The sequence below is a fragment of the Macrobrachium nipponense genome, chromosome 1, assembly GCF_015104395.2.
Source record: "Macrobrachium nipponense isolate FS-2020 chromosome 1, ASM1510439v2, whole genome shotgun sequence".
Taxonomy (NCBI): Eukaryota; Metazoa; Arthropoda; class Malacostraca; order Decapoda; family Palaemonidae; genus Macrobrachium; species Macrobrachium nipponense.
Window position 1 is genome coordinate 192,484,890 of NC_087200.1, and position 125,000 is coordinate 192,609,889.

The 125,000-nt window shown below is 42.8% G+C and overlaps 1 protein-coding gene across 1 annotated transcript; it reads left to right on the forward strand.

Moving 5' to 3' along the window:
* The first annotated feature begins 24,160 nt into the window (after positions 1 to 24,160).
* Positions 24,161 to 87,989, forward strand: LOC135219956 (U4/U6.U5 tri-snRNP-associated protein 1-like). The gene is made up of 11 exons (XM_064257201.1): positions 24,161 to 24,346; positions 51,755 to 51,882; positions 58,071 to 58,273; positions 59,300 to 59,446; positions 71,910 to 72,080; positions 78,395 to 78,528; positions 81,665 to 81,776; positions 84,668 to 85,540; positions 85,759 to 85,988; positions 86,440 to 86,601; positions 87,606 to 87,989. Exons 1-11 carry the CDS (start codon positions 24,216 to 24,218, stop codon positions 87,823 to 87,825), a joined length of 2,511 nt encoding a protein of 836 aa, XP_064113271.1. The 5' UTR covers positions 24,161 to 24,215; the 3' UTR covers positions 87,826 to 87,989.
* Positions 87,990 to 125,000: the final 37,011 nt, after the last annotated feature.

A 125,000-nucleotide genomic window follows, 5' to 3' on the forward strand; every position in this document is an offset into this window, starting at 1 on the left:
AAAATAATCTCTAACGGACAAAAAAAAAAAAAAAAAAAACAAAAAAAAAAAAAAAGAAAACTTCCGATCACTCACCTTCAAGCAGTGAAGCGGTTGCAGTAGGAACAATTACAAAACTGACACCAAAATGAAGTTACATGAATAATACAAAACGAAACAACAAAATAAAAGCAAATGCAAAAATGAAATATCAGAGTGTAAACCCCCGTGTCTTAAAAGCCAAAAATAACTAAAACATTTCTGATGGGATAATGAATGAGGAATGATAATCAGCTTAGAAGAGAAGTTCACGTTCACGTCTGCTAAAAAATCCCATATGATAAAAGTTTTCCAAAGCTTTTTTATTTTTAGCACGTTACACAATTCAGGCTTATAGCCTAGCTGCAGAATGATTTGTTATATATAGTGTATATATATATATATATATAATATATATATATATATATATATATATATATATATATATATAATGTGTGTGTTAAATAAAAATCTTGTTAAAACAGGATATGTCTAAGTATAAGAGACCCAATAAAATACTCAAGTTTTAAGCTAAGGACTATATTTCGGTGGACTCACTTCCACCCTTATAGAGCAGTGAATGAAAGAGGAATTTCATCAGCGAAAAATATAGTGGAGATATGCCTCGGTCGCTGCTAAGCCACCATAGTTTGCTAATTAATTTCTTAATTCCGTTTCATCATGGCCTTAAGGGGAAGATACCGTCTATCTGTTCAGAGTCCCAGGCTCCATTGGAAAGGTTGATCCTATTATCTTTGTTTTTATCCGTGAAGATTCTACCATCTGACATTTATACCACAGCTTGCCCCTGTATAAAATTTGGGATGAGTCCCAATCCATTGGTATGGTTCGTGTTATTTATATGCTGGAAAATTACCTAACTATGTTGTTCCCATATCTAACTGATTGTTTATGTTGAGTTAATCTTTCTCTCAACCTGCACAGAGGGGGTACACAGTGTCCACATTGTGACACGTTGCATTCCCAGCTATAAAAGGCAGCATCTCAGCTACCAGGTCAACATTCTAGCTTGACCTTCTGAGACATTCCAGTACTTCATCGATGTATGCTGTCCTCAATGTGACTTTTGTTGGATCATCATCCCCAAAAACATTGTGAAGGTGGTAAGGAGAAAGCTTACAATAAGGACACAGCGGAGCCCTCTACTCCTTCAGCAGAGGCCCCCCGGGATGTTTAGAGACCCCCGTCAGTTCCCTTGGTAGCGTAGATTCTTCGTCTGATGTTTGTGGTGATGATGTAACCATCATCCACGCCATTGAGGAGCAGTAGGTGAAACGGAAGAAGCTTGCCACCCAGACCAAAGATGTTGCCCTTGACAAGGTAAATATTCAAATAATTTGCATAATGTGTTATTTTTTATTTTTTTCAACCTAAAAAAAACTAAAAATTTTTAATTTCTACTAAAACATTTTCAAACAATAATTTGTAACAAATTTCTTCAAATTTCCACAATACAAAATTTTATTATAAACACCCTAAGTAACATTTACTTATCATAAAGTTTCCTGCCTCTTTACTTTTCCAATTTATTATATATTTTATTTTGGTGAAGACTAATATTTTTTTTATTTATTTTTAGTGTTTGCACGGGCTGATGTGGCCAGGGCAGTCATATCATGGGAGCAGGTCAATGAGTCAGATCCCAGAGAGAATGCATAGAATCACCACCCAAGAAGTCTCATGAAGGAATTTGCTGAAACTAACCAAGTCTTTTGTTTCCTACTTGTGGAAAACCAAAAGAACTAGAGTTTCTTTGTCTAAAACTGAAGAGAGCATGAACGGAAAGAGATTTAGAAGCTTCTTTTAAATGCTTTCCACGAACGCGAGATATGTTTCAGGAAATGCAGAGAGAAATTGTCATCACTTATTCATCCTCCTTCAAAATCTGCTGTGCCTGATCCTCAAACCTTCGACATCCTTTGTGCCTAGCCTGCTGCCTTCGACAGTCTTGTTCGATTTCAACTTTTGAACCCCGAACAACTTTTAGTGCCTGTCGCCACAGCAGATAGCTATGCCTGCAGTGAGAACGTCTGTCACCCTTGGAAAGGCTCTTTTCCTGGGTCGTCAACAACCATGCAAAGTAATATATCAATGCACCGCCGTTGCCTCTAACATTACCTAATTTGAGCCAAAAGTCATCAGTGAAAGTTCCTTGATGTCTTTTTTATTTTTCCCACAATACAAGTCCGATAAATACTCATAGTTCTTCAAATGTTTTCTTCTAGCAAATAGATAGTTTTATTTTGCTTATCTGCTGAAACTCCTTTTTGTCAGTTTGACACAATAACAAAAAGGAGGATTCGTTTTTAGTTCTTGTAAAACACCTTTATTTTGAAATTATACATTGAAATTCTCTTTATTTTCTATCAAAAACTAGATATTTTATTGTCTTGTAATTCCTTTTGTTACTTTTATGTATTTTGTACTGGTTTAAATTTCCTGTTAAATTTTAATCCAAATGTGTATATTCTTCAATATAATAAATAATATGTTCAATGTTTATATTGTGAATGTACTAAACCCTTTCCTGAATCGCAATAATAACTTATACTTTATAATGTTGAACAAAGTAATTTTAGGTAAAAAACCTTCCCTTTACTACAACCCTCTCTAATTCTTAAAAGGTATTTAATATACTTGAGACAAATGAAGACTGAAATTTTCATTAATGGAAGATTGAAGAAGAGAACGGGGTTTTTTGTTTTCCTATCTTGGGGAAAGGTTGGCATTTCCCTCCACGAGTCAGGTTTGCAAACTGACGCTCTTGCAGTATGTATCACTCTTCCAATACACGCATCACTGGAAACGGGGTTTTATTAATCTACGCATCTAAATATCCTACATGCCAGTAGTTACTATGCTTACACATGTGAGGCAGAAGCCCACCCAACAAAGACCTACAGTTGCTGCTGAAGGCCTACTGGCCTAGAGGCTCATATTGCCGGCCTCCTCATGATGCTGCACATGTAGGGCAATGGCTGGCGCAAACAGCAAGGTACGCTTGAGGCCCTCCAAAAACAGTAACGCCAACGCTGCCCTAACTAGAAAACACGTGGATCCCCCGTCTATGGGTTGCCAGCATCCGCAGCCCCCCAAGAAACATGAAATGGAGTTGTCCCCACGGCTGACAAGACAGTCCATCAGTGAGACTGTATTGTACACCAGCACTGCAGCGTGCCCTCGAGCCAGGTACAGTGCAACAAAACTGGAGCGCTTTTGACTGAGGAGGCACTGGATGCTGTCTCCAAACTCGTCCTTCGTGCATCAGACCAAGAAGTTCAGTGGTTAGAGTTTTTTTTCAGCATGATGCAAGGCCAAATAAACAAAAACTGTCAGTGATTTTTTTCTTGCGTAGCTCTCAAAAAGCCACGGACTATGAGTTTTCAATGCCCTAATTGTTTTTTTTAATCTTTCAGAGTATATTGTTAAAGAAACTTATAGTTAGATTAGGGGATAGTGTTAAAAATTGCAAAATATTTTCAATCATATGAGTCATTTGTGAGTGTCGATGCCCTCTGGGCAATGTGTTGTGCATTCAAGCTGCCAAAGCAGGATGCCATGGGGTGGAGCAGGGTACAGAAAATTGCCACCAGTAGAGTTTGGAAAGTAGCGCAGCCTGCCATCCCCGAGATGGCTGCTGCACATGGCAGGAGGAGCCAGCCATTGTCGCACCCCGTCTCCCGTTATTGCGGAGGTAGTCACGCCCCTGAGAGAAATGCACGCCCAGCAAGGTCGCGTTTATGTGTCATAACAGAATACTGGAGAAGGCAAGAAGGCACCATTGGACAGGGGCCAAATCGTCACTGTAAAACAGCACCCCCACCTCCCAACTAACTGTCATGGTCAGGGTGGCGGAAAGATAGGGGCCCAGGGTTCATGAACGTGAGTGCCGTCGCCGAGATTAACGGGGGACTCAAGTATGTGTTGCAGGAACGAGATGTGTCGTTCTCAACTAGGTCTGCACCGCTGCAGCGTTGGCTGGCTTAGAGATATCGCCAACTTACAACTGGGAGTGCCTGGGAATAGCAGTCTTCCGGATCTCCTTCAAGGAATCACAATTGTACAAGAGGTTTATTTCATCACAAATCTGCAGATTCGCTTTTAGCTCTCTCTCTGCATGTAAGACCTCGGTCTTGTCCCAAACAAATGTCCCCACATCACTTCACTCAGGGTCAGCAAGTGTGTTCTACCGACACACCCCACCCCACCCACCCATACCTTCGTCAATTCATTACCACCCATCGAAGAGAACGTCCCACACTTGGAGGCACTGGTTACTCCAACATTTCTTGTTAATGACATTCAGTACGACCAGGGAGCCATTATCTGTGATGGTGGTGAGCCCCACCGCATCCCATCTGATGCTGAACACCGTGCCATACACATCCGTACTCCTGCAACAGTTATCCAGGCACTGGGAAGGTGAGGCCAGCTTGAATGAAGCAGAACATGCAAGAAGGGCGTCATCCAAGAAGTCCCCCCCGAGGAGAAATTCAGGAGTACGCAGGACACTCTACAAGCTGGCCAGGACGGCCTTGTGTACTAAAGATAGTCCCGCCTACGGATTGCCCTCACTGACTGGAGCAGGGAAGGGCATGGAGGCTTAGTCATCCTCCAGCAATATTGCACGCTGCCCAGCCGCTGATATACCATTCTGCTGTAATGATGGGTGGAGAATTGCCCCTCTGCGGAGGTCGGGTATGCTGCAGTAAAAGGGGTGAGGCCCTGGCTGGGGTGGTGTGTCCTAAGGAAGGCCAGGGTGCTTCTGCTGGGATGCCCCAACCTCATCCATATTACTGACCACCGACCCCTAGTCAACCTCCTGGGGAACAGAACCTTGGCCAACATCGACAATCCCAGGTTGTTCAGGCTAAAAAGAGAAGACCCTTCAATACAGATTCACCATCAGGTATCTACCAGGAAAGAGAAATTGTGTGGCCAAATTCCTGTCTCGCTTCCCTGTCCTGCATGCTGCCCTGACGACTATGACATTGAGCTAGAGGATGACAAGGCAGCTGCTGTCACTGTGGCAGCGACAGAGACGCTACTTAGGGAGGGGCTCACAATGGATGCGAAGACCATCAGTGCAGCGCCGGTCAAAGATCTTGTATATCAGTTGCTGATGGCAAGAGTGTCTGCAGGTGACTGGCCCTGCAGAAGGTGCCCATTTTAAGCCTTAAGCCATTTTACAGTTGGAGAGATAGCCTTTCAATATCAGAAAATTCAGGTGCTTCTACACGTACAAAGATGGTGCATACGACTTGTGATTCCAAAAGAACTTCATCCGCAGGTGTCAACAAATCTACATGCAGGTCACCAAGGGCTTGACTCCATGCTCAGGAGAGCTAGACAATCCGTTTATTGGCCTGGCATGGAGATCGACCTTCAGCACCACAGGAACAAAGTGTGTTATTTGTACACGCATGCTCCATCCCTACCTGAGGAAGCGATGGTCATACACATCATACCCCTTCCAGTGCACAGTTGCAGATATGGTTTCAGTTGGAGGGGCACATGTACATGGCATACTTTGATAGACTCACGGGATGGCTGGAAATAGCCCATTTCCCAATGGTGCTACTTCACAGAGAGTAATGTCAGTGCTAAGAGGCTACTTCACAAGATGTGGGCCAGCAGAGGTAGTGTTTCCACGGATGGAGGCGCTAACCTGGTAAGCAAGGAAATGTCCGCCTTCTTCAGGAGATGGGTGTCAAGGTGCACCTCTCATCAGCACATTTCCTACAATCAAATGGCAGGGCAGAAGCAGCTGTAAAAATGCAAAAAGAATCATCAGGGCATACACACTGATGGAGGTAGCCTGGACTGCGACAAGGCCCCTGCACAGTTGGCGACTGGGAGGCAATTACGAGATGGCGTTTTCCCACGGCGAAGCAACATTACCTGGTCGCAGGTACTGGTAACAGGTACTGCATTGGCATGAACCTCAGTTGGCCCTGACAAGAGAAAATCAGTGCCAATCTGCCACCAGGACACTCAAAACCCTTGGAGGTGGGGGCCCATGTAAGAGTGCAAACTCAAGCACACGGAATGGGATTGTATAGGGTTGGTGGTAGACTCCTCCCCCATTGGCAGTACAGAATCAAATTGGATGGTAGTGGATGGCTGTCACTAAGAAACAAAAGACACATCACACCCATCAACAGCACCGATGTTCCCATAATCTAACACACCCACCGCCCTCACTGTCAGCCACCGAATCAATGCAGCCAGAGGCATCAGCATGCCCAAGAGCAACTACGCACCCACCCGGTGGCTATCCAATTATGTCATAAACTGCGTGAACAAATAAAGTTATGCTCTACCCAGTTAATTCAGCCATTACAGAATGAACAAATAACGTGCAATATGTTGCTTATTCATTTGTTTGATTGTTTTGCATCACAAAGTTCATTGCTCTTTGTTTCATTTTTTAAGATATACAATTGTGCATACACCTGTCTCTTATAATATAAAATTTTCATTTAATTGTTATAGCCATTTCATAACATCTCTTGCTTAGAATAAATAAAAATTTTGGAAGAGAGATGTAAGATTGTAGAAGAGAACGGACTTGTTTTCCCACCTCGTGGGGTGGGGGGAAGGTTGGCGTTTCCCTCCAAGGAGTTTGGTTTGCAAATGGCGCCCTTGCAGTATATATCATCTGCAATACACGCATCACTGGACACCGGGATTGTATTAATCCTACACATCTAACATCCTACAATTAATTTCTACATTATATTTGGTACATATGTTTCAGAAAACAACATGCCAGTCGTCTACCATCTTCTTCCCTGCCTAAATCGTAAAGATTTTGTCACAAATATGGCCACTATTATTTGCAATAAGTACTATCCACCATAACTTAACGATTTTATTTGCATTATTCACAGTCGTATATTATCATTATTTTCTTTCTATCTACTTCAGTGATTGCAAATTAACCATGCACCGTTCTTCTCAGCACTAGTCTAGATTTGTAAAGGAATCATGAGTACTACTACATAGCGGAGCACACTAAAAAAATTTATTGAAAAACAAGAATTGAACATGTTTTCTAAAAAAAAAAAAAAGTTTAATACAAAGTTCACAGTTTTTTGTGAAAAAATAATTTTAAAGGGTTAAGTCAGGATACCGACCTTGGCCGTAGCCAACATGCAGTGCAATTCACCACTGAATTACATCTGTGAAGTAAGCTGATGTCAGACTAACTTGATAAATGAAAAGACCATGATACTTCCTGATGTGAGGCAAAAATTTATCTGTAAAACACACACACATGGATATATATATATATATATATATATATATATATATATATATATATATATATATATATATATATCTAACCCCCCTTTTGCAAAACTACACAAATTGACACCCTTACCTGTTGACAGCGGGCACCCTCTATTGCGAACATGTCATTAGGCTAATTAGCTCACATAAATACAAAAATACACTATTTATTTCCCAAAGCAGATGAACATAAAATAGAACAAAAGGATTAATAAGTCATAGTGATAAAAACCCAAGTCTGCCCCACAAAGAAACTGTTAAGTTATCATTCCACTCTCCTGGCTTAGTCTAAGTGATCAATCCTGGACTCAAAATGTCAATTGCTACATTGTAATAGTCAAGTTTTAGAGAATCCCGTTTCTTGTACCATGATAAGAGCCCATCTGTAATAAAGATATATTCCATTCATTTCTTATAACACAATATTAAGTAAAGAGATACACTTCACACTTCTCTCTTTTCAAGGCACTGTTTCTAAGTCATTTAAAATATGTGCTATACCTTGAGATGGGTTTTTTCTCCTGACACTTGGCGTTCCCTCAACCATCTTTCTTCTTATCACAAAGGAATGTGTCTTCCCTCAAGTGCCTTGAATGATCGGACCTATGATATACGTATAAACGAATGTACATGCCCACCACTCCTCAAAACTGCTCGTGGCAACAGTACGGACAGCCACCAGCCTAAACTGCACAGCATCAGATTCCTTCATTCAAGAAGGCTGTCTCTACAGTGCTCTCTGTCTCCAAGCAAGAGCAGCTGATGCAGTATGTAATTCACTAACACATCAATTCTAACCTGTAACATGGCTCAGCTACCTATGTCCTTTGTGCACTCCTGTTGCACACCAACATCAGCAACTAATGCACAAAGTATCAATTTGCCACATGATTTGGGGCTACCTCTGTTGCTGGAGCCCTTGTGCCTCGCCTGGATGCACCAGAAGTTTTAAGAACTCCCTAGCGCACAATACTGATCAGTATGACGACGAGCATGACCACTATTACTGGAATTGGTGTAATGTTTCATTGATGAAAAGCTCATCCTCGTCACTAAGATAAGCAGAACTCGACGAATAATTGTAGATGCAGGTCGAGTGCGTAAACCACCTCGAAACAACTCAGCACGCATCATTATTCACCGCTGCCTGTACCCTCATGAGTGTATCCCCCTCGTCGCAAAACTGTAGATTCACATTTTCTACTGAAGGAAACGTGGTCACCACCTCGTTGTCAAGGAAATATCCCGTGACTTCCATGCAAGTGCTACTCGCACCCGCCTCATAGAAGATTGTAGACTCCTGATTATCCCAGAACGTATCCTGAGATGATAATAATGATGACATCTCATCTGTTGCAAAGGTAGTCCACAGAATCGCCATTCGTGTGACTCGACTCGACCTCTGGTACTGTAGAACAAAGTCGTTTCCATCATCACCATCATGTGAAGTTGGGAATTCTCTAAAGTAATCGTGTGTCCGTATTTAAAAGTCTACATGATCATAAAATAACTAGTCTTGCTTTACCCCACAAATCCGTCATTAATTAATATACTCAATCGCCTAGTCAAATATTAAAAATTCCCCACTAAACAAATATAATCTTAACCCACTGAATCCTCACAAGTAATCCCATATCTGACTAACAATCAAAAGAGAACCCATAATGTCTACAGCAAAAACCCTTTTATTGGTCTATAACTAACCTCCATGAAATATAATGCCGAACACCCCTTCTATCTAACTCACATCCCCGACAAATTATATCTGCTATCTAAAATAGAAATGCTATCTAAAGCTTACACCAATTACGACACCTCTCGTAGGAAAAGAAAAAAAGAAAAAAGATAATAACAACAGTAATAAGTGAAACTTTCCCCCATTACACAGCGCACATAAGAGAAAAAAACATATATAATTCAACATCTTCCTCAAAATGCAATATGTACCGTTACGGAATTGCTACTGCAACAATCCAATCAACCAGAAACGACCGGAAACAACACCCTTACAAAGTACATCTCCGTAGAATGCCATAGTCAACAGAGAATAGTCCAATCTCCGAGTAATCACTCCAAAGGAAAAAAAAGAAAAAAATCAACAGCCGGACTCATCACAGCATTATCAGAAAAAATCCACTGTGAACACCTCAGGTGCTTCGAACCGCACCATAGATTTGTGGGTCTAGTCGACTTGCAATGCCAGAAACCATTATGCCCCAAATATCATACACACAGGAATTATCATGTTTATCGTCACGTTTCTCAGCTAAAACAAAAATTCGCCATATTTCCAACAACTTCCCACGTAAAATATTAACCTCGGGTAATCTTACGCCAAAATGCCGCAAGATTTGAGCATAATAAGAAAAAAAACAGTAGAAGGAAATGAAAGAGAAAAAAACGTTAAACACATTTTCACCACCAAATTGAAAAAACCAGACAGCAAGAAAAAAAAAGAAGAAAATGGAATTGCGCGACAGTATATTAATCACCACAACCAATTCTTTTCAATTTGAGATATGTGTTACCTTGACCGACCTGTATCCAATTTTTTCCTCAATGGACTTTAAAAGGACCTTCGAACTTCGGGCCTGATTTGTAGTGCAGTTCAGTTTTCTCACGTTAAGCTTTAAAAGTACCTTGTCTCCGACATTGATCTTGGGATCAGATGTTTTACTAATACTTTTCTGTACCATGTCTTATGGTTGTGGATTCGAGATTACGGCCGCGACAAGCATATCTCTCTCTCACTGTGGATACCAACGCCTCGATCGTATCCTCCCCATAATGAGGTATAGTTAGCAAATCAAATGTGCCTCGTGCTGGACAACCAACAAAGCTTCAAATGGGGACATTTTAATGGAATCGCTAACCATAGTGTTAATACTATGTCTAACAATCAACATATCTGTCCCAATTCTTATCATTACCACCTAAAGTTTCCTGAGCACACACCCATTAGCCTCAGCTCTGTGGTGGAATAATTGTTACTTTCTGTATCCCCATGACTTCCACTACATTCCCAAAGTTTTGTTCACAAATTCTCTACCATTGTCGGTCAACAGAACCTTCGGGGGGGGAGCCATATCTGCAAATGATACTACTGAAAAATGCTACGGCTATTTCTTCAGCCGTTTTATGCTTAAGTGGGAAAATTTCTACTATCCTTGTAAGTTCATCTATTATTCCTAACAAGTACTTGTTTGCCTACCTAGACTCACAAAAATTCCCCAGGATATCCATATGTATTCTCTGAAAAGGTCAACTCGGTATAGGATACAATCCTAATTTGCATGAAGTTATTCTTGCAGGCTTACATGCATTACACACTGTACAGTTTCTCACAAAATTTTCCAGGTAATACAATATCTTTCCCCATGTTTTTCCAAATGTATTTAGCACGAACCTCATCATAAGTTTTTTTCTATTCCCAAATGTGGACTACCAAACCTGCAATGAACTATATCCAAAACCACTGGAATTAGGACTTTCGGAACTTACGATCTGTGTCGTATCTCCTTTACTTTCACTGTTCTCAATTTATATTTTAATTTTCCTAACCATAGATTACCTTCTACTCCAAACCTGGAAAAGGCAACTTATAACGTTTCCTGACTAATTCCCCTCTAAGAAATGCTTTGGCGTTTGCTAGAATCTTGCTCTATTAGAGATATATCCCTTTGTATAGCCTTGTTAGTGACTTGCACAACTTGGAACTCTTCCGTGTTGAAAAACTCCTACTATGTTAAATTTACCCTCCATATATTTGAGCTTTGCATCAAAAATCTCTGATAGTTAAAAAAACCATCGAGCCTCTTTTTAGGCGACAAATCTTTTTTATTAGATTAGAAATCTAATAATGGGCTTGTGGTCTGTAAGAACTTCTACTTTATTCCCCATCAGTAACATTTTGAAATGAACCAGCTCGACACTATCGCAAAGGCTTCTTTATCTATGGTAGCCATTGATCTCTAGTTGCTGCCCTTTGCCCTGAACTTCCTGCTGTAAAAGGCTATGGGATGGAATTTCCCATCAAATTTATGCATAAGGCAAGCACCTAAACCTTCCTGGGTGGCATCGGTCACTAATGTAAAAGGTTTGCTAAAATCTGGAAACTTCAAAACAGGGGGATTCATTAGCGGATCCTTGAGCTTTTGAAAACTCTCTGCCTGGAGTTCCTTCCATTGAAATTGAACGTTCTCCCGCAATACATCTGTTAGGGGAGCTGCTATATTAGAGAACCCTTTCACAAGCCTCCTGAAGAAACCGGCGATACCCAGGAATGACTTAATCTCTTACTTTGATCTGGGGGTGCGAAAATTCGCTATTGCTTTGACTTTATCGTCATTTACTCTAACCCCTTCCTTAGATATGACATGGCCTAGATATGTGATTTGCTTTTTCAAGAACGAACACTTAGCTAGCTTAATTTTTCAACCCCGCTAATCTAAGGCCTCCCTAAGTACTTCTGTAAGCACTTCCAAGTGTTGTGCGATCGTGTCTGTTGCAACCAATATGTCATCCATATACACAAAACATTTTTGCCCAATAACCCGTGCAAACTGTGTTCACCAACCCTTTGGTAAAAGTCATTGGACTGCCAGATAAGAACCGGAAAGGCCATTTGCATAATTCGTAGTTGTCCCTTGGGCACTGAAAAGCGGTATATTCCTTGCTACTTTCACTAAGAGGGACCTACAAAAAACTCTGTGCCAAATCAATTGAGCTATAAATATTAAGTCTGCCGATTTCAACAAAAAGATCTGGTATGCACGGTGACTGGATAGCGGTTAGGGATCGTCCTTTTCATATAAACGTCTAAAATCGACACATACACGGACAGAACCGTCCTTCTTAGGCACTGCTAGCAAGGGAAAGTTGTAAGGAGACCACGCTAGTTCTAATGATTCCTTCTTCCTCCCATCTATTGACCTCTTTCTCTACCTGTTTCTCTGATTTTGAGAGGTATATGATATGGCAGGAATATAAATAGTTTTTGTGCCACTCTCCAATTTTACCTTATGCTCTAACACATTAGTCAAACCCAATTTATCACATTGTAAGGCTACTGTATCCCCAAATTCAGCCATGAGCTCGCTTATCGCTTCAACATGTTCACTATAATCTGCATTAGCTAAATGTTTCTCTAAATATTCATTTCCTTGATTGCATTTCTGCCTCTGAAAAACTCAGGTTTCCCCTCTACGATAGCCACTGAACCAGTATCACAACTCCAATCTTGAATCCATATATATGTATTCCTCTGGTATCTCCTAACTGTATCATTACGTGGTCCCATCCATGGATACACTGTTCACCGATGCCATGCTAATACACCTCTAAGCCTCTCGCTATTTTCATAATACACACATCCGTAGGTTTTCTCACTTCCTTCAATTTGACTGTTACCCAATAGTCTTTGAACCAGGTAGTAAACACACTATCTTCGGATAAAACACGTCTATATTTGTGGTTAGTTATCTCCCCCTTTTCCACCACCCCATACACATTACCACCAGCCCTCAGTCTCTATCCAACATTGTTAGTATCAGAAATAACATCAATATTAGTATCTACATCCCTATCCATAATATCATCACCACAATTGTTATAGCTGTGAACTCCGATAGAATCCCCCGCAATTATTTCCCATATCACCAAGCACATCTCCTTTTCCAATAATCTCCATATCCTCATAAGGAAGAAAAACACCAGGTATTTCGACTGTTATCCCATTAACACCCATATGGATAAAAATCTTGTGTCTCCTACACGCAGGATGACCCAGCAAAAGTCTATTGCCCAACGCAATTCCTTTCATTACCAAATATGGTTCTGTTAGTATTCTGTCACCGAGAGTAAACTGTATTTGAACACAACCCAGGGTGTTTAATCTATTGGTTTTGCACATCACACACTGTCTCCGTTGAGGTTGCAAAGGGTAATTGGAAACATGGATTGATACAAATTCATATTAGCCCATTAAATTTATAGACCGCTCCTGAGTCTATAAATCGGGATTATCCACATCCCCTACTGTTCCATAAACTATAGGCCTGGACTCTGGGGCGTCCCCCATGAGACCACAATGGCACATACTAATCACCTGTACCCTTTTTGTTGTTGATCGGCCTTCCAAAATGTCGCCGATCCCTTTGCCCTCTGGGTTTGACCCGCCTGGGAAGTCCTCACATTATAAATTACCAGAACCTTGACGGTGTAGGCCTCGCATCTCTCCGTATCTGAGACGGACAAGAATTGCCAATAGTGATCGGTACTCTTACACATTCCACAATATTTAACCCTACACAATTTCTTTGGATGCCCTGGTTTATTGCAGTTTGAAACAGCGCAACTGCTGTTGCCTTTGATTGATTGATCTTTTGTTATATTCAACTTTTGCACACAGAGAGAGAAAATTCTGTCTCTCTTTGCACCCTATTCCTTGGGCCTGTCCCATTAAAAATTTTTACCTTCTACAGTGGGACATTTAGACATATGTTTCTCAATTTGGGCATAAAGTAATTCTTCGTCTGAAGTAGGTTCTATTTTTTCATCAAAGCTATTCACTATTGCATCCGGTACATAGTGCAAGAGCATAAAAATTGGATCAGTTTATGTAAGTTATCAAGTGAGACACTACTTCCTGTAACCCTTTAGATGTTTTCAATTTTCCTACCCATTCTGCCACTCAGTCAAAAAGTTTTGAACTATGTTTTACGAGGCTATTAGTGCCCTTCCATATTTTATAAAGACCTCTAAGGTCCCTCACCATATCTCCGTGTTCCTTTGAGCCATAAGCTGTTTTCAAAAATGCTTGCAAATCAGTCCAGGTACAACATCTTGCAAATTGGAAACTTCTGAAGCGATAGAAGAGATCGCCTTTATTGAAATCTAGCAAAGCTTTCACCTCTCTAAACACCTCTATATCATCGTTTTATTCTTTGCGCTTAAATAATTATTCACACCTTCAATAAATATTTGCACTGGCTAGATAACACACGTCTACCATTCCCGCCCTGAACGGGCTCACACCAGCAATCACGTTCGTTACGTGATGTAGCAGCGTTGTGGTAGCCTTAGCATTCACCATTTTTCTCTCCCTATGGAAGCTCTTATGTTCTATAAGATTCCCCGATCTCAATAACATCATGTATTTTATATACACACAAAACCCAATCCAGAAAAATTAATTCAAACTTTCCCTCAATAATGGATAACAAAAAACAACGCGCCCCGCGCCCCGTATTATCATCCCACGAAAGCAAACAACAACAAAAAATAGGGAGGGGATAGAAAAAGGAAAAAAGAGCTGCAAAACACTTACTAAGCGATCCAACCCCCAGTGACAAGATCCCTGTCACCCAGACTCATACACCAAACTCCTCGCCCTCCCTCTCCTCTCTCTCTTCTCTCAGGGCTGTGACTCAACAACAACCCCAAAAACCTCGCTCACATCATTACAATGTCCATCGAATTTTGAGAAACATCAAAACAAAAACATCCTTCGATTAATTCACCATAGACAAAAAAGAATAATAACAAAATAAATAAATAAAAAAGGAGAAAAGAAGAAAGAAAACTTGAAAATACACATCGCAAATATGCGTAGCCTGTTCACTTACTCATGAAACTTTAATATGTCAAAAATTAAACGTTTTCCCTCACGTTTTAAACACTGGTTTCATGAATCACTAACTGGCAACACTGAGATGTAGAGAGATACCCGAGTAACCCGGCGCTTTCAACACCGCACCAAACAATTGGATCAGCAAAAAGAACCCCGATTGCCTGTGACATGATTATAACCCCTTTGTTCTACCAAAAATATATGTCTAACTAGTCACAGTCTCTTCGTTAGCATACCTATAGCCATATAAGATATATAAAAAGCTTGTTAAACCACTGCATCCACTCTAACCCCCCCCCCCATTTTTTTTTACAAAACTACACAAATTAACAATTCTTACCTGTGGCAGCTGGCAGCACCCTCTATCTGCAAGCATGTCACTAGGCTATTAAGCTCACATAAATACAAAATAAACTATTTATTACCCAAAGCAGATGAACATAAAGTAGAGTGAATTGATTAATAAGTCATAGTGATAAACCCAAGTCGTCCCACAAAGACACTATTCAAGTTATCATTCCACTCTCCTGGCAAAGTATTCACTCCCAGACTCAAAACAATGTCAATTGTTACATTGTATTAGTCAAGTTAGAGAATCCCGTCTCTAATATCATGGTATAGAGCCCATCTGTAATAAAGATATATAACAATATTAAGTAAAGAGATACATTTCACACTTCTCTCTTTTCAAAGGCAATATTAAGTAAAGAGATACATTTCAAACTTCTCTCTTTTCAAAGGCAACTGTTTCTAAGTCATTTAAAATAATTGCCTTATCTCAATATGGGGGTTTTTCTCCCAACCTTGGCATTGTCTCAACCATCTTTCTTCCTATCACAAAGGAATGTGTCTTTCCCCAGTGCCTCGATCGGTCAGACCTGTGACATCCGTACAAACGAATGTACATACCCACCACACCTCAAAACGCCCTGGCAACAGTACGGAGAGCTACCAGCTTAAAAACGTATATGCATCAGATTCCTTCATTCAAGGAGGCTACCTCTACAGCTCACTCTGTCTCCAAGCAAGGGCAGCTGACACATCAGTTCATACCTGTAAGAGAGATATATATATATATATATATATATATATATATATATATATATATATATATATATATATATACAGTGGGCCCCCGTATTCGCGTTCTCCGGATTTGCGGATTTCTCTCTGGACCATATCTACCCATTTATTTGCTGGATTCACCCATTTCGCGGGATTTTTTCGACAAAAATAATCACTAATTAGTGTATTTTGATGTTTATTTTTTCATGACTAAAATACATTTTTATGATCACCAAAAAACATGAATTTAACAATTTTAAATTTTCAATTAATTCATTTTGATTAATACTGTATTAGTAAGTTTTAATAAGTTTAAATGATGATTACATAATTGCAGAAAATTAATAATTTCTCTCTACATCTCCTTCTCTCTCTCTTCTTCTCTCTCTCTCTCTCTACTACAAAGATGTATGTTCTTTGTATGAAAAATAAAGATTTTACTATTTTCAAATATTAATAGTAATTTATACAGCAATAATACCATTCATTAAAGAAAAATACATAGTGTAATAGTAAGATTTTAGTTTATAAGTTTAAAAAATTATGGAAGAATGAAGGAATCCAGTCTTCTTTCTCTAACTCCAGGTACTAAAAACTGTCAGATATATCATGTTATGTGACAAGAAGGAGAAGGAGCTGTTGTGTTGTTGCCATCAAGTGCTCTGAAATTTCCCTCCCTCTCTCTCTCTCTCTCTCTCTCTCTCTCTCTCTCTCTCTCTCATTTACTGAGACTCAAGATTTTTTATAGTACTTGTACTCAAATATATGTTTTTAATACTTTCAAAAAATACAATAATAATAATAATAGATAATAATAATAATAATAATAATAATAATAATAATAATAAAATACTCTGTAATTACAAAATTCTATTATGGATAGTATTTTAAAGAAATACAGTACTAATCTATCCATGTCACTTTTAATTAAGGCTAACTCTCTCTCTCTCTCTGTCATAGTGGTAACTCCCTTCCTCTCTTTCGCTGGAAGTGTTATAAGTATTTTTTGAGAGAACAGAGATATAAACACACTCTTCTCGTCCTCTTCTCTCTTACTGAGATGAATTGAATTTTTGGTTTATGGTAGTTTAGTTGTAAAATGTTTATTGATAAAAAAAAATTTTCAGTTATCTAATAATAATAATAATAATAATAATAATAATAATGAATAATAATAATAATATAATGATATGGATGTAATAATAATAAAAACTGTAATTACAAAATTCAATATAACGTAGTATTTAAAGAGATGAAAATGCCACCTTTCCATTTCAACTTGTAAGGATAACTCCTCTTTCTTACTAGATGAGAAGAATTTTTTATGGTAGATGCATGTGTTTATTATATTTTCAAATAATAATAATAATAGAAAGTAGTAATAATACGATAGCTAATTTCAAATGAAAACTCTTCCCTTCGTCTTTTTCTGTATCAATTTCCCCCCTACCTTCTCATAACTCCAGTGACGCTTGGAGCTGGGCAATAAAGCAATGCCATACAATGGTCAACGAATTTAATAGTTTTTTGTGTAATCTCTCTCTCTCTCTCTCTCTCTCTTCTTCTCTCTCTCTCTCTCTCTTACTGAATGATATTTTCATTTTCATGGACATGTATGTATGATAAGTAAGTTTATCATATCTATTTTGTTCAATAATAATAACTAAATAACTGTAATTACAAAATTCATATGTGAGTATTTTGAATGCAATAATCATTCCATTTCACTCTTTTAAATACTGTAAGGACAACTCTCTCTCTCTTTCTCTCTCTCTCTCCACAAGATACTTGTCATAGTGGTAACTCTGTCTCTCTTGGCTGCAAGTGTTATAAGTATGTATGTAAGTATACCCATTTAAGGGTACTATGTTTTTAGGATTACTTTGAAATTATATTAATACAATCTCTAAGATTAATACAGTAATATGATAATAATTCAAGGTAAATTTGATGCAGGATGTTACATAAGGTATACATTTGGTGTTTCTATTTCTTCCTTCTTTTATCTCCCTCGCTCTCAGCAAAAGAATCGATAGACAGACAAACATAATTGTTCAATCCTCTCTCTCTCTTCTCTGGAGAAATATATGTATTTATGGGAGGGGAAAAAAAGTGTTGCCTACAAAGGTTCATTTCAATCTGTTGAAATCGTAAGGAGTTATTCTCTCTCTCTCTCTCTCTCTCTCTCTCTCTCTATCTCTCTGCTATTGGCTGTTTTTTATATTTCTAATGGTAAAATGTTTAAGATGACTTTAAAATGATATTAATAATATCAATTCAATGGTATATTTGATGTAGGATAATACTTTAAGTAGACATTTGGTATTTGAACTTTCAAGATAGGCAGATATAGGTATTTTTAGTTTTTAGAGGGGAGTTCTAACTATTCGCGGGTTTGAGCTATTCTCGTGGGTGTCTGGTACAACATCTCCCGCAAATACGGGGGGAACACTGTATATATAGCATATATATATATATATATATATATATATATATATATACTATATCTATTATCTATATATATAGATATATATATATATCATTCATTTTTACCAATTTGAAAGGTTACTTACTGTTGACTGAAAAAGTATCCTAATTCTTGAGATACTTGTTCAGCAGACTTTCGGTAACCTTTTAGTAAACCAATAATAAATTCATTTCTTGAGAGTAGATGAACCTTTACTATAATGACCAGTGTCACAAAGTTTCTTCGGCGACTGTTTAGGGACGGGGTTCTCTGGCTCGATGTTAGGGGGCAATAGATTTACCAACAAGGAAAGTCACCAGTCCCGTACACAAAGACGAAAGAACTATGAAGTTAATTTACAAATTTTATCAGAAAAATATACCTACTCTCATTACTACACTTATATCTAAATATTTACATAATTCAGGCAGCCTTGGCCACTATGGTATCAGGACTGAAATAAAAAAGGTGACCTTGTGGTTGCACAGGTAACACGAAATTTTATCACCTTGAATCTAGTTCATCATTAACAATAACAGGAAATCTCCTCGGCACAGAGATCACTGATAATTAATCACATGTTTAAACAAACCTGGCCTAGTTAAGTATTGAAAATTTCTCTATAAGTACTCACAGTTACGGGTTTGCTTGGTGGAAACTGACATTCCGTGGACAACCCTCAGACCCGACCTACTCTCACGTCTTATCTCAAGCTAAGGTCTTTAGTGAAGAGAGCGATCGAGTTGTTGTTGTTGAAGATTAAACCAGCCTTGTGCTGGCACGGGCTCTTGCTCCTAGAACAGCCAGTAACCCACTGCTCGAGCATTGGTAAGTGGTTGTTCCCAAGCTTTCATAGCACTACCAACTAGTCATTTTCTATAATTTGATTTCAACTTTTTCACCAGGCGACTAACTCAATAAACTACTAAATAAAAAAGCACAAAAACAATCAAATAACTGTTTGTGATGCAGGAAATTTAAGTGAAATAATAAATTGATTCATAAAAACATTTGCAAATTTAGAACCATCACATTTCTGCCACCACTGGGGAAAATTAGTGGGAAAGTTAAGGCTTCAAGGTGGAGTTCTTTATGCGAAAAACTGTGCCGTATTTTTTTCACGACAACCAATACTATAATGCTATAGTATCATACTATAATGGGCGTAATGTCTGTCTGTCTGTCTGTCTGTCATTCAATCACGACCAAACGGCTGGTCAGATGGGCATGAAACTTGGCAGGGTTATGGTGGGGACCCCTAAGATGGTTTGTAATGGGGTTTCATCCAACCTACCCCCCCTTTGCCCTTTTTAGGGGTTGGGGGTGAGAAGGGATTCCCTGAAACGAGCTGTTTCTGGCCGTGAAAAGAGGCTGGTTATTCCCGTAGACTTAGTTATTTTACGATTTTTCATACATAATTTCTGTACAACTTCACCGCAAAAGTCGCAAATATTTCAGCTCGTACACAATAGAAGATGAAAATTATCATCAATATCCGCAAGATTTTTTGAATAACTTAAATCCCATCGGGACTGGCCAGTGCACAAAATAACGTTGAAGATCCTGCCAATGGACATAATAAGAAGGAAACTGACAGGTTCCTACTTTCTACTCTTTTTTGGAAGACACAGGATCACAAGAGCATTTATCAGTAGCCATAACGCACTGACATACAAGTTTGGCATCTTTGCAGGAACATAATGAAAAGAAAGATACTTTATTATTCATATCACCGTGCAAAGTAATTGACAAAGAAACGAACCAATCAAGATCCCTGTTCCGTTAAATGAAATCACGACAAGAGAGAGAGAGAGAGAGAGAGAGAAGAGAGAGAGAGAGAGGAGAGAGAGAGAGAGAGAGAGAGAGAGAGAGAGCCAATTTAACGACTTTAATGCACTACAATTTTATAATTTTATCTTGCTATCGAAAAATGAGAGAGAAAGAAAGAGAGAGGAGGTAATTTGTGATTTGAGAGCTAAGTAATCCGATAATCCCGTCACTGTCTTCGTTACTTGACTTACATTGAGAGAGAGAGAGAGAGAGAGAGAGAGAGAGAGAGAGAGAGAGAGAGAGAGAGAGAGAGAGAGAGAGAATCATTAAAAGAGGGTAAACAATAATGAATACGAACTTCTTTAAACGTTCATTGATCGTTCCTTCACTTACTTTAAGAGAGAGAGAGAGAGATAGAGAGAGAGAGAGAGACGGAGAGAGAGAGAGAGAGAGATTGAGAGAGAGAGAGAATATTATTAAAAGAGGGGAAACGACAATGAATAAGAATTTCTCTACGTTCAGTGATCGTCCCTTGAATTACATTACGAGAGAGAGAGAGAGAGAGAGAGAGAGAGAGAGAGAGAGAGAGAGAGAGAGAGAGAGAGAAGAGAGAGAGAGAGGCTATTCGTGTAATCGCCCTTATTTTAATATTGCTGAACAAATAGTACATATAAATTTTTCACTTCTTCGCCCGTATTTTATCACCCATCGTAGATGGGTAAGTTTGCTAGTCTTAATAATTATAGCCGTCCTCTATTTAGAAATATTATTAAATTTTACAATGAGAACGTTGAAAAAAAGAGAATCTAGTTGATGGTCCTCAAGACCTCAACGCCCATAGGAAAAAGTCACAGGGCGTTCGACTTCGTTTGTCTGCCACTTGTTATACTTATCAGTAGGAAATACAGAGGAGGATAAAATAGAGATAATGCAATAAAATTGGAATGTGAAAACTTATTAGAAACATAAATGACCAAGAAATCATTAGTAATATTAGAGATTTTTAATAGCAATGTAAGGTTTCTTAGGCCACCAAAATACAGACAGAAACGGGGAAATATAATACTAGAAAAGATGAATGAGCACAGGCTAATACTACTTAATGAAGATGACAGATGCACTGGAGTCTACACATGGGAGAGGATGCAGATGAAAAGTATAATAGGTTTTGCTTTAGTCAATGAGAAGTTCTATGAAAATTTTGAGGAGGTGGTAATTGATGCAGACAAAAATAATTTTGATATCTCTGAGCATAACCTAATTGTCATTAACTTGACATTCAAAAGACAGAACAGGAATCTCAACAAGAGTGAATGGGAGGAAGTCAAATACTCCAAAACAGATGAAGGTAGCCTAAATTACTTTATTCAAAAACTAGAAGAGATCCTAATAGATTAAGACATACATAGACAGCATCTCAGAAATGGACTTATCAATAAAAGAAGTAGCAGAAGACCAGTTAGTGAGAACATATAGAAAAAGATGCTAGTAGAGGAAAAATGAGAAGAACAACCCCGGTTCAATGAAGAAATAAGAAAGGATATTAAGGAAAGGAAAGAGCTGAATAGGAAGAAAAGAAATGAGAGAAACAATGTCGTAAAGGAAAGTCTAGAGAAGAAATATATGCAAAAGACAAAAGAAGTGCAGCTATTAATAAAAGAAGAGATAACTATTTATGAAAAGAAAATAACACAAGAAATAAGAAGAAACAAAAATAAAGAGCTCTGGGAAAATATTGGTAAGTTAAGAAATAGGCAAAAAACAAGAAAAGAAGTTATACATTTATATAATGAACAGGGAAGCAAGCTAAATGAGGCTGAAAAAAAGGACGAACTAGTGAATTATTGGAGAACCATATGGTGTAAACACGAAATAAAATAAAGGAAATCCATGGAATGAAATGGCAGAAGTAGATGATTCCATAAGAATTGGAGATTATAGATTCCCAAAAGTACTAAGAGAACACATGGACCTATTGATGGAATGCAAAAGAAAGATAATACCAATGCAGGAACCTCTGATAACCGAGGAAAACGTCATAGCTTGCCTAAGTAAGCTCAAAGCAAAAAAAAGCTGCAGGCCCAGATGGAATCAAACCAGAGCTTTACAAAGCATTAATGAAAAGCAAAACCTGTATAGAAGTATTAGTTAGATGCTACAACAAGGAGCTAGAAATCAAAGAAAAGCCTGAATCTTGGAAGAAATCGAAAATGAAAGAAAAGAAAAGGAAACCAAGGGTCTAAGGCCAATAGCTTTATTAAATATATCATACAACGTATTCATGATGCTGATAAAAGATGAAATAGAAGCACACCTCAGATTGAATGAACAAGATTCACAGGAGGAAGTAGGATTGAAGATAATATCCTTACACTACAATATTGTGTAGAAGAGAGCTATGGGAATAGAAAACATTTAATAGTATTAGCTATCGATTACAGTAAAGCTTTTGACTCGGTAAAAAGAGAAGTTATGATCGAAGTCATGAAACATTTCAAAATACTGCATTAAAAAACCATATAGGCAGTAGCTAATATATACGAAGGGGATAGCACATTAATAAACCTAGGGGAGGGAGTTGGACAGGAAATGGAAATTACCAGTGAAATTAGGCAAGGGTACACAGGTTCTACATCACTTTTCAAATTGTTGACATATTTAATAATTAGAAAAATGGAGGAGGAAAAGACAGGATTCGAAACAATGAATTATTTAAGATAGGGCCACTATTCTTCGCTGATGATGGGTTAGTATTAGCAGGAAATATAGATGAAATGAAAAATTTAAAGATTTTAATAGATTTAGGAAATAAATGTGGGCTAGAAATAAATAGAGAGAAAGGCAGCATCATTATTTTCAGTATGAAGGAAAAACCAGAAGAATTGAGGATATAAAAGTGTGGGAGATTATTACTTATTTAGGGATAAAGGGAAACGTTACTAAAAGTCTGTTAAGCTACAGAAAAAGGAAATGACGAACAAAGCGCAGAATTAGTCAATCTAACCTATTCAGTGAGAGAGAAAAGCTGTACCAGAGTACTTTATAGGTAAAACATACTGGAAAAATATAGCTCCACCATCAGTCTTATATGGGACCAATGTAGTTAATTTAACAGAATACAGAAATAGAAAAATGGCAAAGATTAGAGAATGGGAGTTATAGAAAAATATTAGGAGCTTGTAGAAGTACAGTAGTAGCCACATTAACGAGGAGCTAGGAGCATCTTCCAAGAAAAGCAAAATTATAAGTGGAAAGCTAAGTTATGTAAATAATACTATAAATGGACGGAAAGAGTTCCTGAAGAAAATAATTATAGATATGCAAGAAAAGGAAAGAAAATAGTGGAAAACAATGGAAAAGTATACGCATGAAATTAAAATCAATTTCAGAAAACTAGAAAGAATGTCCAAAACAGAAATTCAGGACAAAGCCAGAATCTGGGACACAGTGGAGTGGAAAGAAGACTTGGAAAATAAAGTGACCGTGAATATATGTAAAAAGTTGAAAAGTGAAATAAAAGATGAAGAAATTTACGACAACACTTTAGGGTCGATACTTTTCTTTAGGGCTAGAACCAACTCATTGCACCTAAACATAACAAAGAGACACCACAATGGGAACACCTGCTGTCCCTTTTGTGTTAATACAGAAGAGGATATTTATCATTTTCTTTTAGATTGGCCTTCAACAACCTTATGAGGAAAATGAAAAAGATATTGTTGGAAAATTCCTATTTAAAGAAGATCATAATGAAATAAGAAAAGAGATCTTAAATAAGACGTGGAAAAAAGAAAGAAAAATAATTAAAGAGCTTAACAATTAAAGATAACTCTTACGATTAAGAGGCGCCGTTATAAAGGAATTGCCTCGACCCATGACAAACAACCAACAAACTTGACAGCGTCAAAGAACTGCGGAAGGCCAATTACGTGATTGAAAGACTATAATATGGGGTCTTCCTCAAAGAAGAAGGACAAGGACAGGGAAAAGAGTAAAGAGGACAGAAGGGAGAAGAAAAGGAAGAGGCGCTCTAGGTCTGGATCTCGCGAAAAGGACCGAGAAAATAGACATCATCACAGGTACGGCTGGAGTAGGATGTTTAGATTACCTAGGAGAGGTTAGGCTATTTTGTTTTTGTTTGAATGGTGTTTTTAAGTTGCATGGAACCAGTGGTTATTCAGCAACGGGACCAACGGCTTTACGTGACTTCCGAACCCACGTCGAGAGTGAACCTCTATCACCAGAAATAGGGTAAAACGCCGCATGCAGGCCATGTAGCCTAGTACTAGACGTCCAATGCATGCCACACTCCGAAAAAGTACCTTGGGTATAACGCATCCTGACACCGGAGATACCTAGGCATCAGTCGCGACTTGTTGTTGGTGAGAAACAGAGCTAAAGACTCTACTCTCCTATCGAAGTAAGTAGGTAGGGTAAAAAAGGGAAAAAAACCGTAGGGTCCAGAGTGGACCATGTTCGATCAGCTTGGACAATCCCAAAAAAAGTACATTATAACGCGTCCTGACATCGGAGATGGGCATCAGTCGCGACTTGTTGTTGGTGAGAAACGGAGCTAAAGACCTCTACTCTCCTTTCGAAGTAAGTATTTTCTCCAAAGTTAGAAATTAAGGCCGAATTTTAAGATTTAAAAAGGGAGGGGGGGGTTTTTTTAAGATGAAAACGGTGTCAAACGTAGGCTAGTGCAAATCTCACCAAAACGTGTTCAACATTTTTACTTACAACTCGAATATGTATTTCGAAGATTGACGCCATCATGATGTTTACGGAGTCGCTTGTGTCAATAAACTAACCGTTTCCTGTGATAAATCTGCGCACCACTTGTACCCACAGACGCTGGGGCACTTTCATCACAACAATCGGAAAACTTTCCCTCACTGAGTAAACAACTGTTTTGTAGAAGACGACGACAAAGAGTGCTCTTTGATAATTTTTTAAATAAATAGTAAAACATCAATATTTTACATATTTATGATGATTACTTTGAAAATATTCATTATTGAAAAAGTAACTCGATTCTGACTCAAATTTAAGTAATTATTTTTTGGAATTAGAACGTTCTTTTAAGTCCTGTATTATGACGTCACGACATCTTGACTTTTGTACCTATTGTAAATAATTGCTTTACTCAACTTTCTTGCAGAACAGTTTACCAGTTATTCATGCAGATTATCAGCTCTTCATGTAATTGGTATAATTGTAATGTGCATATATAGCTATCTTTATTACTTTGGACTGGATATGAAGATGTTTTACTGCCGCATTATCGCCGTAGTGTGACGCAATCGTTTTCGGTCCCTGGGCCTCTGTTTTCGCACCATAAGAAATTATGGGGCTGAATTTGCAGTGACCAGAAAGTCGTTAAAAGAGGAAAATTACCATTGAGGGGCTTATGTTTTGATTGAGAAAAATACAAATTTGTTCAATAGCTAGCTTGTAAAAAATACTTTATTACAAAAAACTTGATTGACAACTAAGCAGCATACCTACTATGGGTTTGAGAGACAGTGCAAGCACATTTTTGGGCAATACCTATTTCTGTAACGAACACTCGTATCAGAACGAGATTTTGCTATAGTGCATTACACCCAGTGCCGTAATTTATAAGTGTATCGTGAATCACTAATCGTAAAGAATAACGACACTTGTCCTTGTACCAAGAGACAAAAACTCCATTATGCAGAAATGGATACGAACACGCGTATAAAGCTCCACCTACCCTCTCCCCCCCCTCCACCGCCACCCCTTTCCTTCTTCGTCCTTCGCCTTCCCTCTCTCTCTCTCTCTCTCTCTCTCTCTATCTCTCTCTCTCTCTTCTCTTCTCTCTCTCTCTCTCTCTCTCTCTCTCTGTTGCCATTCGGTATGTGTTTTGACCCTCCAAACTGGGTATAAGTAACTACACACAAAACATTGAAATCGGTGAAATTAGGCTATGTATTGGAAGTATATATACGTAAATATTAAAGCAATTTTATTTTTATTGCATCATATGACAACTAGAATTCATGGAAACAGTTTATAATAATGAATCGGCGTATGTGTGAAGCCTCCACTAATATGGCAACGATGATTTTGCCATTCTTAGCATGCAAACATTAAAGGTTACATGTATTTCTGGCATACGGTTATTAAAGAAATTCAAAATACTAATATAGACTGAAATCAATGAAAAGTGCTAGCAAAAACAAAAGCAAAAAAAAAAAAATATATATATAATCCACTTATCCGTAGTCGTTCCTCTATGGTTTTCGGCAGCCAGATGTACGAAAACGTTAGAAACATTTGATTGTATCTACTTTAGAAATATCTGTAATTTTTCGGGGTAATTTGGTTCCAAAAAAGGGATAATATACATGAATTAAATTAAAATTTGTTCCGACACGAATACAAACCCTCGGTCCTTTAACAATAGGAAGGTAACTAGCGGCAGCTGGGACGGTCGTAAGCTTCGAACAAGGGGAGAACGGTAGTTAACTGCTTGTCCGACAGTGCGCGCGCCGCGCGCCTGCGAGGTGAAGAACCACTTTTGCTTTCAGCCGCGGGTGTGAAGGACGTGTTCGTCATCGCTCTCTGCCCGCTTCATCATCGTATGCTTTGTTTATATTGTGTTTTCTACTATGGTTTGTTTGAGTTGAAAATGAAACTGTAGGTACTCTGTTTTCATTTTCATTACTTAATTATGGGTCAAGATGGAGCTATTGCCGTAGATGCGGCGGTTTCCGCTCTTTTCATGAATTGATACCCTTGAATTATGTTCTCGGTGCCAAGGGCAGGAGCGCCGAGTCATGTATTTGTTCCGATACGTAATACAAACCATCGGTCCTTTAACAATAGGAAGTAGCTAGCGGCAGCTGGAACGGTCGTAAGCTTCGAACAAGGGGAGAACGGTAGTTAACTGCTTGTCCGACAGTCGCGCGCCGCGCGACTGGGAGGTAAACAAACCACTTTTGCTTTCGGCCGCGGGTGTGAAGGACGTGTTCGTCATCGCTCTCTGCCCGCTTCATCGTCGTATGCTTTGTTTATATTGTGTTTTCTACTAATGGTTTGTTGAAAATGAAACTGTAAGTACACTGTTTTCATTTCATTACTTAATTATGACCCTTGAATTATGTCTCGGTGCCGAGGGCGGGCGCGCTCGCGCCGAGTCATGTATTTGGGCGAAGGGTGTAATTGAAAAATGTAAGTACTTTTTTCATTATATTTTTGCCCTGTGCGTTCGTTACCGAGAGTGTGATGCGCTCGGCACGAACTTTTAATTTTGTATAATAGAATGCAATGAAAGTGGATTCGCAATTGCAATATTCTTTTCATTTTCATTTATTGATTGCATGAAATTTAATCTGGATCAATTTTCGTTCTTACCCGGGAATTGATCCTTACGATTTTTATGTGAAATGAAATCGCAAGTGGCATATTCTGTTTCATTTTCATCTATTTTATGATAGCATCATATTATTAGATCAAGTTTCCGTTCTTACCCGGGAATTGATCTTTTTCTCCTTTAAGTTCTATGAGTGAATCGCAAGGGCAGTATTCTGTTTACATTTTCATATTACTTTTCACTGCTGTGCGGGGGTGGGGGAAGCGAAGGTCTGCCAGGAAGTCGTCGGAAAGCTCTCCCCGCGACTCCCTTGGTAGCCGATTCTTTGTCTTCCTTCCTGCCCCCCGCTCAGCTTCTTCATTTTTTGTATTTGGGGTCTTCCTTGCGTTTCGGGGTGGGGCATGTCTTCCCCCCGTGCGTGAGGGAACCCCCTCTTACTAATCTATCTGTTACCAGCAGGTGCTACATCCGTGGGAGACGACCTTGGATGTAGATGTAGATTCTCACGAGGTTTTGTACTCGTTGCGGGGGCGTCGCAGAGTGCTCCCGCAACGAGCCCTGTGTAACGTATATGCATTCGTCAGAGGCGCCCGACTGTTGCTTCCGCAGGTTTGCCATCAGCGAGGACGACCTGGAACAGGTGTGGGAGTCGCTGGGACTGCAGGGGTTGATTCAGCGGTTGGCGGGGTCGGCAGTGGTCACTCATGATACGGTAACCACTACAACAACCACAATCTCGACACCAGCATATGAGATGTCACCGCACCTGGTGTACACACCACATGTCATGTCGGTAACACCCACGGCTGCAATCCAGAACCAATTCCTGCCGTGCCAATCAGGACGGTGCCACCGCCACCTGGGTTCTTTGTATTGCCGACCCCGGACTGCCGCTGCCCAAAGAGTACCCCCCTGGACATGCCGCCAGTGCCGAGGATGACGGTAGCTGCCGACAGGACGCCTGTCTCTCCTGTGGTACCTGCCGTACCTGTTGCTGTCCCAGCCGCTCATTCCCTTTCAGATCAGGTGCCTGCTGCTCATTCACTTTCAGATGTTCCTGCTGTTCCTGGACCTGTTCCTGTTGTTCCTGCTGTTGGTGATGCTGTCACAGTCTCAGGTCTTTCCGGACAGGTGCAGTCGGGCCCTGTTGCTTCGGCAACTGCCCCGGCTCCCTCCTGGATGGAAGACCTGACGTCTGTCCTGCGGAGCCTGGCGAAGAAGTAGAGGAAGAAGGTGTCGTCGTCGTCTTCGTCGTCTTCTTCGTCGTCCGCTGCCTCTCCTTCCCCTTCGACTTCTAAGGCCAAACAGCCGAAGAAGAAGAAGGTTGCCTCCTTCCCCCCTAAGAAGACTCCTTCGGGATCTTCTAAGGGCCCGGCTCGCTCAGGCGAGCTGGGGAGCTCTTCTGCTGGTCCTCCTGTTCCTTCGGGAACGGGGCCCGTCGCTTCTTCTGCAAAGAAGAAGTCGACGGGGACCAGAGGGCACCAGCCTCGGCTGGTGCGTCCTCACCTGGTGCTAGCGGGTCTGCCGCTAAACCAGGTTCCGTCTCGGCCGCTTCTCGTTCGCGAGAAGCACCGAGTGGACGCTCTTCCAAGAAGACCGTCCAGCCAAAGTTTTGACGCCCGAGCTCGCTCGCCGTCAAGACAGCGGCGCGGAGCAGAAGACTGGCGAGAGTCGTGCACACAACTCTCGCCAGGCCAGTGGACGCTCTCGCAGCGATCAACTGGCTGCTCGGGCTAACGTGACGGTCGCTGATCAGCCACGGGTTGAGGCGAGGAAGGAGTCCCCCGCGCCGGCCCGGTACCAGCCACGGCTGGTACCAGCGACTTGACGCCGGCGATCCGAGGACGCTGGCCGGTCTCGACGCGACACAGAGCCTAGCAGGTCACCCGTCCGCCGCTCCCGATTTGGGACCGGAGGGAGGAGACGGTGACCAGCGGCAGCTCGCTGACGCTAGAGATCGGTCTCGACGTTCTCAGCCGAGCCAATCGCCCCAGGCGAGCGGTAAGCTAGGCCTGCTGCTCGACCGTCACCGCGGTTGACGATCAGCAGCAGCCCTCCAGCACGCTGGTCCTGCCAGCGAGCGAGGGGGGAGCGTCAGGTCGGCCTCTCCCATAACGGGTTGAGGCGAGGAAGGGGTCCCCGCGGCCGTCGGTACCAGCGGCTCGACGCGCCGAGAGGACGCTCGCCGGTCTCACCGTGACAGCGAGCCTAGCAGGTCACCTGACGCCGCTCCCATCGGGACCGGGCGGAGACGGTAACCAGCAACAGCTCGCCTGACGCTAGAGATCAGCGTCGACGTTCTCAGCCAAGCCTCTCGCCTCAGGCGAGCGGCAAGGCTAGGCATGCTGCTCGATCGCCACCGCGGGTTGACGATCAGCAGCAGCCCTCCAAGCACGCTGGTCCTGCCAGCGAGCTAGGGGGGAGCGTCAGGTCTGCCTCTCCTGTACCTTCAACCTCCTCGGGCTACGCCGGGAGGAGCGAGGTACCTATGAGGTGATCGCGAGAGGTGCGCCGCTCGCGACCCCGCTATGACGCCGTATGGACCAGGCACGGTTCTAGGACCGACCAGGACATACGCGCAATTAGCTGGAGGCGACCGTCAGGGGTCTGCCGCTCTTCCTCCTTCTGAAGGAGGAGTATCTAGGGATCTATTCTTGTTGGAGGGACTGGACGGTCCTACTCCGCAAGACGCGGTTACTCCCGAGATACAGAGGAATTTGCAGAAGTCATTAAGCTGATTCGTCAGCATAATGACCCTGCGGAAGGATTGCCGCTCCCACCAGCAGAGCCCACGTCTCTGCTCGAGTCGTTTTGGGGCCCGAGAGGGAACCCAAAACCGACGGTGGGTCTGCCGCAATCGGAGCTTGCCGATTCTGTCTCGAACCAGTGTCTCTCGTCTCCGGACAAGAAGGCTCTCTCAGTTCTGGCCGGTCGATCAAGCTACTTCCACCTCCTCTACTGCGACAGCGGGCGTTTTCTACGTGTCTTCGGACACCGTATTTAAATACTCCTCGGTCCTCCTGAGAGGTTTCGACCTCGACGAGGACTGGAATGAGTCGGAGGAGACGGTTCGGCTCTCTCCTGTCAGGTGTCGATCAGCCCCACCCAGACGACGTTCACAGTGGCGGCAGACCCTTACCTACAGTGAGAGTTCGTAACCCTCCGCGGGAAAACGTTTCTCCTGACGATACGTTTTCCCAGACTCTGAGAGGCCATCGCCGCAAGGCGATGGCTGCTCCGACTCTTCTCCAACTGCTAGTTCCACTGGGAAGGGCGAGCGAGTATTCAAATTCCTTCCCCATTCCCTCTCTCCTTACGGCTACGAGGGAAAGGGGAAGGATCCTACAGAGATTTCTTTGTAGGATCCCACGTTCGGGACTGCGCTACCGGGGGGACCTTCGGGTCCTACCTGACGTAAGCCCCGGTCGTTGAGGAGGAATCCTGCTCCATTCTCGATTTCTACGGGAATCGAGAGGACCACCAGCCGATATCGTTTAACGAATTCGGTGGGGGTTTCGCAGACTGCTTAGAATTCTACGGAATTTCTAGCGCATTCAGAGTGTTCGAGTTTTTTACGATCTTCAAACACTTACGCGAGACCACGGTCCAAAGTGAGCGAGACGAGAATCCCCGATATGTTACACGATAATCGGGAACCTCGCCTATGCTCGAATTCCTGGAATTTCTAGCATTGTGAAGAAGACTGCTGCTGAAAGAAACTATCTCACAGTAGGCGACCAACCTGGAATAGAGGAGATCTGGGAACGGGAATATCCAGTTTGGCTTGAACTATCGTCTTAGTATTCTGTTCACCATTGAAGCTTTCCTTCGAGGAAGACTTCTCCTTCACTCTCTTTAATAGAGAACGAAGGTGGTCGATCTCCAATCCTTATTTTGTTTTCTTGAAGGAAAGAATTTAGGATGGAGATCGTTGTTCAGAATCCCAACAAATATACTACGTATATTAACCTCGCGACATGATTCTGCTAAGCAGTTTGAATTGTCCGAGGGGTAGGCGCATATCCTAGTTATTCTACGGATTGCGACTTAGACGAGAAGTATTCTAATTGAACTGCAACTCGGGGTTGCCTGCAACCTCCCAGGAGTTTTCAGTTTCAATTTTATATACTTAGGGTTTTGTCACGACAACACCATTTCAACTTTTATATTTACCGAAATTCGTTTCGCCTAAATATAATTGCCCGAGCATATCTTTTATGCTCGGTAGTTCTAGCCGAACGCATTCCTTCGTGGAATAATGGATTACCTGGCAACTCAGGATGACGAGTCAGCAGGCTCAACCACTGCGTATTGAACTGCCTCATAGCAGCTCGTATCAGCTGGGCCCCCTCCGAGATTCACGGTCATGTATGTCTCTCTCTCCCCTGCTTGATGACTACCGAACCGTATCTCTGCCTAACAATCATGGACTTAGGGTCTGATTAACGGGGATTCTCGCAATAATGAAGGACCATCTACTGCGGTGACGCTAGATTCCATCGCCTTCGACATTGCGAGAATTTTCAACAGAGATATCTCTTGGACTCTTTCATCTTTCTGTTTACCGCACGGTAACAGAAGTCTGTACAAGTCTCCCGCTGCATCGCACTGCGATAATGCGAATGATTTTGCAGACATCTGAGTTTGTCTTCAAAATATCTCGTATTCGTAGGTGTACAATTGTTCATTGTTCAACCCGAATTACAAGATGTGTCAGAAGACATCGCCTACTCTCCGACCTGACAGCTCTACCTCCAAATGTTCAGCCCATGAGAAGCAGTTCTTCAGGCGGCTTTCACCTGTGTTTTCATTACCGAAGAACGCCCCGCTTTCATTGAAACACTACGACTTCTCACCGGACAGCAATGAAATAGCGGTTAGCGTTTTCAGTCATTTGTAAGCACAGGTTATGAATCTTGAGATCCTTCTCTCGATTCATATGTGAAGACGTAGGTTGCATTCAATATCTACCTTCGTCTTCAACGGTACATAGTGTTGTTTCTCCTTAGCTGAGATTCAACAAACATGAGATGTTTTACCTTCAGGACCTCGTCTCTAGAAGGCAATTGACTTTCGCCTGTTGGGTACATGCCTTAAGAGAATCATCACCTCGCTGTCCGGCATGGTGACAAACAAATACATCATTTGTTTGGTCTCTCGGCATAAACCCTTTAAAGGCGAAGGTCACGTGACTTGGATGCTTTGACAACTTGCCTCCTACCAAACGCAGTCAGTCGGCAGCGTTCCAGAGGCCCCGCCCGAGTCAGTTACGAATTACGCTGTTGACTTAGTTCGGTTGTTACACAGCAACCATTACTTCGTTTTAATAGCTTGTCACAGTACCCATACCATTGACACCCACCATGGAGTGTCGGTGTCCTATCCACTACCGAGAACTTCGCTGCATGGGGATAGGAGGATGCGAGAGACTTCGTTGCTAACGGACAGACCAGTATGGGTACTGGACATCACCGAAGTAGAGAAGAGGGATAGGTCATGCGACTATTTCATTCTTTTTCCTCTGAGGAACTGCATGACTTCTCCTGCGAAGTCAGGCACCCAGGGGATGGGGATCCGTGACGCTCGATTTCGTACCGAACTTCGTAGCGAAGACTCAGAACCCTTCGGTCCCTGACGATTGGTTCGAGTCGTTCACAATCCCCTCCCTAATGGACTTCACCGCCCCTTCGATGCGAAGGAGATGCTGCCTTGTCCACAAGAACTTCTCCTTGGCGCAGGTACTGAAGGCAGGGGTCTGGTCCAACCAGACCACATGCCCTTCCTTCTACCTTCGGGATATTGCCCACAGGTCCTTGGATCTTTTCCTTGGGACCCGTGGTGCTGCTCAACACGTTTTGTGTAGCGAACCCAGACCCTCGCAGGCTGAACAGCATCGAGTCCTGGTGTGACCGTAAGAATGGATGGTGAATGAGAGTGTGACTGGCTCCTCTTCCCATCTTTTTCTTCCCCTCTACCTGTGGTTAGAGGGACACGGTCGTCACCCTGCTGGATAAGGACAAGATGCAGGTGAGCTACTCAACAGAGCCCCATCCTATCCCTTTCACTAGGGATAGGAGCGTATATCCACCACTTCCTCCAACAAGGGGGAGGAAGTGGATGCCAGCTTGAGACAACCCATACTTTATGTTGCCTCTTGCAAACAGGAACAAGTTCTTGCTTGCTGGTACGAAGAGATACGCTTGCCTCTCTCTTAGTACTCGGCCCAGAGGTCTGACCATTGATCCTGCGGTGCACACCCCGATCAATCGGACAGAGGCTTGGATCCCTCCCTCGCTCTTACGACCAGGGAGGCATTCCAGGGATGGACGAACACCAGTCTGTTCATCAAAAGACTCAGATTCCTCCCACCAAGAAGTGAGTCTTCCTATTGTTAAAGGACCGATGGTTTGTATTACGTATCGGAACAAATGACAATTTGTCGAAAATTGCATTTTTCCTAACTATACAAACTGAGGTCCTTTACATATAGTCCCCTCCTCATGCCACCCCCTCACTCTGCGTATTTTGCATGGGCCAAAAGCAAAAGTGATTTGTTTACCTCCCAGTCGCGCGGCGCGCGACTGTCGGACAAGCAGTTAACTACCGTTCTCCCCTTGTTCGAAGCTTACGACCGTTCCAGCTGCCGCTAGCTACTTCCTATTGTTAAAGGACCTCAGGTTTGTATAGTTAGGAAAAATGCAATTTTCGACAAATTGTCATTTTGGGCGAAAGTGTGTAATTGAAAAATGTAAGTACTCTTTTCATTATATTTTTGCCCTGTGCGTTCGTTGCCGAGAGCGTGAATGCGCTCGGCACGAGCCTCTTATTTTGTATGAATAGAATGCAATGAAAGTGGAATCGCAGTTGTAGTATTCTTTTTCATTTTCATTTATTAATTAATTGCATCAATTTTCATTTTTATGTAGTGTCTTACCGAACAATTATAGAGCCGTGATTTCCACGAGCGGCAGGATACTAAATTCAAATTTAGCGCGTCGGCGTCGCCAACACTGGTGGTGATGACGTCATCTCCCTCCACTCGCGGGAGAACCAGGTACAACTGCCCAGGTGAATCCAATTCTTTTCCTGCCCGGCGTCGGTGATCATCGGTGGTCGGTGCGGTTTGGATGACTTTGCTTCGCTTTTTTTCTTGTGGATTGATCTTCGGAATTGGTGAAGTACTCTTTTTTGGCGTTGTGGTTAGTTTTGCTTTTTATTTAGGCGTTGCCATGTCGGATTCTAGTCCGTCGGGAGTTAGGTTTTGCATCTCAGGATGTAAAACTAGATTATCCAAGTTAGAATATGATTCTCACACTAAATGTGTTAAGTGTAGGGGACAGGTTTGTTCAGCAGATCGAACATGTAACGAGTGTAGTGATTGGACTGATTCTCAATGGAAGTTTTTTAGTTCATACTCGGAGAAATTAGCTAAAGACAGAATTAGAAAAGCAGCGCTTAGGGAAAGTAGACTTAGCTCCGCTTCGTCTTGCGATGCTTCTGTTCCTTCTGTTTCTCCTCAAATTGTTATGTCTCCTTTAACTACACCTCCTATTCCTCCTACTAATCCCGCTTCTCCGGCTTCCCGTGTAGTTTCTTCCGACACCATTGCCAGTCTGGAATCGAGGTTTAGATCAGAAATTTTCGGTACTAGCGAATACGGTTTTGCAACTTGGTAATTCAGTTAAGACGTTTTTGGAGAAAGCGGCTTCAGGTAAGCGTTGTAGTTTGAGGGTGTCGTCTGTCTGTCCTGACACGTCTCCTAGACAAAGGTCACTGTCCAGCTCCCCCGCACCGGGGAGAAGACATACCGGAAGTCCAAGGAGTCGATCGGGATTTGCCCACAGACAGGCGCCTCTCTTGTTGAGCCTGTTGCGCCTCAACAGGGCTCGGTTAAGCGTTGGAAAGGTGTTGCGGTCAGACGCCTTTCGAATGATTCAAGCGATTCGTCTCCGGTCGCTCGGCGCTCTTGGCGAGATTCGCCCGTTTCGCGTCCCTTAAAGAGGCGTTCAGGCGCCGATTCTTCGCCTCCTCCAGTCAAGCGGTATAAGGAGCCTGAGAGTAGGTTGCGCCGCGGCCGTTAGCGGCTCGTTCGTCGCCTCAATCTGTGCCTTTTTCGGCTCCATCTACTAGTAGAGATTGTGGTTTTAGCGCTGTAGCTAGCAGTTCTAAGGGTGTTTCTTTAGGCGCTTTTTCGTCTGTTACGCCTGATGCGCCTGTTTCGCCTCGAATTTCGGCGGCTCCGAGCGAGGCGCAAGTAGTTTTTCCGCCTCCTGCTGAACATTTAGGCTCTTCCAAGCCTACGTTAACTGTTTTTGATTCGTCTCTGGCGCCTTTGCGCAAGCAGTTAGAGATGTTAACCAACTGGATGAATGAGTCCAAGGGTGGTTCGAAACCTTCAGATCCGGTTGTAGTTCCGTCTACTTCTTCGGCGGTATCGGAGAATGAAGAAGAAGTAGAGGAGGAGGATTCACATCACCTCTCGTGTTGATTCACGTCTCCTTAGATTTCTTCTGGTATCTTATCCAGATTATTTTGAGAAAGCGGCCCCGCGCTCCCCAACTTCGACTTTTTTTGATGAGGAGGAAAACTTCAGACCCTCTCCTCCCAAAAAACTTGTTCTATCTAAAGCGGTTAGACATTCGTTGAAAGAGACGGAGAAATGGATGTCTATGAAAAGAGACTTAGGGAAGGCTCTTTTTGCTTACCCTCCCTCTAAGTTTGCTTCGTAAGAGGTATAGGTTTTATGTAACTGGGGAAGCTCCTTCTCTGGGAGTTTCTGCCTCCTCCCAGGGAGACTTCTCCAGTTTAATCGACTCCTCTAGAAGATCTGCTTTCGCCGCAGCGAAAGTTTTCTTTACAGCGCCTGAGTTGGACCACGTTGTAAAGAATCAATTAAACTTTTGGAGTATTTAGCTTCCTTGATTGGACTATTGGCGCTTTAGCGGCCAAGATCGAAGACTGTCCTTCTCTTTCTCAGGAGTTAGCGGAGGATTGGATTGGTGTTCTGTCCTGTGCTGACAAATCCATTAGGGATGGATGTGATGAGTTAGCTTCGCTCATCGCCTTTGGTACCCTTAAGAAAAGGCAACTTTGGTGCTCCTTTGCTTCTAAAAGGGTTACGTCCCAACAGAAGTCCTGCTCTCTTGTTTGCTCCTTTTGTGAAAGATAACCTCTTTCCAGACGATGTAGTGTTGTCAATTTCGTCTGCGCTAGATAAGAAATCTACTTCGGATTTACTGGCACAGTCTACTAAGAGACCTAAAGCTCCTGTGGAGACTGTTCCTTCGGTTTCTCCTCTGGCCCAAGCGCCTTTTCGAGGGAGAAAACCCAAGCGCTTCTTTCGGCCGAAGTCGAATTTGCGACCTCAGTCTAAGGCCTCGGCCAAGGTTAACAAACCTTCCAAATGAAAGCTCGGTTCGTTCATGAACCAGTGGTGGGAGCCAGGCTGGCGCTGTTTTGGGAGAAGGAATGGGGAAAACAGAGGAGCAGAAGCCTGGTTAGTGCAAGTACTCAAGTTCGGCTATCGTATTCCTCTCGTTTCACCTCCCTCGCTCTCACCTGTGCCAATTCCATTCCAGGCATACTCTCCGGGCTCAGACAAATTTCTGGCGCTAGCCGCAGAAGTGGAAGCGCTTGTTCTCAAAGAAGCGATAGAACAGATAGAAGGGGATTTTACCTCCAGGCTTTTACAATCGCCTTTTTTGAGTTCCCAAGTCATCAGGGGGCTGGAGGCCGGTTTTGGATGTGAGCGCCCTGAACTTGCATGTCCAGAAAACAAAATTTCATATGGAGACCACTGGTGGTTTGGAGTCATCAGACAGGGGGGATTTGGAGGTCATTCTCCGGAATGCAAGACGCTTATTTTCACATTCCGATACATCGCGAATCTCGGAAGTACCTGAGGTTCATGTTCGAAGGCAAGGTGTTTCAGTTTCGGGCGCTTTGCTTCGGACTAGCGACCGCTCCTCAAGTTTTCACCAGGGTTCTATCCCCGATAGGAAGCTGGCTGCACATATTAGGAGTAATAATCTCCCTCTATCTGGACGATTGGCTTCTCCGGTCGGAATCAGAGAGTCGTGCATGAAGACCTTGGAACACTCTGGATCTTGCCAGAAAGTTAGGAATTTCTGGTCAACAAACAGAAGTCCCAGTTGGTTCCATCTCAGAGCATCCTTTATTTGGGGATGATTCTGAATGCTCAAGTTTTTCGGGCTTTTTCTGTCCCCGAAGAGGGTTCAAGCTGTCTGGAGACAGTTCAGGAGTTCTTGGACAAAAAGGTAAGTTTCTGCCATCAGTGGATGAGGCTCCTGGGCAATTTGACGTCAGTGGAGAAATTTGGGTCACGTTGGAGACTTGACACATGAGGACCTCTGCAGTTTTTCCTGAGAGCCTCTTGGTGCAGGAAGACCCAACCAGACTCGATTACCTTTCCTGTCCCACAGATCAAATAAAAGAGGACCTAAGGTGGTGGCTCTCTCGAGCAAGGTTTGGAAGAAGGGTTAGATTTACGACCCATCCTCCCGAACTACAGTTCTTTTCCGACGCATCGGACACAGGTTGGGGAGCCCTACTGGGAAATCAACGGACTTCAGGAGCTTGGTCGGAGAAGGAGAAGAAGTTTTCCACATAAATGTAAAAAAGAACTGTTAGCAATTTTCTTAGGGCTCAGACAGTTTCGGAGCTTATTAGAAAAGGTCGAGTAGTGGCAGTGCATTCCGACAACTCCACGGCTCTCTCGTACGTGCGGAAACAGGGGGGGACTCAGTCTTTCTCTCTGTACGAAGTAGCCAAGATCTCCTACTGTGGTCAAACAAAGCAAAGGTTCAGCTAGTCCCGAGATTTGTTCCGGGAAAGATGAACGTCCTGGCGGACGAGTTAAGTCGTCAACAGCAAGTGTTACCTCTGGAGTAGACTTTGGACAACAAGATTTGTCAGAAACTTTGGCGCCTTTGGGGACGACCGTCAATAGACCTGTTCGCGACATCAAGGAACAACCGTCTTCCTCTCTTTTGTTCGCCAGTCCCAGATCCTCTAGCTTGGTCGGTGGACGCATGCTGTTGGATTGGTCGGGTCTGGAAGCTTATGCATTCCCTCCGTTCGGTCTAATAAGACAGGTGCTGAACAAGTTTCATGTCGCACAGCAATGTAACGCTAACGTTAATCGCTCCCTTTTGGCCCAGGAAAGAGTGGTTCCCGGACCTTCTCCAGTTGTTAGTAGACTTCCCCAGACTTCTTCCTCCAGAGAAGTGGCTTCTCAAACAACCTCACTTCAAGAGGTTCCACCAAAACTTGTCCGCTCTAGCTCTGACAGGGTTCAGACTGTCCGGAATCTTGTCAGAGCGAAAGGATTTTCAAGAAGAGCTGCAGAAGCTATCGCTCGTTGTAGGAGAGAGTCTTCTAACAAACTCTATCAAGGGAAGTGGAGAATCTTCTTGAGAGTGGTGTAGAAGTGCTAAAGTCTCTACTTCTGCGACCTCTTTAACAGAAATAGCAGATTTTCTTCTATTTCTTAGGAACTCTAAGAAACTGGCTCCTTCGACGATCAGAGGATATAGAGCCATGCTCTCTTCGGTTTTTTCGACATCGAGGTTTGGATATTTCCTCCAATTCAGATCTGTCGGACCTCATTAGGTCTTTCGAAACCCACTAAGCTCCCGCAAGATACAGTGGCTTGGAACTTAGATGTGGTGCTTAAAGTTCCTCATGGGGCCACCGTTTGAGCCTTTGAAGTCGGCTTCACTCAGGAACTTGACTAAGAAGGCACTCTTTCTTATTGCACTAGCTTCGGCTAAGCGTGTCAGCGAATTGCACGCTATAGACAAAAGAGTCGGTTTCTCTCAAGGCAATGCTGTATTTTTCGGTATCTTTGACCTTTCTAGCCAAAAATGAGAATCCTTCTAATCCTTGGCCGAGGAGTTTTGTGGTAAGGAACTTATCTGATTTGGTTGGACATGAGGAGAAAGAAAGGCTCTTATGTCCAGTCAGGGCTATTAAGCAGTATCTGTTTGCCACGAAGGGTATTAGAGGACAATCTTCTAAGCTCTGGACCTCGGTTCAAAATCCCTCTCGTCCTCTTTCTAAGAATGCTATATCGTTCTTTATTAGAGAGCTTATCAGGGAAGCTCACTCGCAGTCCGAGAACGACAATCTTCCTTTCCGTTCTGAGAGTTAAAGCTCACGAGGTTAGAGCAGTGGCAACTTCTTTAGCATTCAGAAAGAATTTATCTTTAGCTTCGATTCTTCAGAGCACGTTCTGGAGATCGAATTCGGTTTTTGCGAGTCATTATCCTCAAAGAGATAGAAACGGTTTTCGAGCGGATTGATTTGGGTAAAACGTTAGGTCCGTGGCGGTTTCTGGCATGTGTTGGGGGAAACGGCAACAGGGGTCGTCACCTCTATGCTAACTTTTCCCAACCTTTGAATAGGTTGTCGAGTTCAAGGGAAGCTGGGGGTACTGAGTACCTGGGATACTCACCAGTCTGTTAGGTCAGATTTGACAATGGTTGGGTATATATGTTTTTAAATCTGGTGGTTGGTGACAAATGTTTGTATGATTGAATTTCTGGTCTGAGCCCAGGGCAAGGGCAATCTTTGTTGTTACTATCCCTCCGTCAGTCAGCCTTGACTCGCTTGAACTACGGAAGGATTCCACTCCTGTAGAGGCTAACTTTGGTCAAATTCCAATTCCTCTACAATAGTAGAAGAGCACCGACCAGAGGCAGTAACAGTCTGCTGTAGCTCTCTTACAAGGTAAGGTACAACAGACACCTTGAGTGTTTACTGGTATTGCAATAAATAACCATTTAAAAATACTAGTGGTCCACTGAATCTCCCACCTTCCCATAAATGTGTAATCAGCTCTATAATTGTTCGGTAAGACACTACAATAAAAAATGAAAAAATTTTCATTATTAAAATGAAGTTTTATTGTATACTTACCGAACAATTATGATTATAACCCACCCCTCCTCCCCTTAGGTGGACGGACGGGCAGAAAGAATTGGATTCACCTGGGCAGTTGTACCTGGTTCTCCCGCGAGTGGAGGGAGATGACGTCATCACCACCAGTGTTGGCGACGCCGACGCGCTAAATTTGAATTTAGTATCCTGCCGCTCGTGGAAATCACGGCTCTATAATTGTTCGGTAAGTATACAATAATACTTCATTTTAATAATGAAAATTTCATTTTGGATCAATTTCCGCTCCTACCCGGGAATTGATCCTTCCCCTTTTATTTTGTTGGTGAAAGTGAAAATCGCAAGTGGCAGTTAATTCTTTTTGTTCATTTTCATATATTTTATGATAGCATCATATTAATTGGATTGGTCAGTTTCCCCTCTTACCCAGGAATTGATCCTTCCCCTTTCATTTTGTGTGAAAGTGGAATCGCAAGTACAGTATTCCTTTTCATTTTCATTTATTATGATTTCATCAAATTATTATGGATCAAGGTTCCGCTCTTACCCGTGAATTGATCTTCTCTTTTATGTTCTATGAAGTGAATCGCAAGTGCAGTATTCTGTTTCATTTTCGTATTATTTTTCACTGCTGTGCGGGGGTAGGGGAAGCGAAGGTTGCCAGGAAGTCGTCGGAAAGCTCTCCGGCGACTCCCTTGGTATCCGATTCTTCGTCTTCTTTCCTACCCCCAGCTCAGCTCCCTCATCGTCTTCCTTCCCCTTTGGGGAGTGGGGGGGGGGTTTCTGGGTCTTTCTCCTCCACGATCTGTTGAGCGTGGAGGAGGGTGCTCGGTGCCCCGTTGTATTTTTGTATTTGGGGTCTTCTTGTGTGTTCGGGTGGGGCATGTCTCCCCCCCTTGTGTGAGGGAACCCCTCTTACTAATCTGTCTGTGCTACTGCAGGTGCTACATCCGTGGGAGACGACCTTGGACAAGTGTGGGCCACTGGGGCTGCAGGGTCGTGCCTAGCATCCACTAACTTGCTGCAGCGTCTAGCGAGGTCTGGGGCGGTGACCCATAGAGCGGTCTCCAATTCCATGAGCTCCACGGCCGCTTATGCTGCTCCCCCGCCTGGTCTACACTACCCCATGCTGTGTGGTGACGCCGTCTGCCACTGTACTAGGGCCGCCTCGCCGCGCCGTACCGAGGGCGGGTATGCTGCCGCCGCCGCCGCCTGGGTTCTTCGTGTTGCCTGCCCCAGACTTCCGCTGTTTTCCAATAGCTCGCCCCTGGGACCGGCTGCCAGTACCCAGGTTCCCGCTGGCTGCCAATACTACCGAAATGATGATGGCTGCACTGGCCGTACCTGCCGCTGATCTGGTTACTGCTGCTGGCCTGGCTGCCTTTGCTGTGTCTGCCGATGTTCCTGCCACTCCTGAGATGGTTGCTGTACCTGTCGCTCCTGCTGCTCCTGCCCCTGTCCATGCTGGGCCCTTCCGGACAGGTGCAGTTGGGCCGTGTTGCCTTTGGCAATAGCCCCGACTCTGGCCTAGATGGCAGGACCTGACGACTATCCTGCGTGAGCTGACGAAGGAGAAGTAGAGGAGGAAGCTGTCGTCTTCGTAATCTTCTTCGTCGTCTGCTGCCACCAACCTCTTCCCTTCGACTAAGAAGTCTCCTTCGGGAACTTCTTCAGGGCCCGTCTCACCTCGGTGGGACGGGGGTCCTTCTGCTGGTCCTCCTGCTCCTTCGGGAGCGGGGCCCGCCTCCTTCCGCAAGGAGGAGGAAGACAGGGACCAGAGGAGCACCGGTTTCGACCGGTTTTTTCCTCGCCTGGTGTTTACCAGGATCCGGCTCGGCCTCTTGTTCGCGAGAGATCCCGAGTGTACGCTCTTCCTCGGGAGACCGTGCGCCAAGGTTTTGGTGCCAGAGTTCGCTCGGCACCAGGACCGCGGCACGGAACAGAAGGCTGGTGAGAGCCGCTCAGGTGACTCTCGCCAGGCCAGCAGCCGCTCTCGACGAGAGCGGCCTGCCGGTACCCAGGGTGGACGTGACGGTCTCTGACCGGCCACGAGTTCAGGCAGTGAAGAGATTTTCCCCGGCCATTGGCACCAGACTTCGGCTGGTGCCATCGGCTCGATGGGCCGCGACTGGTTCCCCCCTAAGAAGGCTCCTTCGGGAACTTCTAAGGGCCCTGTCCCACCCCGGTGGGTACGGGGGGGGTCCTTCGCTGGTCCTCCTCATGCCTTCGGGAGCAGGGCCCGCCTCCCCTCCGCACGGAAGAGGAAGGCGGGGACCAGAGGAGACCGGGTTCTTCCCTCGCCTGGTATTAGTGGCGTTGCCGCTAAAGCCAGGATCCGGCTCGGCCATCTCGTTCGCGAGAGATCCCGTGTGTACACTCTCCCATAGATTACCGTGCAGCCAAAGTGCTCGCACCAAAGTTCGCTCGGCGCCAGAACTGCGGCACGGAGCAGAAGGCTGGTGACTCTCGCCAGGCTAGCGGCCGCTATCGCAGCGACCAGTGGTAACCCGGGTAGACAAGACGGTCCCATGACCGGCCACAGGCTGAGGCTGGGAAGGGGACCTTCCCCGATTGGTTGGTGCCGGCCTCGGCTGGTACCAGCGGTTCGACGCGCCGCGAGAACACACACCGGTCTCACCGCAGTGATCTTGCAGGTCTTCTGACCGTTGTCCCGCAGGGATCGGGCGGATAGGGAGACTAGCAGCAGCTCTTCTGACACACGAGATCAGGGCCGCTGTTCTCTGGTCCAGCCGTTTTCCCCAGGGAAAGCCGCTTGACTAGGCCTGCAGGTTGATGATCGCCTGCAGCCCCCATAGCCTGCTGGTTCTACCAACAAGACTAAAGGGGAGCTTCGGGTTCTTCCTCTCCGTGCCTTCAAACTTCCTCGGTTTTACATCGGGAAGATTGAGGCCACAGCGGGAGATCGTGAGGGGCGCGCCCTGCACGATCCCGTCATGACGCGTACGTACCAGGCACGATCTTCGGACCGACCAGGACGTACGCGCAAATGGCAGGAGGAGATCGAGAGGGGTCTGTCGCGGTTCCCCCTCCTGAAGTGAGAGGTTCTCTTCGAATATGCTCTTGTTCGAGGGGCTTGAGTCCTACTCCGCAAGATGCTGGTGACTTTCCTAGATCCAGACGATTTTTTTACCAGGTCATTGTGCCGATTTCGTTAGCACAACGACCTCGGGAAGTTACGCCGCTCCCAACCAGCAGAGCCCGTGTCACGGCTCAATTGTTCTAGAGCCTGAAGAAGGGAAACCAGACTGACGGCGGTTTTGCCGCGTTCGCAGCTTATCGACTCGGTTTCTGGACCAGGCAAGATCCCTCGTCTTCGGACGAGATGGCTTGTTCAGGTCTAGCCGATTGAACAAGCCCCCCCCCTTTTTTTCGGTCCTCCTGAGAGGTTTCGACCGCAACGAGGACTGGAATAAGAGGACAGTATCGGCTCCCTCCTGTCAGGTTTCGATCAGCCCCACCCCAGACGAAGTTCACAGCGGCGGCAGGCACGCGGACGCTTACCCTACAGTAAGAGTTCGTAACCCTCCTGGGGGGGGGGGGGGGGGGAAGCGGGAAGCCATCGCCGCGGTTGATGGCTGCTGCTCCTACTCTTCTTCTTCAACTGCTAGTGTGCTGGGAAGGGTGAGCGAGAATCCAATTCCTCCTCTATTTCCTCTCTCCTTTATGGTTACGAGGGAAACAAAAAAAAGTGGGGATCCTACAGAGACTTCTCTGTAAGATCCCACGTTGCAGACTGCGCTACCAAGGGGGACCTTCGGGTCCTACCTGACGTAACCCCGCTTGTTGAGAGGAATCCTGCCCCGTTCCCGATTTATTGTTACCACGATAATTGGGAACCTCGCTAATGCTCGAATTCCTAGTTTTCTTAGCGTTGGAAGAAGACTGCCGCTGAAGGAAGATATCTCACAGTAGGCGACCAATCCTGGAATAGAGAAGAATGGACGGGAACATCCAGTTTGGCTTGAACTTCGTCTTCGGTATTCTGTTCACCATTGAAGCTTTCCCTCGGGGAAGACTTCTCCTTCACTCTCTTCATTAGAGAGATCGAAGGCGATCGATCTCCAACCCATATTCTCTTTTCTTGGAAGGAAAAGAATTTAGGATGGAGATCGTTGTTCAGAATCCTACAAATATACTACGTATATTATCCTCGCGACATGATTCTGCTAAGCAGTTGAATTGTCCGAGGTGTAGGCGCACATCCTAGTTTACTCTACGGATCGTGACCTAGACGAAAAGTATTCTAATTGAACTGCAACTCGAGGCTGCCTGCAACCTCCCATGAGTTTTCCAGTTTTGTACATGAACTTTCCTGTCAGATATATATACTTAGCTTACGTCTCTGACGTCACGACAGAATTCAAAACTCGCGGCACACGTGACAGGTAGGTCAGGTGATCTACCTTACCCGCCGCTGGGTGGCGGGTGTAAGAACCAATCCCACTTTCTTGTCAGATTTTCTCTGTCGCCCGGCTTGACAACACCTGTTGTTAAGTCCTCACGATAGTTGGATTTATTTCTCGTTGCCAGGATTATTTGGATTGACTTTTTGGTGAAGTACCCTTTGTCCGTTGGCTTGGCATACGCTATTTTGGATTGATGGTTTGGATTTTTCTCTGGTTTATTTTTCTTGTAATGGCTGATTCTGATCTTAAAAAAATCTACCGATTTTTCGAGTGTGCTCTGTGAGTGAATCTAAGTAAGGCTACCTAAAGCATCGGTAGATCCTCACAACAATGTATGTATGGGTTGTAGAGGTAATGAATAACCCGTGTAAGGAGTGAAATGAAAAAGGGTTGGATGAAGATGGATGGAAGTCTCTTTCTTCCTATTTAAGGAAGTTAGAGAAAGATAGGGTCCGTAAAGCTTCTTCTAGGAGCTCTAGTAGATCGCGTATTAGCGAACTTGATGTAGAGAACCCTGCTGTAGAATTAGTACCTTCTCCAGTTTCAGCCCCTGCTCCCAGCATCGAACCTGAAGATTCACATTCGGAGGTGGCCTCCATGGAGCCACGATTCGGAGTATGGAGAGCAAAATCTCTCTAGAAGGTAAGAGTGATAGTGCCAGTGAATTGTGGCAGTGCCCCTAGTGCAGTGGAGGGTGCGTCTGACCGGCTCACTAACGCTTCCAGGCCTAGACCTCTTCCAGACTCCCAGACCCAGTGGAGGAGGAAAGTCAACAGCCGCAGGAAGGTTAGGGAGAACCCCCACCGGTCAGACGTCCCCTCGGCAGATCCTGTTGCACGTTCCCAGGCTGCCTTGGATCGAGCCAAGAAAGAAGTGTTGCGCCAGTGCTTCTCTTCGTCATCTTCGCCCTCTCCTAAGCACGGATGGAGCGCCTCGGAGGTCTTGCGCCCTCTCAAGAGAGCCTGGATGGCACTTTGCGCCCTTTCTTCCCTCCAGCCCTGAATCACTTTACAGGAAGAGACGGAGGTTAGGAAACCAAGAGATCCAGAGAATCACCAGAAACCCTCTTTCTCCTCCTCCCTCGACCCTCATCTCCAGTTGAAGCGTTCGAGAGATCGCCGGCGCGCATCCTGGCAGGTCTGCAGGCGCAGATCTCAGCTCTGGCTGACTCCTTGGCAGGGAGTTCTCACCGTCGGAAGGACGTCTCGCTCCCGGTGAAGAAGTCTAAGAAGGACCGCATGGATTTCTCGCCTCCTGCAGGAAGGTATCAAGAGCCTCGCAGCCGCGCTTCTTTTGATCAAGAACACAATAGGGACTTCTCTCCGAGTAGGCGCTTCTCACCCCTGAGCAGGCGACAAGAGCCTGGGAAACTTCTCGCGCCAAGCAGGCGCTCTTCTCCTGGTAGCCGTTCGTCCAGAGTTAGACAAAAGGAACAGGACGAACGTTTCTTCTAGCAGGCGCTCTTTGCCAAGGATCCGTTCTACCCCTGGCAGGGGCGTCAAGAGCCTGACAGGCGCCAGGATTCTAGTAAATACCAGGAGTTTGGTAAGTGCACCTCTCCAAGCAGGCGCTCTTCGCCAGGAAGCCGCTCTCCCTTGGACAGGCAAGCGCCTGGTAGGCGCATTTCGCCTGAAGTTCGCTTTTCGCCAGAGACAATCTCTCCTCTTGGCAGACGCTGAGAAGCGAGTAGGCGCCCAGAGCCTAGTAGGCGCCAAGAAACCAGTAGGCTCCGATCACCGAGCAGGCGCCTTCCCAGATTGCCGCTCTCTTCTGGACAGGCACACAGAGCCTCGTAGGCGTCTACCCGTCTGGTAGGCGCTCTTCGCGGAGAGCATTTCTCCCCGTGGCAGGCCGCCAAGAGTCTGGCACCGCTCTTCTCCTGGCAGGCTTTCCCCCCCTGGGCACGGCCTTAGGATATGACAAGCGCGCCTCTTCTAGAGGCGCTCTCTAGAAAGAGCTCTCCTCCCCAGGCAGCTGCTCTTTGAAGCGTCATTCTTCCGAAGAGGATCAAGAGGATACGGATGAAGAGTTATCAAGGATTCTTTGGTCTCTTCAATACAAGAGGCTTACAGACCTCTTTTTGCAAGAATTTGGAGATTCACTTTTTGCTGTTGCTCCTCCTTCACCGGCTTCTTTGTTTCGACGGCGAAGACTACAAAACTAATTCGTACGTCAAGATGAAGCCTACCGTCTCGATGAAGAAGGCCCTTTAAAGGTTTTGGTGATTGGTTGGTCTCCAAGGAGGAAAAAGGAAAGACCGTTTTTTCTTTCCCGCCTTCCAAGTTGACGGGAAACGATGGGCTTTTGGTACGAGTCAGGGGAGCCTTTGGGTCCTGGTTCTTCCTCATCCTTGGACTCGGACTTCTCTTCGTTGGTGGTATTCCGCTCGTTCGCTCGGCTCTTAATTCAGCAAAAAGACGACGTGGGGAATGAGTGAGTTGGACCACCTTCTGAAGGAATGTTCCGGGTCCCCTCGAAGTATTTAACTTCCTTGACTGGTCCCTGGAAGTGTTAGCAAAGGAGACGCAAGCCCAGGAGTCCCTTTCACCCGAAGATTTACGTTCTGTCCTGTCTTGTATGGACAAGGCAGTGAGAGATGGCTCTGGCAAGGTAGCTTCTCTTTTCGGAGCTGGAGTTATCAAGAAGAGGGCAGTGTACTGCTCTTTCTGACTAAAGCAGTTTTCGCATTGCACAGAGGGCCTCTCTGTTGTATGCTCAACTCTCACCCCAACTTTTCCCGAAGAAGATTATCCAGGACATCTCGAGTGCCCTTTCAGCGAAGGCCACGCAGGATATGTTGGCCCAATCTGCTAGGATTCCTAGGACTTCTTTCCAACCTAAACCCAAGAAAGAAGCAACTACATGAGGCAACGGCCTTGGAAGCTACCGCTATGGCAGCTTTCCAGGCTGTCTCCTGGCTGGATCTGTGATCCCTCACAGTATGCAAAGTTGCTGCTTCTTCTGGACGGCAAACCTGTGGGCCAACCTGCTTCTCAGGAGGAGGGACACTGTCCTAACTCGTATAGCCAGGTCTGTGGGCCCAGAGTCGGCATTGGGTCTAAGGAATGGACTATTGTTGGGTTCCTCCTCTCCCTTCCCTGGAGAGATGGTGGATGCTGTGGTAGACAAGCGCAGAGCTGAAGATAGCGATCGTCTTGTCCACCAGGCAGTTGCTAAGGCATCTGGGCCGTCTCGTGCAACTGCAGTTAGGCCCTTGAGCCAAGCTAGCTCTTCCTCCGCCCCCTAGAAGACTCCTCCTTTGAAGGGGGTGCGAGGAAAGACCCAGCCTTCTTTCTTTGCTCCAAAAGGGGAGCAATAGCCCTCCTTTCAACCCCTGTTCTCTCGCTGGAAGGGAGGTAAGCTAAAGAAGAAGAGAGGGAAACGCTAGGGATGGTGTTCCCCCTCAGCTGTTGCCATCGGTGGGTGGGTGCCTGGCAAGCCATTGGGCAACAAGGCAGCACTATGGACCCAAGACCTGGGTGGTAGATGTCCTTCGGGAGGGATATCTCCTTCCCTTCGAGTCAAGGCCACCCCTCACCGACAACCTGGTCCAACTTCGAACTTACATCCCTGGTTCTGCCAAGGATCTGGCACTCAAGGAAAAAGTGCTATCAATGCTGAGCAAGGGAGCTGTGGAAGTCTTATGAGATCCGTCACCAGGGTTCTAAAACCGACTTTTCCAAGTGGAGAAGGCTACGGGGGCTGGAGATTCATTCACCAGACTCGGTTCACAATGGAGATGGCACGTTCCATACTTGCTTCTATTAGGGAGAATGACTTCATGCTTTCGGTGGACCTGAAGGATGCATATTTTCAGATACCCATCCATCAGTCCTCCAGGAAGAACCTTCGCTTTATCCTTGAGGGGACGGTGTCCCAATTCAGGGCACTTTGCTTCAGACTTTTGACCGCCCCTCAGGTGTTCACGGGTTTTCACCTTGGTGTTGCTTGGGCCCACTCAGTCGGGATACGTCTCGTGAGGTATCTCAACGACTGGCTAGTCCTGGTGAGCAAGCTCTCGCAGTTGCTACAAGACAGGGATCGACTTCTCGATTTTTGTTGCGAGCTAGGGATCATGATAAATTTCGAGAAGTCGGACCTCATTCCCAAGAAGAGGATAAAGCACCTGGACATGCTGATAGATATTGTAGCAGCATGAGTCTTCCCTGCAGACTCGAGAATCAGCAAGTTCAGGTAAGCAGCTCAGCTGTTTCTGTCTTGACAGGAACAGCCAGCTTGGCTTTGGCAGGTAGTGATCAATCGCCTGTCATCACCAGAGAAGCTAGTTAGTTCCTCATGGGCGACTTCACCTGTGGTCTCTTCAATGGAGACTAAATGAGTGTTGGTCACAGGCTTGGGATCCTCAATCCTTACTCATCCCTCTTAACAGGAGAAGTGAGGGAGGAGTTTGCCTGGTGGCTAGACGACAGGAACCTCTTACTAGGAGTGGAGTTGCACACTCCCCTCCGGACATGCTCCTGTTCTCAGAGTCATCAAATGAGGGTTGGGGTGCATGCACACCTGGAGGAGTTGCTGACTGCAGGAGTGTGGAATTGACATGACAAGCACCTTCATATCAACATTCTGGAACTCATGGGGGCTTTCTTAGCCCTCCAAGTTCCGGGATTGGGTGATGGAACACTCTGTGGCGTCGATGAGCGACAACACCACATTATAGTGGCATGTCAACAGACAGGGGGGCCTAATATCTCTCCCGTTGCATCAGTTGACAGTGCAGGTGCACAAGTGGGCTGCAGTGCACTTGGTACAGCTGTCAGCCAGATACATTCTAGGCAAGAGGAATGTAGTGGCAGACATGCTCAGCCACCAGAATTAGGTGATTGAGACAGAATGGTCTCTACACCCAGACGTGGCAGAAAGGTTCTTCAACCCATGAGGGCGTCCAGTAGTGGATCTGTTCGCCACCCGGCACAACAGAAAACTTCTGGTTTTCTTCTCCGTGATGCCAGACCCATGGGCAGCTGCAGAGGATGCGTTCCAACATTCATGGGACAACCTCAAAATTTATGCCTTTCCCCCGTTATGGTATCCCGATCTGTTTGCTTTTCTCTGCAAGGCACCACGAGAGATTTCCCCCGTAGCATAACCTTCTGTGTCAGCTGCACATAGAAAAGTACATCTCAGTAGTACAATCCCTTTGTCTTCACAGCTGGCGGTTATCCACCATCTCTTGCGAGCAAGAGGATTTTCTCACCAAGCAGCAACAGAGATGGCAGGGTACCTCAGACAGTCTTCAGCAGCAGTGTACCTGGGAAAGTGGTCTGTCTTCTGTGGTTGGTGTCATGGACGGGGAGTCTCTCTGCTCAGAGCCACTCTTCAACAGATTGTGGATTTCCTAGTCTTTCTTTGTCGAGAGAAGCTCCTCTCTGTCTCTGTAGTCAAGGGCTATGGTCCACCTTGACCCTGGTCCTGAAACTGTGAGTAGTGGATATTTCCTCCTCAATGGAGATATCTCTTATGAGGAGCTTCGAGAGGTCTTGCCCACCCAGGGAACTCAGGCCTCCTGAGTGCGATGTGATTCTTGTCTTAAGGAGCTTGACTCTTGAACCTTACAAGCCACTCCGAGAGTCGTCAGACAGGGATCTGACCCTCAAGACCGTCCTTTTGCTGGCCCTGGGATCGGCAAAGAGAGTAGGTGAGCTTCATGGTCTCTCTTATAATGTTAAACATTCAAGGGGATGGGGACATTCAAGGGGATGGGGATCTCTTACGCTTGATTTTGTCCTGGATTTCGTAGGGAAGACTCAGAATCCTTTGGTTCCTGACGATGGATTCGAATCCTTTACGATCCCCTCCCTGGAGGACTTTTGTGGTAATAACCCAGATGAGATGCTACTTTGTCCCGTTAGAGTGCTACGGCACTATCTGAAGAGAACTTGGCATCTCTGGCCTGATTGTCGATGCCTCTTCGTTAGCACTGGGGTGACCAAGAAGGATGTGTCTAAGAACACTATCTCTTTTTGGCTTCATGAGGTGATCAGGAAAGCGTACTATTCATAAGAGGCTTCGCTTGCCTCCCTCTTATGAATTGGGGTCCAGAGGTCTAGCCATTGGTCTTGCAGTTCTCATACTCCTTTCAATTGGACAGAGGCCAGGTTCCCCCCCTTGCTCTTATGACCAGGACAGGAACCTTGGTTGGGCGAACACCAGTCTGTTCACATGACTCAGATTCCTCCTACCAATAAGTGAGTCTTCCTTATGTAAAGGACCGAGGGTTTGTATTAAGTGTAGGAACAAATCACAGTTTTTTAAAGTAAATTGTATTTTTCCTAATTATACAAACCTGAAGTCCTGTAGGCCCACCTCATGCCACACCTCAATCTGTTCTTGGGCATACAGCAAAGTGGAATGTTTACGTCCAGTCATGCAGGACTCCCGACTATCGGACAAGCAGGTACTGCCTAACTATCTGTTTGTTATTCTTTAACGACCGAATTCCAGCCTACGCTGAGAGTAATTCCTTATGAAAAGTACCTGTATCGTTAGGAAAAATACAATTTACTTTAAAAAATGGTGATTTATGTTTGAAGGCTCAGCCTTGTGATATAATTCTTTCTTTTCATGTTGTTACTCTTCATTGCTAGAAATGTTGAGATTTACCCCCATGTAATTGGTGATTGTCTCCATCCACCTTGTATCAGAACCTTATGTCAAACACTGCAGTCACACACATGGCAGTATTTAAGTTTTTATTAAAGATACATTGATGTTTCTAATTCTATATTCAAGCATCGTTGCTTCTTTCAGTTTCGTTTTTATTTAATGGATTTCATAAATTCCAGGCACCATCACAAACATAAAAAGCAGAGAAGTAAGAAAAGGGAAGACAGATCTCGCTCACGTAGTCCCAGTCTCAGTGAGGATAGTCTTTCAGAAGTAGAAGAGCTGCTCCAAATAAAAGATGACCCAAGTAAGAAATCAAATTAATGAATGCACATGGTTATTTGTTTTTTTTTGTGTGAGAAATCATTATATATTCAAGTATCTTGTATACCTGTAATAAAATTTAAGTGAATCTTGTATACCTGTAATAAAATATAAGTGAATCTTGTATACCTGTAATAAAATTTAAGTGAATCTTGTAGTATACCTGTAATGAATTTAAGTGAAAGGGACATAGACAGGTAAAAAATGACCAGTAACATGGAATTCACAAATTCATGGTTTGTTCGTACACAATATACAAACCCTTGGTCCTTTACATTACGAATCACTTTCAGTGTAGGCTGGAATATGGCCATTAATTCTTGATAGAAAAGTATATCTTAGTTTTACCTGACCATTGAGCTGATCAACAGCTCTCCTTGGGCTGGCCCAAAGGATTAGATATTTTTACGTAGCTAGGAACCAATTGGTTACCTAGCAATGGGACCTACAGCTTATTGTGGGATCCAAACCACATTATATCAAGAAATGAATTTATATCACCAGAAATAAATTCCTCTAGTTCCACTCAGCCAACGATTTTCTTGAACAAGGTGGTTAGGCAGTAACTACCATCTGGCAGTTAGGTAGGCCCACCTGCCCTGCCTAGATGTAAACACTCCACTTTGCTTTCGCTGTCTTCCAACGAAGACTTGTTTGTGAGCTTTGCTGACTAGCCATTAAAGATGATTTCCTGGTGGGATCTTTCTTTTATTATTTTGAATGAATATATATACAGTGGTACCTCGAGATACGAAATTAATCCGTTTCAAGGCGGCCTTCGTATAATGAGTTTTTCATATCTTGGAACACATTTTACATGTAAAATGGCTAATCCGTTCCAAGCCCTCCAAAAACACGCCATTAAATTTCATAATAAAGCTAAATTGACCTATAAACAATGAAATACTACAACAATTTGGACCATTCAATACCTAAATTAAGAATAAAAATCCAAAACCTGTAAATAAAGTGTATATTAGTGTACAAGAAATATTATTACTGTAACGTAAAATGTGGAAGCTTACCTTTCGAATGAGGCTATCTCCGATAGTGGCGGAAGAGGAGGAGGAGGAGGACAAACGGCAGATAACATACGTACGTACGTACGTACACTTAACTTTACGAAAACACATAAAAAATTTAAGGAAAACATAAAACTAAAATTTACGAAACACCTTAACAAAACTGTAACACTTAACTTACAAAAATCTAGAAATTACGTAAAAAAATTTTTTTTTTTCATTTTTTAATTTAATTTTTTTTTTTTTTTACTTTTACGTAGGTTTTTTTTTTTTTTTTATACAGAATTTCCACTTCATCACCGCTTTCAACGTTCTGTTTTTTTCATCACTTGGTTCTTCCTTTTTGCTTTCAACTTCTGTTTTTTTTACCCTTGTTCTTCCTTTTTGCTTTCAACTTTCTTTTGTTTTTTATCCACTTGGTTCTTCCTTTTGCTTACTCCTGCTAATGCTGAAGGCCTCTTTAAAAAAATAATGATCCAAGGAAGATTGCCTCTGCCTACTTTTCACAATGTTCCTGAAACGACTCAGGCAAACGTCATCGAACTGCGCAAGCATACGACCTGTGTGAGCCTTTTCGGGGTGTCTTTTTTCGATAAACGATTGCACTTTATGAAAAGCGCCTAGAATATCCTTAATTTCTGCCGTTGTCATAGGCTCCTCCTCCTCTTCCTCGCTGCTGCTAGAGAACTCCTCTTGAACGACGTTAAGTTGCATGGCCTCCAACTCCTTCAGGTCATCCGTCGTAAGCTCCTCTTGTGCTCCTCGAGAAGGTCGTTGATGTCGTCCTTGTCGATGACCAGCCCCATGGACTTGCCGAGTGCAACGATCTCGTCAAGATCTGGTTCCAAAAACAGTTTCGGGATCGTCAACTGTTTCTGACTCTGCAGCACCAGCTTCGCCCACGTCGAATCCCTCGAAGTCTCTGGCGGATACAGCATCAGGCCAGAGTTTCCTCCACGAGGAATTCAAGGTTCGCCTCGAAACCTCCTGCCAAGCTAGGTCAATGAGTCGGATGCAAATGACGATGTCGAAATGCTCCTTCCAAAATTGACGCAAGGTGAGGTTTGTGGTATTGGTGATGTCGAAACATCTCTGAAAAGATGTTTCGTGTACAGCTTCTTAAAGTTCGCTATCACTTGCTGGTCCATGGGCTGGAGGAGAGGGGTGGTGTTGGGCGGGTCGGAAGAAAAAGAATCTTAACGAAGGAATACTCCGCTAGGATATCTTCCTCGAGGCCAGGAGGGTGGGGAGGGGCATTGTCCAACACCAGCAGACATTTCAGGGGGTGAGCGCTTTCTTGCACAAAACTCTTAACGTCTGGCCGAACACAGATGTAACCCACTCGGGAACAAAAGCCTCGTTACCCAGGCTTTTGCATTAGCCCTCCACATCACTGGAAGCTTCTCCTTCAACACTTTGTGGGCCTTGAAGGCTCGAGGAGTCTCGGAGTTGATACATCAGTAGGGGGCTTCACCTTGCAATCCCCACTGGCGTCGAACAAAGTGCGAGCGTAAGCCTGTCTTTCATAGGCTTATGCCCGGGTAGCTTCTTCTCTTCCTCGTGATGTACGTCCGGCGAGGCATTTTTTTCCCCAAAAAAGGCCAGTCTCATCACAGTTGAAAACCTGCTGAGAAAACTGTAGCTTCCTTGGTCATCATCTCGTCGAAAGTCTTCTTAAATGCTTCGGCCGCTTTCGTGTCCGAGCTGGCCAGCCTCCCCATGACGCACCACCGAATGGATGCAGTCTGTTTACGGAATTTCTCGAACCAGCCATGCGAAGCCTTGAACTCTGGGGTTGGCGTTGAAGTCCCTTTCCTCTCCTCGTCTTCCGCCTGCGCAATCAAATCGCCGAGAATAGCACTTGTGGGCTTGTGAGCGATTGCCGTCTCCGTTTTATCCAGATGAGGAGCAGCCGTTCCATCTTGTCGCGCACATGGCTCCTCTTGCTGGACAGAATAGTGATGCCCTTCGACGGTGTAGTTGCTTTGATGGCATCCTTCTGTTTAAGGATGGTGCCTATTGTCGACGGATTATGGCCGTATTCCTTTGCGATCACACTCAATCGCATACCAGCTTCGTACTTCTTTATGATATCCATCTTTGTCTCCAAAGAGAGCATGCGCTTCTTTCCGTGAATTTCAACTTTCTTGGGACCCATGACTACGTTAATTTACGTAAAGTTACACAATATACAGTCTTCGCACAACACGATAATATGTACTGCAACGAAATCACTAACGAATTTACGTTACTAAATGAAATCGTTGGAGCGAACGAATGCTGATTGTGTACGGTAAAGTTTCGGGTGTGGAGTGGCCGAGCTAAGGGACGCCAACACGTAAGTATAGAAGATGCATGATGGGAGGGATGCTGTCCAATCAGAGAGAAGGATCTCATGGCTTGGCTAGCATCAGGAACCAATGGGAGAGCAGGAGGATGGTGGCGAGTCTACTATAACTAAGATGGCGGCGTGCGGCGCGAGTTTCAAAATTGTTATGGGGCGAATCTCGGACTTTCAGAAACCTTTCGTATCTTGAAAACTTTTCGTATGTAGAGCAGTAAAATTTTTCGCATTGGCTTTCGTAACTTGGATTTTTCGTAAGTTGAGCCTTTCGTATCTCGAGGTACTACTGTACAGTGGGCCCCCTGTACTCGAGTTCTCTGGATTCGCGGACTCGCGCACTTGCGAATTTCTCTCTGGAACATATATCCCCATTATTCGCTGGAAATTCGCCTATTGGAGGTATTTATCTTTGGGAAATATCCACAAATTCCTGTTTTTTTAATCAATTTTATCATAAAATGCACAAAACTATTAAAAAAAACAGGTATATAAATATTTAGTGGATTTTCTTGAGTTTTACCTAACAAAATAGGCCATTTTAAGCCTTTTTTTTTTAAGGGTTCCAACTATTCACGGAGGGGTCTGGTACGCATCCCCTGCGAATACGGGGGACCATTGTATATTGAGTTTGGTGTTAATAATTAATTGACTTTAATAATTATTATACAAACCCATTTTTGTGATAGCCTTGCTAACTGCCTTTCTACTTTATGTGTTATGAGTCAGTGGCAAGGGTGTGCCTATACCCTTATTGCATATTTTTGCCCTTTTGCGCTTTGGAAATTACTGAGGGGAACTTTGGAGGTTTGTCCTTAATTTTTCTTCCGATATTTCCTCTTCTCTTTCGTCCTTTCATAGGTTAACCAGAAGCCGGCAGAGAATGAATTGACTACACCTGGTATCTTGCACCTGTTCCTCCCTCGAGTGGCGGGAGATGATGTCCCCTACATCAGCGATGGTTTGAAAGTTTGAATCTTTTGTCCGCCATGTAGGGAACCTACAGCGGTATAATTGTTCGATAAGACACTTCAATAAAATGCTTATAGTATATACTTACCCCATAATTACATGATTAGAGCCCTCCCTCCTCCCTGCTGATGGACATAGGGCATGAACAAACCGAGCTTTTTGCTTACAGTTATTCCTACTCTCCTGCTAGTTGGCAGAACTAGTCACCTTCACAATAGTTTGAAGTGTTACCCACGAAATTTTGAATTCAAGCTGCAGTGTAAGTGGAACTTATTATAGCTATGTATTTACTGGGTAAGTATATACAAATCTTCATTTGATTATTAAAATGTCATTTTACTGTCCTACCGTATGGGACTGCCCAAAGCTCTGGCCCTGTCTGCAGCAGTGAGGGCAAAGCTTGTTAAGTACATACTGGAAGTCATATCCACCCAGCCTCTTGACATTTTCTAGGAAGTTGGTGTGATTTTGACTGACAATCATTTCTTCACACTCAATTCATGATGTTTTACATTACAGGCTACCTTCTGAGGAATCCCACACTCTCTTTTCCATACTGATCCATTTTCCAGCCTTCCTTTTGTGTTTGCCACAGCTCAGGCCTTGTTGGCAGAGTTGAGGGTTGCACTGGAGAATATGCTGGTTGTATATGTGTAGCCAGCCACTATGATCGACTCTTCTGTGTGGAAATTAAATTGGTCATTGGAATAGGCACTTTATCAGACCCTTCCTCAACTTGGATTTGGCTAAAAAGCTTTTGTTCTCTGTCATGACTTAATTGTCCTATATGAGAATGTTCTTAAGAAGATCCTAGCTACTATCAAGTAGCAGCAGTGATTTATTATTACCTTTATTTTCAGATAACAGTGATTTGACTTCTTCGGTGATAACAAACTGCGATTAACAGCCTTGGTATCCCTCATGTGCATACTCTTATGTCTAGACACCCAGGATATAGAGGCATCCAGTAGTTGAATTCCATAATTGAGTTTATGAGCTGAGTCCCATACCTTTCAGTTGGAATTCAGGGCCACAGTTTTTCACTTCCCTGATTGAAAAACATATCAAATTCATGGTCCTTTGAAGGCGTCAGGGCAAAATTGAGGTGGCGGCACTGTGCTAGTCTTGCCTTCTCACCTGAACCAGACTACTTTTACCTCAAACTTGTAGCACTTGTATGAAATCCTTCATGTGGATGATGTGTCTTTATTACTTCTTGCATTTTTACCAGAGAATATTCTTTGGTCGTACTACAAAGTTCCAACCTTGCTGTTAAACCCATAATAGTACAAAGATCATGCGATTTTCTGACCTTCTTCACTTAGAGTATTGCCTATCTCTGCACCCTGGTTTAAATTTTTGTACTTAAAGCAGTAATATCTTTCCCCCTAATTAGCATATGCAGGCACATGTAAACTGAATATTAGCTATTTTTTTTTTACATATTGCAAGTGCCCCCCTTCTGGGCACTGCAACTCCTGTAAAAATAAGTCTGGACAGCACAAGGGATGATCTAATCACCATTGTTGCCACCAGAGGCACTGGCAAGGAGGATACCTAGGCAGGTGATGGTTCTTTTTCCTTTTAGTCATCCAGGTAACAAAAGACCACAGGATTGGGCACTTGTAAACTATGGGTTTGTTTAATTAAGAAGTTGAGATTTGTTTGAATTAAACTTTTTCCATTTTCTTAGCATTTGAAACTTTTGTACTTCTAGCTTATTCTTAACAGTGTTCATTTTACAAAGCAGTTACTATTTTTACAGTACACTGTGATTAAGTATTTTGGTAATTTCTGACATATGTAGTAATAGTTTCATTAAAATGTTCATTGCAGCATACCAGTTTCCTCAATCTTCAAAACTTGGGAAGCAGTCTCCCTCTCCACCTCCAAGTCAGCCGCAGTTGCAGCCTGTGGGAGTGGATTTTTTTCCAATTGGTGGTTCAGTTGGATTTGAAAAAGAAGGTGCAGGAGAAGTATCTCTATCCATTGAAGAAACAAATAAGATAAGAGCAAAGTTAGGCTTGAAGCCATTAAAGGTATGGTTCTCATAGATTCTTAATGGTTTGTTTTTATATGTAATTATCTCTTTCTCACTCTCTCAATTAGAAAAATGTGACAAGGAAGAGAGACAAGAAAATGGGAAATGTGAATTTCATCCTATTAAATTTTGAATTCTCGTCATGTATATGTTCTTGTGTTACACAGAAAAGATGAGATTCTCTAGTTCTAGTTGGCATTCCTTGCATCCTTGTCCCATCAACCCTCTGGTAAGAGACCCGAGTTGTTGTTTGCGTTGTTTAGAGCAGATGTAAATTACTTTACAGTAATCTGAATCTTAGGCATACAGGCTTCTGTAATTTCTGCTCAGTTGGATTGATTTATAAAGCCAGGGCTTGGAGGAGAAAAAGAACGGAATAGACTCAAGAAAGAAGTGAAGCAAACAGTTTATAGTACAGGATACAAGAAGTGAAACAGAACAGTTGATGGTATAGGATACACTTTGAATGTGAAGCAAGAGAGAAGAATGACTGTGATGTTTAATACACAAAAGCACATTCTAAAATTAACTTCATACTTTAACCAATACAACTTGAGTAGTTAGTCCATAAACTACTGCACTAAATTAAGGAAAGTTATTAAAACATTGAACATGATGGCTGACCCAAAGAAGTGCTAACTTTGTCTGTACCTGTAAACTGATGTACTACTGTATAAAGGCACTTCCTTAAGGCAAGACGGACAGAAGAAATAAAGGCACTAAATGCTCTTTTGAGATCTTCCATAAAGTATTTAGTTAAGTACTTTAACATTTTTAAATACAATTGTAAATTGTGAAAAAGCAGGTAACACAGGAGCAGAGTGTATTGTATGGGTAAAACATGGCAGGAACCAAAACACAAATGTAACTCATCTGCCACCAGAGGGCCACTGGAGCCTGGATGCATAGACTGTTAGCTGGAAGTGAAGGATGTGGTTTATTCTGCAATGTCAGAAAGTTCATGCAGATTTACATAAGATTTTATGTAGAACAGTAATGTTAAAGTTTATATTTTTCCCAATAGGTTGATAATGTTCCAAAGAAGGAAGACGAATCCAATGAAGTAAATGAAGAAGATGAAGACATGAAAGATACTGACGGGAAGAAAGTCACTGTTGCTGGAGAGCAGTTTGTACATAAGCCTGCAGAAAATTTAGCCCAGAAACTGCAGGTACAGTATTTTATATTATTGGTTGACAAAATGTCTTGATTTAGAGAATTTTGGTGTTAGCTAGGGAATTGTATGTATTTTAACCATGTTCAGAATTCCACATGGAATAATTATATTGCCTTGAACTAGGCATCTTTTATGGCTATAGTTTTTAATTGAAATAATGGAAACAATTTGTAGTTTTATATTTGTCATTTTTGTGATGTTTTTCTAAGTTATAAGCAAAATTGTATGTAGATGAATGAGTCTAATATTTATTCCCTAAATTTTCCTTTCTAATTGTAGTGGTAAGTAAGCTCAGTAACATTATTTCTGCCATTGTAAACTCCAGTCCAAGGAATTATAAAAAGGGTAGGATTGTTGTATAGTACTTATTCAAAATAATTCTACAACTCTCTCCCTGTAGATTTTATTTTCTGGACAGGAAAATGTATTTTTATCTCTAAATTCTCATTATTGACTGTATGGGTGAGATTATAGAAAAGAATGCAAGAAGAAACTATTTAAAGAAAAGTTTACAAAACATTTTGAAAAATTTGCCTTTATGCTTCCAGGAAGAAAAGTCAAGGATACTCAAGCTCGAGTTCAAAAATCAAGCATGAGTACTAGCAAATATTTATAGTTGTTGTCAAGATTACTTGCAGAATAATTGTTATTGAAAACACAGTGATGTGGAAAAGAATACTACATCTTTTACAAAATTTTGTAAATCAACACATGGGCAGGATAAGTCAGCCAATTTGCATAGATAAAATGAAAAACAGGCAAATGCACAGCATGTCCTCTCTAAGGTCATTGATTATTAATTTGCATAAGAATATTGTTTTGAAGTGAAAGCACACACACAAATTTGTTCAGTAAGTTTTCTATCTAGCTGAGGTGTTTAGTAGTAATTTTCTGTATTTTACACTACTGAAAATGTATTTTCATTTTGTATCTAGTGTGTTTTACATAACTACCACTTTCGACCTCATCAATCCCATTGTATAGCTGGGTTGGCCACTAGAATCAACTTTTTCCATCTATTTCGATTCCTTGCATCTTCCCCCAGTCCCACCACACCCATATCTCTCCTCACCACATCCATCTGATCTGTTGACCGCCCACACTCCTCCTCCCCATCACTGGCATGTTCTTAGCTCTCTTGATTGGTTCCACCTCCTCTCTTCTTATTACATGCCATAGTATCTCAAACAAGCTTCTCCTTTACATTACATATACCACACATTCTTCTTATTTTATCTGGAGTCCCCTCCCTCCTTTCCAGATTAGTGATATTCCAGCAATCCATCTCACCATCCTCACTTGGTTTTTTCCAACAGTTCCTCTTCTTTCCTCTTAAGTGCCCAAATTTCTGCTTTACATAACAGTTCAAGCCTGATAACTGTCTTATAAATCTTCATTTTGAGCTTTAGTGGCATTTTCTTGTCTAAAACTCCAGTTACTTCTCTCCATTTTTGCCATGCTTCTTTCAGTCTCTCTCACGGCTTTCTCAGTAACTTGTTCCTTTGTTATTATTGATCCCAAGTATAGTTAAACTTATTGTTCTCCTTTAGCACTGTACCATCTTCCACCTGAATGTTTACTTTTTTATGTCCTTCTCTACTACCTTTCTTGTAGTTCTTCTTTTGTGTCTCCTATAATGACTAAATCATCAGTAAACATCAGTTCTCACAGTTCTTCGTTATTCCTTAATTCTGACGTCAGTGTGTCTGTAACAACGAGGGACAAGAATGGGCTCAGAGCTGATCCCTGATAGAGGTCAACCTCCACATGGAATGCCTCTGTCTCCCCATATTTTGTCTGTACAGTGGTTCTTGCCCCTTCATACATCATCTTCAATAACCTTCCCTACTTCTCTGGTACTCCTCTCTTTCTCAAAACATCAGTAGACTACTACTCTTGGTACCCTGTAATATGGCTTTTCAAGATCCACAAAACACTTCTAAACTTTCCTGTTTCCTTCTAGACACTTCCCTTAGACTTGTCTTACTATAAAAATAGCATCCACTGTGCTCTTTTATTTCATAAACCCAAACTGCTGCTCATATATATCTATTAAACTCTCTCCACCTTCCTTCTACTATTCTTTCTAGTATCTTTAATATGTGCTCCAAAAGCTTTATTCCTCTGTAGGTCCCACACTTTAACACGTCTCCTTTTTGTTTGTACATTTTAATTATCCAACTATCGTTCCAGTCCCTTGGCATTTCCTCTATATCCCAGATCTTTTCCGATAGTATGTGCACCCATTATTTGCCTAGATTTCCCAATGCTTTAATCATTTCTATTGTTGCCTCTGACTTTCCTGCAGCTTTATTTACTTTTCCTTTCTTTAAAGCATTCTGAGCTTCACTCTCTCTGATGTTTTGTCATTGGTCCTTCTACTGGAGGAACATTTTCCATTTCTTCACACTCATTCCCATTGTTTAATAGTTGTGAAAAATAGTCTCTCCATCTTTTTTTACATCCTCTTCCTCAATTGAAATATTTCCATTTCACTTATATAACTACCTGGTGGTTACATATAGCTGTCGTCTCCTGACGTCACTGCAGAATTTGAAATTCGCGGTAGCGCTAATGGTTTGACAGGTGATCCCTCTACTCCCGCCCTCTACCGGGTACCGGGAACCATTCCAACAATAAATCAGAAGTTTCCTGCCGTCGGAACCGATAACACGGTTCCTCTGCTGGTTGGAATTTGGATTTGATCATCTTGGTTTTCTCCTTTTGGTGATGTACCTTGAGTTTACTGATCTTTTTGCTAGCGCTATAGTTATTTTGGTTGTATATTGTGGTGATTTGTACTGCGCCCTGAGCAGGGCATTATAGTCTTGTCCGTTACGGTCACGTCCTCAACGGCAAGTACTTATTGTGTCCGACACACGGATCCATATATCCTGTCGGTACAATAAAGGCCAGCAGACTACAGAGGCAGTAACCACTGAGTCAGCGGTCTTTAAAGGTAAGGAACCTATATCTCCGGATAATTCCAACAGTTGTTATTTTAGCTGCCATTGTCCCACCACCTAATTGTGTCAATCAGCTATATGTAACCACCGGGTAAGTTATATAAGTGAAAATGACATTTTTATAATAATATAAAGTTTCACTTATATTTACCTGGTGGTTACATAACGAAGCCCGCCCTCCTCCCCTCATATGGACAGGTAGGCATGAAACTTCTGATTTATTGTTGGAATGGTTCCTGGTACCCGGTAGAGGGCGGAAGTAGAGGGATCACCTGTCAAACCATTAGCGCTACCGCAAATTTCAAATTCTGCTGTGACGTCAGGAGACGACAGCTATATGTAACCACCGGGTAAGTTTAAGTGAAACTTTATATTATTATAAAAATGTCTTTTTTCATCTTTAATAATTCCTACCTCTCCTACATCCTGCCTGTGTTTTCTTCTCACTTCTGCAATTCTGTCGATTATCTTTTCTCCCTCAGGTGTTCCCATCATCTCATACCATTCTTTCCTGCCTTCTCCCTTTGCAATCACTACCACTCTCTTTGTCTGTCTATACTCCTCTCTTGTTTGGTAGTTGTTATCTTCTTCCCACCCTCTTATGGCTATACTCTTCTACTTTACAGCTCTTTGAACCTCTTGATTCCACCACTATGTTTCTTTTTCCTGTGTTTGCTTACCACTGGTCCTCCCACACACCTCCAGTGATTCTGACATTCCACTTACATATCTCTCTCCTCTGGCTCTTTCCACTTTACTTCTGAACTCTCTTGCCTTCTTGCCCCTCAGCTTCCAAGTTCTAATCTCCTTTTCCTGGTTGGGACTTTTCTTTTCCTTATTGCTTTCACTTAAAATCTGCTGCGTACACATTGGCGCCACTGTAGCAGCGTTTTCATGGTTTTCAGTTATATTGAACAGAAGGAAAAAATACAAGTTTTAACATGTATTTCATGGTTTCATGTTCTCCATCTGGGAAGTAAAGGGTGAACATGGCCATGGTGCATGAGCCAATGAGCAGCTCCCTTTCATCCAGCTGTATTATAGTTTCGCGCTCAACCAACCACAGCCCGCTCAGCGTACCAGCACAGTAGTATTAAATGACAGACACCCGCATGGAGGAATAAAGTGATTTCTCTTCTATTTTTGCCATTATTTTGGCGGTTTTACATCATGAAAATGTCATCTAGTGATAGTGAAGTGGAGTACGAAGTCCCTAAGATTACAAGGAAGAGAAAAACAAGTGATACAAAGTGGAAATTATCTGACAATAATCTATGAACCATGTACTTGGGAACTGGGGGAAAAATACTGTAAATATGTGGTATGTTAAAATTGCCAATCTATAAAACTTATAAAAAATTTGTTTTTGGTTTACAATGAAATTGCTCATAGTGTATTTATGGTGAACAAAGAAATTTTTAACAATGTAAACAAAATTTGGGTTTTCCTATTTTCATAACAGTTTTGCATACTGGGGTATGCAAATTTTGATGTTATGATTTTTTTTTTCAACACAACATTATTGTTTTTTCGTTTTTTCGTATATGGCTAGGCAAGACGAGTAAAATAAATATAAACATGGATGTAGTAAGTCAGAGAAATGTCCAGTATTGATAGTTCAACTTTGAATGCATTTTATTCAAAATCAGCTTTTGGCAATGTCGCCCCTTTACCTCCAGACACTCATTTCTTCCATCATATTGTCAGCTTACTTAAGAGGCTCAGAGAAACTCGGCTCTTCTTAGGGGAAGTTTCCTTCCTCCTCCTAAAGAAGGGCGTAGAGGAGAAAAGTCGAAAAACTCCTATACAGAGGGCTTTACAACCGTCTCTTTGTGGTTTCGAAAATACATGGGGGCTGGAGACCAATCTTAGATGTAAGCACCCTCAATCATTTTGTCCAGAAGACAAAATTCAAGATGGAGATGAACCATTCTGTTTTTTCATCTATTCACCAGGGTGACAGGATGATAATGTTGGACATGCAGAATGCATACTTCCACATTCTGATCCATCCAGACTCCAGGAAGTATCTAAGGTTCGTCTTTTAGGACAAAGTATATCAGTTTTGAGCCCTTTGCTTCAGACTTCCAGTGGCCCCTCAAGTGTTTCCTGGAGTCCTTGCTCCTCTCTCAAAATAGCTCCACTTGAGAGGATCAACATAACTGTATCTGGATGACCAGCTGCTTCGATCCCTGTCAAAGGAAAAGTGCTTGAAGGACTTGCACAAGGTTTTTGCTTCTTACTAAGGAGCTGTGCCTTCTTTATCAACCTACAGAGGACTCAGTTCATCCCATCCCAAGAGATCCTATATGGGGGATGATTCTCAACTCTGACTTTTCGGGCTTTTTATGTCCACCAAGAGAATATCCAGCTGCCTTCTGACAATGCACAGGTTTAGCCCTTTCTTTGTGCTTGGCTCAACAATGGATGCACCTATTGGGGACATTGGCATCCATAGAGATGTTTGTCAAACTGGGCACACTGCATATCAGAGGTCTCTAATTCTTTCTTAAAGCCAACTGGGACAGGAAAACACAGCCAGACACACATGTTTACGATCACCCTGGAGATCAAAGTGGACCTGCAATGTTGGCTGTCCAAAGAAAGACTATCAAAAAGTCCCTTCAACCTCTGAACCCTGACCTAGACTTTAATTCAGACGTATCAGACTTAGGCTGGGAAGCTCTACTGGGGAATCAGGAAGTATCCAGCTTGTGGACCCCAGAGCAACAAAGTCTACATATAAATGTCAGAGAGCTGAAAGCGGTTCATCTAGGGTGTCTTGGTCTGTATGCCTTTTCACCAGCGAGGTGATAAACAAATTTCAAGCCCATCATTCAACTATGACCCTCGTAGCCCCGTTTTGGCCCTTGAAAGGAATAGTTTCCTGAACCTTCTTCGGTTATTGGTGGATTCTCCATGGCTCCTTCCCCGATAACCGTCTTTACTCAGGCAACCCCACTTCAGAAGACACCACCAAGGTTGTCCACTCTTGTCCTGACAGGCTTCAGACTGTGTGCAAGCTTGTCAGAGTGAAAGGCTTTTCAAGGGAAGCTGCTGAAGCTATTGCAAGTTGCTGGTCAGTCCTCTAGCCTTGTCTTCTGAGACATTTGTAATGCAGGTTTCTGATTTCCTCCTAGTGTATCTGAGGAATTCTAGGAATTTGCCTTCCTCTGCCATTAATCCCATAGCTTGGGTATTGTAGGTATACGATCAAGATTTGGCATCGTACAGTTTGAACGAATTTTGCGGGAAAAATGTTCCTTGTTCCATATATCACTATTGGCTACTCTTCAGATTACCCTGTAAGTGTTAGTGAGCTGAGAACCATCAGTCTTGCTCAAGGTAGTACGTAAGGGGGAATGACATCACAAATTCCCATCCAAGGATGAGTCACAAATATTTTACACTAAATATGTTAGGAATTTTATGATATTGTTTGAGCTGTAATTTCAATTTGACAAAATAAATTAAAATATTAGAAAGAACACTTATAACTGTGTAAATTTATCATATTATTAACGACTGTCATAAGGAAAAGAGGCCTGCAAGGGGTGTGAAATATTCACTTACAATTTTTTTTAGATTTTCTTTGTATATATCCATTAGTTTGCCTTTCAAATTGGCCATCCTTAAATTTAGCCTGGTCATGGGCATACGCATTAGCGTATATTAGCCCGGACTGTGGGGGTTAAGGGATATCTGATCAAGCAGAGGAAGGACAATCTGGTCTCTTGGAACATTGATATAATCTTGAAGTGGCTAATGGGTCCTACTTTTGAACCTCTTTGTTTCATCTCTCATGGGAACCTCACTTGTAAGACACTCTTCCTCTTGGTTTTAGCTACAGCTAAATATTTAGTGTAATTGAAGCCATCGATAAAAGAGTAGGTTTCCCCTTAGGGGATGCAGTTTGCTCCTTTACCCTAGGTTTTTCAGCCAAGAATTAGGACCCGTCCAAACCCTGGCCTCACTCTTTTACCACCAGTAAGAATTTTATGGACATCCTTGGCTCCAAGGAAGAGAAGAGCGTTCTTTATCTGATAAGAGCTCTGAGGCACTATCTGAATAGGACAGAAAATATCAGCGTTCTCCCTGAGGGACTTGATTTCAGAAGCACATTCTCTGATCCAGGAAGAAATGTTGCCTATTTTTAAAGTTAAAGCTTATGAAGTCAGAGCAGTAGCCACCTTTTTGGCTTTCAAGCACTATGTCCCTATCTTCCATTCTTCAGTTGACCTACTGGAAGTGTGAAGTGCTCATTTTCTCTTACTATCATTTCACCTTTTTGTAGGGTTTTTGAGTTTTTTTGGGGAGCCGTGGGGTACAGTGTGCCTGAAGTGGATGGGTTGTGGTGTGTTTCAGAGTAGGTGACAGCGTTGTCTGATTGTTTTTAAATTTTGTACTGTGCCCAGGCCAAGGGCAGTTTTGTATGCTTTGCTAGCCATCAGGCCTATCTTCTGCAAAGCTCCCACTTAAGTAGAGGTGACCCATGGCTCAACTGCCACACCACTACAGGTTAAGATGAGTAGAAGCAGTAGTATTCACCTGCAGTAGCTCTCTTACCAAGTAAGGAAACAGCAAGCTTTGTATTAATGCTGGCAATTTTTTTATTTCAAAAGTCATTACCATGTCTTAATGTTTTGGAATAGAATAGGTCTGTGTATCCCACCTCCATTCAATGTGGGATTCAGCTATGTAAGAAGAAAAGAGTAATTAAAGCTTGAGAGAATAGAGATGAGAATGCTGAGGAGGATTATGGGAATGTCGCTCCTTGAGAGATTGGAAAACGATGAAATAAGAAGAGCAGGCTTAGTAAAGATTTCAGAGGTGATAAGAGAGTCATGATTGAGATGGTATGGGCATCTGTTGAGGATGGATGACAAGGAGGGAAGAAGATTGAGAGGGAGACAAAGAATTAGATGGCAAGATAAAGTGAAGGAGTTGGAATCATAGTAAGTAACAGCTGGAAGGAAAAAGTGGTAGAAGTACTTAAAGAGAGTAAATGATAGGCTTTTAAAGATCCAGTAATAATAGGGGACAAAGTAGTAAATATAATCTAAGCATACACTCCTCAGATGGGTTGCCAAGAGCAAGAGAAAGAATTATTTAGACAAGAGTTTGAGGCTGCCATTAGAACAGTGAAAGAGGAGGAGAAACTAATAATAGGAGCTGATATGAATGGCAGGGTGGGAAAGAGAAGAGATGGGTATGAGGAGGTACATGGAGGCCATGGGTTTGGAATTAGAAATGAAGATGGGGATTATTTATTGGAGATGGCTCAGAGTTTTGAATTGGCCTGTATGAAAAAAATGGTTTCAAAAGTTAGATAATTACTTGGTAACTTATGAAAGTGGAGGAGTGCAGAGCCAAATACATTACATCCGGGTTAAAGGAAAGGAGCCAACAAAAGGCAATGTGACAAACTACAAAGTGATCTTGGGAGAAGCGTGTGTTAAACAGCATAGGTTGGTGGTGATGGATTTTAAAATGAGAGGTAGGAAACCCAAGAAGAGAAAGAGAAGATCTAGAATTAAGATTTGGGACCTTAAAGGAGGAAAGGGGGAGCAATTTAGGAGGACTGTGAGAGAGAGATGTTAGTAAAAGGGTAGCGTAAAATTTGGACAGGGTAATAGTGGAAAATATCTGTATGTCTGGTCAGACAGGAGAGAAATATGTGTGGGGGAAGCAGAGGAAATTGTGGGAAGAACCAGCGGATAAGGAGTGTCGAGAGGAGAAAAGTGGTGGTGGAATGGAGAGATACAAGAATCAATTAAAGAAAATCAAAAGCATTTAAGGACTGGAAAGTAAGGCATGCTCAGGGTGTAGAAGAAAGGCACAGAAAAGAGGAAAGAGAGCAAGGAGGAGGGTAGGTATGGTTATTGGAAGGGCAGCAGAGCAGTTGAATGAAAGAATAGGAATAAGAAAATGAGAAAAGGATATCTAAAAACTTCAAACTTAAGGAAAAGGCAGAGACAGGATGTGGGCAGATTGGGTGTCATCAAGGATAGTGATGGAAATATTGTATAGGGAGGAAGACATTAAGAAGAGATGGCGAGAGTATTTTGAACAACTGTTTAAAATACGAAAATGAGAAAGAGATGGGGGAAGCACAGAGGGTGGAGGGACCAGTGAGGGAGATACAGGATACAGAAGTGAAGAGAGCATTAAGGAAAATGAAGAATGGTAAATCACCAGGTCCATCAGAGTTCCAAATTGAAATGCTCAAATTACTAGGTACAGAGGTGGAGAAAGGGACGCTGGATTTATTAAAAAAAACTAAATGTGAAAAGGAAGAAATGCCAAGGGAGGGAGGAGAGTCTAATGGTGTATACATACAAGCAGAAGGGAGATGTCTGGATTGTGGTAACTACAGGGGAATTAAACTAACAGAGCATGGATTGAAAGTTTTGAGAGAGTACTGATGAGAGATTAAGAGATATTGTAAAGATCAGGAAACAGCAGTATGGATTCATGAGATGAAGAGGGACGGTGGACGCCATCTTCTTAGTAAGACAGCTACAGGAAAAGAGGCTAGAGGGAAACCAGGAGCTCTATTGTACATTCATAGACCTACAGAAAGCATGGTCATGCAGGTGTTGAGTGATGCGATCAGGAGTGAAGAGCTGTGGGAATTGTTGTATACAGATGATCTTGTGATTACTGCTGAAAATGAGGAGGACCTACAGAGAACGTTGAAGAGGGGTGGCTTAAAGGCTGAACAGTAGGGAAGATAAAAACAAAATTAGTAATACAAGAAATAAGAGGCTCCATTATAAAACAGACAAAAGTTTAAATTCTTAGGATCTTCTTTAAGTCAAGAGGAGGATGTGAGGCTGAAGTTGACAGTAGGATAAAAAGCTGCATGGGGGAAGGGAAGAGAGGTAGCTGGAGTGGTTTGTGATAAGGAAATGCCAATCAAGCTAAAAGTCAAGATATATAACACAACACAGTGATAAGACCAGTGTTAATGTACGGAGCAGAAACATGGGCTGTAAGAAGATAAGTAAAGCTTGAGAGAACAGAGATGAGAATACTGAGGTGGATTATGGGAATATCACTGCTTAAGAGATTGGAAAATGAAGTGAAGAAGAAGGGCAAGCTTAGTAAAGATTACAGAGGTGATAAGAGAGTCACAATTGATATGGTATGGGCATGTGTTGAGGATGGATGACGAGGAGGGAGTGAAGGGGGTTGGAAGGAACCTGTTAGGGAAGATGTGGAGAGAAGAGGTTTGGTGGAGGATGATGCCTTTGATAAAAGGCAGTGGAGAAGGCTCATCAGGCAATGCCCCTTAATGTAAGAATAACAGTGGAAAAGATTTGTGGGGGATGGGTACCACAGTTAAAAACATATATAAATAAAAATTAAAAATACTTTTATCTGAGTATTTTAATAGTTTTTTATCACACACAAAGTGCATTTAGTCCCAAAAATGATATGAAAATATTACAGTAATTTGTGAATATTTTTCAATGAAAAATACTGTGAATAGGCAAATTTTTTGCAAATAATGGGTATATATGGTCTGTAGAAAAATCTGCTGCGGATAGGCAAGTCAGCGAATCGTGAGTCTGTGAATGGCAGGGTTTTAATGTACTTGTTAAGTTACTTATACGAAAATGGCATTTTCATAATAAAATAAAGTTTCAAATATACATACCAAGTAATTACAGAATCAGAGCCTATGTACCTCCCTTCCTTATGGACATAAGGGCACAAACAAAATTGAGCTTACCAGCCAAGCTGTTTCCTGAGTGCTCCGATAGTGGGGAGGGCCTGTCACCTATACAAAAACAATAGAATCACTACTGTAATTTTTTTTTTAAAGCTGCCTTGCAAATAGAAACATCTAAGTGTAGGAAAGAAAAATCAATGGGATGCATGAATTCCTTCCATAAGGTATCAGTATCTAAGTAACAATTTCTTTCATATAGATATTACCACTCTAGGATATGAAAGGGTGATGGTGATAATGATTGTGATGATAATGAAGTCTTAATATTCTTTTTCCCCCATAAGACTTCTTCTATCGATAGGTCATGATCATGATTATTACGTAATCGAGTGATCATGTGAGCAACACCTGACTACGCAAAGTTAAGAGAGAGAAATTAATATTCTTAATCTATTGCTCGTTATTTTCCTATTGATAGCCCTACCTTTAATTTTTTTGGTAGCATTGTCTTCCCTTATATTTAAGCTAGAAACTGTATGAAACACAAGATGATAAATGATGAATGCACTGGAATCTTATGTAAGGAATGAAAGAATATATTTTATAATAAGAATTTCATGCTTATTTCACTATAAATATTTTAGCATTAAGTTTACTGAAGTACACAATTCTTACCATTATAATCTTTAAATCATTGGCTTGAGGATGTTTACTGATGAAATTGGAAAATACACCTTTTCTGCAGGTAAAACTGAGGTGTAATGAAAGTTATAATTTTTGAAAGAGAGGTCGGAACATACATCCTGCCTATGTGAACTCTCTTGAGAGACTGAGAGTTTCCAACCTGTGATTGACTTATCAACAGCCAATCAGGAGTGTCATAAGGGACAGGCCTAGACATCAGATGCACAGCTGATGTGAATCTATTAAAGCTATGAGGATGTAAGTTTTTGTGTCTGATATGGAGTCTGAATCCACTCCTCTCATCTTTACATAGTTTAGTTCCAAAGACTGTGTCCTTTGGACAGGTAAGTATCTATCCGAAGATATCATGGAGGACAGCCTGTGGAGTGATTAGTGTGCATGGTCTTTCCCACTGTCTCTGCCCCATGCTGCAGACAGCTTATGGTCATGATTTGATCTTGTTTTATCTTGTGTAGGTGAGTTATATAAGAGTATATATCCTGTTTGAGAGCTACAGTTAGTGGATGTGACTCCCTCTGTTTTTTCTAGAATAGAGAGGAGGACGGAGATTGGTAACAATTGTGCTTAGTGATTTTTAGCATAGTACTTTAAATGGTATTAACAAGTTCCACTAATTCTGATGTTTAGTTCTCTGGTTACTGCAAACTGTCTGCCAGTTGGACAATGCGTACCTTGAACTAATTAGTGAGTTTCTTTGTCAGACAATAGGTTTATATGCCTTATAGGAATAAAATGCAAATCTTCTTGCATATAATGCATTTTTCCTACTTACACAAACATATTTTTGTAATGAATGCCCCACCTCTAACCAGCCCTTCCCTGCTTCCTCCCAATATTTGAAGGAAAAGAGATCAGTTGGGGATTATCATGCATACCTGTAACTAACAAGTTTCCAGTCTTAATAACTGAACTAGCGTTCTCTTTGAGGATACTCTGTAAGATGAAGACTTTGGAAATTGCCATTCACTTTACAACATAAAATTGCCGTTTTTCTCAGGTTTCCATATAACCTTGTACAGTACCAGTTTTAAGTCTACAGAATATTTTTACATGTAATCATTGTAGATGTTCATCCCCATTCAATTTGTCTCTTTTAATCTTTTGTCAGGTTGAGAAGCTAAGGGAAAAGATCGCTGCTCAGAGAGAAAAACGTCGTATAAAGGAGAAACTGAAGAAGGTCAAGACCCTTGCTGAATCTGATAGTGAAGAAGAGTCAGCATCTGCTTGGGTGAATAAGTCCCGTAAACTTAGTAAAGAAAAAGCTCTGGCTGAACAAAAGGTAAAGTTTTCAGTAACGAAATTTACAGTTGGTGAACAGGAATTTACTTCTGAATTAGTAGTACAGCATAGCACTTGTAGTTCCAGCTAAGAAAGGCATAGAGTGAAAATATTTGATTCTTTAATTTTTGTAACAGGGTAATCTAATAATAACCTTTAGTAATCCTAATAAGAATTTACCAGTAATCTAATAAGAATTTATCACTGTTTTATCACAAACCTATCAATTGTGGCCTGGATGACCCCAAAAGTACATTCTTATGCCTTGTAGACATAAGAAGAATGAAAAGAGCTAAGAGTAGCCATTCACTCATACATACCTCCAGTCCATCAGTAGGTAATAACTAGACTTCTCATTTTTCATGTGCCGGTTGTGTTGCCAGTGCAGCAAGCTATGACAATATGTATCCCCAGCTTTTGCATCTGCAGTTTGATAAATCTATATCAGTTTTTATTTTGATTTAGCAATTTCAATATGTAAATCATTACTATTAGCTTTTTTGTCAATATTCTCTTTCCAAATGTTAGTTAATGACCAATTTCAATACGTATATCATTATTAGCTTTTTGTTTACATTTTCTTTCAAAATGTTAGTTAATGACCAATTTCAATACGTATATCATTATTAGCTTTTTTGTTTACATTTTCTTTCAAAATGTTAGTTAATGACCACCATATCATAAAAAAGTAATAACCTCATTTACTAAAGATATGGTGTACCTTGCTTCCTTTTATAATATCTTGACTTTTAATTTTGCATTGTGTATGTGAATTTTGCTCTTTTCTTGTTATATGGTATATAATTCAGTAACTATTGAATGACTTGGAGAGTATAGTTAGTGCTAAGAGGCGAGTTCTTCAGGTCACCCTCTTATTTGTTGTATGCAAAGTACTGATGTTAGCACTTATTTACTTATTTTGGGTTCTTATAATTGGATTTTATGTTTATCCATTACTGTGGGAAAATAGTATGATAGTGTTAGCTGGGTTCCTCGGGGGCACTGGAAGTTGTAATACCCAGGCATACTTGGATGAGGGAAACTATGAGATGTGGGGCTGGAGATTTGCAGTAGATAAAAGCACAGAAAAGACTTGAGTTGCAGAATGAGAGATCCTTTACAATGCAAGCCATTGGGATGATGATGATAATGGGGGCCATGTTCAGTCATCATTGGGCATCTCTTCTGATGAGTAAGTATACTGAACTTAGGTCATAATAGGGGATCACCTTGTACAACTTCTCCTCTGTTGGAAATGCATGTTCCCTTGGCAGCTCAAGGACATTTCCTCTGTCTATAGTGCAATTCCTTTGACAGTGCACAAGTTGATGCTAGGATATTTTAGAGTGCATCTACATTGAATATATTATCATAGGATCTCCCGTTGGGTTATCCCATTATCTCCTCTGTCTACATGGAGAAGACCCATGTTAAGACCTCTTTGCTACATGGTTCAACAGGAAGCTAGAGGTCTACTGTTCATGGTCCCAGATCTTTTCGCTGGGGTGGAGGACTCCTTTCTGCATACTGGGAACAACCTGGTAGGTGACACGTCTTTCGTTCTGCCTGTTTTGTCTTGTCCTAAACAGAGTAATGGGTTCCAAAGTCTTAGGATGACCATAGTAGCTGCTTATGGCCACAAACTGAGTGGCCGAGAGAGATTCCACCTTAGCGCAACCCTCTCTGCCAGTCTTGTGTGGAGGGATACCACTAATCAGTAGGATCTTTATCTCTTCATGTCTGGAGTCTGTCCAGTATCTCTTTTTGAGCAAGAGATCTTTTGTGCGAAGCAGTGACTCCAATGTAAGGCTACTTCAGAGGATCTCCATCAGCTGTATGCAAGAAGAGCCATCATTGAAGGGATTTGTTTCTGTTCAGTAGATAAAGATCTTCTGGATCTTTTTCAGAACAGAGGAAATTCTTTCTGTTTATACTGGCAAGGTGATACAGATCTGACTTGTGATCAGTTCATCTGAAAGATGTGGGACATCATTTTGCCCTGGGAATTCTCTTATGTGGTTCAAGGGCTTTGAGCAGTCTTGTTCTCCTAGGAAACTCAGACCTCCTACATGGGACCTTACTCTGGCACAGAGTAGTTTCCTTCTGACCAAGGCTTCCTTGGAAGAGTTGTAGGGCTCCATGGTCAGGCATATTATGTAAATTCACAAGTTGTTGGGGTCAGTAGTTTTATTTATGGTTAAGACCCAGATTTCCAAGGTTCAAGGTGACACATTTGCCTCCTTTTCTGTTCCTATTGGTATGGAGTTTGTTATCAGCAACCTCCAAGATGCTTTGACCCGTCAAAGCACTGTGATGTTTTCCGAAGGACCCTTCACCTAGAGCATAAGTGTCATAGACTTTATGTTAACCCTTGAAACGCCAAAGCAGTATTTTAAAAATCGTCTCCCGTATGGCGGCAGCGTTCGCGAGTGAGCGCCGGAGCAGAAAAAATGTTTTTATAAAAAAATCACGGCACGCTTAGTTTTCAAGGTTAAGAGTTCATTTTTGGCTCCTTTTTTTGTCATTGCCTGAATTTTAGTATGCAACCATCAGAAATGAAAAAAAATATCAATATCATATATAAATATTGGGATATATGACAGCGCAAAAAAAAAATACATATATTGTATACAAATCACGCTGTGAGCAAAACAAAAAAGTTAAAGCTAACGAGTTCATTTTTTTTCGTTGTATTGTACACTAAATTGTGATCCTTTTGGTATATAACACATTGTAAAACGATCAAGGCAACACACAGAAAATATTATCACAAAATGATGCATGAATTCGTAACGCACGGACATAAAAAAAGGTTTTTCAAAAATTCACCATAAATCGAAATATTGTGCTAGAGACTTCCCGTTTGTTGCAAAATGAAGGTATTGATTGGATATTACTAGACTGTAAGTGTTGTAGCTTACAATTGCAGTTTTCGACCATTTTGTCGGTTAAATTTGACCGAAGGACGAATTTTTTCTATTTATCGTTATTTATATGAAATATTTCAAACTGATAAAAGCTACAACCATGGGTTGTTTTTTTGTTGTATTCTACATGAAATTTCCCACATTTTCATATATAAAACTTTATGTAACGGCTAATTTAAAATGGTGCAAACATTACGACAATCGGACGAAAAAAACAAATTTATGTTTTTTTCGGAAGAGTTACAGCGCGGACGTAAGGAAAAAGTTTATTTCATAAATTCACCATAAATCGAAATATTGTGTTAGAGACTTCCAATTTGTTGCAAAATAAAGGTAAATATTTGAATATTACTAGAATATAATAGTTTTTAGCTTACAATTGCGTTTTTTTTTACCATTTCGGTCGAGTCAAAGTTGACCGAACTGTTGAAATTTTAGCACTTATCGTTATTTATATAAAAATATTTCAAAACTGATAAAAGCTACAACCATGGGTTACTTATTGTTGTATTCTACATAAAATTGCGCACATTTTCATATATAAAACTTTATGTAACGGCTAATTTAAAATGGTGCAAATATTACGACAATCGGACGAAAAAAATTTTGATTTTTTTCAGAAGAGTTACCCACGGAGATAAGGAAAATGTATTTTTTTTCATAAATTCACCATAATCGAAATATTGTGCTAGAGACTTCCCATTTGTTGCAAAATAAAGGTAAATGATTGATATTACTAGAATGTAAGAGTTTTAGCTTACAATTGCGTTTTTTTACCATTTCGGTCGAGTCAAAGTTGACTGAAGGTTTAAATTTTGGCACTTATCGTTATTTATATGAAAATATTTCAAAATTGATAAAAGCTACAACCATGGGTTGTTTTTTGTTGTATTTTACATGAAATTGCGCACATTTCCATATATAAAAGTTTATGTAACGTCTAATTTAAAATGGTGCAAACATTACGACAATCGGACGAAAAAATTTATGATTTTTTCGGAAGAGTTACCGCGCGGATGTAAGGAAAAAGTTTTTTTCATAGATTCACCATAAAATCGAAAATTTGTGCTAAAGACTTCCAATTTGTTGGCAAAAATTAAGGTAAATGATTGAATATTACTAGAATATGTATAAGAGTTTTAGCTTACAATTGCGTTTTTCAACCATTTCGGTAGAGGTCAAAGTTGACCGAAGGTTGAAATTTTGGCACTTATTGTTATTATATGAAAATATTTCAAAACTGATAAAGGCTACAACCATGAATTGCTTTTAGTTGATTCCTACATGAAATTGCGCACTCATATATAATACTTCGTGTAACGGCTAATATGAAATGGTGCAAAAATTATGTCAAAGTGACGAAATAATTTCTGAGATGTGGTCGCTGATGCTTTTTAGTGCCAGGAGAAAGAAATTCATGCTTGTGCGCCTCGATAACGATTGTAAACAAAACAACGCCTTGATCCGTGAGCTCCCAGCATCCCCTCAAGGCACGTGATTCAAAAGTTTTCTCCTAGTAGGCCTATAACTATTTTTCCGCGAATTTAAAAAAAAAAAATTTCATATTGACGTACATACGTCCAATCGGTGTTAAAGGGTTAACATAAGCCAGGCCAAGAAAGTGTCCTAGAATACCCTTTTTGGACTACATGAGGTGATAGGCAAGCCTGCTCATTGTCAAGTTCTGTCACCAATTCAGTGCATGCAGAAGCACATGACACTAAAGGAATGGCATTCAAGAACAACTTATCACTTCTCAGGATTCTGAATGCTGCTTCCTGACTACATCAAAACCACTTTCACGTTCTTCTACCTTAAGTTATGTTGCCCACAGATCCTTGGACACTTTTATTCCTTGGATCCAGTGGAGCCTGTTCAACAAGTGTAACTCATCCAGTGCACCTGGTGGGACAGTTTGTATCTTGCATAAGATGATTGTGTGGGGGTAGGGAATGAGTGAGATGACTGGTCTGTTTTCTTTCCCTTTTCTCCTTTCTTCATACCTATGGGCAATTTGAAGAATAGACACATCATATGCTGGAACTGCCTTGATGCAGGTGAGCGTTGCAGCCATACTGTTACAGCACTTTTATGTTCCATACAACATACAAATCTACTTCTTAGTACCTTCAATTCCTTTCTCCAGCAAGGGAAGTGAGGAGTGGTGACAAATCCGTTTCTTAAGGCTAACACGGTTTGTTGCTTGAACAGATATAGTAGTTCTTTTTGTCTTCTGTATATGCAATGAATCTGGACATGTGTCATTGTATTTAAATCCAGTGGAGTGAGTGTTACATATCCACTTATCTAATATCTCAAAGGCTTAGGTCCTCTTCTTTAGAATTCTCATTTCTAAGGAAAATGATCAGGTGTGGCGAACCTCCAGTTGGTTCAGGATTCTCATCTCTCCCTCCAAGTGTGAGTCTATCCTGTTAAGACTGAGGGTTTGTTCCATGTATGAGCAAATGACAAATTTTTATTAATTTGTATTTTTCATAGCTAACAAATCAGGTCTTAACACTTGACTGTCCACCTCCAGCTACCCCTCTTATGTTTCATCCTGAGTTGGAAGAAAGACTAATGTGTCACTGGATTCAAGCGTGGTCTCCGAGTCTCTTCACCTCTTCAACTATGTATCAGATGTCAGATGTCACAGACTTCTTGCATTTGCAATTTTTGTATTGTTTTTAACTGGTTTCCAGCTTGCACCAGAAGATTTATCTTACTGTTAAGATCTCAGGTATGTTACCTATGTAAAATACAAATTAATTAAAAAAATTTCATTATTACCATATAGTATCAGTTGTAACGCCCTACTTCCTAGAATTGGTATCTGTAATGTTTTCTTGTCTTTGCAAAATATGTGTAACTGTTTCTAGTTATATTAGCAGTGCATGAATATTGGATTAATAATAAATTTGTTAAAAAATATTTACATAACACAGGTATGGTTTTTCGAGACAGTACAAGAGGTATAAAAATTGTGAGAGTCACAGTTTTTTCTTTTAAATATTATCATTTAACACCAGTCATAATCATTCTTTACTGATACATTTATTTCAGTTTCCTTAAACTTCCAAGAATAGGTTAAAATAGACAAGCTAATAGTTGACGCTTTTTAATGGTGTAACCATTTGACCAACTATTTTTATTATTGTTGGTGTTTTTCCATGAGGATTAGAGATCAGTGTAACCTTTGATAGCTTTTGCTTGTGTCCTTGCTTGAAAATTGTCTCCATGGAAAGTTAATGGTAGTGGAAAGTATGGATATTTTCAAGTCCTCTCTCATGCTTCGATGTACAATTTTACTTGTTTATTTTTTACCTTAGATAAATTCTTTCCTTGCATATGCCTTGAAATTAATATTTTCCTGTTTAATATATTCCAGAGTAAGATGTTGGAAGAATTAGATGCTCAGTTTGGTATAGGAGCACTGGTAGAGCAAGACATGACTGAAGAAAAGATTAAAAAATACAGCCGAAAGGAACTTTCTGGGTTGCGTGTGGAACATGATGTTTCCAGGTACGTGAGAATGGTTTAGATGTACTTAACCCAACCCTTAAGTCAGGCAAACTTTGAGATCGGCCATTTTACGAAAAAAATACATCAATGGAAAGAGAAAAATATGCAAATATACATCGTGAAAGAAAAAAAATTTAAAAAATTTTCCCTACCTTCCACGAGAGTGAAAATGACTACAACCCCTTCTGGAGCCTCTTTTACAATACACTTGTAAATTTTATCAACTTATATATGTTTTTTCTAATAAATTATTTTATTTTATTTTGTAAAATTATAATTACTGCTCAGTAACAAAAGAGATAAGAAATAAAATCAGTAACAAATTCTTAGCATGTTTGTTGAAAAATATACAAGTAAATTTACAAGGAACGAAGATTCAATAACTTTTGTTATTTTTACATGTTTTATCTAATATTTCTTTGCACTTTTCTTTGAAAAATTACATTTGCAACCAACATACTATTGTAAAAGACAAGAAAAAAAACCAAACAGCAAACCTTGGTATATTCACGAGCAAGTTTTACAAAAGATGTCATGTGAGACAGAAACAATACATTCTCTCTTGAAGTTAGAAACAGAACTAAAGTCCTGAGATGCCATGATTCTGGTTTTAGCAAGTGTAAAAGTTGCCATTAGTGAATTTATGGGCTATAGAAGTATTGGCACCTCTTTCCCGCCCAATTCTTTCCAAATCAATACTGCTTAGTATTGTTTATATACAGGATCAATCTGTTCATTAAGGGTATATTTGTATTAAGTTAATTTGACATCTTGAATAACGAACAACTGAACCAGTGAAAGATTTGATTGATTTATAATTTATTACTGTTGAGTAATTAAAGGTGTTTTTATTGGCTTGACTTGGGACTACTGTACATGGTACTATATATTCTTTTGCAGTTGCTTTTTTGCAATGCATATCTCCTCTGAGTAACTATGAAATATTGTAAAAGTGTTTGCAGTGTTTTCAGATTCAGTATTGTTTTTGCTTAGAGTTATATGTTCTAATAATGTGTGTTCAGAATTTACAAAAAATGCAATTTGAAGTGAAGGAATAACGTAGAATGTGAAGAGAGAGAAATGAGCATTGTCCGTTCAAAGCGGAAAGTGCTGTCATCACTAGAGATAAGAGGAACAAGAGATCTCCGTTTTGTTTGGGGATCCTGTCAATCATACAACGTACATGACTTGTTTCGAACTTGTCCATCTTTGCCAAGAAACTGTGTTAAGATTCCATCATTTTCCATAAGGTTCTAGAACATTCTATATAAGAATACGTCGTCTATAGGAAGTAACGTCACTTAGTCTTTGCTTTCAATTTAAATAATTATTCTTTTTGTTTTAAGATACTTTTATTGTCTTAAACTGTGTGATAATAAATGTTATTTATAGCTGTAATCCCAATTTCTCTCTATTTATAGTTTTAAAAGAGAATTATAAAGATTTAGCAAAGGAACTTTGGTACCAAAATGTTTCGAGGCAGTCGGGCATTAATGTCTTGCCCAGTTAACTACCATACAAGAGAGATTTTGTCACTCAGATTTGAAACCGGGTCGTAAGGAGATAACATCCTCTCTCCTTCTCTCCCTGCATGAGAGAATTGTGGTTTCACATTAACGTAAAGATTTTATACTTAATGGTCGATCACTCATAAATTTTAGATGTGGTATTTCTTAGATTAATTTAATATTGCTTAGTGCTTATTTGTGGAATCTGAACAGACCTAAAAATGTGTAACAGGCGCCTTGTGTGTAAGTGTTTATTGGTGATTTTGAAAAAGGCCTTCTAAAATTGGCATATCAAGGTAAGAGTTTTTTTTTATTAAGTTCAGTGCACTAAACTTAAACATAAAAAGTACTTGAAATACTGAAAGTACTTTGGTTATTCCAAGGGAAATTTTTACCATTTTTTTGCATTTTGGTGTGTGCAATTTTTTTTATGTGCATTTATCCATTTTTCTTATTAAAGCATGTTTTTTTATATATATTCTGTGTGATTAATGCTCTCTTAGTGTTTTTGCAATTTTGGTATTTTCCACATTTTTATGTTTACATTTACAATTTTATTAAATTGAGTGTTTTCAGTAATTGATCATTACAAATTTAATTGAGTTTAGCACTTGTGAATTAATTTTCAGTTCCTTAGAATTATTTTCAATTTTTATTGTTGTTTAATACTTGAATTTTGTTTTACTTGAATAATTTAATTTCTAGTTTTTGGTGATAAATTAATTTTGATTTAATTTTACTTAATAATTAATTCAAGATTTGATTAAACTTTGTCCATGAGATTGTGAATTTCACTTACAAATTTTAAGTTTAATAATAAATTTTTGTATTCAAAATAAATTTTGAGTGTTTTCTTATTTTTCACCAATATATTTAATTTTGTTTAGGTAGAAATATAGAATGGGAATTGAGCTGTTTTCCATGAATTTAATTGAAGTGAGTTAGAACCGGGGAAATACTCAAACTTTCAGCTTTGTTGATGGAATGATGCCCTTTAATTAATTTAATTACATATAAGATTACCTCACACCTGTTTTAATGGACTTAGTCTGGTTTATAAGCTTTTAAGGGATCACTGTTGCCTTTAGAGTATTCGGTTGTATTTTATCTGTGATGAAGGTTCAGGTGTCTGGCTGTTGTGAGGTAACTATTTTATGATTGGTAAGTGTAGTAACCAGATACTTGGCACTTCATCACAATATCTATAGCAGTCAAAATTAATTACATATTCATTCAACATAATATTGCAACCCTTGGTAATGTTCTTGATTCTTGGTTGTTTGATAGTTATTTTTCTTTGCTTTGCTTGCTGTTCCCCTCCCACCAAGCAGTCCAATTTCAGTGAGTTCCATTTGTAGACTTGAGAGTTTACCTTAGATCTCTTCTTGAAGAATGGATAAAAGCTGGATCTTTCAGGTCTTAATTATCATTCTTGGCCTTATTATATCTAGACTACACAAAAAGTGAGGTAAATGATTTATAGTCCAAGGCACTTCTGATGTTTTTTAGACTGAGAGTTCACTGTCAGGGGACATTCAAAAGACAGTGAATATGGGCAGAACTGAGTGATGGGTTTGTATGGAAAACTAATTTTGTTTTCTTAAAAATAAAGTTCTGTTTGTTTTCAGATTTGATGAAGGAAGAACAACTATTCTTACTCTAAAGGACAGCAATATTCTTGACAATGAAGAAGATACTTTGGTTAATGTCAACATAATTGATGATGAACGCGTTGAAAAGGTATGTGTTGGAAACTTTGTATTCATGCTATGACTGATGTAAGAAAAATTTTCATGCTTTCTGAATCATTGGTATTTTAAATTTAAATTATAAAAAATATGTAGATTTTTATTGGCACAGAATTCTGATAACTAGCTACAGTTGAAGGATTACCATTCTTTGTGTGATGTAAATTACAAGAATTTTTAAAAAGTTAGTAACTATTATAATTAGTCTGCATTTTACCAAATTGGAGACCAGATGCTTTAGTTCCCTGTTGCAGTGAGAACATAAAAATGACAGTCAGCCAGTGGTCTTTGAGTTAGTGTGTGTTCAGTTCCACTAGAGTTTAGACCTTGTGCTTGGTAGCATTCTCATTAGCTCTGAGTATTTCATATTGTTCCGTGTGTTTGATCTCTTCAATTACCATCACTTGGGTTTGCAAATTTTTGAGTATTGTTTCATGCCATTATTAGTAGTCAGGCTATATGGCTATTGAGTGGTCCCCCCGTATTTAAGGTAAATTTGATGTAGGATGTTACATAATGTATACATTTGGTGTTTCTATTTCTTCCTTCTTTTATCTCTCTCTCTCTCTCAGCAAAAGAATTGATAGACAGACAAATAGATACTTGTTCAGCCCTCTCTTTCTCGCATCTCTGGAAAAGATATATGTATTTATGGGAGGGGAAGAAGTGTTGCCTATAGAAGTTCATTTCAAGCTTTGATATTGTAAGGAGTTTTATTTTCTCTCTCTCTCTCTCTCTCTCTCTCTCTCTCTCTCTCGCTCTCTCTCTCTCTCTCTCTCTCTCTGTTATTGGCTGTTTATATATTTTTTAATGGTAAAAATGTTTTCAGATGACTTCGAAATGATATTACGTAATAATACCAATTCAATGGTATATTTGATGTAGGATGATACTTTAAGTATACATTTGGTACTTGAACTTTCAAGATAGGCAGCTGTAAGCATTTTTAGAGGGGTGGGGAGTTCTAACTATACGTGTGGGTGTCTGGCACCCGTCTGTGACCACGGGACTTGGTTCACTGTACATATATATATATATATATATATATATATATTATATATATATTATATATATATATATATATATATATATATAGTATATATATATATATATATATGAGAGAGAGAGAGAGAGAAGAGAGAGAGAGAGAGAGAGAGAGAGAGAGAGAGAGAGAGAGAATCCAAGAATTATATTATTTGGTACATTACTATCTCTAAGATAGGGTGAGGAAATATGTGTAGTCATAATAAAAAAAATACTGAACTGGCACCCTTGCAAACAATCTAAGGACAAAAATTTTATCATGTTACTCAAATATGACAAATTTTCTAAGACAATTTGTAATTTTAATATGTGAACAGTTTTTGTGTATTTCATCCTTTAATTTGAAATAGGTAGGGTTTCCTTTACCCTTGTCCTGCTATGGGTATTCATTTCTGCTGTCTCTGTGAAAAATTTGTACAAAAAGGCAAAATATCTATATTATAAAAGCAGGAAATATTGAAAAGACTTTATTATGAAGCAACCAATATTGTCATAATAGCAGGAGAAATGGCCCATGTGTATTTAATTGACAAATTTTAGAAGGAATACATATAGATAAAATACTGGCTGTAATGTACATTTGGGTCATGGCCTTAGATATATTAATCATTAACAGACATACCTTCAGGGCAAATCTGTAGCTGATGCTTTTGGTGATGATAATGATTTACTATTGATGAGTGCATGAACATTCTTTAGGGTTAGAATTTTTATGTTAATTTAGGATATATTCAATTTTATATTTCTTGAAGGTTGTATCTTTCTTCCTTTAAACATTCTCATCATCATTGTAATTTTAAACTTTCACATTCAGGAGCACCCATCTTCTATCTTAATTGATATAGTAATCATTATGGTGCTAAATAGTCCTCTGAAACCTGTTGCCTGGGCTCTGGCTCTTAAGTACCATACATCCATCCATCCATCCTATAAGTGTTTCTATCCTCTTCTATCCTCTTCCTCTCTTCAGTTGTGCTCTGTACATTTTTCTGTCACTTTTTATCTCTATATATGCATACCCTCCTATACTATATCACAATATTCTGTTGTATTTATCAAAACGCTATTGTGTATCTGTATTTTTCTTTTGTTTCTTTCAGTTTTCAACCATGAAAATCATTTAATTTTTACTGAAACTTTTGTCTTACTCCTTCCTGGCTCCATTTCTCAGTTTATATGTTTATACTGTTAGTTAACTGTCTGTCATTTCATTTTCATTCTCTTCTCCACCGTCAACTCTGTGTTGCAACTTCACTTCTCAGGCAGAAATCCAATTATGCTCCTGTGTTGTTACTCTGTACAGTGCTATTTGCACATACTCATTATAAATTATAAGACTAGGAGAGAAGTAATATGGTCCTACAAACATCTTCATAGCACTGTTTGATCTAGTACATGTATTTTCCCCCAATTGGGTATCTTGTGAATGGGGGGGACACTTCTGTTACTGCAATCTTTTTTTTGTCTTTTATCATTGTTTTCCTCCATTTATATTATGTATTATAGAGAACCCCGGCATCACTTTCTTTCCTATAATGACGTATTTCCATTACCTTGTCATTTACTTGCCAATTCTGATATTTTCTTTTTTTTAGCCCAATTCCATCCTCTTTTTCTTCCAAATAGCCAATTTCATATTTCTTTGTATTGCTGCTAATTGTTTTTGTGTCATCAGTTGAATCTATCAGAGTTAGGCTTGTAAATCGAGTTTATATGTCAGATAGTATCATTGTAAAAAATATGGCCCTTTGTTGTGTATTTCCTTTAATTTCTAAAAAAATTATTTTGAAAAAACCTATTGAGTTTTCCTAATAATTTTTAATATCTGTTTATCTGCAGAATCTTAAAAGGCGACGAATGAAACTTGATGAAGTTGAGTATGAAGCACCAGAAATGGATGAATATGGGAATTTTGTACAGAATAATTTGCTTACAAAATATGATGAAGAAATTTTGGGAGAGAAAAAGCAGAGCTTCCGACTTGGTTTAGGTGGTGAAGCATTTGCATCAAATGAGGACAGTGGATTTGCAGCAGTTCCAGATAGTGTAAGGAAGATGTCAAAATTAAGAAAACTGCAGTCCTTGGAGGCTCCTCAAAGCCAGCTGGCATCGGAATATCTCACTCCAACAGAAATGGTTAGTTTCAGGAAGGTTAAGAAACCTAAGAAAAAGAAGAAGAAAAAACTCCAGGTGGATGATTTGGAACCCCTTGAAGATGAATCTCTTGTTCACTTGGGTTCTCATGGAGCTAGAGAAGCTCGTATAGACAGTTTAATGGTTGAAAATGATGCTGTGCAACAATCAAGTAGTGAGGCACCTCAGGGTGCTCCTCGCATACACTCACTAAAGGAGATGTTGGAAGAAGAGGAAGAGGAAGATTTTCAAGTTAAAATGGAAGTTGATGGTCCCACTGAGGATGCAGAAAGTGAACAGGATGATATAGAATTACAAGAGGCATTATCAAGATCACGCAGGGCAAAAATTGCACATTCATTACAGCCAAGTAGTGAAAAAATACTAGATATGCTCAAAGGTAAAAGAGTTGAAGTAGAAGATGAGGAAGAACCAATGGATGAAAGTTCTGGAGCCCTTTTGATGACGCTAAACACAACTGATGAGTTTTGTCGCACTCTAGGAGACATACCAACTTATGGCCTTTCTGGAAATCGTGCTGAAGAGGATCAGACTATGCTGCAGCTGCAGCAACCTAAGGTATACTTAATGTCTGTCTTACTTGAAATTCTAAGTAAATTTTGCAATTATATGTGACTTAATAAGCATGAAAAGAATTGGATGTTGTGTTATATGGGGACCAATAATTGAATTGTAACATTGTCTTTTCAAGTTTTCCCTTGCAGTGTGGATCAGTGTTGTGACCTTTTGAGGTATGTAAAGAATATCATTTTATCACATTGACTTTTTCTTAAAAGGAAAAGGAACAGGCAGAGCGAAGAGGAGCCTGGGAAGAAGTTGGCATTGATGATACACGTGTGGAAATCAGTGACAACATGACAACCCCAATATTGGAGGAAGAACCTGATGCTAGCAAAGGTGTTGCAAATGCCCTTAAGTTAGCCCTGAAAAAGGGTTATCTTGAAAAGAATAATATTACTAAATCTGCCAATGCAGCATTGCAACACCTAAGAGCTATTCATTACAGGTAATTGAAAGTGTTTATTTGTTTAGCTTTTAATTACATGTAACTGTGGGAACTAAAGATTTTATATTAGCAAACAGATACAGTAGTATTAAAATAGACACTACTGTCACTGATATTTCAAGTAATTTCATTTTCATGTTTTAATGGCTTTATTGCTCATTTCTTGTAATGGATGTATTGAGGCAATTAAAATAACTGAATTTTACCTTTTATTTTTCTTTGTTTTAATGAGGCCTCTTTTTATTAGTCAAATAAAGGCATTTTTCATATCATCTGATACTCAACACATGTAAGCTTGCTTAACCTTATCTACAGAAGTTTATTGAAAGTTACTGTTTTGGGAAGCCTTAGGCCTATATACAGTAAGTTTGTTGAAAGACTTACTAGTGTGTACCCCAGTTTCAAAAACCTTGACACTTGAATAATCAGGAATTTTAACCAATATTTTCAGTATTGAAGATAAGGCAGTGGATGATGAACGTGGTAGAGGCAGAGGAGAACGTTACATGGGACCTGTCACTGAATTTAAAGACAAAGATGGATATAAACCGGATGTGAAACTGGAATATGTCGATGACGAAGGACGCAAATTAAATGCAAAAGAGGCTTTCAGGTAATGTTAATCTGATACACTATTTAAGTCTTTTTATGAATTGCAGTCTATTACTTCACAGGTAACCTTTAGTAGGAAGTGAAGGTGAAGCGAGTAAGCACTTGATCACCAGTCAGCAATTAGCTGTAATTAGGGAGCATATGAGCCCTCCTCTTTCTAGTTGGTGACTCCATCTGTTACGGTCGTTTTCTCGTTTCTCTAGTCATTCAAGTTGAGAATGTCTCTTGTGGTCTACTGAGAGATTCCTTTTGTCATTTGCCATATTTTTAATCATTTAGCCCAACTTACTGTTCAGTTTTTCCGCATTTTAAACATAATGAATATGTAATAACTTTGGTTAGGTACTTTACTATATTTTGTTCTTTCTTGTCAGTGGCAGAAAATATAAGTGAATTTTGGATACAATACAGAATTCAAGTGGAGAATCATAAAAAAAAAAAATAGTATATTGTATTTTCTGTGACATTTACAAGGTATACTTCTTTCACTCAAGATTTAGAGGGCATGATTTGGATCACAGCACAATGGTTGATTTTCTCGGTTTGCCTTAGATCACACCCTTATGGTGATCTTCTCTCATGTTCCCTTATATATTTGTGACTGCAAAGTTAATTTATTTCTGTTATGACCCTTTGCTTTTATGTTTGTATATTGGTACTACCACCTAGTTAAATTCTTTTTGCAAAACTCGTGAACTTAGATAATCCAACATTGGAGTGTAAAAGACTGATTGCTTGATTTCATAGTATGGTAACAACTTAATATTCATTTATAAATTCAGCAGACAGAATTGAGCAACATGAATATTATAATGCACATCAGTGAGATTCATCTTGTGTATATATGATACTTCTCAAAACAGTTTTGTCTCTTATTGTAGAAATTAGTCTAAAATGGTATTTTCTGAGTGTCAACTCCTCCTCAAGGATTTTAAATCTTAGTTGCATGGATGAAATAAACAATACCATAACATACTAGTTATAATATTTCTTGTACTATTACAGGTATTTGTCTCACAAGTTTCATGGTAAAGGCTCTGGTAAAAATAAGACAGAGAAGAGGATGAAGAAATATAATGAAGAGTTGTTGATGAAACACATGAGCTCATCTGACACTCCTCTGCAGACACTGGAACGCCAGAGAGAAAAACAAAAGCAGTTGGGAGCAGCATATCTTATACTGTCAGGAAGCAAGACTCAAGAATCTATGGATGTGAAGAAGTAGCATAAACTTTAGCAGTTTTACAGAATTTATTGTAAATTTATGACAATTCTGACAGATTTTGTAGTATACAAGTTTCCTTTGAATGCTTTAAGTATACTACTGATATATCTTGTTTTCTTTTAGCCCTGAAGGAATTAGTGTAGTAAATATAATTTAAAAAGGTCTTTATTGCCTGTTTATTAACCCTTAGGAGCCTGGGTAAAAAATCAATATGCAGCATCCCAGGCTGAGTATACATTGAGGTCGGTCAATTCAAGAAAAACACATTGATGGAAAGGAAGATATGCAAATGCATGTTGAAAATTCTAATAAATATTTTGTTATATTTTGTAAAATTATAATTACAGCTTAAATATCAAAACAGATAAGAACTAAAATCAGTAACAATTCTGAGCCTATTTTGTTTTTCTGGAATAAAGATGCAGTAACTGTTTTGGATTACAAATGTCTTTTCTAATATTTCTTTGCAGTTTTATTTGCAAAATTACAATTTTAAATGACATACTATCATAAAAGATAAGAACTAAAACCAACAGCAATTCCTGGCTATATTTATGAGCAAATATATAAAACATCATGTACAAGTCAAGTACATAACTAACTCTGTCATGAGGCACCCACTTTATCTGAACCAGTCTAAAAGTTGCCATTAGTGAATTTATGGGCCGTAGAAATAATGGCACCTCTATCCTGCCTGATTCCCCCAAAACCGATGGCACATAATATTGTTACCTTGAGTAAATCTGTCAACTACCCAAAACCTGTTATCAATACTCATGTGAGAAGATATCCATCCACTCAGGGTTAAGAATCCTTTTAATGCCTTACTCCATAACATGTGGACCTTCAGGTATACTAAATACAGTGCACAACTTCAAGTATATAAGCCGTACCATTGAACATCTAAAACACGAATTAGAACCTACGACACAACATTCAACAGGAGAGGCTGATGTCTCACCAGCTCCACTCGTTGACAGTCAAGGTGCACCAGTGGGCAATCAACAACTTGGTGGAGCTCACCTGTGGGGAGGACCCATGTTGGACACCTCGTGCCACCTGCTTCAACAGGAAGGTGGAGGTCTACTTCTTAGTGATCCCAGATCCTTTCACTTTGGTGTAGGATACCCTCAGGAAAATCTAGAGGTGTACTTCTTCCCTCCGTTCTGCCTGATCCGTCAGGTCCTCAACAGAGTAATGAGTTCCAGGAATTTCAGGATGACCTTGGTGGTGTCTCTGTGGCCCCAGGCAGAGTGGTTCCCAGACCTGTCTTCTGTCAGCAGTCCCGAGAGAAATTCCCCTTTGCCACAACCTTCTTTGCCAGCCTCATGTGGAGAGGTACCACCAGTTGGTAGGGTCCCTATCACCTCATGGCTGGAGACTGTCTAGCCTCTCCTACGAGCGAGAGGCTTTTCTTATAAGACACCAGGTCAGGTGTCCGGCTACCTCAGGAGGTCTATGTCAGTGGCACATCAAGGCAAGTGGGCCGTCTACTGTGATTGGTGTCACCGATGGGGTTTCTCTCCACTCAGAACTTCTGTTCAACAAATAGCAAATTTTCTAATCTTTTTCAGGATTGAGAAAAGTCATTCTGTCTCTGCTGTCAAAGGCTACAGGGCTGCCTTTGGTTTGGTTCTATCCCTGAAAGGTTTGGATATCATTGCATCCTGGGAAATCTCTTATGTTGTTCAGGAGTTTCGAACAATTCTATTCACCAAGAGAACTCAAACCTCCTATGTGGGACATTACTCTGGTACTGAGTAGTCTCACTCGAGCTCCATTCGAACCCCTATGTGATCACCAGACAGGGAACTGACTCTTAAAGACAGTTTTTCTGTTTGCTTTGGCTTCCTCGAGAAGAGTTGGAGAGCTTCATGGCCTGAGTTATGATGTAAACACATGGGTTGGGGGTCTGTAGCCTTTGAATTTGTCCTGGTTTAATTTGTAGCCAAGCCTCAAAATCCCTTAGTACATGATGACAGATTGCTTTGTCCCATCAGAGCTCTGCATTGCTATCTAAAAAGGACTCACCACCAATGGCTTAAGTGTCGTAGACTTTTTGTTAACACTAGCCAAACCAAGAAAGAAGTGTCCAAGAATACCATTTCATTCTGTCTTTGTGCGTGAGGTGATTAAACAAGCATATGTACTCCTCACCTTCAAGTTCTGTCACGGATACTGTACATGCAAGTGCACATGACATCAGAGGAATGAGTTCCACTTTGGCTTTTAAGAACAACTTTGTCTGTTCATAGGATTTTGAATGCTAGTTCCTGGCTTTGACAGACAACTTTCACTTCCTATTACCTGAAGGACATTGCTCTCAGGTCCTTGGACATCTTTTCCTTGAGTCTAGTGGTGGCTGCCCAACAAGTTGTGCAGATCATGAAGTGCCCCTGGCAGGACAGTTTGTATCTTTCCTAAGATGATTGTGTGAAAGAGAGAATGAGTGAGGTGGCTGATTTATTTCTCTCTATTCCTTTCGTCATACCTACGGCTGGGTTGAAGAATGTACACATCATACACTGATCTGGTCAGATACAGATGAGTGCAGTGGCCATACTGTGACCAAAGTTTTGCTCTGCCTATGAACAAATGACAAATTTCTAGTCCATTTATATTTTTCATAGCTAACAAACCTGAGGTCTTAACGTTAGAGTGCCCACCTCTAGCCACCCTCTGATATCCTGGTTTGGAAGAAAGACTAATGAGTCACAGGATTTCAAGTGTGATCACTGACCACACTCCACCTCGAATACACGAGTTGCCAGATTCCTTGCATTACAACCTTTAATTGTTTTTAACCAAGTTTTCAGCTGGCACTACAAGATTTATCTACTTTCAAGACCTCAGGTTTGTTAGCTATGAAAAATACAAATTTATTAAATAATTTGTCATGTTTACACAGCAGAACAGTGTACAGAATAACAATAAAATGCCACCAAATGAATCAGTATTTTTTAGTGACTAAAAGTGCTATAAAAGTCTGTTAGAAACTTTTATAACAGTTTTTTCTGCAACAAAATTAACTTTCACATCACAAATCACAGCTGTTGTAAAAAAAAGTGAAGATGCCAATAAAGCAAGCAAAACTGCAACTTCTATAAACTAATCAAATACAGTACAGCAGTGCCCATCATCGATTAGTCAGCATCTGTAAAACACATTTTAAAACAGAGGCCAGACATTATGGAATAAGAAATATGATTTCCAAACACCCAACCTATTGTTAGAATGTGGTATTTGACATAGCAAATGAGCATCAGTTAGTTGAAGTAAAGTTATCTTGCCATTAAATTGTCAAAAGTATTTGATGAGCAGTATGCATGACCTCTACGTAGAGAATGCAGATCCATAAAGTTCTTTATCTGTTCACATGTGTGGTGCAAGCCTTATTAAAAAAATTTCTATTTTTGAAATTAATATGATATTGTTATGATACAATAAAGTTTCATACATACTTACCTGGCAGATATATACATAGCTATCGACTCCGTCGTCCCCGACAGAAATTCAAATTTCGCGGCACTCGCTACAGGTAGGTCAGGTGATCTACCGCCCTGCTCTGGGTGGCAGGACTAGGAACCATTCCCGTTTTCTAATCAGATTCTCTCTTCCACCTGTCTCCTGCGGGGAGGCTGGGTGTGGGTCTTCAATTTGTATATATCTGCCAGGTAAGTATGTATGAAACTTTATTGTATCATAACAATATCATTTTCATACATTCAACTTACCTGTCAGATATATACATAGCTGATTGACACCCTTTGGTGGAGGGCAAGAGACAGCTAACTACTGACTAGACAGGTAAACAACATATGTTGTAGGTATTTATAGACCTTGGTTCCTACCTTATCAGGTGGAAGACTTCGTGACTGCTGTCTAGGAGTCTGCTTCACCTTAGGAGCCTTAGCGAAATAGTGATCTGTGGCCAAGAGTTCTTGTGGATCTGTCGATAGGGTATCATCCACTTACTCGACAGAACCTAACTGGCATTTGTCAATGGGAGCACATCCGCTTATATGACAACATGCCTTTATTTAAGGAGCACACAACCGATCCCGATCACCCGAACCTAACACCCGTGTTAGTTCTAAGATTGCCAAGAGCTATCCCCAAACTCTTAGCAAACAACCACAAACTCAATAACCACACATACAATAGTACAAAAAAAAATTTTTGTACCCCTCTAAAAGTCAGCTGTCACTCGATCTCCTAGTCGAAGAGAAGTGAAGGTCACCTGTGCGACACCTGACACTTCCATGCACAGGAAACTCAAGAACCCATCCAACAAGAGGGTTACATACATTATTAAGGATCGGTGCTAGCTCCCTTACCCAGAACCGTCTGTGCTGACACAAACGGACCTGGAGAAAAACATTTCTCATACGTAACTCGCACATCTTTTAAATAATGAGATGCAAACACAGAGTTGCATCTCCAATAAGTTGCATCCAAAATGTTTTTAAGTGACATATTTCTTTGGAACGCAACAGAGGTTGCGATTGCCCTAACTTCGTGGGCTCTCACTCTTAAAAGATTAAAAGAATCATCTGGACAATTCTTATGAGCTTCCGTAATAACACTTCTAACAAAGAAGGCTAAGGCATTCTTGGACATTGCTTTCTTGGGGTCTTTTACTGAGCACCAAAGACCTTTTGCAAACCCCCCAACTGCTTCTTCCTGTCCAGATAGAATTTAAGAGCTCTAACTGGGCAAAGGGATCTTTCTGCCTCTCTGCCCACCAAACTAGTAAGTCCTTTTACCTCGAAGCTCCTGGGCCAGGGATTCGAAGGGTTTTCATTTTTGGCAAGAAAGAGAGACTGGAATGAACAAATTGCAGAGTCTCCTTTGAAGCCGACTCGTGATTCAAGGGCGTGCAACTCGCTGACTCTTTTTGCCGTTGCAAGAGACATCAGAAACAAACACTTTCTAGTGATATTACGAAATGAAGCAGTGTGTGGTGGTTCGAATTCTTCGGAGGATAGAAATTTAAGAACCACATCTAAGTTCCAGCTTGGAACCTTAGGTTCCAGTGACTTTGATGTTTCGAAGGAACGAATGAGGTCGTGCAATCCTTATCATTCGTTAGATCTAATCCCTTGTTTATAAAGACTGCTGAAAGCATACTCCTGTACCCCTTAATAGTCGGTACAGAGAGATGCGACTTTTCTTTAAGAAACAGAAGGAAATCCGCAATTTCGGTCACAGAGGTACTGGAAGAGGACAGCTTCTTCGACCTGCACCAGCTTCTGAAAACCTCCCACTTCGATTGGTACACTCGCCTAGTAGATGATCTGCGGGCTCTAGCAATTGCGCTTGCTGCCTGGCGAGAAAACCCTCTCGCTCTGACAAGTCTTTCGATAGTCGAAAGGCAGTCAGAGCAAGAGCGGGTAGGTTTTGATGGTACCTCTCGAAGTGGGGTTGTTTGAGCAGATCTATTCTGTTTGGAAGAGATCTGGGGAAGTCCACTGTCCACTCCATCACCTCTGTGAACCAAATCTGAGATGGCCAATACGGAGCAATCAGAGTCATTTTGGTTCCTTCGGATGCCACGAATTTTCTGACTACTTCCCCCAGTATCTTGAACGGGGGAAAAGCGTAAACATCTAGCCCTGACCAGTCCAGGAGAAAGGCGTCTGTTGCCATAATCCCTGGGATCTTCCACTAGGGCACAAAATGTGTCTATCCTTTTGGAGAGGAATGTGGCGAAAAGATCTATTTGAGGCTTCCCCCAAAGATACCAAAGGCTCTGACAGACTTCTGAGTGGAGTGTCCATTCTGTGGGAAGGACCTGGAACCTCCTGCTCAGTCTGTCCGCTCTCACATTCCTCCCCCCTTGGACAAACCTCGTTAGAAGAACTACCTTCCTTTGGTTCGCCCAAATCAACAGATCTCTTGCCAGCTCATACAGAGCGAAGAGTGAGTCCCTCCTTGTTTCTTGACATAAGCCAGAGCGGTCGTATTGTCTGAGTTTACCTGTACGACCTTGCCTCTGACTATGTGTTCGAAGCTCTTTAGCGCAAGGTGAATTGCCAAAAGCTCCTTGCAATTTATGTGCCGGATGATACCTGTTCTGCCGACCAGGTGCCTGACACTTCTTTGGATCCCAATGTTGCACCCCAGCCCGACTCCGACGCGTCTGAGAACAATGTCAGGCTTGGGTTCCGTACTTGCAGGGATACTCCTTTGTTTTCTTTTAAGGGAATCAACCACCACTTTAAATGATTTTTTATTTCCTCCGAGATTGGAAACGTGTCCGAGAGCTGTCCTGTCTTCCAACTCCAACTTCTTCTCAGGAAGAACTGAAGCGGACGAAGATGTAGTCTTCCTAGGGAAAGAACTGTTCGAGCGAGAGGAAAGGGTCCCCAGAAGGCTCAGCCATTCCTCGCTGAAGTGCGCTCTTTCCCTAAGAAGTTCGATACCGTGGCATAGCCTCTCCTTATTCTCTCTTGAGAGGGAAAAACTCGAAAACCCCGAGAATCCATCTGAATCCCCAGATAAACCACGTTCTGGCTGGGGATCATCTGAGACTTCTCGAGGTTCACGATCAATCCCAATGATTTTGTCAATTCCAGTGTTGTTGACAGATCCTCCAAACACTGCTCTTGAGACCTGGCTCTGATGAGCCAGTCGTCCAGGTACAGGGAGACGTTTATCCCTTTCAAATGTAAGTGTCTTGATACATTTTTTCATCACGTCCGTAAAGACTTGAGGAGCCGTGGAAAGGCCGAAACACAGGGCCCTGAACTGATAGATTCTTCCTCGAACATAAATCGAAGGTACTTCCTCGACGAATGGTGGATCGGGATGTGGAAATATGCGTCCTGAAGGTCTAGGGACGCCATCCAATCTCCTTGACGCAGTGCTGCAAGGACTGAAGCAGACGTTTCCATGCTGAACTTCTGTTGTTTTTACGAATTTGTTCAGCGCACTTACATCCAGTACCGGTCTCCATCCCCCCGAGGCTTTTGCTACAAGAAACAAGCGATTGTAAAACCCCGGGGAGCTGCGATCCAGCACCAGCTCTATTGCTCTTTTGTCCCACATCTGTTCCACCATCTGACGAAGAGTATCCATCAGAACAGGGTCCTTGTATCTGGCGGACAGTTCCCTCGGTGATGTTGTCAAGGGAGGACTGTCCTTTAATGGGATGTAATAACCCTTCTTGATGATTGACATCGTCCAAGGATTCGATCCTATGTCTTCCCAGGCTTTCACAAAGAAATGTAACCTGGCTCCTACAGGTGTTTGGAGGATAGATTTCTCACTTTCCCTTCTTAAAGGGACGGAAGGAAGACCTGCCCCTTTTCTCGGTTGACTTCCTTCTGGCGATAGATCTAGCTGGAAGGCCTCCTCGAAAGGGCTGCTGCTGAGCTGGACGAGCCACTTTCTTTCCTCACTGGCCACAGGTCTATTTTCCTTGAGGATTGTCTAAGGAAATCCTGGGTGGCCTTTTCAGTCAGTGAATGGGCAATATCCTTCACCAACTGCGAGGGAAAAAGATGTTCTGAGAGAGGCGCAAACAATAAGGCGGACCTTTGCGAAGGAGAGACGGCCTTCGTGAGGAAAGCACTGTGAACCGCCCTCTTCTTTAAAACTCCTGCACCAAAGAGGGAGCATACTTCAGCCGATCCATCCTGAACAGCCTTATCAATGCATGTGAGGATGCTATTTAGGGTTTTCTGGGTCCAGTTGTTCCTTTTCATGAGACTTCTTGGCAAGAACCCCAAGGGACCAATCTAAGAAGTTAAAAACTTCTAAAGTGTGAAAAAGTCCCTTGAGGAGGTGGTTCCGTTTCCGAAAGACCCCATGTTACTTTTGCTGAATTCAAGGCGTGTCTTCTCGATGAGTCTACTAAACTCGAGAAGTCTGACTCAGCCGAAACGGACAGAGACAATCCCATATTTTCTCCCGTTTCGTACCAAATGCCTCTCCTCCCCGTAAGTTTAGCAGGAGGCATACAAAAGACTGTCCTTCCTAACTCCTTCTTCTTCTTGAACCAGGAGTCAAGAGATTGTAGCGCCCTCATAGATATAGCAGGCTTCATTTTTAGGAAAGAGGAATACTTGTGCGTTTTCGTGCTCGAAAACAGAGAGCGTGGAGAAGGAGGAGCGGCTGGCGTTAAAGAATCTCCATATTCTTCCAAAAGAAGGGACGAAAGAACTTTGTAATTAGAAAATCCTTCCTTCATTTCATCCTCCGAGGGCATCTTCTGGGTTCATAGGCTCAGAAGGAGAAGACTCCCTTCTTTCTTCTGTTTCTTCCCTTACTCTCTTCTTTTCCGAAGAAGCACTTCTAATTGGGGAGCGGGACTAAGAGTTACTCTCTCTTTGCTAAAAGATTGACGCTTGGATGACTCCTGTCGGATGTCAGGCTCTTCATGCAGGGAATGCGCCTGGCGTACGGCAGGAGTATCTCGCCTGGAAGGAGTAACGTGTTTGGAATACTCCTGGTGCTTGGCAGGCGCAACGCGCTTCGAATACTCCTGGCGTCTGGTAGGCGCATCTTGTTCCGAATACTCCTGGCGCCTGGGAGGAGTATTAAGTTCAGAATACTCCTGGCGCCTGGGAGGAGTATAAAGTTCCGAATACTCCTGGCGCCTGGGAGGAGTATTAAGTTCAGAATACTCCTGGCGCCTGGGAGGAGTATCGAGGTCCGAAGACTCCTGGCGCCTGGCAGGAGTGTCGCTCCAAATACTCCCTGATCTTTGGAATGCGTATGGTGTTTAGTAGGAGTATTGATCATGGTAGGCGCTTTTCGTTTAACAAGCGCTCTACTCCTAACAGGATCTTCTTCTTCAGTTAACTCTTGGCGCTTGGTTGAAGATCTTGAACGTTGTACCGAATATTCTGGCTCTTTGCGCCTACTCGGAGCCTGGCTCCTGGCTGGCGCCAAACGCTTGACAGGAGTAACTTTTTTTCTTACTTCTCTCCTGTCTAACGCACCGTTCCCGCCGGAGATGGTCGCCTGTGCGACACCTCCCCCGGAAGGCTCGTTGCGCGTGACAGGGGATCGGTATTTAGATCTTTTAATAGGAAGCCTATCATCCTTCTTACGAGTAGGCTCCTTATAAAGAACTCCTACCAACGAGGCTAATTGTTCCTGCACATTCATTAAAATTTTCCTGGTTGAGGAATCTTTCGAATCAGGAGAGGGAGATCTGGAAGGCGCTCTAGGATCTCCTCCAGACCCAGAGTCTGATTGTTTTCTAGCCTTCTTTATTACCGAAGGTGCATCTTCTTCAGAGAAGCGCTCGGGACTAGAATTGAGCTCATGTTCTTTCATACTCCTCTTCAGCGGACGGGAAAGTTTCGATCCTTCCATCCTCTTCTCGGAGAGGGCAAACTAGAAGACGAAAAGCACTCTCGAAGGACGCTTTTCCTATAGCGGTCCTTGGCAGTTTGTGATATGATAGATTCTGCCGAAGGGACGCCTGATCGTTGGGGATTCTCCACAACCCCCGTACGGCTTTCGACTTTCCTTCTCCTCCGGGCCAGGGAGCTTGGAAGAGGTCTAGGCCTGGGAGCGTCGCAGAGACGACCAGACGCCCCCTCCACTACACTGGAGACACTAATATCACTAGCGAAACCACATTCACTTTCCTTACCTTCCAATGCTGCCATTTTTTCCTGCATTTTCTGAGGGAAGCTCTGAGTTCCGCTATTTCCGAAGCAGAACCAGAGGGATTAGCAATTTGTGAACGGGCTGAAACAGAATGGGCATGATTATCAGAGGAAGAGGCTACAGAACTAGACAGTAAATCACGAGATGTAGACATTCTGCGGGTTTTGTAAGCCGCTTTCCTCTCTCTATCTTTCTCTAACTTCTTCAAGTAAGAAGTTAGATTCTTCCACTCTTGCGCACTCAGTTTCTCACACTCGTTACACGTATTCTCAATCGAGCATTCAACCATTCTACAACAACTGCATGTAGTGTGAGGATCTACCGAAGCTTTTGGAATCCTCACCTTAGCCCTCATTCACACACTCTGAAACTAACACTAGAGTCAGACATATTCACGAATTCCAAACCAAGTCCAAAAAACAGTCCACGATAGCGAATGCCAAACAATGATCCAAGTACGTCACAATATCAGCGAGAGATGATCAAAAGCGTTGTGAAAAAAGAATTCTAGTCAGAGGAAGTAACAACAATGTTGATACCACCGGCGACAGAGAGAATCTGATTAGAAAACGGGAATGGTTCCTAGTCCTGCCACCCAGAGCAGGGCAGTAGATCACCTGACCTACCTGTAGCGGGTGCCGCGAAATTTGAATTTCTGTCGGGACGACGGAGTCGATAGCTATGTATATATCTGACAGGTAAGTTGAATGTATGAAACTTACCTTTCTATTATGGTAGCCGATTCCCAAATTGAAGAAAAGTAAAATAAAATAAATTCCATAAGGAATAAGATGCTCCTTACCTAGTGATTCTAATCCATTCACTGGTACTGTTGCCAAGAAAGGGCTGGGGGCTCCTTGCAAGACTAACCCTGAAATTGAAGAATAATATTGACCTATGAAGTGCTGGTTGTCCAAGCTAATATCATGGCAATGCCACAGTAACAGGAAAAGAGATAGGGTGGTGGTTAAAAATAGAAGAAATTAATTGGTAATATTTTGTAAAAAGAAATTAGTAACTTCTCCAACTTTTGGGGATTCTTGTTGTGCATTAAACAGGGTACTACTCTGGATTAAAATAAAGTCTAGTGAACTATTAAATAAACCTTAAGATTAAAACCATAAATAACCAGATAATACAATATCAGTTTAAATAATGTAATACTAACAGGATGAAGGAGAAAAGGTAAAAAGTAAAACTTTCTGGTTAAATAGCTCTGCACCTAACAAACAAAGTGTATTATGGCCACAACTCTTTTTGGAGGAAGCACTTAGGGAACCAGGAACCAACCAGTAAGGGACACCACTCGCATAAACAAATGATTACTCTAAACTTGAGATTCCTCAAGTGGAGTTCACACAATCATTCTTGAATGTCAATCACAGAACTGAGTATTTAAAAATGACAAATTTAAAAGTAATTTGTATTTTTCCTAATATACAAACCCGAGGTCTTTATATAAGAATTACTACTCAGCAAAGCTGGAAACTTGACGTTAAACTTTTTAACAATGTGTATGGTAGTTAACTACCTAAGTACCAGGTGGAAGGTACTCCCGTTCTGGTCAGTAGAGCGTCACTTTACTTTCAGCCTAGACAATCGTATCAGTTTGAGGGGTGGTATGAGGTGGGCATAAGTACAAAGACCTTAGTTTGTATAGTTAGGAAAGATGCAAATTACTTTTTTCAAAATTTGTCATTTGTTCCTACACGATACACAAACCTTTCGGTCTTTATAATGGAAGACTTACTTCTTGGAGGGAGGCTAAGCTGACAAATGAAGTATAGGAACTGAGTATCTGATTGTCAGACTTCTAGGTTCTTTCTTGAATGGATGGTGTGAAGCAACATCTTTTGAGAAGAAAGCAAAGATAGAATCTTACTTGGAGACAATGGTGGGCCATAAAAACCAATAAGATGTTACCTGTCCTCTTAGAGTGTCCAAGGACTTGTGGGCAATATCCCTAAGGTAGAAGGAGATGGTGGTCTGGCGTGACACACACCTGCCTTCAGAACCTGAGGGACCGACAGATCTTCTTGAACGCAAGAGAGGGGCCAATGCTGCTAACTTCATGTGCTCTCGCACAGGGAATATTAACGGAGTCTTCTGTAGCAATGTACGCCAGTCTAATCACCTCATGAAGCCAAAAAGAAAAGGTGTTCTTGGACAAGCCAGTGCTAAAAAGAGTCATCAATACTCAGGCCTGAGATGTCAAGTCGTCTTCAGATAATGCCTCAGTGCTCTAACAAGACACTTCATCATCTCATCTGGGTCATTATCAACAAACTTTCCTAGGGAGGGGATCATAAAGGCCTTGAATCTAGCATCAGGGACCGGTGGATTCTGAGTCTTCGCTACGAAATCCGGACAAAATAAAAGTGAAACAGATCCCATCCCCTGGAGTGTTTAACATTGAAGGAAAGCTTCTGTGGTTCTCCTACTCTTTTCGCCAATGCCAAGGCTCACAGAAAAAATGGTCTCGAGAGTCAGATCCTTCTGATGACTCGCAAGGGTTCATATGGCACCCTGGTTAGGCTCCTGAATATGAGTCACCTCCCATGCAGGGGGCCTGGATTCCCAGGGAGGGCAAGATTTTTTAAGCTCTTTATTAGTACCACCAATCTCTGCATAACTCCAAACCAAACTGAAAAGCAAACTCATCTGTACCGGTTAAGGCTCTTCTTGTTATCTAAGCACTCATGAGAGCGAGTGCCAGAATTCATAAGAATTCCCACATTCAATGAGAAAACCTGACTCTTGGAAGACATTAATCGGGTGAGCCTTATCTCGTCCTGGTTCTCGGCAACATGATGAAGCCAAGCACTCAATGAGAGCCAGCAAAACCAAGGGGTCCAGGTGCTCGGCAAGACTTCCAATTATTGTAATAATTATCGGGAATACCCATTGCCCGAGTGTTTGGAAGTCACAGAAAACCAAATCAGTCTGAGTAAGCCGGAAATTCCAAAGAATTTAATCGCTTAGCTAGACTCCTGATTTTTTAAATATGTTATTGTTATAATACAATTAAGTTTGTTCATACTTACCTGGCAGATATATTATTAGGCTGTATTTCTGACGTCCGACAGAATTTCAAAACTCGCGGCACACGTAGTGGGCGGCCAGGTGGTAGTACCCATTCCCGCCAGCTGGGAGGTCGGGATATCAAGAACCATTCCCATTTTCTGTTCATATTTATTCATGCCCTTGTCTCCTGAGGGGAGGAGGGTGGGCACTCTAATTATATATCTCGCCAGGTAAGTATGAACAAACTTAATTGTATTATAACAATAACATTTTGTTCATGAAACTTACCTGTCAGATATATATATAGCTGAATCCCACCTTCGGATGGTGGGTGGGTAGAGACAGACTAGGATTTTTAGGAAACTTAAATTTAATAAAAGATTAACTTATTGGTTCCTTACCTGATAGCAAAGTAGACTATGTGATTACTGTCACTTAAAGCCTGCTTATGCTTTTATCAGAGTTGCCAGCCAGGTTTGGACCTGTAGTGCTGGTGCACTCTGGATGCTCTGTCAACGGGGACGTGACCACAATGTGACAAGACCATCTAGCCAAACAAATGGCAGTAACACAGCAACCGACCACCACCTGACCAACTAACCAAAAAACCCCTGACATTAACACTAAGGAATGGGAGATTTCCACAGAAGATCTCACCATCAACCAAAAACACAATAAACTAACCTAACTAAGCTAAGGGATAGGGAGAGAGCCACCTTCAGCCCCCAAAACTGTGTCTGCCGAAATGTAAGGTCCCAAAGAACTACAGTTCTCGTAAATCGTTCTCACATCCCGGAGGTAATGTGAGGCGAATACGGAATTGCTCCTCCAGAAGGTGCTATCAAGAATATCTCTGATAGACATATTCCTTTGGAAGGCAAGAGAAGTAGCTACGGCTCTGACCTCGTGAGCTTTCACTTTAAAGAGGCTCATATCAGTCTTCTGGCAAGATGAATGAGCCTCTTTAATGACGTCCCTCAAGAAGAAAGCAACAGCGTTCTTCGACAAAGGTAAATCTGGTCTCTTCACCGAGCACCAGAGGATACCTGAGGGACCTCTCATCTCTTTAGTCCTATTCACATAGAACTTGAGAACCCTGACAGGGCACAGGGCTCTCTCTGGTTCTTGACCCACGAGACTCGATATTCCTTTGATTTCAAAGCTCTTAGGCCAAGGATTAGACGGGTTCTCGTTCTTAGCCAAGAAAGATGGGTTCAACGAGCAGACAGCGTTGTCTCCCTTGAATCCCACTAGGCTACTGAACGCTTGGATTTCACTAACTCTCTTCGCCGTCGCCAGAGAAGCTAGGAAAAGCGTTTTTCTCGTTAAGTCCCTAGAGAAGCTTCATGGAGAGGCTCAAAGGGACTTGGCATCAGATGTTTTCAACACCACATCTAGATTCCATGAGGGCGGCCTTGCCTGTGGAATCTTGGTGTTTCGAACGACCTTAAGAGATCGTGCAGATCCTTATTGTCGGAGAGGTCCAGTCCTCTGTGGCTGAAAAACGGCAGACAACATACTCCTATAACCCTTGATTGTAGGAACTGCCAATTTCTGCACATTTCTTAGATAGAGTAAGAAATCTGCTATCTGATTCACAGAGGTCGTGGAAGAGGAAATTCCTTCCTTTTTGCACCATGCCCTGAAGGAGGCCCACTTAGACTGGTAGACAGCTCTTGAAGAGGCTCTTCGAGCATTAGCGATTGCTCTCGCAGCTGCCTTTGAAAAGCCTCTCGCTCTGGCCAACTTTTCGATAGTCTGAACGCAGTCAGGGCCAAAGCGGAGAGGTTTTGCGTGAAACCTTTTGAAGTGAGGGGCTGTCTGAGTAGATCCCTCTCCTCCAGGGCAACGTTCGGGTTGGGATCCACAAGGAATGTCATGACCTCTGTGAACCACTCTGCTTGCTGGCCACATTGGGGCAATCAGAGTCAACCTTGTCCCTTCTGAAGCTGCGAACTTCCTCATTACGTCCCCATGATCTTGAATGGGGGAAAGGCGTAAAGATCCAGGTCTGTCCAGTTCCAGAGCAACGCGTCCACTGCAATTGCCCCTGGATCCAGAACCGGGGAGCATACAGAGGAAGCCTCTTCGTCCTTGATGTAGCGAACAGGTCTACTAGAGGACGTCCCCACAATCTCCATAATTGTTGACAGACTTCCTGGTGCAAGGTCCATTCTGTTGGTAGAATCTGATTTCGGCGACTGAGAAGGTCCGCCCTGACATTCTGAACCCTGCCACGAATCTTGTCAGGATCTTGATGCGCCTTGCGTCTGCCCATAGCAGAACTTCCTTCGCCAGGAGAAAAAGGGATCTGGAGCGAGTTCCTCCCTGATTCTTTAGATACGCAAGGGCTGTGGTACTGTCTGAGTTGACTTGAACAACTTGCTTGACAGTTTTGTCTTCGAAGAACTGCAGCGACAGGAATATCGCTGCCAGTTCCTTTACATTGATGTGCCAGGCTACCTGTTCCCCTCTCCAGGAGCCTGACACTTCCATCCCCCCCACCCTAGTGTTGCTCCCCACCCAACCGGAAATGGAAGCGTCTGAGAACAACACTATGTCGGGGGCTCAGAAGATTTAAGGAGAAGCCCTCTCGTAACTTCTGAGGGTCGAGCCACCATCTTAAGTGGACTTTTACCATGTTGGAGATCCTTAGGATCACATTCAGGTCCTCTTTCGATGTCCATTCTTCCGCAAGGAAAATTTGAAGAGGCCTGAGGTGCAGTCTTCCCAGCGAGACAAACCGTTCTAGCGAGGAAATGGTGCCCAGCAGACTCATCCACTCCCTCACCGAACAAGTTTCTCTCTCTAGGAAGGCTGCTGCGACTTTCTCTAACCCCAGTCGCTGACGTTCCTGGGATGGAAACGCCCGAAAAGCCACTGAATCCATCTGAATCCCCAGATACCACGATGGACTGTGTCGGGGTCAGATGCGACTTTTCGGAGTTGACCAAAAGACCCAGAGACTTTGCTAGGGCTAACGTAAACTGAAGGTCCTTCAGACACTTCTGCCTCGACGACGCTCTGATCAGCCAATCGTCGAGGTATAGGGATATCCTGATCCCTGACGAATGGAGCACTTCGCTACATTCCTCATTATCATTGTGGAAAACCATCGGGGCCGTGCTGAGACCGAAACAAAGGGCTCTGAATTGCCAAACCCTGTTGTCTAAGAACGAATCTCAGGTACTTCCTTGAAACAGAGGGTGGACGGGGACGTGGAAGTACCGCGTCCCTGCAGGTCCAGAGACACCATCCATTCGCCAGGTCTCAAGGCTCCCAGCACCGACTGAGGCGTCTCCATTTTTGAACTTGATCTTTTCTACAAAAAGATTGAGCCTGCTCACATCCAGGACCGGGGCGCCACCTACGACTGCTTCGGCACTAGGAAAATCCTGTTGTAGAAGCCCGGTGACTCTAGGTCCAAACTTGTTCCACCGCTCTTTTTCGACCATCTGGTCTAACAGATTGAAAAGAATACTTTTCTTCTCTCCCTGATAAGATGGAGAGAGGTCTCTGGGAGTTGATGTTAAAGGAGGAGGATGTAAAAAGGGGATCTTGTACCCCCCTCTACTATCTTGAGAGTCCAAGGATCCGCCCCTCTCTGCCTCCAAGCCTCCGCAAAGAATTCCAGTCTGGCCCCGACTGGCGTCTGAAGGACGAGATCTTCATTTGCTGGTTTTGGGTTTGAATGAAGCTCTTCCTCTCGAAAAACCTCTCCCTCGAGGAGCTGCTCTCGAGGGGGGTGCCCCGCGAAAGGGTTTGACTTTCTTCGGGGTTTGCTGAATGTTGAAGTGAAGGAACTGCTGGACGTCTTGAAGACTGTACCAAGAGGTCCTGGGTCGCCTTTTTCCTTGCAAACTCTTTGCAAGATCCTTTACCATAGCCTGGGGGAAGAGATGGTCCGAAAGAGGCGCAAAGAGCAATTCCGCTTTCTGAGCGGGAGATACCGACTTAGCGGTAAAATTGCAAAGAAGTGCTCTTTTCTTCAGGAAAGCAGTTCCAAAATTAGAAACTAGCTCCTCCGAACCATCCCTGACGGCCTTGTCCATACATGACAACACGCTGGACAGCTCCCCCAGACTGAGAGAATCAGGACTTCTAGATGAAGGTCTAAAACTCCCAGACACCAGTCTAGGAAATTAAAAAGAACATTTAGGGTGCGAAGCAGTCCCTTCAGTGGTGGTTAGTCTCCACAGGAGTCCAGGACACCTTAGCAGACGATAAGAGAGACCTCCTCTGAGCGTCCACTAAACTGGAGAAGTCACCCAGAGCGGACGAAGGAACCTTTACTCCCACGTCCTCCTTGGTCTCATACCAAATTCCTCCTTTCCCGGCGAGTCTAGAGGGAGGATGGGCGAAAGTGGTCTTGCCCTGATCCTTCCTTCTAGACATAAAGTCTTGAAGCTTCTTAAACGCCCTCTTGGTCGACAGCGATGTCTTCATCTCTACGAATTCAGGGGTCTTAACGGTCTTGGAAGACGAAAGTTGAGAGGGAGGAGACCTAGGTGCTGCCGGCTGGAACTTCTCCCGAAGGATGAACGTAACAGCCTAACAAGAACCTTGTAGTCCGAGACAGCTGACGCTACCGGCTGTTCTTCTTCGACGGAACTCCCTGGACTACTAAGTTCCCCTTCCTCCCTAAGAGGAACTGGAGAACGCCCATCAGGAGAGGGAGTACGTCCAGCAGTCTCAATCCTGAACAATGACTTCCGTTGGATGGAAGTACCCGCTACAGGATCGGAAACGCCCTTACGTCGATCCTTAGAAGGACGGACATCTTGTGAAAGAGGAGCGTCCTTAGAAGCAACGGGAACTGTCTTAACAGACACGTCCCTACGAGAGGAAGTGCGAGCTTCCTGACGAGAGGCGCCAAAAGCGTCCTGCTTAGCCAAGCAAGCGTCCTGTTGAGCGTCCTCAAAAGCGTCCTGCCTCGCTCGAAAAGCGTCCTGCTTCGAACGGCGAGCGTCCTGCGGAGCGTCCTCAAAGGCGTCCTGTCGATAACTCACAGCGTCCTGCTTCGAACGCCGAGCGTCCTGCCGAGCGTCCTCAAAAGCGTCTTGTAGAGAGCGCAAAGCGTCCTGCTTAGAACGCCGAGCGTCCCGCCGAGCGTCCTCACAGCTCCCTGCCGAGAGCGCAAGCGTCCTGCTTCGAACGCCGAGCGTCCCTGGCGAGCGTCCTCTCCTGAGAGAGCGAAAGATCTACTCGGAGAACAGACGGTGACGATCCGGAGGAGGCGAGAGAGATGAGCGAGACGAGGAGAATGAGGCTGCTTCGTCCTCTTGACGGGCAGCCGAACGTCCTTCTACGCTTAGGCTCGACTGCTGCTGGGCGAGTCCTCTGAGCCATCACGACGTAATCTGGTCCTGAAGGGACACTAGGATATCCTTCGTAGGTGACGAAGGCGCATAAGAAGGGGCAGGACTGAGCCTGCGAGAAGGCGAGGGGCGAGGGGACGCCTCCTTCCTTCTAGCAGGTACAGCTATCTGCCTCTCAGGTGAACACGCCTGTGCGTGGAAACCAACGTCCTCGTCGGTAGAAAGCCTTCCTCTCTTCTGAGGAGGAAAGGCGTCATAAGCGTCCTCTGACGAAAGTGGAGACATAGGACGTGAAGCGTCCTCAAAGCGAAAGGTCCTTTTCAAACGGACGCGAGTCTCTCCGAGCGCTCCACCCCACCCCTTGCGCGGGGAGGACGCTTCGGAGGACGAAAAGCCAATCTTTCAGGACACGCGCTCGTACGCGCTCCTTGGCAGCCTGGGATTTAGCAACAAGGCCTGCCGAAGGGACGCCAGATCGGTGGGGAGCCCCCGTAACCCTCTTGCGGCTTTCGACATACCCACTCCCTGAGTCCTGGGAGTCCGATAGAGGTCTAGGCCTAGAGGCATTATGGGGCCGATCTGACGCCCCCTCCACAACACTAGGGCACTAACACAAACTTTCACAGGGCCAGTTTCTAGGGCCAAAACCTTAGATTCGAGAGCACGAATAGACTCTAGAATCAGAGAAAGGGAGTTACCTTCTGCAGACACAGCACTGGGGCCCGAAGGCAACAAAACAGGATTAGGTTGAGCAAAATCTACTGGTGTTAGAGGAGGAGAAATGTTACTATCCTTACCTTTAGTAGAACTGCCCTTGGAGGAAGACCTCCTGACTCTATCGCGCTCCAATTTACGTCGATAGGTCTCATACATCTTCCATTTATCATCATCCAAATCCTTACATTCATTGCACCGATCATCAACCATGCAAACATGTCCCCTGCAATCCATACAAACTGTGTGAGGATCAACTGAAGGTTTAAGAAGCCTCACCTTACATTCACTCCTCACACACATCTGAAACTTCCAGTACTTGATCCCGACATCATGTACACAGAAAAGCCAATCCAAAATCAAAAACAATCCACTATTACGCGTGCCAATCCAACAATCCAGAAGTCGATACAAAAGTCAATCCAGATAATATTAAGCGAGATAATCAAAAAATCCTAGACGGAGGTACTGTAAACAGATGTTTGCAGCACCGGCGACAGAAAAAATATGAACAGAAAATGGGAATGGTTCCTGATATCCGCCTCCCAGCGGCGGGAATGGGTACTACCACCTGGCCGCCCCACTACGTGTGCCGCGAGTTTTGAAATTCTGTCGGACGTCAGAAATACAGCTATATATATATCTGACAGGTAAGTTTCATGAACAAAAATAATTATCGGGGATGTCCGTCTTGCCTGAGTGTTTGGAAATTACTGAAAACCCTAACAATCTGAGAATGCCAAAAATTCCAAGTGAATTCAAGCATTCAGCGAGATTCCCAGCTATTGTAATATCAATTATCAGGAATTTTCTTCAAACCCAAGTGTTTGCAGATCATACAAGACCATAACACTTGGAGAGTGCTAGAAATTCCCAAGAATTTTTATGTGCTCGGTGAGACCCCCAAATTTCATCAAACGATTATCAGGAGGGGCCCCTCCTCGATTCCTGTAGAAATCGAAGAGGAACAGGCATATAAACCAGTCCTATAAGAGAGCTTTTATGACTGGAAAGCGAATATAATTCAACAGAATATGCCCTTATGGCTCCCAAAACGCAAAAAACCATAGATGACAACCAAACTGAAATCCATCCAAAGGACAGAAAGAACTAGGGAGATTACAGATCTTTTCCTCAACAATGTAGATGTACACCGGTGGAAACCCTAAAATCCTTCCAGGAACGTAGTCCCCCGATGCTGAACCCTGCTGAGAGCACACTGCAGGCTCCCTCCTATTCACCTCGCCCCTCCTGGTGTAGCATAGGAAGTAGAGGGAGTATGTGAGGAAGATTGGACGCTCTTGTTACCCTTGCTAGCAGAACTAGCAGATGCGAGTCGTGGGCAGCCACCAACCTGCAGTGATGACTACGACGCACGTCTAGGAGAGCGTTCTTGCCCTGGAGAAACACTATTCCAAGGAAGGTTACAGAACTCTTGCAAGGCAGGAGAAACACTCACTGCCACCAAGACTGATTGGTCATGTGAACATGACTGTGGCCTGGGTGGAGTTGAGAGTGCACCTGAATGGTGAGGGCTGGTTCCATCCTCCATCACATCCCAGTCCACCTGAGCGACTCACTCCTTTCTTCCACTCCGTGCCTGAGTTGTGAACGGTGGAGTGGACCTCGGCAATCATAGATTCTAAATGCACGTGAATCCGTAGTTTTTTACGTATACTCACTGAATCTTGTGAATGAGCACCCGCCACAGAACTAGTCTTAGGGGTAGAACCTCTTAGACTAGCAGCAGAAGTGCGAACCGAAGTTTGTGCTTCCACGGCTCCCGGCACCGCTAAACCCTGGGGACAAACGTGACGGTTCCTGTTCCCTAAGGAAAAGGCGAGCCAACGGAAGAGCCAACTGCCTCCTCAGTTCGAGGAAGCAGACCCTTAGAAGTCCCTTGACGAGACTCGGGGGGGGGACTATCTTCTCCAACTAGGCAAGGTAGCCTTAGAAATCGAAGGGGAGGAGACTGAAGAAAAATATAATGAAGAGGAAGATGACGACAATTGACAAGCTCTCTTCCTCCTCAACTACTTCTCTAAATTCTGCAAGACTTCTTCTAATTGATGAGACACATTACCAGCAGAAGTAGACTTAATAATTACAGGGAAACCACAAAGGTGTTGTCCAGTTATGACACTCCACGATAGCAGTGTCAAATTAATATGATTATCAGCAGGGGAGCAGCACACACACTCGAGGACCAATATCTCAGCATGCTGCCTTGAGTTCCAGGATGTTATGTGAAGACGCTGGTCATGAAGGTTCCACACTCCTGCAGTCAAGAACTCCTCCAGCTGTGTGCCCCGTCCCTCGTTCGATGCGTCTGAGAACAGGAGCATATCTGTAGGGAGAGTGGACAGATCCACTCCAGCGATTAGGTTCCTGTCATCTAGCTACCAATCCAAGTCTTCCCTTACCTCCTGTGAGAGAGGAAAGAGGAATGACTGACGATCCTGTGACTGGGATCAATACTCCCTCAGTCTCCACTGGAGAGACCAAAGATGGAGCCACCCATGAGGGACCAGCTTCTCCAACAATGACAGGTGACCTATCATGACTTGCTAAAGCAGAGCAGATTGTTTCCCTGCCTTTAACGTAACATTTAGACTGCCTCTCTGAGCCTGCTGATACGAGAGTCCGAGGGGAAGACCCTTGCTGCTACTGTGTCTATCAGCATGCCCAGATACAACGTCCTCTGCTTGGGTTCGAGATCGGACATCTCCAGATTTATCAAGCCCCCTAGATCCTGACAAAAGTTAAGGCGATCCCTGTCCTGTAGCAACTGTGAGCTTCAGATTGCCAGGACCAACCAATTGTCAAGATACCTCAAAAGATGTATTCCGTGCAAATGTGCCCAAGCTGAGACCAGGTTGAACACTCGTGAACACCTGGGGAGCAGCTGAGAGTCTGAAGCATAGTGCCTTGAACTGGTAGACCATTCCCCTGAGGGCAAAGCAGAGGTACTTGCAGGATGACTGATGGATGGGTATTTAGGTCCACTGTAAGCATGAAGTTGTTCTCCTGATCAAGGCCAACACTGAATGTGCTGTCTCCTTCTTGGACCGATCTGGCAAATGAATTGGTTCAGGAGAGAAATGTCTATGACTGGTCTCCAACCCCTCGATGTCTTCTTTATGAGAAAGACTCGGCTGAAGAACCCGGGAGACCAATCCGAGATGACTTCTACAGCGCCCTTGCTCACCATCTTTTGCACTTCTACTAGTGCTTGGTGTTTCGATGATCCCCCTACTTGGGAAAGAAGACAGACCAGGTGGTTGATGAGGGTGACGGAGACTTGAAGGGTGGTAGATAACCCTCCCAAAGGATATCCAGTACCCAAGACTCTCCTGCTCTGTTATGTCTGCGCCAAATGCCCAATGGCTTGATATGCAACCAACCCCCCATCAATGGCAGCATCTGGAGGGGAACGCCGACCCTAGTGTTTCCAACTTCTTCTTTCCCGTATCTCCCTTTCCCCCCGAAGGCACCGTTGGCTGAAAGGGGCGTGATGGGCCCTCCCTTCGAAGAGGAGGAAGAAGGCTGGGTCACTCCTCGAGCTCCCTTAGAAGCGAGGACTTCTTTGGGGACCAAAGAAGAGCTAGCCATACTTGAAGGTCTAGCCGCAGTGGAACACAAAGGCACAGAAACCTTTGCTACTGCCTGGTGAACAAGCCAGTCTTGTCCACCACAGTGTCTACCTGTTCTCTATTGAAGAGAGAGGTAGAACCCAGCAAAGGTCCGCTCCGTAAGGCCAAAACTGACTCAGAGCCAAGCGACCGGATTACTCAAGAGAGGACAGCATCACACCTATCGAAGAACCAGGTTTGCCCACAGGTTAGCAGTCTGGTGGCCGGGTAGGTGATAGCCCTACTCCCAGACTGACACAGTCTCCCGAAGGCCGAGTCTTTCCCCGGGGACGATGGCCCCAGAAGAAGCAGTGACCTTAGAAACTATGAAAGACCACAGGTCCAACCAGGAGACTGCTTGGAGAGACGCCATGGCGGTAGCTTCCAACGTTGCTACCTCCTGCTGAGAGAGAAATACTCTCGCTCGTCAGGTGCTGAGCGACAGACAAAGACCGAGGTGAACCAGGTCTGGGTCCACCTGCTTGGTTGGCAGAGGCCTTTCCGAGGACGTGTAAAAGAGCCTCTGGCAGGATAGAGGAGGGGGAAGCAGTCTATCCGATCAGCTGGACCTAAGTGAATTCTCTTGTCCTGAAACAAGATTATTCACCTGGTCCAACACTCCATCAGCCAAGGCTGACCACGGAAGTCCCGCCAAAGCCCTGGGTTCCTTCTTGGGTCCCCAGAAAGATTCAAAGTGGGAGGGGCGATCTCCTGTAGAGGAGGTCGCAGCTGCTTCCCAAAGTTCGTTGTGCTGACGTATCAGTACAACAATCTCCGTAAAGGTCCTGTGTATCTCGGGGATGTCCGAGTCTCATGGCAAAGAACCATCCAGTCCTTCCAAAGAGCGAGTTCCTCTTCCCTCCCGATCTACTCCGTCGTGAGGGAGAACCTCGCCAGACCCCCTGGATCCATCCTCAACAACTTGAGCGTACGTTCGATGGGTCCTAAAACCCCCACGGACGTTGGCAGCCGATGCTGAATCTCATGGAGAAGGCTCTATGGGATTCCTACCATTCACCTCACCCCTTCTGGTAGCCCTAGGAAGTATAGGGAATAGGAGAGGTGGTTGGATGCTCTCACTTCTCCTAGCAGCACTGCTGCCAGGGGGAGTGAGCCATGCCCTTGCACCAACCCACGGTGGTGGTAAGTGTGTGGGTCTAGGAGAGCGCAATCGCAAAGACGATACACTCTCCCAAGGAGAATGCACCAGTTCAAGGAGGATGCAGACCCACTTACAAGCCTCAAAATGCAAGACTTGTCTTAAGAGGGCATAGAGGCTACCTTCCCCTTCTTAGGTCATGAAACCTTTGAAGGGAGAAGTGAGGAGGCGGCAGACGACGACAACACCTTCCTCATTCTCTTCTTCTTTGACTTCCTCTTTGACAGCTTCTGCAGGATCATAGTCAGGACCAACCAAGGAACATCAGTAGGAGCAGGAGGAGGCCTGGAGCAGGAGTGGGGTCAGCAACAGAGAGGTGCAGGAACAAGGCAGGGTTCTGGTGTGTGTTCTGTGGCAGGCATAATAGCAGTATGGCTGGCATCCCTGTCATATCCACAGGTGACAAGGATGGAGCAAGAAACCTTGACAATGCCTATGATGGTATCCCGAAACCAGGAGGGGAAGGCATCGGTAGGTTGGTTGAGGCAGATGGTGTTGCACCCCAACCAGGGAAGACGTCACACTCATGGGGTTGCCCACGCCAGGTGTAGAGGTGCATAGTAGCCGGGCTGGTCATGGTAGCTGTTGTTAACAGTGACTTTGGAGTGGGTATAGTGCTACTGGATGCACAGTTCAGATGAGCCAACAGCGATTCTACCAAGGGAGTGCCCACGAGTCCAAGCGAAGACCATGCCTGGCCATGCCCCTAACACCTCACCTGCAGAAGCAAAAGCCAGGTTAGGGGAAGTCCCTCCTCGCTCCGGAGAGGACCTTCGAATTGAGCAGAGACACTGAGAGGAGCATTACCAAGGTTTGAGGCCGCTGCCCCCCACACGGAGTGACAGAGAGTACAGGATGATAGAATAGAATAGAATAGAATATGTGATTCTGGCACAAAGCCAAGCACTGGGACCCATAGGGTCATTCAGCGCTATAGTGATAATGAATACAAATGGAAATATAAATAATGAGTTTAATGGGAATGATATAAATAATGAGTTTAAAATAGATACTCTGATGATCAATGTTTTAAAAAACGGTAAAAAAAAAAAATCGACACTAAATTTCTAGTGGGATTAAAAGTAAAATGACCATTTATGATAAAATAAAATGAAAATAAAAAATTAATAATTATATCTATATAAAATTACTAGACATTCTTATAAAATCCACAAGCCTTTAAAAAACTCATAACAGGCCAACATCCATGTTGTCTCCTAAAATTTCAGATATAGTTTTACCATTTAGATGGTACATCCGCCTCTCATTTACATACCTGGTGCAGTGAACCAGAATGTGCTCAACTGTCAAAGGGCTATCACAGTGAACACACACTGGAGCACTACCACCATCAAGAAGAAAACTGTGTCATTCGGCAGTGACCAATCCTCAACCTTGTTAATGGAATTTTTATTCTAAAATTAATATTAATAATACTTACCTGTATAATTTATCTAGCCCTAAATCCCAAAACCCCAAAAACCGCCCCAAAATTTACCACATTGGCAACCCTGTTACCTCCTATTCTGTCCGCCAGTTGGCAACACTGTCGTTGACAGATACGAAAACCTTCCCTCAAATCAGTTGTGATAGGCAGATCGTGGGGTAGGATGGGTGGGACTAGATAAATTATACAGGTAAGTATTATTAATATTAATTTTAGAATAAAAATTCCATATTAATAAAAATTACCTTAATATAATTTATCTAGCCCGATTAACCACATGAAAAGGAGGAGGGAATCTGAATACAATTTCCCCTTCGGACAGAATAGGAGAAAACAAACAAAGAAATATATATCATAGGCAGTCAAAACTCAACCCAAGGTCAAAGATACTAACAACTCAAAGTCTCCTACCATAATGCCACAAACGGCGGTAGCACAGGACAAGGAGTAAGTGCATAGTCAGTCCGTCTGTACTAAAGTCAGGTGACCGACCAGGTGACCAGTCAGACGAATTGCGGACAGCAAGGCTGCACCCTGAAGACTATCAAGCACTATTCTTTCCCTAAAGGATGAGTGTCTGGACTGTCTGGGCGATTCAAAGCTAAGCAAACCTTGGGGGTGTATCAACGCAACCCGAAGTCGCCAGCAACGAATCGGCTCATGAGCAACTCCTAACTTGAGCTTTCCTGGTGCAAGAGAAAGGAGCGCGGAGCAAAAAGGCGATTCAGTCCCGAAGGACGAATGCCTGACATCCAACCTGGTCTCATGTTTACACGATCATCGGGGGTGGTAATCAACGCAACCGACTTCGTCAACAAGAAACTCAGGGCTACTAAATGTCGCCTGATCTCCACGAGTGTCTGACTCTGAGAAGACAGGTGAGACAAAAAGTAGATGGTGAGCGAGTCACCAGATGACAGCAGACGATCCATCGACTAATTCCCTGTCCAGGACAGTGGAAGAAGCAGGAGTCGTCAGGACAAGCGAACCAGTGGCTAGTCCTAGGTCAGCATCGACTCTGGGAGAAGCGTAGTCGCCAGTGCCGACAACCCAGTGGCTGGAACCATTTCACACTGAAAATGGAAGCAGCATGAGTTGCCAAGCAGTCAGTCCTTGTCATCAAAAACACCTAAATACCAAACTGCCTAATTCCCATTATAACTACGTCAAAAACTGCCATGGTTATAATACAAAACAAAAAATATATACAAACAAAACAAAAATTAATGAATAATATACAGGTAGCAACCAAACGTAAAACAGGAAGACTACCTAATTCTCCTGTCTGACGACCTGTCCTGCCATCACCAACGGGCCCAAAGAACGAAGGTCGCCTAGAACTAGAGAAATATCCCTCAAGTAAAAAGAGGCAAAAACAGAATTAGAATGCCAAGTCGCCGCCTCAAGCACCTTGGCGACTGAGACGTTCTTCATAAAAGCTACTGATGTAGCAACTGCTCTAATACTGTGTGCTCTCGGCGTCTGGTCTTCCCCAGCAGCCGAACCACCAGTTTTAACGATCAGATCTCTGAGAAAAAGGATACACCATTCTTTGAAATAGGTCTCTTGACATTTCGGGGTGAAACAAACAGATGACGGGGACGACCCTGAATGTCCTTCGTGCGGCGTAAATAACATGAGAGCGCCCTAACAGGGCAAAGAACTAATTCCTCATTTAAATTACCAACAAAGTCGACCAGCGACTTCAGTACGAAAGACCTGGGAATGGGATTATCAGACGATTCAGTCTTTGCGACAAATTCAGGAAGGTATGACAAAATCATGTCTTGTCCAGATCCGGCAACCAGAAAAGAGAGTGCTTGCAGTTCACCCACCCCCCCTCTTGGCTGTAGCCAGTGAGACAAGGAAGAGTGTCTTAGAAGAGAGGTCCCTAAATTTGGCAGAATTCAGAGGCTCAAACGGAGGGAACCTTAAGGCTTGAAGGACTTTGTTAACGTCCCATGTCGGAGGCGAACACTGCGGCCTGGGTCGAGATAGGGAAAAAGATCGAAGTAAATCTCTAATGACATAAGATGAAGAGATCTCAGGAAGCCTTGCCTTAAAAACATAGGAAAGCATAGACCTATAACCCTTAATGCACGAAGGTGACAGGGCCCTGTCATGATGTAAATGAACTAAAAACTCCGCTACTTTTCGGTAAGGAAGGTCTAGAAATTGAATGTCCTTGAGACTTACACCAACGTCTGTAAACCCGACCATTTAGCCTGATAATTTACTCTGGTTGATTGCCGCCTGGCAAGAGCCAACTGTCGCGCCACTCTGGAGGAGAACCCTTCGTGCTTGGAGAACCTCCTGACAGTCTCCAGGCATGAAGATGAAGCATGTGGAGCCTCTGATGGAAACCGAATGAAAATGGGGTGTTTGAGAAGATCTGGTCTCTCTGGCAGGCGAATGGGGGGTTCCACCAGTGCTTCCAGAAGGTCGGGAAACCACCCTTCCTTCTGTGGCCAGAAGGGGGCGATCAAGGTGAGATCCAGACGCTTGGTTGCCCTCACTTTGTGAGGACTGACCTCACCAGAGAGAACGGAGGAAAAGCATAGGCTTGAAGTCCCTCCCAGTCCTGCAAAAAGAGAGTCTGTCCCGGCACTCTGAGGAGTCTGGTAAGGGGCGAAGAATATCTGGCACCGAAAATTCAGTAGGGTGGCAAACAGATCGACTGTGACAGGCCATTTCTTCCTGAGGCTGTCGAAGACTTCCTGGCAAAGTGTCCACTCCGACCCTTGAACTTCGTTCGGTCTCGACAAGGCGTCTGCTAAGACGTTGTGATGGCCCAGGATAAACTGAGGGACCACGTAATCCCCCTGTTATTCCTGCCCAACACAAGGATTGATCGGGCTTCTTGAGTGAGAAGATCCGACTGTGTGCCGCCTTGGTTTCTCAAGTACGAGACTGCTGTGGTGTTGTCGACAAAGATCGCGACAACCGACTCCAACAGTTGTTCCTGAAATGAAAGAAGGCCTAGGTACACTGCCCTCAGTTCCCTCCAATTTATTGACATGCTCCTCTCCTCCTCTAACCAAAGGCCCGAAGCGGCTTCGGAGCCCAGGTGTGCGCCCCAACCTTGATCCGAGGCGTCTGACCAAAACATTAGGTCCGGAGGAACCGAAGAAGAGATATCCCTGACTTGAGGCGGTGAACTTGCATCCACCAACGGAGATCCTTCCGACATTGTGGAGAAGAGGCGACTATCGTGTCCTCGGACACGAAATCCCATGACTGGCGAAGTGTCGACTGAAGGGACCTCATTCTGAGACGACCTCCGGGAACCAGTTGGATGAGGGATGACAAATGGCCCAGGAGAGACCTCCAAAGAGAAACTGGCTGCGTTACGGAGGACAAAAATTCTTCGATCAGACTCAGAAGCTTGTCTATCCGTTTCTGAGCGGGAGAAGCCCTCAAAATCTGGGAATTCAAAACATCCCCAGATAAGTCCATGATCTGGCAAGGGATTAGATTGGACTTGTCGAAGTTGACACGAATGCCCAACTCGACACAAAGAGACAGAACTATCTCCCTCGACCGGAGACATTTCTCTAGAGATTCGGCCTGGACTAGCCAATCGTCCAGATACCGAAGCATCCTTACATTTAACTGATGCAGAATAGCTGAAACAGGAGCCATCACCCGAGAAAAGACCTGTGGAGCAGTGGTGAGGCCGAAACAAAGGGTCTTGAACTGGAACACTCCCGAGTCCGTGAAAAAACGAAGGTAAGGTGTGCTTCTTGGATGGATGGGGATTTGCAGATAAGCATCCTGCAGATCGATGGAAATCATCCAGTCCCCCCTCCTGACGGATGAAAGAACAGTCTGGACCGTCTCCATCCTGAACTTGGACTTTAGAATGAACTTGTTCAAAACCGAAAGATCTATGATGGGGCGCCAGAGGCACCCGAGGCCTTTAGAACTACAAACATCCGAGAGTAAAACCCGGGAGAAGGAGGAGCTCGCTCTATGGCATCCTTCTCCAAGAGGGCCGAAAGCTCCTTCTCCAAGGCTTGACCCCTGATTGAGTGAGGGGAATAACTGTTGAACTCGAGAGGACGATTGGAAAGTGGAGGTCTGGAAACAAAAGGGATCTCGTAACCTTCCTTCAGGACCTCCACCACCCAAGCATCCACCGCTCTCCTCCCTGCCAAGCTGACCAATGGCGGGAGAGACAGCTCCTACTGCTGGTCTCCAGGCGAGGTGATGACTCCTACTTCCGAAAATTCTTACGCAGAGACAAGGAAGAAGAAGAAGAAGAAGAAGAAGGTCCTCCTGGAGGTTGAGCTCTTTCTATGCCCTTGGAGCCATGCCAAGAACCTCTCCCGCGTTTCAAAGGGTGAGCACCAGAGGATGAAGAAGAGCACCAGCAACCTGAGATGTACTCTGGAAAAAAGAGCCAGAAGGAGGTTGTTGGGCTGGAGCAGAAGGTACAGATCTGGTCCTAAACTTACGCTTACTCCTTGAAGGAACGGGAGGAAGACCAGAGGAAAAAGCTCTTGATAAGGCCCAGTGAGCTTGGGAAGAGGCATCACCTTGATGTTCCTTCAAAACCTCAGAAAGCACAGAAATATCGAAAAGGAAATCGCCAAAAGGAGAAGAGGACAACAGACGGGTTCTCTGAATCTCCGATACAGAGGAGGGTAACTGCGACAAATACAGGTTACGCCTTAAAGAAACAAGAAAGGCCTGCATTGAAGCAGCAAGCTCGTTCTGATGTACAGAAGCGATTGAAATGGATGAGCAGAATTTCTCAAAAAAGAGGAGCATCAGGAGGAACAAACCCGGAGTCCTTGATATACATTAAAAGCCCTCCGAGGACCCACATATTGAAGGATTGAGCTTCTTGTAAGGAGCTCATAACAGCCTCCATAGCAATAAAATCTTCAATTGAGACAGAGACCGAAGCCTTAGAAGGCAAGGGTTGACTTGAAAGTCGGACAAAATCAGGATTTGGCTTGGGGGGTCGAGAGAATGAAGAATCATCCGCCACCTGGTAAACTCCTCTCCGGTGTCGTAGAAGAGAAGAGAGCTTCCTCTTCCCTTCCCCGATCACCTTCGAAAGTTTAGCGTCAACGTCCGTCCTCACTCTCGCGAACCTCTGGTGGCAAAGGGAAAACGTAAAAATTCCCGTGACCGGGAAGGACCGTCAAGAAAAATCCCTTCTGTAATACAACGAGGCGGAGGCTGCTTCTGCTCTTTAGGCCTCGCCTGAGGAAGAAAACTCAAAATTAAATAAAGTTTCTTGAATTCTACATCATGACATCCATTCGAGGAACATCAATATCACACGAATCCGCGTCATCATCATCATCATCGTCAGATCCTAACTTAGAAACTTCCTCTGAAGTAAAATCCTGACGACTAGCTATCTTAGGTCTGACACTAATATCCCTCCCCCCTTCTCCTAAATAAGCGCCCTTTGGCACTGTTACGGGACTAACAGGGGACACGTTGGGTAAAGATTCGTTAGGCACCTGCCCGGACCGGATCCCCCCTAGGCCTTCGCCACGACGGGTTCACAAGCCGGGGTATCTGTCGCACCGTTACCCATGGTGCTGTCGACAGGTACCTGACGAGGAGCTGAAAATGAATCTAAAAGTGTGTTAGACATTCTAGTAAAGGCTTCTTGAAAATTCTCTGACAGATTGTTAAACTTAGCAGAAATATCTCTATCTAGACTAAGCTGTAATTTCTTAAAATTCTGTTTCCAGGTAGTTTCCATTGCCAAAATCTTCGAATCTACATCAGAACTAACTTCACTAATTACCGGTTGTACAGGGGGCAAAGCATCAATTAATTCGGAATCGGAGTCGTACGATACCGAAACCGAAGAGCCAGAATCATGAGCGCCCAAGTCAAAGAATTCGTTAGATACAGTTTTAGCAATCGATTTCTTTTTCTCCTTAACCGATCTTTTACGCTGCAAAATTGTTTGGCGTTTCATATAAGCAGTCATATCCTCGTCAGACCAGGGCTTACATACGTCCCACGAGAAGTCAAGTCACAAACCTGTCCACGACAAGAACTACAAATGTCATGGGGTTCATACTCCCTGCTACTCATCCTTGTCCCACAAACCGGGCAGTTCCTGATGTTGCTGGCAGAAGGAAGCATCGTAATTTCTTGGTAATCCATTGTAGAATTGGACAAGTCAGTAGTTCCGGGTCGCGCAAAAGTTCGTAATTTAAGATAAGAACCACAACAGAAATCAAAGTTAATTCACTATTTCGTGATGTAATGCGTGAGTGGTAATTCATATAAAGTTTCATTTAACAAATAATGAAAGCTTTAAAGGCACAAAAATGTTTAAGGAAATTTATAAAGAGCGGCCGTGATGTAAACAACACGGGCGCTCGTTAACAACTGATTTGAGGGAAGGTTTTCGTATCTGTCAACGACAGTGTTGCCAACTGGCGGACAGAATAGGAGGTAACAGGGTTGCCAATGTGGTAAATTTTGGGGCGGTTTTTGGGGATTTAGGGCTAGATAAATTATATTAAGGTAATGTTTATTAATATATAATTTCAGTCCTCCTGTGGCTTTGATAGGATGATTGCCAAATTCCTACTTGAGGTCTAATTGTTTTTAACTTATATTAGCAAGAAGGGGAGATGACCATCGCTCCTGCCATTTTCTTAGTATATAGTTACGAATACAGATTTTCATATCAAAATTGGGGACTCTATTTGTATCAATTTCTCCTTGGGAACAGGCACTCTTTGCTTCTCGGTCTGCTTCTTCATTACCTGGGATCCCAACATGACCAGGAAAAATCCAACAAAAACGTACTGTTTATGCCTACAAGAAATGCAAAACAGCCACGCCTGAGCCTTTTGTACTAAAGGATGGGAAGAATTATAACTACTCAGGCTTTCCACAGCACTTTTACAGTCTGAGTATATGACACAAGACTTCTTATTTGAATGATATGCTATATCTAGGGCTTTTACAATAGCAGATAGTTCAGCTGTATATACTGAGGTAGCTGGAGGTAGCTTTGCAACATTACAAAAATTATCAGTGACCACAGCTAAACCTACTCCTCGCTTGACTTTGAGCCATCTGTCTAAATTTTATAGTCGTTTATTATGAACTTCATCATGTTCTAAAAACAGCGACTTTATTTCTTCATTAGGGGTGTTCTTTTTTACTATATTTTTCTTGCACAGTTCAGCTTTTGGTATGAACCAAGGTGGAATTTTGGAAGGGGCCAATTCATGAACATTCTGAGTTTGCAATATTAGGAGTGGTTAGAGGTGAATTACTCCCCACCACAGGTTTAGGTTCCCTCACATACCTCCTCCTCCTGGCAAACTTCCCCCACTGACCAGCGGACCACAGGGAACACTCCACACATATATCTCCATTACACTCACGCCCTCGACAGGAGACACAGGGAGTGAAGGTCTACTCAAACGAGGCACGGATCTTTTTGCACTTCTTGCATCTACCGGGGGGCAGTGCCAGCTGGGGCAGAGGGAAAAAAACAAAAAAAGGCTGTAAATCTAGCGTTTGCTGGGTATTCCTTTAAACACAAACAATCCACAAATACGTATTCAACAGAAAAGAGTGAATACATAATCCCACTGGGATAGAAGATGAAGAAATAGCAAACTTCTTTGCCCCATAACTCTGCCACTTGGCCCACCGGCCTGCCAGACACCCCCCAACCCATGGCAAAGGAGAGGGAAAGGCGCCCAACCTATCGACAACCCCCCTTATTTCTACCCTGGAGCCCCTCCATGACCTGTAAGAGCAGGGTTGAAAGGGATGTTGGTCATCTGAAAATGGCTGAGACGATGAATGAGAGGGCCTAGCTGAATCTGAACTCTAGAGGGCTTAATAGGCAACAATCTCTGCATTTGTTGCTGAACAGGAGAGGGAGGAGGAGGAAGGGATGTCTCCAAGAACGAGACTCCGACTTGGACACAGCCTGGTGCACCAACCTGTCCTTCGTGTCAGCTCACCGTCGGTCTATTGCGTCTCCTAGCTCAGTCTGAGGAAACAGGAACTGAGATTCTAAAAGATCCCCATTCCCGAGCGCCAACAAGGACTCGGGGTCAACCAATCTTGCTATCCTGGACAATGCCATGTTCCTTGATCAGTAGGAAATTAGCTCACAAATTGACACTAAGATGTGCAAGATACGAGAACGCCTTGCCCCCAGACTGCAACAAACTGGCAAGAGAAGCACTCACCAACCCTTCCAGGGACCTGTCAAGCACAATCTTGGCAATGGCCGTTGACCACAAGTCCAACCATGACACTGTCTGGAAAATGGAGGCTGCCGTAGACTCCAAAGCCGAGGCATCCTGTGGAGACAAGGACGGCGCCACTGACCTCACCTACTCCAAAGCCAACCCTGGCTTGAGACGTATAACGTCTGGGTTAAGATGACGAGGCAACAAGCAGACAGAGTTCGTAGCATAATACTTCTATGCCTCGTGAGTGGTGGAGGAAGCAACTTGGAGGAAGAACCCCTTGACTGAAGAGACCTATCCCGATCTGACACAGAAGCATTCACCTTTTGCAAGACTGACTGATGGATGCCCTGATAAGGGAAGCTGAAACGACGACTTAAGATCTTGCATAGCCCCCATCAAGGCTTCCAAGCAAGTAGGAGTGAAAGACAACTGAGCTTTAGTCCTACTCTCCAAATTGTTGAACCCACAAATGAGAACAACAACCTCAGTAAAGGAAGACAAAACTCTTGGATGTCTCCTTCTGCCTGCTCAGGCAATGGAGACTGACGACAAGAAGATGCAGGCTTATCCAACACGACTTCCTCATACAAACTGTAGACCCAGCAGCCAAAGAACCCGGGGAAGCACCATCAGACCAGTCCAGACTGGGGTGGCAACACGCCAACTCCTGCAATGAACCAATCACAATACTAGGAACACCACTACAAACACTCGCAATACACGATTCACGTACATGTCCATGTACGCATCCGTGTGATGGAGAAGCAATTTGAACTCTTGGCGCAGAACAAGAATTCCTCGGAGTCAAACCCCGAACAGCATCAATGGGAAGGGGAGGCAAACCCTCCGGCAGCACTACCTCCGCATTCACAACTTTTGATCTTTTCACAGGAGCTTTAAGATCCTTACAACGACGAATAGGCCCTGGAGCAGAAGAAGCAGAATCAGCAACATGTGCACCTACGTGCGAGGTTACAACACACTCGTGTCTAGAAGAGGACGACGCAGCCACAGCAGATTGGACTGGGGACAAAACAACACACTCAGGAACACGGTTGTGATGCCAGATAACTGACAATCAATCAATCAATCAATTAATCTCAGGAACATGGATGTGCCACTCCTCACTCGTTGACAAAGAAAAGGCCAAAGTCCTTAACACTCCAACACTTGATACGCCGATGTGCAGAGATGGGGGTGATAGATGACAGCACTGATTCCTTACACATTCTCTAGGTAGGAGGCGGGTGGGGGAGGTGACGCAACACGCTTGCTCACAGCCTTCTCAGCCGACAAGGCAGCAAACCTTTCTTCCAAAACAGAGTCCAATCTCTTAAGAACCACCTGACATAAAGCCTCAGACAGATCCGCAAGAGAGGATGCAGACGACACGGAAAGAAGAGGATAAGTCTTGGATGGCAGCGATGACATCACAGGAACAAGCGATAACGACACAGGAGCGAGGCAGTGCAGCAGCTCTAACCCACGACGCCCGACATAGCAGGGAGAGACAACACTGAGGGAACTGGGAGTGACATCATCGATGGAAGTGACGTCACTGATGGAACTGGGAGTAACGTCACCAGCAGTGCTGAGAGAGACGTTGTTGTATGTCTATTCTTTTTCTCTTCTCTTCTCTTTATTATTAGTCAGTCTTGTCTTCGGTAGCCTTGGTTGTAGTATTTGTTAAGGTTACTTATTGTTATATGGGATAAACTCCTTCATCTATATTGCTTGTGGTCAAATTTTTTCTTTTCTTAGGAACTTATTGTTATATTGTAGATTACTTACACTGGACTTCTGTAGATTCTGAAATCATATTAATTCATTTCCTTTCATTTATCCAGTCTCTCAGGAGTATTTGCTTGGGTACTTGGTTGGGACTCTGGGCAAGTTAAACACCACTTAGTTTATCTTACTCTTATTATAACACACACAATTCACTGTCAGTACACTACACAAAATTCTCAGGGTGCAGAGATTTCACCAACACAACCCTTCCATCCAGTGATTAGTTCTAAACTGATCTTCTCTGAAATTTCAAGTGAAGTCTGAACCTATGCTCTCAATTTGGGCTCCTCCTTAATTTCTACTAGGATACACCCTACTTCTTCTTGAGTGGCTTTTCTAACTTCCGGTGCCACCCCATGTGAATCTTATTGGTTGTTCTAATCTATAGTAACCACCCACTGGAGGTGTCAAAGTTCAGATTTTTCCCTGTAATCATCATTTTTATGTTTTAGCGAACCTTCTAGTGTTTTTGTCTTATTTTTCAAATAGCTATGCCAGCACTCTGTTCCTACCACACTTTCTACCTTCTCTTCGCCTCCATCTACCATAACTCTACCAGTAGATTTCCCTAGCTAATTGTCCCTACATAATTATTTTTAGACTTCTGTTTTATTCCTAACAACGTCACGGCCTCCCCAGACCTGAGCTAGCGGCAGGCGTCACTGGCGGAGTAATATATAATGGCTGATCTCAGGCACCAACGCAGAGAAGGCGAGCATCCATGAAATGCGTCAGCAAACCCTCCAAGGAGGGTGAACCCCGTAGCCCAAGCAACGCTCAGAGCATCGCCATTTTGGATGCCTCCGAACCTGAAATATAAGAAACTGATGAAATAGCCTCCTCCCTCACAGGAAGCAAATTAACTCCCAAGGAGGAGGGGGCTGACATTACACATTAAATCAGCCTGAGGTCCTCCCGATACTTCCAACGACGAATCAATGGAAGAAAAGGAAGGAGACAGGCACAACAACTCTAGCATCATGGGGTGTGACTGTGGAAGAAGACGAAGCACTGAGCGAGTCGATGAAAAACCCTTCAAACGAAGGAAGGGTCAAAACTCTACGATGCTCCCTTACTAAAGAATAACTTCCACTGCACTCTAGGCCACACGACATTCCGTGCAGGGATTTGTTATGGTACAAACATTAGCACAACACCTACTGCATGTGGAGTGTGGATCTGCAGCTGAAGAAGCCAGGAAACGAGAACATGGGAAACCTTGAGTTCCCGGGCACATGTAGTTGGCAAGGCAGAAGAAGCAGAGGAAGCCATATCAACACAAGCATACACACACAGACAATCAAATTAGCAAAAACAGGCAAATAACCGGGTAAAAGGCCGAGAGAGGGCAACCGCAACTCTCACCCAGGTGGTTAAGATAAAGACTAAACGATGGCATGGGTGAGTGGCCTTTGACCAGTGTTCACCCGCTATATGCATGCGTTGCCAGATCTCACAAGATTCCTTGCTTTTTTTTTTTTCATTTCTGATTTTTAACTGGATCCAGCTGGGTGCTAGAAAAATTATCCTATTGTTAAGACCAAAGGTTGTTCATGTGTGAACTATACTGCAGTTTTATAGATAAACATGACATTACTTGGTATTGATTTTTTCATATTTGTTTTGTAAATACTGTAGTTTTATAGATATATATGATGTTACTTTGTTATAAATTTTTTCATATTTTCTATGGTATGATTATAACTTTTTGCAATTCTATGGTAAATTATTTAAAACTTCGATTCCCAGTCTTTTCCGATTCTTTGGAGTGAGGGGTGTAACCTCAATGTCAATTATCTTGTCACTGACGACAAAGGGTAGAAAATGTTGCCACTGACTTTTTATTTCTTTCTTTCATAAATCATGAATTTTCCACCTTTTGAAATCTAACATAAGAAAAATTTCTCTTTCTCTTTCTTCTCAGTCATAAATCATGAATAATTTCCCTCTTGATATTTAGTGAGAAAAACCACCCTCTCTCTTTCTCACATATTCTCGGAGTACCTACAGTTTAATTGGCCAAGGCTATCGTCTGCTAGAAAATTCGCGGACAAATATAAACAAGATGGTAAAACTTTACAAAGCTAGCACGTATGTTTTGGCCTAACCTAACCTAACCTAACCTATCGCTGACAGGGTCGGGGCATGGTCAGTCACGGAACTACTTACCTTGTGGAGGGATTATAGCCCACAAAGGTGTTGCGCAGCCTGGCCAACTAATGTGTAAACTACCCATATTCTCTCTCTCTCTCA

What these genes read in the sequence shown, in the direction of transcription:
- LOC135219956 (XM_064257201.1), top strand. Translation starts at nt 24,216, where the DNA reads ATGGGGTCTTCCTCAAAGAAGAAGGACAAGGACAGGGAAAAGAGTAAA. An exon ending in AAGCTCTGGCTGAACAAAAG is followed by an intron (nt 72,081 to 78,394) that starts GTAAAGTTTTCA and finishes AATATATTCCAG; the next exon opens with AGTAAGATGTTGGAAGAATT. An exon ending in GTGGAACATGATGTTTCCAG is followed by an intron (nt 78,529 to 81,664) that starts GTACGTGAGAAT and finishes GTTTGTTTTCAG; the next exon opens with ATTTGATGAAGGAAGAACAA.